A 144,179-nucleotide genomic window follows, 5' to 3' on the forward strand; every position below is an offset into this window, starting at 1 on the left:
AATACTTTTTTTCCCTAAACTATTTCAATTATTTACATGCATGAAATTTTAAAATGCATTTAGATTATTTAACATTCATAACATATTTTTTAAAAAATGATTAGAAGCCACTACTCCAAAATATTTCCAGTTTTTTGAATAGATGTAGATTGTAACAACTTACCCCACCACGGGACATGTTGTTACAGTATATGGGGTTAGTTGTTACATGAGATATATTTTAGTGATAAAATGAATTTTACACATTTTCTGGTTTATTCTGTTAAATTTTAAAAATTCTTTACCACGTTAAAAATCAAAAACTTTTTGCCTTTACAAATTTACTTCATTAATGACTTATTCTAATAAACTATCATTATCAGTGTCCGAATTACAATTTTCACAAGCATGTAATTTATCAAACTTAGCACATCGGTCATGTGCCCATTTCTCAAAATTACGACATTGAAGCCGTTTAGTTGGTTTTTTGGATTTTGAGTACGGTTTAGAGCTCTTTAGAGAGTACTCTATGCAGAATCAGTCTTCATCATCTTCATCCGAAGGACGCTATTTGGACGCACCTTTTTGCTTTTTTTTTTTTTTTTTTTTTTTGCCTTTGTGTCTGTTGAGTTCTTCTCTGTTATACACAATTTCCTTTTCACAGATTTTTGTTTTACAGCTTCGGCTTGCAAAACATTTTTTTACTGGTGTCTCTATTAAAGTGGCGCTAACCTTTGGTTTCCGCTTGCGAACCGTCTTCACTTCTGCACTCCTGCAACGTTGGGGAAAGACCTACATTCGAATAATGCATTATTTATTATTATTATCATTGTTGTAATTATTATTATTATTTATTCAACCATACAAATTGACAATAAATTAATCATAGAATGAAAGAGATCAAAATTACACTCGACTCCAGCTACAACGCGATAAGACTTACGCGAAATGGCTATAAAGCGAGTTTTTCCCGAGTAACGAATTTTAGGCCTAATGCGAATTCCTAGTCCGCAATACGAATTTTTTTGGAAAGAAGTATCGGTTTCGTTACTGGGTCCTAAATATTGATTTCGTGAATATATTTTATCCCTATAGCGTCACTGATTGCGAAAGTTCCCTTCACCATACTAGCCCTCGCATCTTTGTTAGTACATCAAGTAACCACTCGGCATCTTTCTTTCTTTCGAAATATTAAAGTTGATGAAATAAAATGGCACCTTAGTGAACTGTTTTATCTAAAGTTTGTAAAGATGGGAAGCAAAAGCAAGTTTTTGGCAAAAAAAATTTTATTTCAAGATATTCCCTATGTTTGAACAACTAAAAAGTGCATCGACGGTAGCACGACAATAAGTATAAGTGATGTACGCACTGTTGTTACTAAGTTGTTACAATCTACATCTATTCAAAAAACTGGAAATATTTTGGAGTAGTGGCTTCTAATCATTTTTTAAAAAATATGTTATGAATGTTAAATAATCTAAATGCATTTTAAAATTTCATGCATGTAAATAATTGAAATAGTTTAGGGAAAAATATATTGAAAAAAAATTGTAACAACTAACCCCGGTCTCCCCTACCTCCTTTTTTATGATAGTTTTATTTTATGTCTTTCCCTGCCATTGATCATTTATTTTGGGCATCTTAACAGTTTTTTAAGTTGAATGAAGCAGCTTTTTTATCTTTTAAGTAGAGTAAAAGTACAGTTCTCTTAATTATAAGAAACTTTAACGTATAGTCGAGGAATGCTTTAAAGCATTTTGAGAGATGTTTATAAGTGTCTAAAAGAATTTGGTATGCTTCAAAAAAAATGTGTATACATACCCTTTAATACAACGCGAAATTTCGATTTACGCGAGGAGTCTTGGAACGCATCCCTCGCGTAAGTCGGGACTCGACTGTATTACTATCATCATCCAACTACAGTACTTTATATGAATTAAATCATACAGTAAAGCAGATCAGAAATACTACTAACCACCATTAGCATTTTTTCATCTTACTGCAGAACCTCTCTAGTGTCATGAAATTCATCGGCTGCCTTTCGTAATGAACTACCTGCAATTACTTCTTTAGCCACATCCAGGCATGTTTCTTTAGGTGTTTTGCCCCTGCCCGTCTTGTTTTTATAGTCTCCCGCCATATCATATTTAAAAAGAAAACATAATATTAAATTAAAACTTGCATGGGGGCAAGTTGTTACTTGTAACAACTAACCCCAACAAAATTGTAACAACTTGCCCCATACGACGCCACTTTAGTTCTTGGCACATATTACTGGTATTATATCTTTTTACAAAACTTTCAAATATGTTAGCACTTACCTAAAAATGTAGGCCTTCACGTGTACAGAAATAAATTCGTTATCTGCAATGGCTTCGTCACAAATAGAAAAATAACAGCGGAAAGAAAAATTACTTCCAGACTCAAAAAACCGTTTTCCTTGAGCACTCTCCATACTACTGACTGCAAGTACTCCAGTGATTGTCAGGGAATGCAGAAGGGTGAGTGCTATCGTCTACTGCAAGGAAAGTCAGTTTCTCCCGTCGGTTATTTTTAAATTCCAATGTAACTACTTACCCCTGGAACAACTAACCCCGGTCTCCCCTACCTCCAAATTTCAATTTTCAAAAGGTCTGCATTTAAGCTTAAAAAACCACATCACATTCTAAACTTCTTAAGTTTTTATGACTTCTCATTATGACGAGTCTTGTATAACTGGACTGAGAAGTGTACAAGAGAAGTTATTCAAATATGAAAAAGAAAGAAGAGGATTGGTGTCATGCAAACCTTTTGAAAACATTGATATTGGGGCTAACCCCTTTTAGTGCTAAGGAAATACTATCATCATACTGAACTTTATACTCAATACTAATTCCAAAAACCTCTGCTCCAGACCAATAAAAAGTCACCATTTCTATTCGTTCTTGCAAATTCAGCAGATTTTTTTTTTTTTTAAATTTGTATCATCAACTTCCAACATTAGACCTTCATAATACTTTATGGTTTATTTTGATATCAGTTTCACAAATACATACAATTACCAGCTTTAGCAGTTTTTGTAACTGAACTATCAATTCCTACTAAGTCATTATATTTGTCTTGTATTTCACAAATACAAACATTTATTCAGAGTTGCTTTTGATTTTAAAATACTCACTATTATAGTTGGACCCACTTACCCCATTGTGAGAGGACCCATTTACCTCTTATACGGAAAAGTTATGGGGTAAGTGAGACCCCCTCCTCTTAAACACTTATTAACAATATTTTACAGAAAAATTCTTGTTGCAGTATGACCTTTTAGTTAAACTATAAATGAAAAATTAATGATCGTAAAAAAATAATAACTTCTTTGAAAAATGTTGCTTGAACCCGCAAATTTTTTTTTTTTTTTTTTTTTTTCAGAATTTCTCTTTGACTAAATTTTACGACCTTGAAAAAAATTCCACGAAACCCAAATACATGCAAAACCATTCACTGTGATGAAATTTAACATGATCAGTGTGAAAAAGTGCCAAAACTTTATCCAGAATCAAGTTTTAGGAGGGTGACTCACACTCACTTACCCGAACCAACCCTAAATAAATAATAAAATAACCTAATTTTTAAAAATAAAAAATAAAAAAATAAATAACGAAAACATTTTTGTGATTTGCATGCGGTGCACCGGTCTGCATATTATTCTGCCGGCGCCCATGGATTGTAAGGGAACAATGCAGTATGAAGTTTAGAATCGCGCGCTTGAAAACCGAAAGATCTACGCCCGTCACTATGTGAATCTTCAAGAATGTAACTACACATAAATCTTAAGTAATTGTTAATGACTAAATAACAGAATTTTAAAAAATGTACTCAGTACTTTTCATAATGCACTCAAAAGGTCAAAACAAGGCAAGAGCAAAATAGAAATAGCTATATGTGTTCCGAAATAAAATAAATTATTTTCCTGTTCCACTTTTTTCAGAAATTTGATGCTCATTTTAGCAACTCTTATTCCTATACTGTTGATTTAAGTGTTATATTTTAGCATTCTTCAATTGTTTTAGCCATCTGTGCAAAAAAAAAAAAAAGAAAAGAAAAGAAAAGAAAAGGAAACACACACACACAATATATTACTCTCTTCCAAAAAAAAAAAATAATGAAGGATTTCTCATGACGCAAAGGATAAAGTAGTAATAAGTAGTAATAGTTTCATTAGTTGCCACTTATTTGAAATAGTGGTGGTCACTTAAAAAAAAAAAAAGATAGTGCAAAAGGATGTATTTTTTAAATTTAGTGAAGAAAATATACCCAAATACATTATTTATTGTAAGTAATATATTTGAAATAAATTTGCTCATAAAGACCGAATCTTCATTTTGGTGGAAAAGATGTTACTAATTACTTGACGCCTTTGTACACTATGAGGTCATTGGTTACTTTTTGAGCCGGTAATTGACAAATGATTTTTTTTTTTTAACATTTAGTCTCTGTGTGATCAGAGTCGACAACCGATTGCTAATTTTGCCATTGAAAGACCTAAACCAAGATATAAAAATAGTTTCTACTTTATTGACAGAAAAATCCCCTATTAGATCAGGTTAATCTAAATATCCTTATGAAAGAAAGAGGGAGCACTTTGAAGTGATTGGAAGAAAAATATCAACAAACTGTTCGGAAATCATAACTCGAAGAAACTGTTTTACGAGAGAAAATTCGGAGCTTTATCTTTACGATGGTTTATCTTTGCTCAATAACAGTTCATAGGTCATGGAGCCAACTTAAAGCACTTTCCATTAGCAATCGCCTTCGAGAATGGGTGCTCTACGGATTGGTTTCACTTGACTTTAAAAAAAAATTTTTGAAAAAAAGGAGAAAGCATAAAATATTTCCTCTGACGAAGTCCTCACCTGTTATGAGAACCATGAATTATTTAACAACGGTATTGGTTTCTATTCTCCTCACAGCTAAAGCAGTTGGTAAGTACCCAAAATTAAATTACAGACTATTCAACAACAAAAATGAACATTTCTGTTTGAAATTTTTTACTTTACTTTTTATTTTAGTTTCGTCGTTAAATTTTTATGTTATACATGACTTAAGGAAAGTAGGAATCCTGTATCAGCTTTATTTTTGAGGGTAATGCTAATATTTTCACTAAAATAAAAATTATGAATATTTTTGAGCAGAAGTTCATTGCATAGCGTATTTAAAAATATTTTATTCATGGATCACGTTATTTACCAGTTATTTAAAAATTTACCTTTTTAGCCGACTCATTTCTATAACGGTAGAGAAAAAGAAAATATAATTGTAAAATCACACAAAAATATTCTTCTGTTCAAAAAAACAAATCTAAAAACAAAAAAAAAAGTTTGTCTCTCAAAAATTTTCAAGTGAAAAATTTGAAAGTCGAGTTGCATGTTAAGTTGATAAAGTGTGTCTTTCGATTTGGGATGGTTCCTATAAATGATGTCACATTTTTTTCAACATATTTAACCCCCTCCCCCTTTGTCACTATGGATCCCACTTCACCTTACTTCCCCACCCACTTGTCACATATTACGCTACATTACACAAACACTTTTTTTCAAAAATGTTTTTATTTCAACCAAAATGTGTTATGTCACACTTCTTGCTACCCCCTGCCTCTCAGTTGTCACAAACTGTCCTTATTTCACGAACCCTCCCGCCACACAAACCGCGACATCTCTTACGGACAACCTCCTCTATAACTTTTGCAGGAATTCAAATAAAGCACATTTATTCTTAAAAATCTGGCGCCTCACCTTTCACATTTTAACTTGAATACTAGCTGCGTGCCCGGCGTTGCACGGGCTACCTAAAAAATGTAAGAGCAGTCCAGTTGATGCTTTTGTAGTACACTGACACTAGTTTCTAACGCGTTAAGGAATAAATAAATGCGCGTAAAGCAAGGTTTGCAAAACACCAGTAAAACATATTTTTGCCAAAACACCTCATCAACGTTAATAATCGTTATCAATGATACAAGTTATGAGTACATTTTCAGTCAACACAAAAGGGGAAAATATATGCATTATCAACTATAATCTTTACTCACGTTAAACTGAATTACATCTAATAGACTATATCGGAAATATTTATGCACAATAACAATCCGCTTTTTACATAAAATAGTCTACTACCCGGCGTTGCCCGGGTGTTTATTAATGCAACATACCACTCAGATAAATATTTGGATGATGGATTCTATCCACATGGTCGTACAAGAATTACATCAATCCGTTTTCCAGGTACAAACCCTCAAATAACTCAAATAACTTGTAAATCACTCATTTACTTTACGACGTGCACGGTCCTCCTCGAAAATGAAAGTTATGTCAAGTGACGCGAGTTCAACACTCAGGCTTGAACCAAAAAAAAAAAGTCAGTTTAGTTTTGCGGCAGATTGCGGAAAACCCCCCAAAAAAGTAAACAATTTAAATCCACTGATTACAGGAAAAGCCTCAAAACAAAAACAAGAATTTTACCTGTTCATATTCGAGAAAAAGAAATGGCAACAGATCTTTCATCTCAATGATTTTCTTCACGCTGTAAATTTTAATAAAAGCGTTCATCCGGAAAGTTGAGTTGAAGCACTGAATAATAATTTGAATGGAGGAAAGCCTTCGAAAAATATGGATTTTATTTTGAAATCTAAGAGTCATAATTAATAATTTTTAATTGATATCTCCGCTAATTATTATCGGAGGAATATGTTAAATAGCCAAACATGAAGACGGGAAGATGACGAATCCATCGATACCTGGTTCGATGGTCAGTTCACTGTCGTTCGGGAGAAGAAGCTTGGACATAGATAGATAGATAGATAGATAGATAGATACTCAGATTTTATATGTATAAGATTTTTATTATCAAGCACTTTTATTATACTTGGCCTGATTGTCACGGAAAAATCTGAAGCCTGCTTTTGCTTACCAAACTTTCATTTTTCATAAGCATTTTTTAACATTTCAAACTTTCATTTTTTAACATTTCAAACCAAACTTTCCCAATAAGAAAAATATGTATGTTTTAACACTCAAAGTTATAATTGAAAGCTAGATAATAATAGGAAATTCTCTTCATAACTTGAGCCGCACTTTTCTTCGTTTGTGGTGTCATTTTCTTGGAATTTTCGAAAACTACAGGAATTCTTAAATTGTCCTTTCTGACCCAGAAAAGTTATTTTGTCCTTTTGAGGCAATTAAGAAAAGTGCTTAGTATTTTTTTTTAATTCTGTTATTGAGCACTTTTATTATACTCGGCCTGATTGTAACGGAAAATCTGAGACCTGCTTTTGCTTACATCTCAGCAACTAGACCACTGAGAGACTTCCGGATTTCACTAAATAATTTGCTTAATCTTAAGGTACAACTTAAAGCTGAAAAATTAAAATTCTAAAAAAATATATATATATTATTTTGGTTAGGATGGAAAACAGCAAATTTCATGTGATTTCCGCATTAAATGTTTAAATATAAAACCCATTGTTACAAATTTTGTTGCCTTACAACAGAAATAATAATAGTAATCATAATAAAAACTTTGAATCAAGGCTTCTCAGGAGCAAGCATTAAATTTATTCACTATCATGGCTTTCTTAGGATTTTTATCCTCATTTATGTCAATAATCGAAAACGGGGCTAAGCAAAGATATATATTAGGATCTTTATCACGAAGAACTTGCGTGTAGTGAAATATGAATTAGTTTTGCAAACCTTTAATATTTAAATGATTCTAATAAAATTAGCACACAAACAAATCCTAGAGGGGAACAAAGATTAATTTTTAGTGCCAAATGAGTTGAGTTTTAGACGTATTTAGTTTTTTCCCTTTATTATGAAGCTTTTTTATGAAAAAAAAGACGTGAGATTTCGTGATAGTAACATTATCGTATTTCTAAAATACATTTACACTTAAAAGAACAAAATAACAGAATTTTTTAAAAAATACTAAGCATTTTTCATAATGCATTTAAAGGACAAAGTAATTTTTCTGGATCAGAATGGACAATATTTAAGTATTCCGGTAGTTTTCAATAATTCCAAGAAAATGACTCCACAAACTAGGAAAAGAGCGGCTCAAGTCATTTCAAACTAAGCTTTCGCAGAAAAATATGCATTTTTTTCAACACACAAATTTATGACAGAAAGTTAAATAATGATAAGAAATTCTCTACCTGACTTGAGCCGCACTTTTTCTCGCGTGTGGAGTCATTTTCTTGGAATAGCTTAAAACTACAGGAATACTTAAATATTGTTCTTTCTGACCCAGGAAAGTTATTTTGTCCTTTTAAGTACATTATTAAAAGTGCTTAGTATGTTTTAAAAAAATCTGTTATTTTTCGTTCAGCTCAGAACAATTTCAATAGCATTAACTTAGCTAAGCTTTAGCTGAATTTTAAGTTAAGTCAAAGCTATTAACTGTAACTTAACTTTTTTTCTTTTTTTGATGTTCTTTCGATTGCTACCAATTTAAATCTTTCTCATCATTACACTATTCGTGTAGTTTCCTGTTAAGAACAGTTTTCCAGGGAAATTGCAAAACTCTTTGAATTTGTTATGAATTGTTATTTATGAACTAGGTTGAGGCAAAGACAGCAGAGACGAAACTAATCAAAACTCGAGAATAGATAAGGTGACCATATGTCCCGCTTTGACTGGGACAGGGGCGGCATTTCACCATTTCATTTGGGGGGTCGAGTTTTTTAAATATGTATAACCCAAAGCGAAACCAAACACACATTAGCTAACAAGAAGTTGTCATAAAATCGGTTTAGTATGAATAAAATTAGTGTTTAGAAACAATTAAAATTTTGATTCATTGACTAAAAATTTATCATACAAAACATCTCGCTGCTAAAGATTTTATACCTTTTGGAAAAATTATAATGCATGATTTTTCGAATTCGGAACAGCAGGGAATCCTGTTACTAATCTATCAGTGTCCAATGTCGTGCTGTTTTGCCGGTTCAGCTAAATAGAAAAGGTATTTTTTTCCCCTTTGTGCCTCGAAAATATTTCTCTAACCTCCTGAGACACAAAAAAAATCTTTCTCTACTAGCTGAACCGATTGTAATAGTTAAAAAATAATTGAAGTAACACAAAGTTGTGTATAAAATAACTTTTTATATCTTGCTCTTCAAAATCACCCATGCTACTCTAAAACTGTGAGGGGCTTAAACTTTTCATCATTGAATAATCTAGTCATGTCGGTGCACGCAGCTTCAATGAGATATCATCTGCCTCCAGCTCTGTTATTCACTGTTCCAGACTGATGAGCCCATAATAAGGACGAAACTGCAGTCTCTGGATGTGAAAACCATTCTGTCGGTACACTGTTAAAACTACAGGTTGCGTTTGGCACCTTTCAGGGGTGAAACGCTTGTTCACCAGCGACACCCAATACGGAGCCGAAATCGCACCTCTTATTAAGGTAAAAAACGGGCACCTTTTAAAAGACAGACAGCGGCGGTGAAAAGAAGGAACCTTCAGAGAGATAAATGGCACCGTTACTGATTTCTACAGTAGATCCTCTCCCCCCCCCTCCCCCGTATTGTGTGCATTTTTGAATATTATTGTGTTTATTGTTTGTGTTTATGATATACAAAGTCTTGGTACGTTTTTCACATTGAATTGATTTGGGGTTAAAATTTGTCATTTAAGGCATTTGATCACATTTTAGACTTTCCAACATAATTTAGAAGCATTCATGACTTCAATTCCTCTATCCGAGTTCTAACTCTCATATAAACCCTTGGATTGCTCTGTAGTTTTAAATGGATATTGACATTTACTACAGCATAATACCAAAAATTAAGAATGTAGGCATCTATGGATAATTTACGGACACATTCAACATTTTTCAGTTATATTACAATCACGGAAAAATCAAATCGTTTCATAAATTGCAGGCGTTTTATAAACGTTCAAAATATTTTAATCAAGAGTAACATATTGATACGTATACATATATGGTTCGACATTTGAATATCCTATTTGAACATAAGTAATCTAAAAAAGCACTTTTTTTTTCTTTTTTAAATAGGAACTTTTTTGACAAAACAAATTTTTGGCAGCCCACATAATAAAAAAGCATTGGAAACAGAAATCAGAAAAAAATAATAATAAACGCGTCTAGACAATGCATTCGTTTTTTTTTTTTTTTTTTTTTGAAATAACACCAACGAAATATTTTTACGTAATGAGTCATGGCATGAAACACACAGAGAGATTTCTTTTCCAAGCGTTTTTTTTTCCCTTTGCTTCGTCTACGCAACTATTTTATTGAGAAGATAAAGACATTTAGTGTATCTGCTGTAGCAGTTAAGTTACATCGTTCAATTATCATAACGGTTACTTATTAATTATTTCGTATTGCTAACAATAAACATTTTGGGGAAAATCCGCGAGACCGTTGACGCGACAAGCAAGTAACAGCATATATTAGTACACATGATAGAAAAAGCCATACATCACTATGTTAAAACGGCTAACTATAAACAAGAAGTAGTACTCAATTTACTTGGTTGAAACTCGACTCTGAAAACACTAAAAGCCTGTTGGAAAGCCTTAAATGTTATACCATGATTAAATGACTGTACTTACGCAAGGTTTTGAAGGTTTGTCCCAGAAATGTTGAATTTTAATCCAGTTTAGTTGTCAATTCAATGTGAAAATTTAATGTACCAACAACTACGTTGCAGCATCGTCGTCCGCCATTAAAGTGGCTGAACTGAACTTATCCCGGAGTGCACAGCGCATGTGCGAGCGAGGCACCTTTGCGGAGGAAAAGAGTCGCTATTGGCTACTGCGAGGGCTGATGGCCCTTCATTACCTTCTTTCATCCACTGAGGTGCTAAAAGATATCGGAACAATATTTCCTAGCCTCTGTGACTCTCTATGGCTCCGTCTTTGCACCCTAAAGCGGAAAATCGCACCTATCTGGCTCCTCCGGTTTTAACAGTGTATATTGCTTGTAATTGTTCTTTCCTCATACTAAAAATTTTACTCACAGTTGAAACATTTTATTTTTCGTTTTCAAAATCCAATCCAAATAACCATAATCCCAGCCAACCATACAGAAAAATAATTATCATCAAATTTTGTGTTAATTTCATTCGAAACTGAATCTATTAATTCATACAAAATATTCAAAAATCAATGTTTGACTTCACATCATCATGTGGATTTTTGTTACTTTTTTTTTTTTTTTTTTTTTTTGCACCTCTTTAAAATTGGCTAGGAGGAAAATTTTTTTTTTTTTTTAATTTCACGATTGATTGAAATGTACACACAGAACAATTGTAGATTGAACTGTGGTTTGAATAGTCGAGTAGCGGATTGAAGATATAGATTTTGATAGAGTAAAGCATTTTTCAAAAACCTTTTCCCGATGCAAACAAATTGGATAAAAATTCAAACGAAGTCATACATGCTAAAGGGCATGAGCTTTTTCATCATTGAAAGAATCGTTTTGCAATAATTCTTCCAGTCGTCAAATCACTGCTTTGAAGTTATAGAGAAATGGTTTTATCGTTTTAACTCTTGAAGATTATCTTGTGTCACTCCGCGATTGCATAATTATAGAGCCCCATAAAAGGTATTTGGTTAATATGTCTTTTTTTTTTCAATAATCACATGCATTTTGAAGAAATTTCTATGAAAACATTATAGTGTATTGAGCAGCTGAAACGTGTTTCTAACAGAAGAAACACTCATTAAATAAACATACACTTAAAAAATGAGCGTAAAAGTGAATGTAAAATATCAAGGAAATTTCTTGTGAAAACCATGCTGCCACACCACTTTTCACGAGCCTCTCGTATTGGACATACCATCGTTACACTGGGCACACAAGTGTGAAACTTTTAGCCTATATGAGGCAATGTCTTCCTTAGTTAAAATTAACCATGGTTCTCTATCAGTTTTCTATGTTCTGAAAAAGCCGAAAATATTTCATGAATTTCTAAGTCATCATCCAAATAACGAAAAACACTTCTTCTAGTCTGAGAATGTGTCGAGTTTCATCAATAGTTGCTGAGAACCAGCGAGATTTCCTTTAGTGAACATTTATTTCCGACTTACGTAAATTGAATTCACCCATTTTCTATCATTCTGCTCAAAAAATTTGGGGGTGCAACCGCCCCCTCTTGACCCCCCTATTTGCCGCCCCTGGACTGGGACAGTCCCGTTTTCAGGCAATCTGTCCCGTTTTCCCCGCATATTGTGTCGGGACGCAGAAATTTACCGTTTTCTGAAAGTCAGAAACGTACTCTAGCAAATTGTAAAAAAGAAAAAAAAAAGGTTGATTGGAGTAAGAAACTTGAGCACAGATGATAAAAATAGAACGGTGATCAAATTAGTCACATAAGTGAAAAAATAACAGTAACCAATCAAGCAAAAGCTCTTTTTGTCTGACTTTAAGTACTGTTGTGGCCGTTTTCAAAACTTTTCATCAGACAACACTGGTGTGAGAAACGGAAATAGAGAAGACAAATTGTCTAAGTTCTCAGATTAGGTTTAACTATTGCTAGTAATTGACTAAGTGTATCATTATATGTGAGTCTCTTGAAATCTGAGGTGTCATTCTTCTTTTTAATTTGTTCATTAAGCATAGTGTTGTTTAAAATTCCAGAACGTCCCGTTTCGAGGAAAAAATTTCTGATCTCCTTAAGAATAGATGATTAAAAGCAACCAATAAATGTAAACATCTAAATAAAAAAGGCATATTAAAGTATCTCTGCCATAAATGCAGACGACCTTGGGTTGTTTCAAGTATTAAGCAAATAAACGGCTGCCGATTCTAAGTCAGCATGCATTGTGTTTGAACAGATAACAAGTAGAGACACAATTAAAAATTTGCCCCCATATTTCATCACACACATAATTTTTACTACTCAGCTATTTTTGATCTCGACGAATAAAAAGTGCTGAGCTTGATTTAAAAAGTAGCAAAAAAAGAAAAAGAAGAAGAAACAGTAAGCTAAAATTTTCAAAAGGATAAACAGAGAGAATGAGGGGCATCATATGAAAAACACACACACAAACATACACGCAAGGCACAAGTTAGTGCTCTGAAAAGTTACACTACTCATTTAAAATGGTTTACCTTCAAACGTAAGAACGTAAGAATCGATAAAATCGAAGATTTTTAATTTTTTTTATTTTACGTTTAAAAATTATATTTTTTTTGGGGGGGGGACGAGAAAAAGGGCGAGAGTATTTTTAAACGTTGTTAATAAGTATTAAGTAATAATCATGTGGAAAAACGAAAGGCTTGATTATATTATCCGTGTTCAGGATGCGCTATGCGAGATTGGAAACCATTTAACGAAATGCTCAGAAATTCATGTCAGACCAATGTCTTTTTAAGAATTTTTCTCTCATTGAGTTTCAACGAAACAGAAGTTCAACGGTTTGGGGAATGCCAATAAGGAAGCTATATGATCATATGGATATTTTTAGTCACATCAATATGACTAAACATATTTAATTTTCAAATTTTCAAGCAATGGATAATTGCTTCGATTTGAAAAGGATATATCTGAATAAGGTATATACCTCTCTCCTCCTTCCCCGACTTAAACGGCCTAGCTGGACAGTTCTGAGTAACCATTGCAAGAAAGGAAATTAAATGATGGAAGGACTCAAATAACAACAGGATTGCCAACTAGCAAACAAAGATTTCTTGCTTGGACCAAATATTTGATTTCAGAATCGGAGTAGTTACTTACTGTAGCTTTGTAAAAGTATTTGCCATTTTGTACTTGTTCATTTATAATTCTCAAACGTGTTCTTTGATTTTCGCAACCTGTAACCCTAGTGTAGTTTTATGCATATTTAATATATATCAACGGATTACGCAGTGCATTTTTTTTTAAATCCACCCCTGTTTCAAATGACCAGGAGCCAATATCTTATTCACATGCTTAGCTAATAGATGTAGCAGTCTACACGCTCAACTTACACCTTTAGTTCTTGCACTGTTCAGTGTCTCTCAGCACATAATTTTGTTTCCAAGTATCTAAAAGAAATTACTCAAAAGATTCAAATCCATACCGCCAAGCTGGACAGTTCTGGTAGTCATTGTGAGAGAGGACTTGGAATGATGGAAAGATTCGAGTAAGAAGTGGGTTGCCAATCAACATACAAAATATGCTTAAAAAATCGAACTTGGGATTTTCGAATTGGAAATGTTCTCATGATAATTATGTAAAATTATATATATATTTGCTATTTTGTCACTATTGTTATCACATAATTCTTAAATGCTTCCATCATTGGGATACCCTGTAGCAGTTTCATACAAATTTACTACGATTTTATGGATCACGCAGCTTGTTTTGTCTCTTTTAAGCAGCCTCTGCTACAAATGACCTGGAGCCCATTCTTCAGCGCTGTTGTCAATCAGGAGAAAGATGGGCGATGAACCACACCACATGCACTGGTCCATCCTTGGAGTCAGTAGCCGAGAAAGACAGACGCGCCTGCCAAGCTTCTCTGTATATCTGCTGTGTGAGAACTCATCGCAAGTCAGAATGCGAGAGAGGGAAGAATGCTGCCAGAGCAGGGAGAATGTGCGATACATCGCACTTAGCCACATTCCAGGTAGCATATCATCTTGTTATTACGGGTAAAAATTAGTATTTTACACATACTACGTGTTTTAATGCCTTCCTTTTTATTTTTTACCGAAAATATTTCTCCTGCTTCTCTGTGTGAGAAGAAATGGGCCGTGGTGGTCTGATCGGTAAGGCATCAGACTTGTGACCGGAGGGTCTCGGGTTCGATCCCCGCTGGTCGAAGATCCACCGTCGTCATTAATGGTGACTGGGCGACGCTAAATATGCTCGTGGTGACAACGTCCTCCAAGTGAAACGATACCTCTGGTGGTGCTAAACCAGAAAGTTTTTCGGTTATGGTCTGGTTCTAAATTATCGAACTGTCCGTAGATGGTGCTGCCATCTATTGTGTTGTCTGAGCCAAATCAAACTTCCACCTAGAAACAGGCGCTCGATTAAAACGGAAGCCGTAACCCCTCTGCCTTAAAATCGAGTAGCATCGCTGCTCGAGTTTCCGAGTGGCATAAGTAACAACACCATGAGAAGAAATGAAGCATATTCTCAAAGAAAATAAATTTTTCATCCTAAATATTATAATCATTCAAGGAAACTGATTGATAATTCCCCTATTTTTACTTTACTGCTGGCATAAATTGGGACAAAGCTATCTTGGAGCAGCACTTTGGAGTTCTTTAAGGCTAAACGAAGCATCTAAATACAGTAGAACCCCGATTAACCGAAATGATCCGAACTGACCCACCTACGGTAATGATCAAAAATTCGGACAAAAGAGGGATTTAAAAGTGACTGTCAGGAGACTTTAACCCTAGGTTTAAATAAGTATATTTTTACGAAATAACTACTAAATGTGTTTATTATTATTTTCTTTTTCAGTTATATTACTGCTAGGGGGTTTCGCTCCCTGCTCACTATCCCTCGTGCTCCACCTGCGTTGGTTCAATGCCGCCTGCGGCAGGTGACAATGATTTTAATACCTTTTTACCTTTTTCCCTGGATGTCCTGTAGACGGTTTTTATCAATTCATATCTTCTGCCCCTTAAGTTTTAGAGCAGGGATTCTCAATTTTTTAGAAATTGCGACCTCTTTTTTGGACTAAGTATTTTGGCGCGACCCCCAAAAGTTTTAACTCTGTCTAAACCCTAAAACAATAACTAAAAACTACGTAAATGGGTAAGTTTTATCCTTCAGTGATGAAAAGTGGTTGGTAAAGCTTGTTTACATGTATTTAGCAGACATCTTCTCTCATCTTAATGATTTGAACTTATCCCTACAAGGATTAGACAAAACTGTTCAGTATGTTCAAAACAGGGTAAATGCGTTTGTAAAAAAAAAACTCAGTGTTTGGAACGCAAGAGTTAAGAAAGAAGATTTTGAAAATTTTACACTTATTCAAGAGTTCGTAGAATACGTGTCGGATATTGGCGCCACATCCCTTGACACTTCATCTCTCTCCTTACTAGTATCATCTCATCTAAGCTTTGATTGTACAGTTTACAGATTACAGGGTCTGTTCAATAAGTATCGAGACTGGTTGTTGCATCCTCAACGGAGAAGTGAAGGGCACTTCGACAGGTTGACTTCGGTAGAGGAGTCCTCCACCCCTCAGGCAGACTTTAATTCAGTTAACTGCGTGCATGCGTTGAGACAGGAGGTGGATTTTGTGGCGTATGGTTTTGAAGCTGTGAAATTTTGCTTTAAACTCGGGAAATCCGTGTCCGAGACCCTTGAGTTCATTAAAAAAGTTTATGGGGATGATGCTTTAAGCTGCACAAAACTTTTTAAGTGGCGCGAAATGTTTAAGGAAGGCCGGGAGCACGTCGAAGACGATCACCGCGTCAGATGCGCGACGACTGCTCGAACGGCTAAAGGTGGCCAAAGTGAAAACCGTTTTGGACTCTGACATGCGTTTAACCATCGCCCTTAGTAGTGAGGAGACCGACCTTTCAGTCGGAACCGTCCACACTATTGTAACCAAGGATCTTGCGATGAGGAAAGAGAGTGCGAAGCTGGTGCCGAAAGTCTTGAGCGAGGAACAAAAACTGTCGCAGGTGTAAATTTCGCAAGAAATTTTGGACAGCCTAGACCTAGCTGCTACAACCCAGACCTGGCTCCACCAGACTTATTCTTGTTTCCGTGAATGAAAAGGGAGCTCAAAGGACATCGGTTCGACTCCATCGAGGCAGTTCAATAGGTGACGACAAAGGTTCTCAACAGTTTTCCGGAAACTGACTTCCCGCGGGCTTTTGTCGAATGACAGACGTGCCGAACTAAGTGTATCAATGCAGGAGAAAAGTATTTTGTAGACTATTAAGTCATAGTATTGATACCTGCGATAAATTTTGATTTTTAGAACCAGTCCCGATACTAATTGAACAGACTCCTGACATTCTAGTTAAGGGTATGAGAGGGGTTGTATGGGCAGGCAATCCGTTCAGTGAGCAAACCGTAACAGAAGCAGAGCTAAGCACCTCTCATCATGATCAACTGATAGAGATTTCAAGTGATCAGTCAGCTAAAGTAGGTTTTAACACAGCTTATATCGACAAATTTTGGATAGGTATTAAAAAGAAATACCCAGAACTGTCCACAACAGCATTAAAAACTTTGATGCCATTTTCTACATCTTACAACTGTGAAAAAGGATTCTCCATAATAATGAATTTAAAAACAAAACCAAGAAATGGTTTGACACTGGAAAATTACATTGTTTTGTAGATTACAAAGATCATTCCAGACATTGAAAAATTGGTTAATTCTAAACAAGTTCATGTATCTCACTAACTAATAGAACACAAAAACAAACTTGTATCTGTATTAAAAGTTTTATGTGCACTCTTTTTTTATATATAAAAATACAGCAATAAATAAATTTTTTTAAACTTTTCTTCTACATCTCGCGACCCTCCTGGACTCATCCCGCTGCCATCTGGGGTCGCGACCCACCGTTAGAGAACCCCTGGTTTAAAGGGATGAGACTTGACAGAATGGTTTTCTCTCGATATCCTGTATTCAACGGTGTTAGTATTGACCTGATAGAGGGATGAGACAGGGTAGAATGGCCTTCCCTGGATCCTGGATGTCCTGTATTCAATGGTATCAGTATTACTTGGTAGATATTGACAGCCCGGAGGGGATAGGGTTACAGACTCACAAACAGACGCACGCAGAGTTTAAAGGTTTAAATAATAATTATAAACAGTAAATTGCTCAATATATGTCCCACATTTCAAAATATAAAACGTAACTTCAGGTAGACAAAATTTTGTAAATTTTTACATGTATTGCGTTAGTAATAACTTAGTGAACTCTATTTTTTTTAAAAATGTGAGTGCAAAATTAATGACTAGAGAGAACAACACTTAACTTTTAGTTTCGATCGTTTTCGACGAGAACAGCATTTTTAGAACTAGTATCATTTACAGTGTTTCAAAAAACTACCGGTTAGAATGGGAAAATCGAAAGTTATAGAAATACGTGCATAGATCCTTGTGTTTTCAGCAGAAAGTACCCTTCTTAAAGTTATGTTTGCTTACAAAAATAAATAAATACAATTTATGGAACTCGGCATTAGTTAAGTGAGTCCAGTTTTAATAATTTCAGCTAACTGAAGTTTTACTGTACTAATAATACTCTAGGTGTTAAAAGTACTAAGATTTAAGAACATATTAATGTAGTATTTTCTTTTTCTAAGGACTGTTGCCAAGGTTGCAGTCTTGGGATTCAAGTGAGTCAAACCAGGTCACCATGTGTTCTCTCCGGATTCAGTTTCGGCACAATTTGGGACGATGCATTTCTGAATTGCTGTGAAAGTTCCGATTCTGTCCAAGACTCTTCAGCAGCGTTTTCCAGTAAGTAGGGCGAAATTATGCACTTCTCGTTCACTTACAGGTGGACAAAGTACTAAGGTAGCTTTGATTATTCCTTGCGAAAGAAAACAGTTAGTCTCTTACGGAATTTCAAGTATGAAAAACTTAATACCATGCACAACAAGATTTTTATGATTTTATTATATTTATGTATAACGGAAAAATAATGTGAGGTGGGTTCTTCGATCTTTTTTTTTTAGTTTCTTGCTTTAAAATTCAAAATGCAAAAGTAAAATCCAAAGTATTATTTTTAAGAATTTCAAAGAATTGAAAAGTAAGCGAAGAGCTATAGAAGTGCACTGTAAAAGATATTTTTGTAGTTACATCAAAACATTTGCTGGTTACAGAAAATAGTGCATAGTTTTACTATACATTGGTGCAGCATACGCAAATAATCACAAAACTTGCGTTTGTTGCACCAAAATACAGCAAAGTTGTTGCATTATTCATTGTAGTCAGCAAATTTGCACAATGCTTTGGTGCAACATAGCATTCTGCCTTAATCCTGGCTTCACAGCTATAACTTACTGCAAAAAGGCAAAATATTCTAGGAGTGAAAGAGAATTTATCTGTGCACATTAAATGATTTGCCTTTTTAGCCTACTTTCCCAGTAAAAGTCAGAGATAGAAGAAAAACGCATGCGAAAAGGCATAATGTATCTTTAAAATATCGCGAAAAAAAAATGTCAAAAATAAATAAAATAATTAAATAAATATCGAAAAATATTAAAAATTGGAAAGTAGGGTATTGAGATGGGGGGGGGGGAATGTCTGTCGGTCTGTGTGTCTGTCCCCCCTTAATTTTTGAGTGAATAGTACGACTACAACAAACTTTTTTTTTTGTTCTAAAGATCTCAGCGAGGGCACTTCGTCCCATATTTTACGTTTTGATTAGAACAATTTTTTGTTCAATTTTGAACAGTTCAAAAAAACTTAACATTGGCGCCTACGGGGAAATTCAAAGCAATCCCGAACTTAGAGACAAGAGTTTTGAAGAAGAACATGTATAGAAAATATCTTTTTGATTTGAACGATTTTCCGTTCAGTTTTGAACAGTTCAAATCCTTTAACATTAGTGCCTACTGCGAAACGAAGTCATTGCAGATCCCGAGCTTAAAGTTGGATTTATTTCAAACAAATTTTGTTGGAAATAGCTCTTAATGACAAACTCCCGACTCCGACTCCTAGAATTTTAGGGAAGTCGACTCCGACTCCAGTACTCGAAATTTTGTCGGACTCCGACTCCACGGCTCCGACTCAGTAACTTTGGCAAAAATTTATACACGGAGAGGAAATGACTGACTCCGACTCTTGGAAATTTAAAGTCTTCGACTCCAACTCCGACTCCTTTTTAACAAAATAAATCCAACTCCGACTCCGCAAACATTGGCGGAGTTGCGGACTTTAAGGAAAAGTGACCGATTCCGACTCTTAGTCTGTGAATTAAAAGCTTTCGACTCTTGAATCTGACTATTTTATCCCAAAATGAGATTGACTCCGACTCCGATTCCAAAGCCATGGTTTTTATTTTGAAATAATTATTGTTGATATGATTTGTTGATTTGTTTTTATTTTCACGCTAATGTTTTAATTTATATATTTAGTGTTTGGCGGAGAAATTCGGAGTTCTTTATGTTTCTACATAAATGTATGCGCAGATGATTTTTTTATTATTTTTTTTTATTCCGATAATGAAAATTATTTTTTTTTTAAGTTGACATTTTGTTGTTGTTTTTTTTATATTGATTTTGAAAGTACATTTATTTCTAATTAAATTATTTTTTGGCAGCAGGGGACAAACGATTTTTTTCTTTTTTTTTTTTTTTTTGACTTAATGATTTTATTTTAATGGCTTATTATTTTTAATTCTTTTTGAAAATGATTCAAGAATTCTTTTTTTAATGGAAACAAATATATTAGCTGCTTTGTGTAAAAGATGCTCCTATTTTATTTGTTTGTTTATTTATTTTTACGCAACTATTTCTTCAGATGAACGAGGCACATTTTATTTCCTGAAATCAGGTTAAAATGCTAAAAAGTTACGTTTGAAATAATTTGCGAATTTAGTAAATTTTGAGATTTTTGAGCAGGTAGGTACTAGAAAGTCGGTAAGGGTATTCGCAACTCCAACGAACTATAGGAGGCACTGTAGCCACTTTCTAATGGCGGACGAAAAAGGTAAAACAAACGCACGTGGTAACGAAGAAAATACTAATAAGCCTAGTTAATTTTGTCCGTATGCATGATTTTTTTCCCTTCATTCTTTTTAAATTAATTTTCAAAGTCTTATTGGTATTCTGGCCCACGTAGAAAGAAATGAGAAATCAAGAAGCATTACTATCCGTCAAAAATTAATGCAAATTACGTAGTTCGTAGTTCTAAGCAGCCATTTCCACGATGTTGAATTCGATATTTATCAATTCTTGGTAAAACTAAATAATAATTGTGGCCTGACAGGAATAACAATTAATGCTAGATAATTTAATTATATGACATTACGAATTATTATCAAAAGAAGATGATACTTCTTTGCCTTGCTTGGCTAGCGCTAATTGTTTTGCATTTGTAGCTGAGTTATTTTTCTCAAATTGCCGAATCGGTTAATTTCAAATTTTTCTGTTTCGTATTTTTCTAATTTCTGCGTTATGCTTTAATTATGTCACGCCATGCAAATCATCAACGAAATTCTCACGGATATATGGTGGTAGCTTTCTTTTCAATTGATCTAACATTATTTCTTTAAACTTATCAAATTCTGTTAATCTTTCTACCATTTTATTCCACTCATGATAAAATATATATATATATATATGGTTTAACTGGCATGCGAAATCTCTCGCCAAATGTTCCTTGCTCGCACAATACTAAAAGTATAACCCAAAACTATAATCCCACTATTTTGGCGAGGAAAATTCTCAGCGTTAAACATTTTTCATCATTCAGCGTTAAACAATTCTTCTGCTAATGTTATCAAATCCTTCTTTCGAACTTAAGATTAAAAAAACCCCATATTCTTACAAATTCACACAAAACAATTTTAAAAAAACTTACCTGGTATACCGTTATCCTCTTTCAAAAAAAAAAAAAAAAAAAAAAAAAAAAGAAAAAGAAAAATGCATCAAACAGAGCAAATGCGAAGTTTGTTAACCCAGAGTTTTCTTGTTTTACGCTTTCGCCGTTTACGACAATCATCACACTTTTTAGAGGGAAATATTGAAAACTAACATTATTTTGAGAAGATCGAGAATACCATTAAGGGACGAAACAATTTCTGTTGCTGAAAGCAATCTAAGACACATCGAATAAATACTCTTAACAAACTGCCTGTGTTTACGTCAACAGACACACATGGAACGCAATGTGGCAATGTTTTAGTTTTTTCGACAGTTTTGTAAATCACCGCAAGGTAGCGTATTCGAGCACTGGAGTTGCGAATACGGGAAGTCGATGACTGTATAGGTAGGCTCGACTAGTTCTAGACGGAACTTCTTGTTTACTTTTTGAATTATGAAAAAAATAAATATGTAAATTATTGTATTTCTAGTAATGTAATTAAGTATTTGTTATTAATAATTTATTTGGTTAATTAACGCTAATTTATTTATTCACTAATTTGTTTTAAATGTTTTTTTTTTTTTTTTTTGGTGCCATCAATTTAAAAAAAAAGCTACTCTTGTTGGCGTAATGTAGTGGTATGATAGGAGAATGTTGAATTTCGACTATGGACCCCCTTGAAAAATTCCTGTGTGCGCCAATATACGTACTGTTATTGGCTTCAGTTATTTTAAGAAAATTGTGATGCCTTTATACTGGTGTTACTGTTGCAAATCGTGTATGTTTTTAAGTTTATGCTTGACATTGTCAGTTAGTTATGACAAAACCTATACTTTAAATGCTACGTAGAAATTATCAACAAAAAAAAGTACTATACATGGGGAACACAATATTTGATGCATATGTTTTGCAATTTTCAGCCTAAAATGTAGATTTTTGCTAATCATGAATTTTTTTTTTTTATTTTTTTATTTATTTTTTTTTTTTTGCTGCCATATTGCAACAGCATCGGACTCATTGATTGAAATATATTGTGAAATTATTACTGCATGCAGCTAAAATATGTTGTTTCCAGAAAGTGTTTTGTATTGAATGCTGCAAAAACGATCGCTGTTCACAAATTTCTTTCAACCCAACAGATAAGAACAGATGCGAAACGGAGAAACCTTGCAGTCATATCTGTGAAGACTTAGGCACTGAAATCCGCTGCTCCTGTGAACCAGGATACAAGTTGGCTGCTGATCAACAAACTTGTGAAGGTGAAAAACGCACTTTGTAGTTTAGTTCATAGTTTCTTAAAATTTATGAATAGCACTTTATGCATGAAATACACCGCCAGCTCAGTCATCCCATCCCAGGACTGCAGTTTCGTACTTATTAGCACTCGTCAACCCGGAAAAGGAAGTGACTGAGCTGGAGGTGGAAAACCTCTTAAGGAAGCCAAGAGTGCCAAACAAACTGGTAGCTAATGTAAGAATTAGCTCTAACCAGACGAATGACCGAAGCAATGGTTCGGTTCAACTCGAAGATTGAAAGCAAAGCATGGTATTTTCAGTAAGTTACAAACGGCGGTAACTTATTGAAAATAACACTTTTTGGATAGAAAAATAATTATTGGAAATTTATGCTTTTGCCTACAAACCCAAATACTGGGCCATCGTGGCAATTTAATAATCGTGATGCTGTTGTCTTTCCACGACCATTGCAGAGGAGTCAATTATGACCATAAGTAGTATCGAAAACAGCTTTGGAGATTTCGGTCCCTTTCACAGAAATCAAGAACTGATAGTTCAGAGCAGGGTTGGATTACCGAATGATCCAACTAAGCCGTGGTCTAAGGGTTCAGTTTTTTATATACTCCCGAATGGCTAAAAGTGTTTAAGTTCTAAGTGTCTATTATTCTAGAAAAAGAAAGGACTAAAAATGTTCTCCTTTACTTATTTCCTTATTTTGAAAGAAAATTGAGTTATTGTCATCAGATGGTTCTTTGTAACGTATTTTATCAAACTACATTATTCTATGGTCATTTATGAGGTAGAAATACATATTTAAGATCTCTGAAGAAGTGGCACTTGATTCAAATGTATGAAAGTGTAAATTTTAGAAAATAAATTTCTGAGTTTGAGCTCGACTGCAGATACCACTTTTTGCTTTTAGCAGGGCAGAGAACTTCCCTTTCCTTTTCGTTGTCTTATGCCTTTGACATACTGAATAAAATATCTCGCCTTTTAGTAGTTCTAATTAATTAAAATTTTTCCGCTGACCTTCATTTTTTTAAAAACTTTGTGTTTATTAAATTTTTATTGCAATTTAACAAGTTCATTATTGAAATATTTAGTCTTCATGTGATCTTTCCCATGTCTTTAATTCAAGAGCAAGTTTCAAATGTTGTTCGAGACAAATGTAGAGTATTTCTATACAAATTGTTCATCAACATGGTTATTACAAAAACAAAAACAGTTAAATGTTGTAGATTTTGAAGTTTTGTTGGGTAAAAGGTTTTTAAAAATTAAAGCTTTACATTTTTAACCGATACAGATTTACTTTAAAAGAAAATGCCATCACGTTTAAAAGTACGACACCAACCTGTAGGTAGGGTAGACCGGGGAACATTTACGCGGATTTTTTCTAAATTTTATGTTTTAACTTAGGAAATTTTAGACATTGAGGTTTTATAAAACAGTTAATGGAGTAAAAAAATGCATATCCAGTTGTTGCTCAGTTCGTGTTTTTAACGTTTAAAAAATATTTTTGTGTCCAAGTCGGTTCTGCAAACTTGCCCTGAACACGGGCCACCTTTACGCATATTTGTTTTGACACCTAACGTGGTTCTGTTAGTGTTTTGAACATAATATCTTACCATCGTTAAAATAAAATAAATGTATTACAAACTGAATAGTGTCTAAAGCAAAAGCTGAACGGGCTTGAAGACAGCACTACATGATTGTAAGCTATAAGATGCAAATTTGTAACTCAAGTAAAAATTAAATGGTGATTTTCAAAAGTAAAAAGCCTGAAAATATTATAAAAAAGTTTTGAGACAGTTCGGTGCGAAAAAAGCGTCAGGGCACGTTTAGAAGTAAGACACAGTAAGAACGTGCGTAAAGGTGCTCAGACGTCAACACGTAAAGTTGCTCTGTCGCCAAGTTTGGATTTATTTTTAACGTGCAAAAAAATTTAATAACATTTCAGTTCATACAAAAAGAATTCTCAAAAAAGGATAAAATTCTAATTTTTTTATATGTTTTTTTTAACTAAGTATTATTTATTCACAATAAGCTTCAAAACGTTCTACTGAAAATTTACTTGACGGTAAAAAACATATTATTCTTTCTGCATGCTAGACCAAAGCTCGACTGATGCTAAAAAACTAGTGAGGATATTTTCTAGGGAGCAGCATCAAACTGTTATGGCTGTTGGCTTTCCAATTATAATTCGTTTTGAAAAAAGGGCATTGCGTAAACGTGCTCCATGCGTAAACGTGCTTTGGTCTACCCTACTCTGAAATTTTTCATGGAACCCTCATTCATACATTTTAGTCTCGTAACTCAGCACTGGAACCAAGGAAATAGATGACCGGAAAAATGGATTTTGAAAGTACTAAGTTTTTTTTTTTTTTTGAATAATATGTCATTGAAAATTTGTATCATTTTTTCTTCAAGACTGTTGAATGAGGTACTATTTTATGTTTGAAAATAAACAAACATTTATTCACATGGTCAGTAAATCAACAACACTATGAAAAATAAATTGAATAAAATTGGGAAAAATTTGAAGTTGATGGATTGGGTACATACATAAATATCTACATTTTTACCTAGGCCTGAAGGACACAAACTTTGTTTGCAATGAAGCAAATTATTATGGTTTAAAAACTTTCAATTAAAAAAAATATATTTTATAGTGCAGAAGCATTCATTTTCTATTCTTCATAATTAATCTTATACTTTTTAGATGTTGATGAATGTGCTTTGGACATCCATTCGTGCAATCGGCAGACAGAAGTGTGCTCAAACCGAATTGGACTTTTCGAGTGCCTTCCACGCACAAATCGATGGCCAAACGATTGCGGTCAAGGCTACGTTCTAAATCGGTTAACAAATTCTTGCGAAGGTAAAATTTTTTATGAAAGTAAAATTTTTATCATACTACGATGTACTAGGGTGGTTCAAAAACACATGTAAAAAGAATTCTCCTAGATAACAGGACACCCCTCAATATTTTTAGACTTGTGGTTAGTAATGCACTGGGAGAATTTTAGCTTGTTATTTCAACTGAAAGAATGTGCTCAACCCCCTCCCTCAAAGTTCATTAGTATGGGGAGGGGAGGTTAAAAAAATACATTGAACTGAAAAAGCAATGCCACATATTATAATATACACTAGTAATATGCATACACATCGCAGTAAAATAATTATTTGCAAAAAAAAAAAAAAACAGCTGCAGAGGAAATTAAATGTTTCTAAATTTGTGGCACTTTTTATGCAACGGCTAATGCTAAATTAAGGGGTCATTGATCACTCTCTTAAAATTTGAGTAAGAAGCTAACGCTTTTAAAGCATAATACTATTAATAAGTCTAAAAAAAATAGGCGGTGTTCTAGACTCTAGCTGAAAAAAAAAAATTTTTGAACCGCCCTAATGTGTACGTAAATAAAAACTGGTGGAAAGCTTTAAGTAAGGGTAGGAAAATTAATTTCATTCATTATGGAAAACAAAATCGAAAATAGAGCGATTTTTGTATTTTCACTGATTTTTTGAAAAAATCTTTATTGTGTGTGTTTTTTTTCGGTTCAGTCTTTAAGTCCTGAGGCTTTTATACTTTTCATCCCACGAAAAGCATAAAAGCCTATTTTTCAACCTTTAAATATGTAATAGCGGAAGCATTTCGTTCTCTTTAGAAAAAAAATAAAAAATTTGCACTTTTTTTTTAAATGAAGAACAAGACAAAAGCTGCTCACATTGCCAAAAAAATATATTTCTGATTTTTTCTAATGACGTCACTCCCACGTGATCTAACTCGAATCGATTGCTTGTATAATTTATAACAGTAATCAAGGGCAATGTCAAAACATAGGGAGAAAACACCCGATATGTGGTGCATTTTGCTTTTGTCACTTACAACTAGCATGGTTAAAAATAAAGCAATTATATTGAGCATAAAATGAAATTCAGGATTCTAGGATTAGGAATATTTCAGTTCAAATGTTTAATTCAGTCTTTTTATCCATAAATTTTAATTTTTTTCAAGGTATTTGAACAGGTTTGTTAACGGGATCCATTTTAATTTTCATCCACTTTAACTTTGTATGTGATTTCAATAACTTGCAAAAAAAATTCGTAATGCAAAAATTTAAAATTTAAAAATTCAAAAATTTGTTTGAAAATTTTTGATAAAATTATAATTTCAAATGTATTTTGATGAATTCCCGAATTTTAACATTTGTTCTAATGTTAAAATTCAGGTGACTTTTTTATCTGAATTTCAACATTTGAATGCATTTGAATTTGATGTTTCCAAATACTTTTTAAGAGAGAAAAAAAAATAAAAGTTTTAAAACTTTAAGATTCAAAAACTTTAATATAGTCTCTTTTTGAAAAATTTGGAAAAAAAAAGGATTTGATTTTTAACTTATTTGAATGAATGTATCCAAAATGTTTTAACAAATGTTCCAATAAAAACATTATTTGCTGTAGCTGCTGGTCCTTTCGTGATGCAACTCTGAACATTTTTGGATGTAATCATCAAAATACATTTCAAATCATATATTTTGTCAAAAATGTTCAAAAACTTTAACAAAAATTTTTGAATTTTTAAGTTTTAAAATTTTGCAATACAATATTTTTTTGAAAGTTATACAAGCTACGTACAAAATTAAAGTGGATGCAATTCTCTTTGAAGTGAGCTATAATGCAGCTGTGTAGCTCACATAAAACTTGAGTTATATATTTTTGAAGCAGCAAACCCACATTAATTAGTTCAAGTTATAGGATTTACGTAAATAGATAATTTTAATTAATCTTTTTTTTCTTTTAGATCTAAACGAGTGTGAATTGCAACTCTGTCCTTCAGATAAGACATGTGTTAACACCATTGGTTCTTTCATGTGTATCATTAAGAAGCCGTTATGTCCATCTGGATTTCGTTACAATGAAGTAACTCTGAAATGCATCGGTAAGAAATTAGTTTACAAACGAAAATTGACAACTACGGACATTTACCCTCATTTACCCTTCATAACAGGCTCTTATACTTCTCGTGCAGCTTGGAACATGATGTCAATTTCCAAATAATAAAATTTTTCGATTGTGTAAGGCAGGAGGCTCAAATACAGCCCATGTATCTAATATCGCCCATTGTAATTTCCTAATGACTAGTGCCGTGACATAGACAATGAAGCCTGCTAAGTTGTTCCCTTTACATTCTATTACACTCCAGAATCCCCCGTAACGACCACACATGTGGTTTACTGGTTGAGAAGAACCTTACAGACAGGTCAGCCTCAGTTTTAGTTATCAAAACATTTATTATAGAAAAAAAAATTTAATTTTTCTTTTGACCAAATTTTAAAAACGTAAATCTATAAATACATTTAAATGTACGAACAACAAAAATACAAGTTTTCAAAGCCATAAGCGTTGAAACCAACAAAGGTACATTCATGAAATATATTAGAACTCTGGATAACTAATAAAAGAGGCGCTGGGGTGGAAGTGTCTGTCTAAAATATTTGTCAAAAGTAACACTTTGAGAATATCTTATGGGAAATACATATGATTCCCGAGTAAACCCGCGAAGAATAAAACACTAAAGGAGGTGTTTGGAGGAAAGGAAGGAAGATAAGTCAATAACCATGTACCCATAAACATATAACCTTCTTGAGATAAATGAAAAAAGAGTGAATTCATGAGTTCTCTGCAATGGGGGAATGACAAGACGGATAAAATGTTTTGAGAACATGAGAATTAAACGTTCCAGAGAAAACTTTTCATTAGTCATCAGCAATTTGCTATTTATAAAAAGTGAATATAAATTACGCCAAGCTTAACAGTTTATCTAAGATTTGTATGTATTCCAAACGCTTCTGTGCGAGGATATATTATATTTCACAATTCTGAAACCTAATGTATGCATAGAACTTTATTCTTTGTTTGTCTCAGAAATATAGATTGGTAGTTTTAATTTAAGAATTTCTTAATTCATCGCTCAACATTTACGTGACACATAAAAGAAATAATTCACTTCTCCACTTATTTTTTCCATTCGTTATAGAACACTTTTATGGAATTCTTCATAGAATATCAGCCGTTTCAAAACACGCCGAAAATAAATATCATTTTTGTGTGACTTTAACTCGAGGACACTTTTGCACTTTTCACTCCGGGAGGTTCTCCAGATTCCGTTAGCATTTGATGTAACCTGATCAGAAACCTCGGGTTTCTATACCGGGTCAAATGGTTAACTTGAGTCACTACTCAAATAGTTCGAAGTATGTGTAGTTATGAGGTGGTTATAAACAGGAAGATGAAGAATTGATTTTCTTTTTGTTGGTCAAAATCATTTCTTTGACACAAGATTTACTTACAAATGGGTGGACAGTGAATTTGTTCCTTTTGCTAAGCAGTGATTAAGTCTTGAACTTAGATTCAGAAAATAATTTTGTCTACTCTTGATGTTGTTCCTGAAAATGATGATCCATGCATTATTGTCTCTTTCATCACAATCACTTTCCTAAAAAGTCTAAAATATTGTTATGGAGTATTGAGCTCTTTAGACTTCAGAGTTTTAGATTCTCTCGTTTACGCGAAATCGCTTAACGTAAAATATCGCTTACAATGAAATACTAGTTTAGCCCCATGAGTTAACAATAACTTAAAACTTTATCATATAACTTGAAATACGGTAAGTATGAAATAACTATCATAGCCCCATGAATTTCGCGTTAGCAAGATTCGACTGTACGTGATTGCATGACGTTGTTAAAGGGAACGCTTGCACACAATAATCAATAGATCACTACAAAAATCCGTGTCGGTTATCGGTTATCATTCAACTTAAAGACAACGGAAGTATATTGCTAAAACCTCCTTAGAATATCGTTGGCATTACTTATCTCCCTGGGCTCAACAGCCATATATTCCTCTGAAATCTTAAACGAATTATTCAACTGAGTCCCATACTGTAGTGGGAAGATAAAGGACAGTATCTTCAGAATTCAGTTTCCTAGAAATTTGAAGAATCACGTTTTGGATTCTATATAAACCGTAGGAAAATGTTAGAATTTAACGTTCTTTTCATGCTTTATTCTCAGTGAAAACAAATAAGCAAGCTTGCACAATAAAGCTAAAGCTCAACAGATAGCAAAAATGTCAAAGAAAAAGAAAAATTTGCAGATAATGCTCTCGGGACAGTTTAGTCCACTAAAATTCTAATAGAAAGAGCAGCTCCAACAGTATCCAATAATCCTTTAAAAAGTTAACTGAAATACTAGTAGAAGAGTCTATGTTTCCTAAAAACTGTCGTTCTTCGTAAACTTTAAAACAAAGAAAGACTCAACAGAGAGAGTCCAATAATCCTCTGAAATCTTAAAATCAGGAATGATTCTCATAACCTGTTTAAGATAGACTTCACATATAGGGTCTGTGAAACTTGCTCTTTTTTTCCCCCAGATATAGACGAATGTATGGAAGGTATCAGTAACTGTGACTCTAGCAGAGAAATCTGCCAGAACATGCAGGGCTCGTTTCAGTGCATTCCAATACCCAGTAGAAACAGGAACTGCCCAGCAGGATTCAAATGGAATGAAAACAAAGATAACTGCAATGGTACATTTATCACTATTTCTCTATACTGTCGCGAATTCATTGTCTGGTAATTAATTTCATCATGTACTGACAGATTGGATAAAAATTTGGCATCAAAAATTTAGAATTTCATAAGATACTACTTTATGTATATGTACTGTTTTATGTACATCGCTTACTTTCATTTAAAAGAAAAATATCGAGATAAATCAGAAAAATTGAATACATATCATACACCTATAAATATCACATCTATGCATCTTGATGTGATATTTATTGGTGTGCAGGTGTTACAAATGAAAAAAAGAAGCATATTAAGCAATATCGTACTGACTCTTTTTTATAAAACAACTGTGATGTTTACAACTCATTTACTTTGCATTTGATTCAATACTAAGATTTTTAAAATTCAGCTTTGTGCTGATTGTAAATTTGGAGTTTATTAATCCGACGGTTAATTTTCACATTGATTTGTTTCAACAACAATAGAATTAACAATGCAAAACATTTTTACGTAATGTGCTACTTTGTAAATTATTTAAATACATGGGTGATTCGCAGAGCTGAATAGTACAATTCAACTACAATAAAGACAATCTTTGAGCACAACAGCAACTGATATTCTGTTTAAAATATTAATGGTATTCTTTGAAATTTGCTGTGATATGAAAATTCTGGGCTGTAAATAATGGCCATTCAAGCCACCACAAAGAAATGAAAGCAAAATCTTGCTCTTTTTCTGGAACCTTAGTTTAATCAAATGCATTTCAGTTATTTTTTTACAAAAAGGAAAAGAACCTGCTTAGCATTGGTTACTTCACTTTCACTTTGAGTTATTTTTGAGTTTAATTGCTACCATTAGTTCAAACTTTCCTTACCTCCTGTTATACTAAGATTTCAATGAAATTCATTCAAAAAAAGTAGAAAATTTTTCAGCATTCTTAATAAGTTTATTTTATGAAAGAATTAATTTCAGATAGATGTGAAGAGTCGCGTACATTTGCTTTTCGCAATAGATCTTGACGAGGTATGATAGATAGAAAAGTGGTAAATTTTATCTCAATAACATTTTAATTCGAATTTAATTTTAATTGCCATCTTATTGAACGATCCGCTTTTTAAATTTTAAGTTGCCACAGCATAAAAAGAAGAACACACGAAAGTTCTGTTTTCTTCGTAAATTTGAAGCTTTCCCCTTTGACCCAAATTTTGCTCCTTATTTTTTCAGATGACAAAATATTCTTCTTTCACGAAACAGAAAGATAATTTATCGCTCTATCCCTTCTTAATGTGATGATTTGAATACATTATTATTCTGACCCCTGTTTGATGCATTTTATTATTTCACTTGTGTAAGCTATTCAAACGCGCTTTTTGGCTATGTGTCGTATTCCCATGTTGGCTTGTTTCACCGTGCTGTAACTTTGTGTATGTTTTGTCCCTCTGTAATATATTCGACTTAAAGATGTGGACGAATGCCAAGAGGAACTAGACGATTGCAGACTACCTGATGAAGAATGCAGAAATACAATTGGAGGATACGAATGCGATGCGAAGTGTTCAGCTACTATGAAATTCAATACGGCTCAAAATAAATGTGTGGGTAAGACTTCCTTTTTTAGTGATTTAGATTTTAAATTTCTAATCATCTAACCACCAGTTTTGCCTCTTTAACCGAATTCTGTTTTACTCATATTGTTTTCAGTTGCATGGAACAATGCTCACAGATTTTTGTTTTAGTATATAATTGTACGGGGAAAAATGCTGTAGTATAATATTTGGAATTCCACCAAATATGAAAACTTTTTAGCACATGCTTCTTATCCAAAATAATTTTCCTCCATTGATTTATTTTTCTCTTACAGAAATAAGGTATAAAAGAGTTACACTTCATGTACACACTGCCGCACAACGTTGCTTAAGAAGAAGCTGTATCGGTTACTAGAAGAGTGTATAGAATCCCAGTTTTTTACCGATTTTCTAGATTTATGACAGAATTTTGTTTTTAGTATGCGTCTGAAACATAAAAAGAAAATAGCCAAAGTGAAAATAATTGGAAATTATTGTTACTGAAAAATATGTTGTTAATTTTATTTATTTATTACTTTTTCTTCTCAATACTGCTTCTTTTGAATAGCGATGTTCCCCTCTAATTAGTAATGGTTAAAAGTGTAATTCTCTACAAACTGCAAGTATCTATACATTCTTGTGTAAGGTGTTCGCCTTGAATTTTGGTCCATAAAAAGGGGTTCTCTGGCTAAAAAGTTTGGGAAGCATTGCTCGACAAAATTTGTAGCAATACAGTGTAGATTGAAGCCTTCAGAAAATTTGAAGCAATCTTGAAGATAATCGGTTCATCATAACAGTACGGGGCCACGCATTTCTTCCTGCTATAGAAAAAATTACAAATTACTGTTAGTTGAATTTGATTAGCCACATTGCCATCACTCTAATAATACTTTAGAACAACTCTTTGCTCCGTTCTTTCTGAAATTTGCTCAACCAAAACATTTTATTCTTTAGAGACTTTTAAAAAGTACTAAGAGTAGTTTTTGGCGCAAAACCAAGACTGTTCAATGAATTGAAAGTAAGATGGTGAAACTTTCAAAACATGTCAAATCGTTTTGAAACAAAATATGCACCCATCATGAAAAATCATTTGTTACTAACAAATTAGTTCCAAAATTTTTGCCATTCAATTAACCTGTTGTTGTTGTTGTTTTTTATCATCTGATTGGTTGACATCAGACTAGATCCAGCAAATCATTGACTTTTAAAAAATCGATAACAAGAAGAGGGGATGCGTACAAGTCTTCTTTGGTAAGACCAAAGCAGTCCAGGATGTGTTTGGTTGAGGCCTGCTGAACCCTGTAAACTTGGAATAGACCACTAAAGTTTTTTTGCCCTCAATGAACAAGAGACTCTTCGTATGTCCGCTTGCCAATCTAAAAATTCAGTTAACCTACAAAATCGAAGCAGACTTCTTGACTGATCCAATAATGTATCTAAAAGTACACTTTGTCACAAAAGAACATGTATACACCCAGAATATAAGACCCTACAGTCACGAAACTTAACGTACATAGAGTAAACAGATGTAAGCATATAATTACAAATTCCGAATAAAAAATTGTTTTATTTCAAAGTTATGACATGAGAAAGGTTGCAAATCAATAAATAAGAGTAATATAGCCACCTCTGGCAGCTGTGTAAGCCGAAACATGGCGAGACATCGAATAAAGTAGGTCATACACGACCCCTGCGAAAGATCCTTCCATCATTTTTGCAACTAGGCAGTTGGTTCACCAGTATTCTGGGATGGCTGCAATTGCCTTCCAAGCATGTCGTCCCAAACGTACTGTACTGGTAGCAGATCCAGTGACCTGGAAGGCCACGGGATTACGTAAACACCTTGAATGAATAAATTCGTGAGAGAGTGAAACAGTATGTGGGAGAGCTTTGTCTTGCTGATCGATCGCACCTGGGTGACTTGATAGCATAGAGAGTACAGCTGGCATAAAAATGATGCCCACGTAACTGTGAGCAATCATATAGTGCCTTGAAGGACGATTAGAGATGATGGTGCATCCCAGCAAATAGCTCCCTGAATCTTGTTTAATCTCCGTATGTCGCTCGACAATAAATGCCGAATCAGACACGCGTGTGCATTGATTATCAACACTGAGAGTGAATAGGGGTTCATCGTTGAAGAGCATACGCCCCTTACCTAGCTGCGCATTTCCTGTGCGCATACCACACGTGCCCTTGTCTGAATGGTGTCAAAATTTAAATCATTAGCAAATCTTTTAGCAGACAGCATTCTTACCGAGTTTCAAGATTGTGGTTCGATTTCTTCTGGGTGCATATTGATCTCTGACAGAAGTGTATAATAAACATATGTTAGAGAAGTTTAATTCCAGAAAGCACTTAAAAGTACCCGAGGAGCAAAACATTTAGGCATTTCTTCCTTTTCAGAAATTGATGTTTGTTCTGAAGGAACACACACCTGTAAAGACGACGAAACATGTATCCCCACAATGGACACTTACATATGCGTGCCAAATGTGGTGGGAGCCAACTGTGGGCCAGGTTTCAAACCTGAAGAGAGCGCTAAAGCTACGTCGCAAAGATGTGTAGGTGAGTAAAATTAATGTTTCGTTTTACATGTTTATTTTGGGATTGAACCTTTGAAGATTAATAAGCGTACGAGTTATCGTTTACAGGGTTCAATCATTAGTCAGGCAGGAAATGCTATTGATCTGGGTATCTTAATAAATCAGGACTTCAAGTTTAGTGAACAGTGCAGCATTGCAAGTAACAAAGCCAACAGAATGCTTGGGTTTATCAATAGATCTATTTCAAACAAATCTAAGAAGGTTCTTCTACCTTTATATAGGAGTTTAGTAAGACCCCATTTGGAATATGCTGTGCAGTTTTGTCGCCTTATCTGAAGAAAGATATTTGTGTATTGGAAAGGGTTCAAAGAAGGGTAACTAAAGTAGTAAGGGAGCTTTCTGATTTAGATTATGACACCAGGCTTAATATGTATAGCCTGGAGCAAAGGAGGATCAAAGGGGACATGATCCAGTTGTTTGAATTTATCAGAATGAATGATGTTAATGGATTACATTTTTGCACCGAAAGCAAGACGAGGGGTCATGTTTTAAGCTATTCAAATCTCAGGCTAAAGTAGAAATAAGGAAAAACTACTATTTTAGTAGGGTTGTGGGCACTTGGAACAGCTTACCGGAAGAGGTGGTAACGAGCAAGGGGTGGATAGCTTTAAAAGGGCCATTGATCTTCATTGAGGACTAATAAATTGACTGGGACCAGCCTAGCTGGGCCAAGAGTCTGTTGCTGGTCGTCACATTTGTATTTGTATTTGATTTTTTTTCCTTTGTGCAGATATCAATGAGTGTGACGAATATCCGGATGCTTGTGACACTGATGAACAGTGTGTGAACACTATGGGAGCTTATGATTGCATCCGTCAACAAGAGCAAGAAGCACAGAGCTGTCCTCAAGGGTTTGCCCCAGATGAAAACAACGGTTGCGCTGGTAAAGTGATGGTGCTCAATTTTATGTTTTTAAGGAAGAGTGACTCAAATTGAGGCACGTTTACTCGGGGCAACGTTATTTCAGTTTACCTTTTCAGATTTTTTATTCGTACGAAATTTCACACCAAAACATATCTTTTGTCCTGATATACTGTAAAGATACTTATTTTCACTAGGTTTTTATTTTCTCGATTTTCACAAGCCTGTCGTAATTGCAAAAATTTTAACTTCACTTTTTTTTTTTTTTTTTTTTTTTTTTTTTGCTTTTGACTTTCTGTTCTGTTCAAATAAAATTCGCGAAACTTGCTCTTCGCGCGAAAAAGACGAAGAGTGATCACAACTTTACCTGTTTCAAAATTTGAGAAAAGTTTTAAGAGGTCCGTGGAATTAACTGGCAAGGTAGCGCCAAAGCAGATGTGAGGCGATAGCTGAACTCTGATTTAAAGAACTTTACAGAACGTTGACATTACTATCTGTTGAAAAAATACATCATGAGTTTCAGTTTCTGTAGAAAGTAAGACAATGATTTTCTTTAAAAAAAAAAAGAAAGAAATGAATCCAATATATTCACAAAACGGTCACAAACTCAGCAGCTAAACTTATTATACTGTCTATCATTTGCTTAAAGTGTCCGCTATTGGGGCTCCGTAATGTCTTAACGGTAGAAAACCGGCATTCAGTTCAAAAAACTTGGCTTTGCTAAATGTAAATAAAATTGTATACTGAAAAAAAAAATCAAAGTAGTTGTAAGAATTAAGGATGCACGGTAAGCAAATTAGCCAATTACCGATTAACCGACAGAGCCGATTAATGGTCATAATGATTACTTTCAATACTATCAATGTCTCTCCTTCATTTATTTTCTTTTATAATTTTGACTATAGAAACAGTCAATAGTTTATTTCAGAGACCACGATTTATTTTTCTCCACTTTCCTAATTTTTCCAAAATAGTTTCAAAGTTTTATCCAATTTCTTTGAGCCAATTTTCATATTTTTGTTGAAAAATTGCATCATGTTAACTAGGCATCAAAGTTCAAATATTTTGGGGATTAGCCTGTAGTCAGCAGGCTAATTTTAGAGCATTTTTAATTTAAATTTATAAATTAATTATTAGTAGGCATTTATTCCGAGAATTTCATTCTTTATCAAAAAAAAATTAGAAAGTTATCTAAAAGCAAGAAGAAACGAAGGGTTCAAGAAGAAAAGTATCTACACATGCAAAATGTTGTAACATTGTACATTATGTGTATGTTTATTCAAAATCGAAAGATTAATTAAAAAAAACAACATTAGTTCAACCATCAGTTTACAAAACAATAATAAAAATAGCGTATGAGCACGGTTTTTTTATCCAATGATTTTTAATAATACAATTTTTTTGTTGGATCAAAAATTAATAATTTAAAGAGTAAGTTGTAAAATGTATGATTTAATCATATGTATAGTTACAAAGAACAAAATAACTGGGGGAAGATGTAGTGTCATCAAAAGCTGGTATGAGGGTATCATGAAAACATGAACTAAGGAAATGGTACTGATTTCCTTTTCTTTGGAAATGAAATAAAACACTCAGGAATCCCTTTCCAGCTGTTGTGGTACCATATACACATTTGTTTATTTCTGTTATATTTATCTCTTTCAAAAAAGATAAATAAAAATAACACTGATAATATTTTTTTTTTTTAAGTAGCTAAAAGGTATGTGAAAAGCGTAGGAGAAGGGTTCTAAGGATGGCATAAATATTGACTTGATATGGATTGAAAGTTATTTTTATTTATTGCATATATGTAGAGTGTGGGGAAGGGGCATTTGCTTACTTATGTTTTTTGAATTCCAGCTTAAAAGTTCTAAAATTCAAAATTTTATTCATAATAGTGCAATGTGATTATTATCAGCAGTCAGGGTTATTCTTTAATATTTCATTCAGTTTTACTCACTTTCTCAACTATTTGTTTTGTTTCTACTCTGAACACTTTCCTACAGCATCTTATAGTAGGAGAGGGTGTTGTACTTTGGGACACTTTTCATATTTCAATTTTTAACGTCAATTATTTGAATCAAATTCAAAATCTAAAAGTCACATTAAAATGCCCCAACATACTTGTGTGCAAGAAAATATTTTTTTAATTCAGACAGTTTGAAAATAAAATGTTGCCCGCCATTTAAAGTAAAAGTTCCAAGCTGTCCCAAGGTACAACATCCTATTGTACCTTGGGACACATCCTGTTGTACTATGGGAAAATTTTCATGATTCAGGAAACAGCCATATACTTAAACCAATTTTGCACCAGAAAACAAAAAAAATATATATATTTTTTTTCATGGTAGTGAATTAAATAATGAATATTTAACTATCAATTATGAATATTGAATTATGAATTATTATCTAAGATTAAATGTGTTTAAAAGACTACATAAGATTAGAACATTGTTCCATGTTCCTAAATGTATCTTAATTATTAAGAACCATGCATATGTTGTACCTTGGAACGTGTCCTAAGGTACAAAATGTTTGGCTGTCCCAAGGTACAATAACCATGTGGTTTAAGAAAAACCAAAATAATGGTCAATTTATAGATGCAACTATCATTATTTTCTCATATGCAAATGATTTAAAGTGCTTCTCTTTTATAACAAAATGAAATTCAGTTGATTAAATTTATAAATACAAAGACGGAAAATGAAGTAAAAGTGAAGAAAATATTTACTTTTGAGTCCTGAAATTTTCTTTCGCTCACAAAATCGTCAATTTTACTCATTTGATGCTGATTTTTACTATGACACACTTATTGATGAAGGTTATTATTAGAGGTTACAAAAACATGGTTACTAAAAATAGATTTTTAGAAATTAGCAGTGTCCAAAGTTACAACACTCTCCCCTAACGTTTGCAGAAAATTACATTTATTTATTGCTAATAAATGTATTCTTCATAGTTTCTTGTTAAAGGTATACTAAAAAAAATACATTTCAAAAATATTTTTTCCGCCAATTAATCGGCAAAATTTGGCCGATTGGTGCATCCCTAGTAAGAATATCAAAATAACAGAGTCTTAGAGTTTAAAGTGGTGAGCATTATTGGAATTGCTAACACACTTCTGATTTTAAACCACGAAAACTGTGAAAAAATAATACTTATCTGCAGTTATTTTTAAGTTTCTAGGCGAAAATGAACCATTGATCTGAAACTTTTTCATCCGTTATACATAATTTTTAGATATCAGTTTTCAATCAATTATTGTATTTATTTATCTGTTGCTCTGCTACGTTATGTTTGGAAGTCATGTTTCACCACAGATGCTATGTTTTCAAAGCATGTGCCAGTCACAATTAATGTCTGTTAATTATATTTAATTGTTCTCGAACTGATTGTATTCTGAGGTGACGAAAGTCGATGAGATAGCGAGATGTAATACACAGATAGAAATAGTGTTACAATACACCAAATATATGTATAACAACATGTATATTTGGGAACTGCATTGGCATTGTTTTAATTAGTATTTAAATGATTTGTATCAAAAGAATTCTTGCTGAAAAATGTTTTGTTTAGGAAAGTGATTTCTGGGGGGGGCTTTAATATGGCCACACGTCAGGAATTAACAGATCTGAACGCGTTATAGTAGCACGAACCAGACACGTAGAATGTTTCATTTCGGAAATCGTTAGAGAATTTAATATTGTAAGGTCCTCAGTGTCTGTCAGAAATACTTAATTTCAGTCTTAACCTTCCACCATGAACATAGTGGCGTAGCGTAGTGGCTCACCCATGGTCGTAGTGGCTAACCGCTTGCACTTGGTAGCTCAGATCAGCTACGTGAGAGTAGAATTGTCAGTGTTAAAAAACAAGCAACACTGTGTGAAATAACCGCAGATATCAATGTAAAACGTAGGACGAACGTGTAAGTTAAACCAGTGTGGCAAAATTTGACTTTACTGGCTGAAATTTTATACCCTTTGCCCCTCCCCCCCGAAAATTCTGAAATGACGGGCCTAACTTTAGTGCTTTTACTAACACATGACATTCCTGGCTCGTGCCCTCATTGGTTGGGCCCCAGGCGACTGTAAAATCATGGCTTGGGCAGTTAAATCTCCATTTCAGTTCATAAATGCTAACGATAGAGTTCGAATGTGGCGCAGAGCCCAAGGACCCATAAACCCAAGTTGTCAACAAAGCAAATTTCGCTGTTGATTTTTGTTTGTTAAAATATATTTTTTTTTAATCAACAATCAGCACAAAATTAACAAAGGTGTTCTTCCTTTCAGATATCGACGAATGCGTTGAAGAACTGGACCGCTGCAACAGACTGACTCACAATTGTCTCAATTTGAACGGAAGTTACGAGTGTGTGGTAAAGCCCAACGTCCAGACGTGTCCTCCCGGATTCAGAGCTGATGATATTACTGGAAACTGTGTTGGTAAGCAAATATTTCCAGTCCTAAATTCTTACCGTGTATGATACATAACCATACATCAAGGATCTCAGGTTCACAAACTAAGTGATGAACTCCAAGTTACGCTGACATCCAGCGAGAGACCTTCCCCAGCGCAACGCCCACAACCGTTGACCACTTTCGAACTCCACATTGTAAAACGAAAGGCTTAGAGCTAAAAGGTGGGGCGTGGTTGGAAGTAAAGTTTTAAATTCTTATTCAAATAGTTTTAAGGATTTCGTTATGAAGAAGGCATTTAAAAATGACAGTAAAAGCGTTTTTAACAGTCATTGTTTTACTGCAGTCCTGATGACGTACATATGCTGTTCATAGCAACTAGAAAATCGTACGAAGGCTACTAAAAATCGTCTGATTTGGTAGATGTACATTGCAAAACAACTGAAGCCGTCGTTGCGGAAAGGGAATAGGTTTTGTGTTTAAAATATAAGAAGAAAAATATTACCTTTCATTCTATACAAGAACTAAAGGAAAGGAGCTGTAGCAGGTTACTTTATAGAAAATGAAATGTACAACTCCCCAATAACGTAGAGTAATATTTATAATTAAAGTGCTTTTTATCGCAAAGATAGCATTGCTTTATTAATGGATGAAAAAAAAAAATTATTTTTAAAAACTCAAAATGTACTTAGATTATTAGGATGTGTAGTAAAAAGAAGACAGCTGCAGTACACAAAAAATAGTTTTCCATAATAGGTAGCAATACATTTTATTAAAATTTTATTGAAACTACTTTTACAGAGGCAAATTCTGACAGAATATTAAATATAAATAAAGAATCTTTTAATACGTATTTTTAAAACGCTTTTGTGATCCCAAAATTGTTTTAAATGTGTAGCTGCTCCCTTCTTGCACCGAGATTTTCAGTTACTTCCTTTTCGGAATATTATGTACTTTACCTCGTGAAAAGAGATACATAGATGCAAAGCAAAAGTTTTTTCTGCGAAGAAACTCATACAGGTAGCTCATCAAATGTGGTGGATTTATTTATTTGTTTATTTTGGACAATAGTTATAATTTAAGTTTGAAAAGTGAGGGAACAAGGTCCCTTTACTGTTAGAAGTGATAGGGCAGTCGCCCCCTAGCCTCTTCACACGAGCCGTGCATGTCAGAGGAACACAAACAGCAGATACTAAAAATACACCACCAGCTCAGTTATTCCATCCTAGGACTGCAGCTTCGTGTTTTTTAGCACTCATCAGCCCGGAATAGGAATCACATGAGCTGGAGGCGAAAAACCTCTTAAGGGAGCCAAATCAACTGGTAGCTAATGAAGAATTAGCACACCAGTGAGTGACTGCAGCAACGGGCTGATGAGTGCTAAAAAGCGTGTCCTCGGGTGGAATAATTGAGCTGGTGGTGTATTTTTAGTATTTCTGCCTTAGCCATGGCTTAGGACGGTAACTTACTACAAAACAAACAGCAGATACCCAACATTATCATTTTTTATTATATGCACGCAAAAAAAGCACCTCAGTTTCATTCATGCGTATTTTTCTGTTCTGTATCTCTGGATTTATGTAACATCTGCTGATGTGATGGACGTGAATACCTTTATCTTTTGAGAGTTTACTGAGTGACAGATGATTCATTTGATCAGTGTTATCGTTTAATGTAAACAAATATCGAGGCCGATTGTCAGATTTTTTTTTTTTTTTTTTTTTTTTTTTTTGCGTGTAAATCTACTCATTACAACTTCCGCCTTTCACTTCTTCAGCAATAATTGACCCGTTTATTTCAGAAACCAGTCAAGCACCAAGCTCTGAAATTTCGAAAAAGTATTTTTATTATCAAATTTAAATTTTTCCGCATGGGGGTGCATGTGCATTTGTTTTGTTTTGTTTTTTTTTTTTTCATTAAAAGGTATTGAAATCATGATATAAGGTATGAAAAAAATGATAAAGTTTATTTCCTGAAATTTAAGACTGTTTTCGGAAATAATTAAGTTTTTTTAAAAAAAAACCATATTTTGATGTCTAAAATTTTATGCTTGGTGCTATGTAAGTTTTCAAAATGAACTAATTTTGAAGCATTTTGAAATGGTTATTGAAATATTTACTAAACGCTTAAAAAATATAGGATTCAGTCAGATTTTAATAACGTGTAATCACCATCATATGCCTTTCCAATCCCACGCATAGATAGATAGAGAGAATGAACGGCTAAGCGCAATTTCATTTTCAAGAATTTGTAACATCTTTAAAAAATGTAACATGTTTTTAAGGGAGAACTTTTGAAGTTTTGTATTTGGGTTTTCGGGAAGTCGAAATGAAAAAAAAAGAAAAAAGGTGAACCAACCTCGGTGAATTGAATACCTCGAACCAGTGGTCAAACACAAGTACTTTTTGATCGTTTTAATTTTGGAAATGTATAGAAGAAAGCAAGCTACTGTTAATATGAGGTAATGAGAAAACAAAGGAATAGAGTCGAATCCCGCTACAACGCGATCCGACTTACGCGAAATGGCTATAACGTGAGTTTTTCGTGAGTTATTAATTTTTTATTGCGGACACAAATTGATCGCCTGTAACATGAAATGTTTTTGGAAAGGAGCGGCGGAGCGTTAGAATGGGCTTCGTTGACATTTTGACTGAAAATTTGGTTTTGTGAATGAACTTTCATCCCTTTAACATCACTGGAAGCACAAGTTCACACAATGTATTAGTCTAAACAACGCTTTGCTTTAGTTTAAAGTTTAAACAAATAACTGCTAGGAGGAGTGTTTCCACACTGCATAAACTATGAATCATCTTCATCATTTTAAAAATCATAATTAAGTTTGCGATATCTACTGTTCAGTGGTATTAGAATGCAATAATGTACTTAATGTAAGTACCGTACTATTTTAATTCGTGTCTCTTATTGATCATTGATTTGGTGCTTCATTATAGCAATTTATGGAAACGCTTTTTCTAAAATGCAGTAAAAAGTCAGTTCTTTATAAAAGAAACGTCAATATATAGTTAAGAAATGGTTTGAAACAATTTGAGGGGTATTAACATATGTTTGAAATAACCGGGTATGCTAATAAAATATTTCTAAACATAAGTTGTTCCACAACGCGAAATTTCAACTTGCGCGAATGGTCTTGGAACGCATCCCTCGCTTAAGTCGGGATCCGACTGTATGTAAGTGTCGAAATAAAAATTTTCTCTAGTTTCAGGCTGCACCATGGACTATGGAAAGAAGAATACCATGTAGCGATGCAAAAAAAAAAAAAAAAAAAAAAAAACAGATTTTGAACATAAAATTTTGGAGATAACCAAATGACAGATGAATTTTTCCTCTGTCTTTGGGCAAGACATAGTACAAGTAGTCCTGGTAGATGCTGCTATACAGCATTATTTAAAAAAAGATTTCAATGAAAACTTACCTAAGATCTGAACTTTAAACGCGCGTTACTCAAACCTTTAAAATATCTACTTACATCCCCATCTCAGTCTCAATTCATCTAAGAAAAAAAAAGTCTTAGCTCATTCACTGGTCAGTCTGCCCGAGAAGAGACATCATTTTTTCGTTTTCTATTTATAATACTAAAAAAATATGCCTTTTTTTTAATATTTCACTTTATTTTGGGGATAGAAATGTATCTATCAATACATTGCAAAACACTATAAAGCAAGAAACTTAACAAAGTTAATTTTCATTGTAATTTGTACCAAATCTGATCTTGTGCGCAATGCTTAGATCGTAAGCTGTGCTTTTGGAAACGAAGTAGATATTCCTACCAAAAAATGAGGGATTTGTGCATTAGGGCTATAACTTTAAACATTTTTGCATTTCTTTTAATATCCTGGGTTGCAATTGATGAACTTCTGTGTCCTGATTGCTAAAAAAAACTATTGTTGCAGTTGTGTTTTAGAAAACGTTTCCGCACCAACTCGTTTCAAATTTAGTGTACTAAATGCACGGTCCTGAAACCTGTTGCAGCTAAAAAAGTAGAATCTATAACAGATTAGCATTGTTCGTAATGAAATGACTAATAAAATGCGTTTATAGTTTGGAAAAAACATGACTTAAAAGTACTATATGTGGGAATTATAACTCAGAGATGAAACTCTCACTTCTAGTCCTTCGAAACACTTGACGGCGTGGTGACGTCTTGATGAAGCGATTGATAACCTCTAGTTTCAGACTGCATCATGGACTATGGAAAGAAGAATACCAGGTAGCGAAGCAAAAAATCCAGATTTCGAACAATAGAATCAAACCTGGAACTTAGAGGAACATCGGAAATTATGACGGTTAACAAACTCATTTCTTTTAAGTGTTAATAATAGTCCTATAAAATAATTATTTAAGGTTTTCTTCAGACGATATCATTTCTTAAACTCTTGTATGATCTCAGTAATAATCTGTTGCTCAAGTAAATTGAATAAAAGCTGAAAATGGACTTGGTAAAGAAGATTTTTTCCTTTTCCTTTTTGTGCATTGAAACATAACTCAAATTTGCAGTTTGAGTCAGAAAAGAAGTATATAGGCAATGCTTCGTACATTATTGTGAATGTTATCAGATAGTAGTGAAGAGATTATTTTATACTTCTTTACGAGTTACATGTATCACTTAAAGAAACAGGTTGGTATTTAAACTGGGATTTGAGCAAAAAGTCAATTCTTCTTTTTCGGAAAATTGTTAAAATTTACAAACATTTACCACAGAACATTTTAGATTGGTGTGCTTGTAACTTACAATTTTTAAAGTTAAAACATTTAAATAGTTACATTCCCACAATAAGTTGGAAAGCGTATTGATCTAAAAAACATTGTTAATTGAAAATAACATTGTATGTTGAATAAAATACAAAAGCACACCGTGCTTTCAGATGTGAATGAATGCATTGAAGGACACAAATGTCAGGCAGGAAGGGAGCAATGTGTGAATGTAGCCGGTGGTTATCGATGCCAACAACTTGCCGTGCAAAGATCGTGTCCCATAGGACGACGTTTTAATTCTACCACTAACTCCTGCGAAGGTAATTATTATAATATCTTTCTTTTATGGATTATATTCACTTTAATTTTTAATGCCTTTTTCTTTTGCATTACTTTATGCTTAGAATATTTGCGCAAAATTCAGAATATGAAATCTATAGTATTGCATTGATATTATTTAATTTCTTGACTGGTGATATTTTATGTTTTGACGACCCAATATGCAAAGCATTCAGATATTCTCTGGAAGCAGAAAGGAATCTCAAACAATGAAATGTGGAATCATCGAAAATTGTTATTAAAGATGTAACATTTTTCCGTAGAGTAAGAAACTCGTCAAGCTGCAAAAATCAGAACTCGCTGTGTTTCGTAGAGTAACGTTTTCTCAGTGTATGACAAATTAATGAAAAATACTAAAATTACTTTACCTAATATAATTAAAAAAATCTTATTGAATCAACTTGAGAATGGAGTCCTTTGATCTTATGATATAAAAGCACTAATGTAAGTGAATTACGGTCTTTCAGGTTGTAAAGCACCAAGGTAGAGTAAATACATAAGTATCACAATTCAGCAATATTTCTATTGACGAAAACTTTTCATAATATTCAAGGAAATCTTAAAGCATTTTTTTTTCATAACGCATTTAGAAAAATGATACATGCTTCTAAAGCAAGAGAAAGAACTTTAATAAACGAGATAGTATTGACATAGTAATCCTTAAAACTTATGAAAAGTTCAGCAAAAGCAGAAACAGTTACAATATGATGTTTCTGAGCATAAGGGTCAGTTGGGTAATTATGACTACTTATTATTTTTTCATTTTGATATTCCTTATGTCTATCTAAAATAACGAAGTTAAATGTTTTAATGTATGAAAGTTATTTTTTGACTCTTTAAGAGTATTGAAAAAATAATTAACTTCTAAGTGATTAACTTAGGTTCTTAAAGGGGTGCTTATAACTGCCCTCACAAAAAATCGCGAAAAATAAACATTTGTGCTGATCCTGACCACATTTTGAGGAATAAATGAACGCTGAATTTTACTGGGTTTCTTATCTGAACGAATTTTGATGGAGCATATATGACCACTTATTTTATTTTTTTATTATTATTTTTTTTTTTTTTTTTTTTTGGCACCTTTTATGAACTCTTCTTTTTAAATTGACTAAAGCATATGAGCCATTCTTTACATTTTTCCAGTGTCAGCCGATCCACTTTTCAGTCGTAACTTTCAGTTCCCTGGCGTCGAGATAAGAAGATAGTGAGGAAGGATCTTATGAGTTATATTCATGTTGAACTGTACGCAAGGACGGATCCAGAAATTTTTCAAGGGAGGGGCGATTAATTTTTATTACTTACTTTTTACTATGTATACTGATTTAAAAATATTGATCACAAAGGTTTCGGACTTCAATTCCGAAACGGTTCCAAGATAGGGTCCCAAACCCAAACCTCCCTTCTCCCAACATTAATGAAACTCGTCTAAATTTGTGTTTTTGAACTTCATTTTCAAAAAATTACCGGTGGGAAGTACCTCAAGGGAGGGGCAATCACCCCTCTCTTGTATCCGTCCCTGACTGTATGTTAAACAAAAATAAGACAGGAGTGAGAAATATGATATTTTGTTTAGTTTGCTAAAGGAAATAGTACTTTTAACAATCAATGAAATGCGAAGGTTAAAATACATCAAAACCTGTAAAGTTGACCACCCTTGTAAGTTGACCACCTGTCTAAGTTGACCGCTACTATCAGGCAGAGAATTAGATCTATATCATAAATTTCAACCTCTATAAGTTGAACATTAAAGTAGTGCATTGCAAGTGGTCAACTTACACAGGCTTCACTGTATTGCTTGAAATTTATTTTTGAATGTCGGAAACGTATATTACTCGTAATTTTACATTTTAAAACATCTTCTTTTTTTTTTTGATGCAACTTTCTTACAACCACATATCAATGACATTAACTTTAATTTATAATTTGCAAACCTGAAATCATTTATGGTTTTGAACTTATTAATACCAATGCAACTTGAAAATAAACTATTGTGTTAGTTATAAATGTATTTCTTCTATTTTCAGATTGAAGTTTCGTAAAAGAAAAGAAAAAAAATAATTAAGGTTCTTTTTACCTGCATCTTTGTTTCTCCCCATGCTTATTTCCTTTTGCTATAATCTTCCATATTTGCTTCTCCCACACCTTATCCGTAATGTAGCTTTATCGCTCCATTTGAAGATTTCCCATGATGTGCTGTAGAATAATATACTCGGTGTACTTCTCTGGGGGTAAGGTTAAACAACGTTATACTGGTGGATATATGTGCATTTTAAGGTACATTTTGAGACTTCGCTATAAAATTGCTTATGTATGCTTCAAATACTGTAAAGTGTAAGCAAAAGATAATAATTTTCGAACATTACCTAATCAATTTATAATAAATAAAAAACTAACATTAATTACGTCACAAGGCTTATGAACACCCTAAATCAGTGGTTCTTATCCTTTTTGAGTCATCCCTCTCCCCTCCCCTCCCCCTCTTCTTGAGGTTGACTGACACCTATCGCCCTTATTCCTTGAAAACAAAACCATAAGTTGACTCAAGTAAACATCGATATGATTGAAAAGACAGATGCCTAATTTTAATTTGAAGTAAAATGCATATAGTAAAGCAATTTTCTACAATGGCTCTTAAACTAAAAAACAAACAAAATAATAATATCAATAATAATAAATGAATAAATAAAAGCACTTTTTTGTTCGTTTTTTTTTTTCTTTTCCAAGACGAACTGATAGATATTTGAAGGGAAATACCCATCTAAGATCATTGCAGTATTTTTCAAAAACAGAACATTTTTATGAAAATATTTCATATTTTAAGCTGAAATCTGGGAAAAATGAAAGCCTAAACACTTAAGATTAATCTTTTAAAAAATTAAATTATAAACTTGGAGCTGAATAATGAAATACTTCTTTAACGTCCAACCTATGTGTAAGGAGGAAGCTCCTAAACTTGAATTTGTTTCTTTTTTAACAGTCAGTTTTGCATATATTTTCAATTTCGACATTCACTGGCTATTTATTATTATTATTTTATCTTTGGAATATATCGCTTCCTACCGTCTTTCAAGAACTTATCACGGGGACAATCGACTCCCAGGTTGGAAACAACTGCTGTAAACCAACCCATGCAATAACCCAATTCTGAGTCTCCTTTTACAAGTTTGTTTCCTGAACACGAACACTGATAGCCCAATATATCAAAACAAAACTACAAAGACGTTACTGCGAGTCACAATAGTCACTGTACACATTTATGCAACGGCAACCTCTGCTGCTGCAACCTTTGTGTGCAATTTATTGCACAGTTCGGTAATATGTATCTATGTGGCCTTATACGCCCTATAACCAAAAAAAAAAAAGGAACGACGCACAAAAAAAGAGCTGTCAGAATTAATCGAAATTTTCAGAATTGCAGCCTTTCACGGGAAACATTCTGTGACACATTTGTGATATTTTTCATGTAACTCAACTTCGACGTCTCTGCCGCAACTAACCGGCCACTTTGTGACTTCATGAAAACGTCACTTTGTGGCGTCACAGCGAACGTAAGTGAGTGGCCGCACCAGTGGATGACTTTACAGTGGCGTTTCGTGAGTCTCATGTAACATTCACATAAGGGTCCTTTTTGTCATTGTGATATTAGTCACTGTATTATTAGGGAAGTTTCAGATCTTTATTTTATTATTTATTTAAAGCTCCAGTTTAATTCACTCTTTTTGTTATAGATGTCGATGAGTGTTCCGAGAGAAGTCACTCCTGCAATCCGGAAACTCATTACTGCGTAAATGCTATCGGAAGTTACCGGTGTGCTGCAAAAGTTACTTGTCCTCATGGCTTTAGGTGGAGTGAGCACAGCCGCAAATGTGACGGTAGTGAATCAATATTTATTGTTTTTAAAACTCTTTTTAGTAGTAGCACTTGAACATAGGAGTTCATTGACTAGAGTGCACATAGGTAGTGCACTCAGCACACATGAAAATAGAGTACAATATAAAAATGAAACAAAGTATACTATAAAAATGTAAAATGTAACAAGTAAAAAAGGAAAATGTAGAATATACAAATGTAAAATGTAAAATTGAAAAATTGTAAAAATGTAAAATTTAAAAGAAGAAAACGTACAAATATAAAATGTAACATATAAAACTTAAGAATTGTAAAAGTATAAAAGGAGAAAGTGTACAAATATAGTAACATCTAAAATTGAAAAAATGTAAAAATATAAAAACACAAAGAGATAAAATGTTCAAATATAAACTGTAACGGTCCAAAAGGATGAAATGCAAAACAAGTAAAAAGTTAATACGGTCAATCAGTCTGTAAGATTGTAGTTTTTCTCTGGCCTTCCAATATCTGTCATATATGTTTCCGGACATTCTCTGAGATGCACTGCATCCATAACAGTGTCGCTGCCGCACAATGTTACAGTTTGGGAAAGAAAAGATTTTCAAACTATAAAGATGTTTCGCAAGACAATCATGTCCTGTCATGTCCTGTTTTTAAAACTAATTCCATCCAATTAGTAATCCGTATCGCTGATAATTTTCCTTTTCCAGGGTTGAGGAAATTTCACTCGTATCTAAACGTTCAACCTAAAAAGTTCAGACTTTTATGCATAGACTACCACAGCTCGAGTTCTCGATTATCACAGCAGGAGTTCTCGATTATAACATCTCAAGTTCTCGATTATCATGTCTCGAGTTCTCGATTATCGCAGCTGGAGTTCTCGATTCTCACATCTCGGGTGCTCGATTATCACTCCTCGAGCGATCACTTCTGGACTTCTCGAGCGATGGATTGCTCGAATTCTTGACTTGTAACCTTCTCGAGATGTTGATTTCCTGAACTCTCAAGATTCAATCGCTTGAGATCTCGATTCAAACATCTCGAGAAGTAAATCTCTTGAAATCTCTATTCCAACAATTCTCGAAAGATCCCGATTGTTCGAACTACACGATTCCCAAGATCTCGATTATTAAAAGTTCTTGATTATGCCCATCACTAGTTTGCACCCTCGAAACAAGAGTTTTTGCAATTAAGGCAATAAAACGCTGTTTTTCTTACAATGCTCAATCCGTTTGCACGGGTGCGACTTTTTACTCATTACTTGTACTTTCAAAACCGTAACCAGACTTTTGTTTCGGGGGGGGGGGTTACCAAACACAGATTTTGAAACACTTATATGGTCTATCAAATTTGATTTTATGTGTATTATATATAGATTTTTGTTACAACAGATTATCAAAATGGAGGGAGGGGATGTTCTTACAAAACGCCTTATTGCTACATAATAAATGAATTTCTTAATAACTATTACCATAAACACACAATAAGTTTGTACAATTTTTCAGTCATACTAATTTCATTTCCCAAATAAAATTGAAATAATAATAATAACAACAATATTATTTTTGTCACCAAAATATAAATAGATAAATAATTTCTTAGGATGAAAAACTTTGAAGGTGGGTTGAACCCTATAAACCACCCCCTTGCATACGGCCCTGTGCACTTTATTTTTGGAATTTGAAACTTTGGCTTTTAATTATGATGCCATTGAATATATAACTTATAATTTGAAGTATCAACCTTTTTTTCAAAAAGTTGCAGTTGAAAAATAATGTTTTTACTTGCTGCCGGTGTGGACTTAGGATCACGCCGGCGCAGCACATGCAAATCATTATTTCTTAAATGCAAGAAAACCTTTTGGAAAGTTTGTACTTTATTTTATGATACACAATTTGTGCCACCAGTCATCTTTGTGTGAATGTTGTTGTGCTGTGAATGGTTGCTTAACCTATAAACGGATCATCATGGCATGTGTGTACTGTAGAAGTTAGACTTCACACCTAATTACGGTACAGTTGAAAAAGTGAAGCAGCGCACCCCAAATTGCCAGCCTAGCTGGAACACAACGACAACAACATATACACAATTGGTTCCCTATATTCGAATATATTGGAATTAGAGGCCAAAGGTTAAAATTCCAAGAATAAAGTACATATATAAACGTAAAAAGTCTCATTTTGAAAAAGGATTGAGCAAAAACTCTTTGTTATAAATTATAAATGATTTATCAACTAAGGTAAATACATCGGTAGTTCCCACTGGCCAGTGCTTAATAGTGCTTCAGTAAAGGCGATTTCAACGCTTATATTTGAAAAAATAGGATTCCAGTTTTCTCGATGGATTCAAACGTGCAGGAGGTATACGTCCTGCACATTTGAATCGAGAAACCCGGAATCCTATTTTTTCAAATATAAACGTTGAAGTGGCCACTACTAGTGACTTTAACTTACCGAAAGAATTTTAGAGCGCTCCGAATTTATTTGCATAGTTCAACTTAAGTATGTTTCATTTAAAAGTTTATTTACATATTATTATTAGTAGTAATAGTAGAAGTGGCAATGGTATCACTGTAATTATTATTATAGAAATCAACGAGTGCTTGGAAGGCACAGACGACTGCGACAGAAGAACACAGAACTGCGTCAACACAGTCGGAAGCTTCCAATGTCATTCCAAAGCACCACAGCAAGTACAAAGGTGTGGTACAGGCTACTTTTACAATGGAAGCATAGACAGTTGCGTTGGTAAGATTTAAATTAATCCATGCTTTTTGCTTATTGAACATATCTCCCTGTTAAAAAATAAGGGCAGTTAGATACCAATGGTGTAAGATGCGTTTGAATATGTGTAAATTGAAGGGCTTGTTGATAAAAAGAAGGTAGTGCCCATTTCAATATTTTCAAAAGCTCTGCATTTGAGCTTAAAACACCAATCCAGTTTTTTCTTTTTAACATTTTAATAACTCATCTTGTATTATTCTCAGTATAATTGCACAAGAGGAATCATGATTTTTCCCTTTGTAATTAAAATGTGATCTAGTGTTATGAACTTTATTACAGACTTTTTTAAAATTGAAATTTGGAGCTACCTCTTTTTTCAGCAAGCCCTTCAATTGCAAAATGGAATAATAAGAAACAGTACTTTAACCCTTAACTGGTGTACTTTAGAGGCTTCACTCCTTCTCGCCGAATGAGGCGGTACATAATTAGTGAGCAGTACATTAATTTTCAGCGCGGCGCACCTCTACAACCAGTTCATTCCCAATCAGCCACACGCCTCCACTTTACCATATTCAATTTTTGCGCTTTAAACAGAAAAAGAGAGATAAATATAAGCCATAGAAAAAAAGGCCCTAGTTTTCCAAAGGCGAAAAAAAACGTAACGTTGAGAAAAGAAGTTCTAAGAGTAGAAATTGACGTTTTAAAAATATTTTCGCTAATTTAAACGAAATCTGCCTAGACATGATGCCCGAAAAATTACGAATCTAACGATACCTGGTTCGGTCATCAATTCTCTGACATTCTGTAGAAGTTAGAGTGACATACATAGATTGATACATACTCTCAGGTTTTAATATTTAAGATTTCTAACGCAAGGAAGGAAAACTGAGCAAACGACATCTTAACTTGAGTTATAAAAAGTAATACTAGAAATAAAATACGAATAAATAAATAATTAAATAAGTAGAACCTTCCAATTCAAAAGCATTGTCTTTCGTTGCTTCACCTTCTATGTGCTTAGGATGTTCATTTTTCCCTTTTCAAAATAGCAAATTTTAAGCGAATACACGTGCATTAAATAAGCTCATATTCTTTTAATTTGTGATTTAAAAGAAAATAACAGAAATTAACTTGTAGAAAAGAAGAATTGATGCAGTAATATACTTATTATTTAATGCACAAATTAGCTGAGGTGCATTTGATGTTGATTTTAAATTATAATTTAATTCTTGGAAGACTTTTATACTTTACAACCAACGTTGCACATCCACAAAATATTGATAAGCGAAAATGTACTAAATGGAAAAAAATTTAAAATGTACTAAATAGACATCGAAAATGTACTAGAGCTTCGTTTTACGACCCTTTTACTCCCTTTAACAACGGCTAAGTTCCTGGGAACTATACTATTCATGCATTAATTTTTCTTTAAAATATTTTTCAAAAGCCAATACCCATATTAAATGATAATGAAAAAAAAAATGTGTTCACTTTTTCTGAATCAATTAGAAAATGGTATTATGATGACAAGTTTAAAATAAATATTGGAGCTTCCTTCTTTCTGGGAAAACTGAATATTTTAATAGAAACTGCTTAAATGTGCATAAACAATTATCGAAAATATTGTAGCAATAAGAATTAAAATGAAACACCACATGTTAACCCAAAGTTTCAGAAATATTTCAGTTATAAAAGTTCAGTTGATCGACTAGTAAAGAGAGCATTTTTATTCTGTGGTATTTATTCCATTTGTAATAGTAGTCAGCTGTTCAGTTTTTTTTTTTCTTTCTTTTTAACAATCAATTAAATTTAGAGTGCGTACTGCATTTGGCATTGCATCTCCAATCTCTTTGTTGTTGTTTCGTCCCATTAAATTACAATTGCTTTGAATTTTGAATGTATGATTTCCCCTGCAGATGTGAACGAGTGCATTGATTTGCATGTATGTCAAGCAGGACAAACATGTGAAAATACTCAAGGAAGTTACCGGTGTATCTGTCCGCAAGGCTATACCATGAATCTCCTTACAAGACAATGCAATGGTGACGTATAATTTTCACTAATAATAAAATGGAAAACATGTCTGACTGTCTGACTGTATTGTAGAGTAAACCTTCGGCTGTTTGACTAATTTTCCTGAAATTTTACACAAAAGTACTTTTTCTTTTTATTCTGAAATTATATTTTGTTCTGTTTTTAGTCCTTTCAATTATTCTCATAAATTCGCTAATATCGAACCAAAGATATTCCTTCACATTTATAATATTTAAAGCAATCCAAAACCTGATTCTTCTGCATAAAATCAAATTTGTTTGGAATATCCATGATAATTATAGCGGAAAAAATAATTCCTTTCAGAAAAGCTCAAGACTCAGGGGAGACGCAAATATTTTTTTTTTTTGCTCATAGTAGTAGAACTAATTTTGAATATTCGTGACAAAAAACAGTTCCAGCAAGTTTTGTTTTAAACTTATATTTAAGCTAATGAAGTAAAAAGAAATGTAAGTAAATTTTCAAATGTTGATGAACTACACTTAAAGGAAGTTTCCATGATCACAAAATAGCGGTGACTTTTAAAAACATGTCCTCACTTAATTCAAAGAGAAAAAAAAGCAGTAATTTTCTAACATTCCTCTTTTATTGTTACTTCAATTTGCTTAATTTGCCTCCATTTGAGAGGAGTTTTCTTACTTACAAAACAACTTTATTTTAAGGCAGAACAAAGAAGTTAATAACCAAAACATTTTTATTTCCTTTAAAATAAGGGTTTGAACGCACCATCTTTGATAGAGTATTATTAAAGCCTAAAACTTTTATTTATATCTTTTCTTTTTCATTTTCCAGACATCAACGAATGTCAACTACAGTTGCACGCTTGCGCTGAAAGTCAGCGTTGCGATAATACGGTTGGCTCATACACTTGCATTAGATTAATTAGCTGTGGAACTGGTTACACACTGAATGCTGCAACAGGAGAATGTGAAGGTATGTTCCTTCTCTTCTTGAAAACTTACACCAATTCAGGATTAATTCGCTGCTTATAATTTACATAACGGAAAATCTACTTGATAACAATGATAACAATGCTCCTTATTTGCCTGCTTAACCCCTTTCCCACTATTATTATTATTTGATGGAGAGTGTTTCATGACTCTCAGAATGTACACAAAAACACTTTGCATCATAAAATAATTCTGTAAGTGTAAGTTTGTGGCATCATTGTCAAAAGCATTCTCAAAATCATTGGATAAAGTCTTTCTGTAGAGCTTTCGAAAGTTTTCTCAGCAGAAGTTTATCCATCTTGGCTACAATGGTGTTTAAATATTTTTTACCAATTGAAATTAAACTAATAACTTTGTGCTTCATCGGTATTTTTTTTTTCATTCAACTTTTATCCTTCTATTGTAATTTTTTTAACCTACTTTTTTTATGACAGCTTAAAAATGGAAGAAATAAACTTGAAATACTCTTTAATGTTCCGTAAAATACCGTTAAAATTAAAACAAAAAGTGGACACATTAATTATACTTTCTTTTTTTTTTAACTTTTGGAAGTAGGATTTCAAATGGGGAAATACGTGTCTGTCAAGCCGTTGATCGATAAGCGATTTTTTATGAATATATATGAGGTATATATGAGTAGATTACCAGTACAAATGGAAAGTGAACCCCTCCTCTTTCTTGGGGCAAGAGATAGTACTAGTACCCTGGTAGGTGTTGCTGTATAGCCTGATTTAGAAAAAAAAAACTCAATGAAAGCCTACCTAAGACGTAATCTTTATACGCGTTTTAGAAAAAACTTGAAAGTGTCCACTTACATCCCTTTGCTTCTCACTGCCTCATATATATTTATAAAAAGTCGATTATCGGCCAACGACTTGGCTGACACGCATTTCCCCATTTGAAATCCTACTTCCAAAAGATTTTTAAAAAAGAAAGTATAGTTAATGTGTCCACTTTTTGTTTTAATTTTAACGTTTTTTACGTAGTATTTTACGAACTGTATTTTATAAAAAAACATATTATGTCTTTTTTTTTTTGTTGTTGAAAAAGAAAAAAAACTTTACAACGGCATTCCTTTCCACGTTCCTGACCAAAGCATCCCTTTCAGATGATGACGAGTGCTTGCTGAATACCCACAATTGCGGACCAGGTTTCGAGTGCTACAACACGGGAGGGTCTTTCCGCTGCCGCCGAGTCCAGTGTCCACCCGGCCAGAAACTGCTGTCCGACGGAACATGCAAAGTAGTGGTCTGCGGGAGGGGCATGGAGACCGACGACGAAGGAAACTGCGTGGGTAAGGCTGAAGAAACCCTGCGATGTTTTGGTCATTTTTCAGATTAAGCTATTTTCGACTTCGTAAATGTTAACAAAGTCATTCACTTATTAAGAAATCTGCTCAATGATAATGTATTGTATATTTACACCCAGGCCCGCTGCTCCTGTGGTAGGCTACCAAGGCGGCCGCCTAGGGCGGCAGAGATTTTGGGGGCGCCAAATTTCAAAGTTGAAACATTTTTTATGAATACCTGTTTCAGCGCTATAAGATTCACAGCTTCAATGCTAAAAAAAAATTTAAAAAAAATTAGAGTGTGCACCAGAACTTGGTTATGCAAGACATAGTTCGGAATTTAACTAGGAATTCAATTTAATTTTAGAGGCGGCAAATTGCGTGATTTGAAAATCTTTTGAAAATATTAATAACTGATTCAATGCCATAGGATGCACTACTTTAATGCTAGAAAAGATAATTTAGAGTGGGTACCAGTGCTTGGATATGCCAAATCTAGTTTGGAATTTAACTAGAAACTCACTTTAATTCTAAGCACTTTTCTATTATTTTTATTTTATTAATATGTTGTTTTATATTATTAATATTATCATTACTATTCAACGGGGGAGGAGCGGCGCTTGTCAATATCACCTATGGCGGCAATACTACTAGAGCCAGCCCTGTTTACACCCTTCAGACTTGCTGAGAACAGGACTGCGGCGTCGGAGTCGTGAAGTTGGAGTCGAACTTTTAGTCGATAGTCGAAGGCTTATAACTCCATGACTAGTAGTCAGGAATTAGTCGGCCATTTTCCCTCAAAGTCCGCAACTCTGTCAGTGCTTGTGGAGTCGGACTGATTTTGGGGCAAAGGAGTCGGAGTTGGAGTCGAATACTCTAAAAAATCTCAGAGCCGGTCACTTTCCCTCCGACTCCGCAGCCTGAGTGAGAAGATCAAGTTTGCTAATAATTCAAAAAAAGAAGCGACAAACAGAAAAATTGTTAAAAACTGAAAACTATTTATTGAAACGCATTGAAGTTTTCCCAGACTGTTGGACAGAAGAGTCATTGACAGTCAAAATAATAACAAAGGAAAATAACAGTTTTCAAATGAACAATGGAAAAACTCGTGCTGAAATAAATTAATCAACGGAGTACTAATAGGGAAGTTGCAACCTATTAAATGTTCATATTTTGGCTATTGCATATTGTTAATTGACCCTCAAAACTAAAAAATTCACCATCGCCGAATTTTAAAACACCGTGGTTGATTTTTAATGAATTTTTAAAAATCCACGCGCAAAAGTGCGCTCTTCTGAAACGTCACGAGCCTACGTCACAGGGCGCGAATGGGCAGCCTTCCGCCGAAGATCCCTTGTTTTCGCTAGGGACATTTTGAGCGCGCTGATATTTTTATTTTTTAGAAATTCAATAATCCTTTTGAACACACTATGGAGGCCGGATTCGTTAAAGCACAATCTAAATAATCTTCCTCAAATAATATCAATGGTGATATTCGAATATTTCCGAGAGGATGAGAGGTTTAATGTTCCAGAAACGCGAGGAGATAAGCCTTTTACGTTTCATCTTCGAAGTCGAATGCACGTTCTTCGATTTCTCCCATGACATGGGAACCGGTTCGCTAGCGTTTCTCTCCTATCGGACGTCACTTCCTATGCCATCTGACGTCACAGGCCAGTGATTTATTAACCAGTTATTTTTTACATTTCTTGCATATCATATAAATATAGAAATAATACTAATGGATACTTTTAATGAGCTTTTGCACGAAACTCAACAAGTTGTGCTTTGCACATTTCTTTCCCATTAAACGCAATGATTCTTTAAATTTGAAAATAAGCGTATATTAGTTCATTTAAATTAGTTTGAAAAACACGCAAATTGAAAATATAATCACTTTTATTACAGATATCAATGAATGCGCTCGAAGCAATGTGTGCCGACAGAATCAGAGATGCCTTAATACTATCGGTTCTTACAGCTGTCAGAATCTTTTGCAATGTGATCCAGGATATGAGTTGAACGAGTTTGGAAGTCAATGCCTAGGTAAAACTGATCCATCGAAGTGAAACTTTATTGGAAACTAGTTATATATTTAATTACTGCTATTAAATAGGTCCATGAAACTAATTTCCACTAAACCATCAGGGTCTTGGGCTCTTCTTTTTGCTTAGGAGACTTAGGACTAGTAAAACCAATGAAGTTGACCACCCTTGTAAGTTGACCACCTGTCTAAGTTGACCGCTTTTTTCAGGCACGGAATCAGCCCTTATCATATAAATCAACCTCTGTAAGTTGACCACTTGTTTAAGTTGACCACTAAAGTAGTGCACCGCGAATGGTCAACTTACATAGGCTTCACTGTGTCTGTACATACTATTAGGTTTTTCCTTTTATTTCATGTAGTCTCCGTAGACGGTCAGCGTTTTCGCCATTTTATGACTTCAATAAGTGATACTTATGTCCATCATTTCAATGACCATAAATCAACAAAATCCTAATTTGCCAAATTGATATCTCAAAATTTGAAATTTAATGTCTCACTTATGCTGCGTAACACTGCGGTTCGCAAATTTTAACTTTGCAAAAATTTATTTACTTTTCGTACAACGTAAATATAAAACTTTCCAAGAAAAACTCGATAAATCTCAAAGAAGTTAAATGAATGGAAATATAAAAATTCACAGCAGTTTAATAATTTTTGCCATAATTTTCGCTTTCTTAAAACTAAGGGATGTAATTAAAATAAAATAAGGAAGTATAATTTATTTTGTATATTTTTACCAGGGAGCCAGACGAGTTGTTTAGAAATAGAAAACAAATTAGGTAGTAATTGCACGAGCATAGTGAAGCATTTTCTTTTGACGCATTACTTATTTTCCCTCGTCTTTCCGTTGTCGAGAGACAAAGTCTCAAGGTTTGCCGACATTTTCGGACAAACTTACCAAATTTAAAAACTTGGCGAGAAATGAAAGGTACTAGGCTATTTCACCGTCTGCATCTGGCAAGCCATCTCATAGCTTATCTGCAAAGCATGTGAAAGATATCTTCCATTTCTCACCGAAACTCGCTAAATTTGGCGATTTTTCTTATTTTGGCAAACTTCGTTACTTCTTGCTTCGATAAAAGGGAGACGAGGGCAAATAGTTTATGTATCTAAAAACATGTTGTACTTTGCTCTTTCCATTAGCATTTATTGATTCTTTTCCCCATTATTACACTATCGTATGGTTTTCTGGTTAGAATCAGACCGCAAAAATCTATCGAAACGCTTGAGGAAAAAGAAAAAAACCTTTAATATCAAAATAAAATTCCAGTCAGAACGGGTTAATAAAACGAGCCCGATAACTGTCGGTATTCTTATTTTGCAGACATAGATGAATGCGCACGAAGAATCGACGAATGCGGTCCTCAGCAGACGTGCAGGAACCGACCTGGCCATTACACCTGCGAATGCCCTCGAGGATATTCGCTGAATGCAGTACGAGAATGTGAAGGTGAATGCTTTCATTCGCATTCTTTCTTGGAAAACATAAACATCACTCCAGCATCAAGCATTTTAAAAGCAACGCTGTTGTTACATGTTATTTTTATTGTTTTCTTTCGTCGCTTCGTTTTCTTGTTGCGAGACAATTTCTAACTGGAGAAACTCTTTTGTTATGGGATTGTACCTTCAGTGAAAAGTACAACTTTTAGTCACTGAAATTGGTAGAATAAGTGAAAAGAATAACATGGACCCAGAAAATACTTATCCCAAAATTTAATTTTTAATTAATATTTTTAAATGTCTGATTTAAAAAAAAAAAGTTTCTTCGTGTGACGTCACAAGTGATGAATGTTATCTTGAATCGGAGCGAGTGGATGTCTTTTCTGGCAAGATATCGCCCTTTAATGATTTTTTCACCACGAGCATTTTATTAGCAGATAACTAACAAAAATTGTTAGTTAAATAAAATATTTGTTTATAGTGAAGTTTGGCAGTGTCCTGAAACTTAAATCTGGTAACCCTAGCGATTTACTCACTTGTGACGTCAGCAGCAAAACTGAAAACAACGGCTGAATGTCGTTTAAGATTTTCTTTTAACAGAGAAAACAAGTCAAAATTAAGGTAATAAATAACTTACCTCATGTTCTTCAGAAAAAAATATTTTTGAAATATGGTCAACCTTCCAATTGGAGAAGAATAACTACTAGTGTTTCAACATGCTTTAACGACCTCTTTCTTTAGGATGAAAAATAAAATGTAACTAGATGTACACTGAACTAAAATTTTGAGGAGAGGGAAAATTCTCAATTTACCGAATGAAATTCCAATTTTACCGAATGATAAACATACGAGCATGCACAGTGCACACATATTAGGCATACATAACATCTATGACGAGATGAAACATCAGGCATCATTAAAAATGATTTTAAAATTTAAAAAAATAATAATAAAGGATATCAATGTTGTGCCTTCAAATTTTCCGAATTGTCAGCAAAACTTGCGAAAAAAGAAAAAATTTCAAACGTCACGGTGACTCCAATAAGGCGCCTCTGAATGTAGCTTTAAAAACCCATCAATTGACTCGCTATCTGTAGAAATCAAAAGGAAAGGACGTCCTCGTCGAAGCCTTGAGGACGATTTTAGAGCATGTTTCCTAGAGTTTATATTTCCGATCCATCAAAATAGTTAAGTTCACATGAATAATTTTCATTTATTTCGAATTCATAGTTTTTCTATTCTTATTCTCGTAAATTGTAAACAGCTTTGTCAATAGCAAAATTAACTACAAGCCCTGTGAAAAATATAATACAACGTTCAAAAAGCATAACTTAGCAATTGATTTCAGACTTTTTCATTGGAAAAAGGGTTTCTTGACATTCCAAAACACGTGTCTGCAATTAATTGCTAATTTGTGTATGTATACGTTATAGTATATATACACACGTCAGACGTCACGAGAGCACACGTAAGACATACACGTTGTATTCTTACTCTTATTTTGTTGCACAAAGGTATTCTACTCATTCGTTTTGTAAAGTAGAGGAAGGGGCAAAGTGAAATAGTTAAGACAGCTTACTTTTTCTCAAAGTGAACAAATTGAAAATTTATTTTGAAAATTTCGTACATAAAGAGAGAAAATATATTTTGTAATAAAACTTGCATTAAAACATTATTTTTTTTTTTTTTTTTTGCAAAAAAATTTGTACCTTCAAAAAAAAAAGATTTTTTTTTTCATGGGATTAAGTGAAAAATAAAAAAAAAATTCTCTAACAAAATAGTTCTTTTTTGATAGTTAAAAATATTTTTTATCGAATGAGTGAGTAATTAAAAGAATGAATGAAGAAATGAATAATGAACAAGTGTATGAGAAAAATAAATGAGTGAATAAAACAGTGAGTTAATGAGACAATAAGTGAACAAATGAATAAATAAGTGAATTAATAAATAAAGCACTGTGAATAAATTAATCAATAAATGAATGTGTAAGTGATTTAATAAATGATTGAATAAGTAAACGAAATGAGCTATTTCACTTTGCCCTATCCACTTTGCACCGCATTCACTTGACTAATTGAGCAAAACATTCAAAATAAAATAAACTTAATATGAAATATATAAATACTACGCCGAATATTAGTAGATCGTAGGTCTCAATTCGTATATAAATGTGAATCAATGCAATGTGAAGATATTGAGATAGAATGTGTCTTAATTTTCTGGAACTTCTTTTCAGATATCGACGAGTGTACACGATTCCGAGGTCAAATTTGTTCAATTATCTCGGAATGTATTAACACACAAGGATCGTACGTTTGTAATTGCAACGAGGGATTTAAAAAAGCTGACGATGGCAAAAATTGCGTTGGTGAGCATAAATATTAGTATTGTTAACTTTTTAAAATAAAATTTCTGTAATAAAATTGTCAACTTCTGTAAGTAACTCGCTTATCAAAATCTAAAAGCATTTCAATAGTAGATTCTATCAGACATTTATGTAACTTGAAACCAGCATACATGTAATCCCTTAAATTCCACTCTAATTTCCCTATATCTCATTGTCACAGCTTGTAATTATAATTTCAAGTGTTATAACGTAACAATTTTGTTACTATTATGGGTGATTCTCGAAAAAATGTCCCGTGCGTAAAGCCAAGTTTTTTTTTTCCAGCTAACCAAAGTCTTAAAAAAATAATGCTGTTGGGGAATAATACATGCTTTAATGTACTATCAAAGCATAACAGTTAATCTCAAATTTAATTAATAGTTACTTGAATAAAATAAAAAACTTAGCGTTACGCACGGGAAATTTTTTCGAGAATCGCCCTTAAATGCTTTTCTGTAGTTTAATAGCCAAAAATGTACTCTGTTAAAATCTAACAATTAACTTTTTCTTGTGTTGTTTGTTTATTCTCTTTAAAATATTTTTTTGCCAGAAATATGACGTACCGTGACCACAATAGCTATGGAAGCAGAACCAACAACACAAAGCATGATGAAACTCTTTATGACGAGTTTCGTTGGCTGTATACATGCAAAACATGATCTTGATCTATCTAACATATAAATCCAAACTATAACTATTTTATCATTACATAGTTTTTTTTTCGTGAATATTATCGAGTATATTACGCAAGTACGTTTCTAGTACAAATTTAATACAACTCAATACTTTGAAAATTCCAATTTCGGACTTAACCCTATTTTATCTACCATGGCAGACATCAAAATAACAAATTGTTTCGGTCCTATTATTTTCAAACGATCACTAAAATTGCACCATTAAATTTACACCCTGACAACAACACTTGAAATTCCGAGAAAATATCAAAAGTATTTGCCTTTTTGATGCGTGTGAGTAGTTATCTTGAAAACATTAAAATATATTCAATAATTATGCGAAGTTCATGAAATCAAGCCATTATTGATTAAAGCGAAAAACCAACGTAAATAATGTACAATGGAGCCTCTTCATCAGTGCAAGAAGTTCACCAACACAACCAAAAGTCTTATGTCTTGTGTCCTGAATTACTATTGGTTGGCCCTCTTTGGTATAAATACCGGTGTCCACGTGTTGTTGTTAGTTCTTTCCTGACTGGTTGGTTGGTGAACTTCTTGCACTGATGAAGAGGCTTTATTATAGCCATGAAATAGCTATATGCTGTATTTTCTCCAGAATTTGTGCTTTATTTACGCTGGTTTTTCACTTTAATCATATTGCCGCACAGCACAAAGCTTATATGATAATTTTTCATTTATCAAGCTATTATTGGTTTGAAAATGCTTAAAGAATGCCACCCACCCACAGACGTTCACATTCTGTCATTTCAGAAAACGAAACATTTTGGGTAGAACGGGACTGTCCCGCTATGGTCGCTTCATTTTAAAACCTGACTGTAGAGATAAGTGTTCTTATTAAGTGACATTTATTTGTCATACAGAATGCTCCCGATATCACGAAGTCGAAGGGACGGTTAAAAAAAATTCGAGATATCGACTTGTCGAGACAACAAGGTCATAGTTATAGTAAAAACTAGTCACAATAGTTCAAAATAAGTGGAAACATGTAATGACAGTTGAAAAAAAACTAAAAACAATAATAAAAACTTTAATTTTTTGAATGAGCCAAAAATAATTACATTTGATATAAAAGAATGAGCACTAATGAGTACAGTGAACTTACGCAATTAGAATTTCATAAAAACGCCCAGTATTGTGTTTTAAGTAGGTTTTTTGGGTTTCTCAGGGCTTACATTTTCTGACACCCCCGGGCTCTAGAATGAAAGTGACAGTAGATAAGCTTCTTCGAATCATTCTTAACCCGAGATAAATCATGAAGTATGTGAGAAATTTTAGAAAACATTCCTCGAATTGCTTCAAGATCAAGTTCAACGGAAAAACTGCGGTTTTTCGAAAAATATTCGACACAACAATGTTTTGATTGAAAACTCTTCGACATAAGAATGAAAAATAACATTAGATAAATGCGCAAAATCAAAGCAGAAAATAATTTTTCGTCATATCAAGGTTTTTGAGCTATCGACGTTCGAGATATCGAGACTACTATATACTGTATAAGCATATCCTTTAATTGCTTGTTTGCAGTTTTTGGAACCTATTAGCATTCGTTGCTCTGGAGATACCACGAGGAAGACGGCTCTCTTTTTTTTAACATCTATTATTTTAGGAGTGTGCGGAACGCTAAGAAATTTTTCTCTCCCAGAAATCACCATCCGTTGCTTACCGGAATTCAGGGTGGAGGGAATGGCAAACAACGTTACCAGTAATTTTTCTCGTGAGCGCAATTAATGATTTTCAACAATGGGGGATTGCTATTGATATGCTTCATCTGCATATTGTAGTTTCATTTTCTTTGTGCACTGGATTCTGTCACTTATCTGCTATCGTTCTAGATATCGACGAGTGCGCAGAAACTCCGAATATCTGCCAACAAACATGCAACAACCTTTGGGGATCATATCAGTGCGCTTGTAAGAATGGATATACTCTTGGACCAGATAAAAGATCTTGTCAAGGTAACTGATTGTTTCAAGTTTCATGACATTATCAGAATTATGTATTTGAATTTCCATCATAAGTTTTGTTTATTTTAAGCATGCACTGTTTATTTTATAACTCTCCAACATACGTTTCATGATTATCCAATGTTTTTATTTCAAACTAGTGGTATCCGCACGGCTTTGTCCGTAATAGAAAAATTAAAAGGTCTTTTGGTTCGCCTGTATATATACAAATAATGCATGGTGAATTTTCTCACCAATTAGCTTGTACCCATGTTACGGTTCCACGTTATGATAATTTCGTAATTTACTCGTCCATCTTATGATAATTTTGCTCCGGAAAATGTTCTTAAAATTGAAATAGAAAAAGAACAAAATCGAATTTTTGAAAAATCGCTTCTAGGTGCACACCCCCATGCTACAAACTAACTTCGTGCCAAATTTCATGAAAATCGGTCGAACGGTCTAGGCTCTATGCGCGTCACAGAGATCCTACAGACATCCAGCCATCCTCCGGGCATCCAGACAGAGAGACTTTCAGCTAGAACACACAAAAACGGTGGCATATAAATAAATTTTGAACAAATGGAGAAACATTACATTTTCCTGTTAAAAATATGGTGGGTATACTCTCGAAATGTTTTTGCCTGAACTAAACTTTAAATTAAAATTTGTATTGGTCATTATAAGGTAACCCAACCAGTAAATGAACTCACCCCAGTGAATGTACGGTTCTTAATTTCTTTAAAAAGAAAAAAAGGTTTCTGAAGTATTTTTTTAGATGAATCGGTAACAGAAAGTTCCTCCTGCATAACTTCAAAACAGAAACGAATAGAAAATTTTGTATCTGTCCATTGATCTACAGAACAGATAGAAGAATAGAACCTGAATGAAACACGTGCCGAATTCGGTCAAACGTCTTTTTTTTTTTTTAATTTGATTTTATACGCTTTGTATTAATTTTTTAAAAACTTTACATGAAATCACAAGTATGGGGGGAGGGGGAGAAGCTTCTTGCAGATCATAACATTATATTTCAGTTTAAAGTCCTTGTTTTTCTGTAGAACATGGTGGTTTTTTTTTTTTTTTTTTTGCAAGATGATACCAATGTTCGGTGGCCGACACAGGAACATAAAAAAAAGTAAAATGTCGATTTTTGTGAAACGGATGCGTGGTTGAGAAAAAATAATTTCATATTCGGTATTTTCAGTCCAAAATATGCAAGTAAGAGATATTTTCGTTTCAAAGGACATTTTTCTTGCTGTGCAGTGCAAATATTGTTAAATGATGTCTTTTAAAAACGTTTATGATGTTTTCATTTAATACACTTATATTTCTTTTGTTTTCTGCCCCTACCCCCTTCCCACCTATATTTTATTAATTTATTTATTTCATTTCATGAACCTGAGAATAGATATCGACGAGTGCAAGATGATGGAGGGCCGTGGAAACTTGTGTATTGGCTTCTGCAACAACGTGCCAGGATCATACGCCTGCTCCTGTCCCAATGGCTACCGACTGCTTTCTGAACGTACTTGTCATGGTAATATATCGGTTGAATCAGTCCTTCTCAAGAAGTAATGAACTGTATTGATTTTAAGCTTCTGAAAGTCCGATAATTTTTCAAGCTACGTTGCAGTTATTAAGCAAAATGAGTATACATAAATGCAGTTCGTCGACAAAAAAACACCAAATATCTTAGTTTCCATTAGATTGAGTTTATATTTGAATAGTACTGCACTGAGATGTTCTGAAAAGAAAATACGTTTTAGAAAAAAAATTTTGAATCGAAAAAAAAAATTGATTTTATATTTGAATAGTACTGAATTGAAATGTTCAGAAAAGAAAATGTAGGTACTATTTATAAAAAATCTTGGACCGAATAAAAAAAAATAAGTAGCCTGCACTCATTTAACTGAAGTGATAATGTATTAACTTTTCATTGTACATAAATGAAAAAGTAAAGCTAGTAAAGAAGTTCAACTATTTCCAAAATAGCATTAAATCACATTCGGTCAAACTATAACTTTAATTGACCAAACTATTTTAGCACAAATATGATAAATTCAAAATAATCAACCAAGTATTTTTTAAAGGCATTAAACAACTTTGAAAGTTTAATTAAAATGTATAAAATTGTTCTCCAACTCTATTGTTTACCTCCAATCCCACCAAATTGACCACGTTATCGTAACTCTGCCCGGAAACTCGCATTAGATTCTGACACTATGCAAAATATTTGTCTGTACTGATACAATATACAATTTGTAACTCCAAAGAGAAATACACTAGAGAGCTGATATTCTGCGCGGGTTTGGCTGTATTTAAAAATTACTTTTCGGGGTTTTGTTTCCTTGGTTGGTTGGAAAAAAAAAATACTTGACCCATTTCTTTAGATTGGTCAAATAATACGCGAATGTGAGTGTTTGTGCGCCTTGAGACATGGTGCATATACATAATCGTTTTCTACGATTTCAGATATTGATGAATGCAAGGAAGAAAATGTTTTGTTTCCTTGGTTGGTTGGAAAAAAAAAAATACTTGACCCATTTCTTTAGATTGGTCAAATAATACGCGAATGTGAGTGTTTGTGCGCCTTGAGACATGGTGCATATACGTAATCGTTTTCTACGATTTCAGATATTGATGAATGCAAGGAAGAAAATGTTTGCAACGGCCCCGAGGAAGTCTGCTTGAATACTCGAGGTGGTTACAAGTGCAACAGAATAGTTTGTCCACCAAATTATACCCGAGATAAAGATCACAGGAAGTAAGTGTTAGCTCTTATTTCAATTTCGAAATCTGTCTCGGTAAGAGTTGAAGACCTCGGTGCAAGAAGGTGGCAGCTGCACTCTTTGCCAGTTTTGTGTTTTGCATTGAAATCTATACATATAATAAAATAAGATGTTTGTGTGTGTGTGTGTGTGTGTGTGTGTGTGTGTGTGTGGCGCGCATCCCGGGAAAACGGTAAGGCCTAGAAAGATGAAATTTGGAATACAGGTGTAGTTTTTGCTGAAGTTGTGCACCTCGGGCTTCGATTTTTGATATTTTAATTAGAAAAAAAGTTATTTAATGTTTTATGTGATTTTTAGCACTTTTTAGTACTTTTAAACTCACAGACCCCGAACCAATCGCGCCAGACAAATATTTTTTGTACTATAGGGTCGGAAATTTAATTTTAAATATGATGAACAAAAAAATTTTGAAAATAGAGCAATTTTTGTATTTTTTATAAATTTTTGAAAAAACCTTTATTTTGCATTTTTTTCTGGGTTTTATATTTTTCTAATATCATCCTGCGAGAAGTATCAAAGCCTCATTTCTAAAATTTAAGTTGGTAATAGTGAAAACATTTCGCCCTCTTCAGAAGAAAAAGTTCTTAAAAATACGCAATAGTTTTTTTTTTTACAATTTTTTTAATGCTGAACACATTATGTCTTTCCACGCATCAGTCGAAAAAAGCGTTCTTAAATCTTCTATGGCTCTGACGTCACTACTTGGATTTCGATTCGATATTTACGACGGAATCTTAATCGCAAACAATGCTAATCTCTTTTTTTTTACTATATAGCTTACTTCTAATTTTATGACGTGATGACCACGTGTTTTTCCGGCAGCGCTTGCTTTTTTCCTTTCCTTTTTTTTTTTTTTTTTTTTGTTTTATTTAGGGATTGCATTTATTTTTTTTTTCATTCTCCCCCCCCCCCCCAAGCTGGACGTTTTGTTGTATCTATATTACGTTACATTTCATAGTTGTGCGCATTTAAGTCACTAAAAACAGCGAGATTTTTTTTTCTTTGTCACTTACTTTACTTTGTTACTTTTGGCACACTACGGGGAATTTTGGAGATAACTTTTTTTTTTTTTTTTTTTGCTCTACTTAAATAAAAAAGCGGTTTTTTGAGTGATCTTTGTTTTTATTAGGAAATGAGGTGGGAGGTTAAAATAAATAGAGATGGATAAGAAATTTTAGAGATAGATCGTAAAGGTAGATAGCCGCCGAAGGCGCCAATCTTGGCGTAAAAATGTGAATGGCACAAAAGAGATAGAGATGGATTGATTAATACTGCTGCCAAATTTATTTAAACAGCCGCCAAAGACGGCAAACTTGAATTAAAATGATAAATGACAAGTTAGCCAAACAGCCGCCGTAGGTGGCTGCTTGCATAGAAAGGTGAATGGCGTAAGAAGGCGAACCAGCTGGTCGCCGCAGGCGGCGAGTATATGAATAAAGACATTGTCTTTCATTCTAAGACATCTCCATCCATTAGTATACAAAATTTTAAATTGAAGGAGCTATGGCAAGCTCACAAGACTCGCATTGGTTTCTTATTTGAATCGAATATTATTTGGATTATAATGAAGAATCCAAAATTTGTTTAGAAAGTTATATGGAATAAGAACGGGACAGCTCCAATACGTTAAAATTAATTACACACAGAGAAACTATACAGGGTGCGCCTAAACTCTTAGACGAAACTTTAAGGGGTGCTAAAGGAAGAGGAATCATATAGGTCACAAACGCAACATTGACGCTCTACATGCACAAGTTAGAAACTGATGGATGCAAAACAGGTCACAAATTAATTACACAAAGACGATTTCACATAATGTTTTAGTATTAAAGAAAGATTTAAAACGGTTGATGAAATTTGCGGCCTGCAGCTGAAATACATGCGGCACAATGACAAAGCACTCGCTATCGCAGTAACAAACCCTTTTTGCAAATTTTCATAGATCGTCTCTTTTCTTGCAACGCATGTATTAATGCTACTACTTCAGATCGTAACTTTTAACAACTGCTCTAAACCTTTCGTAAAAACTAAAATGTTATGTAAAATTGTACTTGTGTAATCTTGTGACCTGTTTTGTATCCGTCAATTTCTGGCTTTGTGTGCATGTAATGCGTCAGCGTTGCTTTTGCACCGATATGTTCCAGTATGATTCTTGTTTCTTACCGTCCCTTCTAACACCCCTTAAAGTTTTCCCACGAGTTTAGACTCACTCTGTACTTTATGAAAATGTCATTGAAATGGGTTTCCTACAGGAAAATTCTAACATAACATTCAGTTATAACGGAAACATCTTTTAGAATAAATTTTCAAAACTCTTTTGGGAGTCCTGAATTCTTTTAAATGTGGGACTGTTCCCCTCTAGCACAGTAATCTTCCATTCTTTTTAGTTTAACCTTTATATATTTCTTATGCACATCCTGTTTGTAATTTGGCATTAGAAAGTGAAAAAAACGTTGATTTTTACTTTTTATTAATTTATGATTAAATTAAGCAAACAACTAACGATTTACATTTACTTCTAGATTGACAATCTTCTTTGAAAAAATAATGACAAAATGTAAATTTTAAAACCGGCGTAAAATCTTATTTAAGACAAAAAATACGGTTTTTTTAAACAATGCAAATAATATATTTACAAATTACTTCAAATACTAATTAAAATGAGTTTCTTAGACAAAATTGGAGAAAGAAATCTCGTATATGCGTGTCAGCCTTATTTATACAGTGTACATTTATTTCAAAGAGTTTTAAACAAAAGTATATAGAAACTGATGGCACTGATATTTAATTTATGCGTCAGTTTTAGATTTATCTCTCAGTTATGCATCGATAAAATTGTTACTCTTTTTTCCCCCTTGTCTTACTTTTTTTTAATTTGTATTTTTCTGAAAAGATGTTATGCGAAATGCTGATACAGCTTTTTTAACTAAATAGTTAAATGAGATTTAAAACATTATGTTAACGAAGAAAAAAATTATAATATTAATCTATTTATGAATGTCATATTCCAAGGATTTATCGAAAATTCCCGGAAAAGAAAATAGAACGGAAAATCATAACACCTAAGCTTAAAAAGGAAAATTTTTTCAATTTCGGAAATTAGCTCTTCGCTGACTTAATTACATCTTTTTACTCTCAAGAATATTCGTAAGAGGCAGTGGTTTCCAAAGTGGGAAGCGCAGCACCCTCGTGTACCTCTGAGAGAGGTTAGGAGTGCCGTGAAGTGTCCAAAGTATGAAATCTTTTTTTTTTTTTTTGCTAATGAAACAAAAATGTCATTGATACTCATAAAAATCTCCTCCGGTTTCAGGCATTTTACTTCAATAAAAAAATAAAAGAGATAGTGCACCCTTCCTCTATATCCTTAAAAATAGCCTTAAAAATCCTTTTGCAATAGGAACCCAGTTACTGCATACTTTGTGATTTTTCCCGCAAAAACTAGCAAATATGTAAACTAGATGTTTATCTATCTATTTCTATGTTCACATACGTATATGCACATTAAATGCTATTTATATATTAATTAGTTAATTAATTAATTAATGTATATAAAGTAGAGGTACCATATATTACTAGATGCCGCGAGAATATTTTAGATCTTCTGAAGGCCACGACTTGTAAAAGTTTGGGAACCCCTGAGATGGGAAATGGTTTCACAATTGCATCGACATTTGTGTTTCTGCAGGGAGGAGAAAAGCATTGAAATGTAAGAAATCTGCATGAATAATGTTGACTTCATTAAATTATCCATAACAACACTTTGATTTTTTTTTTACCTAACCTTTTACGGTTTAGTGGGGATTAGAATATTTTCGCTGAGATTACACTTTCAGCAATTTTGAAGTTTCATTAGGTAATTTAGCTTTAAGTGAATTCCTTTTTTAAAACTTCTCATTCAGCCTATTATTTTGTAAACCTACTGTTTATATTCCTTAGAAATAGCCGTCTCAAGGGAAAAACAACCAATGTATTGTAGTACAAATTGCGTACATATTCAAATATCTTATCTTCATTGCAAGCAACTGCTAGGGAAAATAATTCCTCAAAATTTTCATTGAGTTTTAAATCACTAGAAATTCCTCTTTTTGGCATATTAATTTTACTGTATTTTAAACTGCTTAAAAAGAATATCCTTATATAAAACATAATTTGTAAATGCAAGAATCAACTTTGCTGAGAAATCATTCTCCAACAAATTGAAACGTTTGTAAGAAACGACACAGTACATCTTTCTCAAAATTGCAAATTCGCAAATTCTATTGAGAAAGTTTTTGCTCGAATTGACATAGACGGTTTCTGTTGATAAATCTTGTAAGTGACAACTGGCATGTTCTTATGGGTATCTACAAAGTCTCTAGCAAGAAATATTAGCCATTATGAAAAGAGATATCGTCAAACACACATCAATCTGCTATTAATTGACATTCACACAGTTAAAGATCAAGTTTCTCATGCACGTATTTTTCCCTTCTGAAAACCTGCACATGATTTCACTGCACAATTCTGATAGGATTGGGGCCCCCAATATGAAACTCACAACAAAATGCGTATTCCGTTATAAGGTTTCATTTGTTTAACAAGCCGGTTGCAAAATGCAATGCCTATCTTGAGCAGATTTCTCTCATTTCATGCTTTTTCTCTTTCAGCCGGTGCAAGAGGGTAACGAGGGACTGTCGTCGGGACGACCAACAGTGTTTCAAAGAGCCTCTGTCCTTCTCTTACAACTACATCACCTTCGTCTCCAACATGAAGATTCCGCAATCGGGGCAACTGGATTTGTTCACCATGAGAGGACCCAGGTTCCAGAGCACCACTGTTCAGTTCACTCTGGAGCTCAAGGAGGCCCGGGCCAGCGGGCCCATTGCCCCAGCCACCAGGGAGTACTTCTACTTGCGTAGGACGTCCCACAACGAGGCTATGGTGTCCCTGATCAAATCGATCCAAGGACCACAAGACATTGAACTCGATCTTGTTATGAAGATGTACCACAATGGATTGTTCGGCGGCATGGCGATTGCGAAACTTTTTATATTTGTCACCCCACATGAGTTTTAGCAAACTGAAATACAGTTTAGATAACGATTAAGGGAAATTATTAGAAATTCAGCAAACACTGATTTACTAGTTTTACAAAAATCGATTTACTTCTCATAAACAGCACCATGATGAAACTGGGCAGGATTTTTTTTGGGGAAAAAAGCCTATAAGTGAAAACGAATTGATATTTTAATATGGTGTAAATAGGAGTCCTCTTTTTTAAACAAAAATAAAAACAAAGAATACATTTGAACGTTTGTTTTCTCATTTGTAATAGTTATGATCTCGTACATTAAAAAATATCCGTGAAACGTCGAACCATAATTTGAGAAAATTCGCTGACTTCTCTATTAGAGGAACAAATGGTGAAATGTGAACCTAAAATGAGTCTCACTTGCGCAAAAGATTAGTGAGAGATTAACCAAAATATGGATTTTTTAGTCCAAATGGATAGTGTATGGTAAAACAATAAAATGGCAATGTTTAACGCTGCGAAGGTCTATAGCGTGATCGAACTGTACTTTGGCCCAATTTTAATATTACGATTGGTGCATGGTTACCTGTACTATTATTTCGTTTTTTAAGTATTTTTGAGAAATATAGATTGAATTAGAAAATCAACGGGGGGGGGGGGGGGGGTATTAAGCTTAATAAACCGCAGTTCAATATGGCTGCCCGTAAGTTAATTCACTTCTGTTCGTTTTGAAGTTGAACTTACATGTAGTGAAAATAGAAGGTTGAACCATAATTACGATCAAAGATGTTTTTTTTGGTTTTGGCAAAAAATTTTGGTTGAACCTCTTTTGGGGAAAAGTTGAACAAATAAACCATAACGTGGTTCAAAATAGTGCCGAAATGTTTTACAGTGAAAAATTTCCATGCAAACTTTCCTTTAAAAATGGAAATATTGCTGAATACTGAAATATGAAGGTATCTAGCATAAGATATCTTCATATTTTAATATTCAAAAAACAATTTCAGAATACAATAAGAAAAACACATATCTGAACTTCTTGAAGGTGGAGAACTTTTGAATGCTGCTATTGTAATGAGTTGTAGGAAAAAATAATTATGTATATACCGGAGAGAACTTTAGGTATCATCTTCTACACTATAATTTTTAACAATAATTGAACAGAATTAACACGTATCTGCTATTGTAGCACCAAAAAATACATCTAGTTTATTTTCATTTACCAGCACATTAAATTGTTTGAATGTTTTTTTACTACGTTTGAAAATTCAATGTAGTATTTTTTAATTGCATTTCAGATTATGCATTTCATGTCTTATTCGTCATCTCTAAGATGATTATTTTGTTCATGGAAATATTCAGGAAATAAATATTCGATTGTGATAACGTTTGGATAAATGTTTTAATGTCTTTAATGCCAAATTAAAAAATATATTTACATTATTCTGTTTCAATTATTTAGTTCAATGAATTTTATTGGTGACATGTTTAATTGCATGCATAACTCTTCATGAATCATTATTCAAAACCTAAAAAAGCAGTGCAAAGAATGAAATTTTACTAAAAATCATAAAACTTGCATTTGCATTAATTAAGGACTTCATGAAATATAATTATTAATAGATTTTCTAACACTGCAATTGCTTTTAGTTTTCTAAAAAATTAACTATGGTTCAGTCTAAGATTTATTTTATGAAACTACGGCATTTTTTCCTGCAAACTTTGAATAACATATTCTGAATTAAAAATTTCATAAACGAAAAGAGTTTAAGAAATAACTAATACCAAAGGATTGTGACTTCATAAATCTTAAGCAAGAAATTGGGTTCTTAATTCTGAATGTATTTATATATATATATATTTTTTAATCATGTTTTGAAACTCGGAAAAAATTAAGGGTTTGCATAATATAACTGGAGGAGAAAAGACGAGTTTCTGTATTAGGTTTTGAGTCCGTTTTGACACACATAAGTTGAAGTACACGAAATTTACTTAAAGAGACTTCGTTCAAGACACTCAACTGTCACTATAAAAACAATTTTTAACTGTTGTTCTTGGAAAATAATGGACAGCTGATGTGCCCAATTTCTGCCAGTAACATATCTTGCAAAAACCAGGAACGTTTTCCCTAAAAGACTGTAACCTTCCGGGTCATTCCATACAGATCCAACGGATGAGTTCCCTCGACCATTTTTAATTTTTTTGAAACTCATATCCCAAAAAGATGTATATGAATAATGTTTAAAACCACTTTTATTTTTTCTCTAACCTTAACCCTTGATTTTTTAGAGGTCGTCGAAAGTGATTTTCGCAGTCAAATATGGGACTTTTAGACATTTGCATTTTGGCCAAAATCTATTTGAATTACATTTATGGCAGTTAATTTTACGCTTTGATGTTAAAGTGCATAAGATGATAGTCTCACATGTTGAGTTACGTGGCTGTAGCTTAATAATTAAAATAATGGCAGCAGGCCAAAGTTCAAGGTCAAATGTAAAATTTTTACTCATTTCAAAGGGTCATAACTCGCTTAGGGGATAAAAACACAAAGTGAAATATGACAAAAACTAATCACTGGAGTCACACTAATGAGAAAATATAGCTGTAATTGTGTGTTTGTTTACCCTTTATAAATTACAGCCCCTCAAAGATCAGAAAATTGAGAAAAATAACATTTTTAGACCCCTGTAAACCAAAAGGGGATGGAATTAAAAATAAAATTTCTTGGCCAATTGAATATTCCATTCAAGTACTATACATGTTATATATATTGTTTTGTGTATTTGGTTTTTAAAAAAGATACAGGTCCTTGAAATTGAGCAATTTTGCCAATTAATTCACACTCTAAAACAGAAATAAAAGGTGTAAAAACTTCATTGCACTTTCTTAAATTACGTATGGTGTGCTCTATGTAATATATTACACTGGAAAAAGATATTTTAAGTATAAAAATAATTATTTTATTTTGATAACTTAGAAATATTTGGACATAAATGAGTAGTTCATACATGATTTAAAGCTTAAGTAGTTAATTTATGGACTATCTACACACACAAGTTTTCAATACATACAAACATTTGCTCTGTACATTAACTTATGTAACTTGCCTAAACACGTGCAAAAGCATTATCTACATAGTTGAAAGGAAAAAAAGGTGCGTTTTTCATTTCTTGCTTCAGTGTATAGTTTTAAGAAAATGTACTCACACAGTCGTACTATAGTTATGGTGGTGACACAGCATGTGGCGTACTGAAATACTTTACTCAAATACATAACAAAAATAGAGAGAACTTTCTTAATTTATGTAATCACGAAACGGATGTCAACTTGAGAGCTGAATGGCATTTCTATGCAATATCACACGGTAATGGACATTGTAGCAGAATCATAAGAATCGTAAAAAGAATTGATACTACTAAGACTATCTTGCAAAGAACTACTAGAAGTCACATTTTAATTCCTACAGAAATGTATATCTTCTGCATTTTTGCTACTAAACATTGCATGTATCCTTGTGAGCATTCAGTATATTAAACTAGCTGAAAAAATGCTGCGAGAAATGCTTAAATCTGCAAATAAAATTCCCAATACAACATTTAATCACTGCTTTATGCCACCGTATTTAAATATTATCACTGTAAAATTATTGTCTCCTAGCAATAGGTATGAAGAATGGTGTGTGACTAAAAAGACTATCAAAAGAAAATGCCCATTATTGTCAGAAAAGTTATTACATAGCTTGTGTTGATCACTAAATTTAGAACCCCTGTCACTGTCTTGCTCATAGTACATTTTCAAAGTATCAAATTATGAATGTGCCTTGGTAAAGCATTCCAAAACGCCATATACTTGAGTCACCATTACAACTTACTAGGTGACTAGTAGGTGAGTTCATTTTTTCAATACTACACTCAAACAAGAAATAAAAAAACGCACTTTTTAAAATTTAAATTTTGTATATATAATGTTTTTGCATATATTTAAGGCAATTTAGATATGTTAATGTACAGAGCATATGTTAGTGTGTATTGAAAATTTGTGCGTGTAGATAGTCTATAAATTAACTACTTAAGCTGTCAATCAAGTATGAACTACTAATTCATACCTAAATATTTTTAAGTTATCAAATTAAAATAGTTTTTTGTATACTTGAAATATGTTTTTTGGTATAATATATTATATAGGCCATTTAAGAAAGTGCAATGAAGTTTTCACACTTTTTATTTCTGTTTTAGAGTGAATTAACTAGCAAAATTGCTCAATTTCAAGGACCTGTATCTTTTTTAAAAACCAAATACACAAAACAATATATATAACATGTATAGTACTTGAATGGAATATTCAATTGGCCAAGAAATTTTATTTTTAATTCCATCCCCTTTTGGTTTACAGGGGTCTAAAAATGTTATTTTTCTCAATTTTCTGATCTTTGAGGGGCTGTAATTTATAAAGGGTAAACAAACACACAATTACAGCTATATTTTCTCATTATTGTGACTCCAGTGATTAGTTTTTGCCATATTTCACTTTGTGTTTTTATCCCCTAAGCGAGTTATGACCCTTTGAAATGAGTAAAAATTTTACATTTGACCTTGAAATTTGGCCTGCTGCCATTATTTCAATTATTAAGCTACAGCCACGTAACTCAGCATGTGAGACTATCATCTTATGCACTTTAACATCAAAGCGTAAAATTAACTGCCATAAATGTAATTCAAATAGATTTTGGCCAAAATGCAAAGGTCTAAAAGTCCCATTTTTGACTGCGAAAATCACTTTCGACGACCTCTAAAAAATCAAGGGTTAAGGTTAGAGAAAAAATAAAAGTGGTTTTAAAAATCATTCATATGCATCTTTTTGGGATATGAGTTTCAAAAAAGTTAAAAATGGTCGAGCGAGCTCATCCGTTGGATCTGTATGGAATGACCCTTCCTTCAGTCTTTCAGAAAAGCTTGAAAATATCCCGGTTTAAATCAGAGAAAAATTAAGTAGGTTTAACGCAATTGATTAGAACCTTCTTGATTTACTAAGAAAACTCCAGAAGCATCAATGAAACCATGACCAAAGCTAAGGCAAAATTGCAAGTAAAAACGGAGCATCTCTCTTGCCTTGCATCTCCCTTGGGCGGGCAGTAATCGAATTAAAGCCGATATCTTATTAAACACGCTCAGTTAATCTTTAAACCGGTAGCTAAAAATATGTGTTACAACAGTAAAAAGTCTGCATTCGGGGAACTTGTAGCAATTCTGGAAACTTTTTTGCAACGATACTTGATTTTACGGGGAAATAAATGAAAACCCGTGAAATCCCGAAACGTTACACGGAAATATTCAGTGACGTTTCAGCTTTCTTTTATAGTGCTTCACAAGCATTGGCATAATCCTATAATGACCCTTCACAAGCATAGTGTATTTCTACCTTATTTACAAATATACGACTCGAATGTGTTAAGTCGGAAAAAGATGTTCTACTTTTTCAAAAGAAAAAAAAAATGTGCATTGATCGGGAGAACTCCATGTACGATGGTTTAAAACCTAAAACAGAGATGTAATGATTATACAGTCAAAAAATGACTTTTCACCGACAGTAAATTTAAAAAAAAAATAAACAAAAAATAGTTCAAAGCACACATATAAATAGAGATTTCCAGAAACAGACTCGACTCATTGTAGAATTAATAACCGGTAATTTGTGTTGCATATTTTTAGATATTATGTAAATGCTTTCCCCTATAGACAGAGAAATACAGGGTGACAGGAAATGACTTGGACACACATGACATATTTTAATTTTAATGTTAATGAAAATATTGTGACCCAACTTTAAAATAAATATAAGTACATTATTTCGTTTAATATATTTACAAATTTTAAAAGTGGCTTCCTTTAGCCTTAATACAGAGCTTTAAATGTGTCCCACAATTTTCGGCTATGGGTCACAACTTACTTACTGATATTTTATCTCATGCCTTGCTTAAGGATTTCTTTAAGGATGCCAAAGCTTTATGAGGTTTAGTAAGTACACACCCTTGTCTCCACGTTGGACCAAACGGAATAATCCATTGGATTCAAACCTGGAGGATACGGTGGCCATACTTGAGCTCCAATGGAGGTCGAAAAATGTGTCTAGCACCAATCTTGAGTGCCTTTAACTCTGTATTCAGGTGCAGCATCCTGTTAGAAGGTCCATCTTTTGTTCCCGAAGAACTTTTTGCGACCAAGGTAAGAGAAAATCTTCCGAATTGAGTTTGCGATATGTTTCTGGATTAATCTTAATCCTTTGATCATCAAAAACAAGTGATGTTTTTCCACTAGCATATTTCTCACCACAAATCATTAGGTTGTGGTCGTTGACCGCCGTTTAACAGTGCAAGAAAGTCTTAGAAGCAAGGGATGTGTGCTCAACCACAAAAAACTTTGTCATCCCTAAAGAAATCCTTACGCAAGGAATGGAATAAAATATCAGTAAGTGAGTTGCTACCCGTAGCCAAAAATTTTTTGACACGTTTAAATCTCTGTATTAAGGCTAAAGGTAGTCACTTGGAAACTTTGTAAATACATGTATAATATACGAAATAATGTATTCATATTTATTTTGAAGTTTGGTTGCAATATATGCAGCATTAGCATTGAAATTATAATTTATCATCTATGTCCAAGTTATTTCTTGTCTTAGCCAGAAGTTACAAGATTTTACCTGTACAGACCAAAAATAAATAAAATCTACAAGCACTGCATTTCACAGATGCCCTTTATGAAAAATCTTTAGCATCTTCAACAGGAAGAATATGTAAGCATTTGAGAGCGTCAAAACATGATAAATACTTCTTAAATTAATCCTTTTTGCACGAACTTACACGATTAAAGAAAACTGATATAATAAACTAAAGAAATACAAAGTTGCAACACAACTTTGGATTCCAATTATACAACGATGCTTACCCCTCTCAACTTTTGTTACATCCTGTTGCCTATTCCATAAGAAGTAATAGCAGAAGAAAACACTCGGCAAAAGCTTGACTCATCTCGATTGTTGACATCGTCCTCGGAGGAGTCCATTTTAAAACTGGTTGAAAACAGGAGAAGGGAGGGTTGCTATATATAATCAAAGAAACAGTTTTTTTTTTTTTTTTTTCGAAATGTTGTTTGCTTCAATTAGAAATACCTTTTTTTTCTGAAAACTCCCGCCAAACTCCCCCAAAATACACACGTTGTGGAAGTCTTGATCTGCTGGCCACGTTTACTACCCTCCCTATTTCTTACAAATTCTATGTTTTCACCTCTTCCGAAGACTGCCAACAATGCTGAGACGGACTATACTTATAGTGTGGGTCTAATAAGTTGAGCCATGGTCTTGACAATGTTTTATTCTTTATCTGGAGTTCAGTGAAAAAGGGACAGGTTATTGTTTCAGATTTCAATTGTAATATTTCAATAAAAGTACTATTAATGAAACCAAAATCTACTCACTACCAAATACTCATCCGTGCAACAGGGGTGCCCTTCCTTCTCCCAAAAGTGATGGCACACCCCACCTCCAAAGTACTACAGAAAAAAACTCTGAAAACTTCAATGACACAGTCTACACCATGACCTCCCCCCCCCCTTGGTAAGCACCCCTACACATTCCCCCCCCCCCTTGGTAAGCACCCCTACACATTGCCCCCCCCCCCTCCTTGGTAAGCACCCCTACACATTGCCCCCCAAAAGAAGAAAACATTGTCAAGATCATGGCCCAACAAACCAGAGCCACACAAAAAGAGATATTTTTATTCTTTGTTTCAGTCAAGCAAATGTCAACAAAGACGATACTGTGGTGTGCCGAAAAAGATGTCCTCAAAATGACATTGATTGCGTTCTCAATGACACGCAAACGATCACTTTTCAGGCCTTGGTGTTGCCATCTATTCCATACTTGCCAAGACCCGTGATTTTGACCACAATGAGGGCAGTTGCTTCCAAGAGTGCAAGAATCACATTCCAAACAGATTACGAAATTTTTGGATGGCAACGATGGAAGATTATTCGACATTCTGAAAGGTCAAGGAGTAGGTAAGTTGCAGTCATACAACAATGTTACATCAAGAGAATGTTGTACAGTCTTGAAATTCTTCACTAAACTTTATCTCCCGGTTTAAATTACTTGCCAAAAAATACTCACTGAAAAAATATACGAAATATACCTTCTGAATTTCGCATTATATCTTATTTACTTAGAAGAGTAGTAGCAAAGCTACAGTAAGCGTAAGGAGGATAATTATTGTTGCACATGGAACGATATAAATCACTAATACACGTAAACGGTTCATAACTATTGCGTTCCAAGCGATTTAATCATTTCAATACAAAATTACGAATGTTACCGGGACAGAGTGAGTAAAAAACTGATTGATTAAGATACCAAGTAGATTTTTTTTTTTTTTAATTTATGAAAAAAAAAAAATGCATGGAAAGAAAAATATGAAACAGAATTTGGTTTTTAAACAGTTTTAAGGTTAAAAATTTGAATTATTACTCATTGTTATTCAAAATTCCTAGTCGTAACATCAAAACATTTGATCGTTTTTATAAGAAGTATCACAATCCCGGAGTACTAATGAATAAAATACGAAAAAATAACTTCAATGTTTAAGAACCACATTTAATCATTACTCTGGAAAAATTAACATTTAACGTTGAGTAACAGAGAATTAATTACGATCATCGAGGCCTTAGTGGCTCTGCTTCGATTTGAATGCCAGAGATCATGGATTTGATTCCCACCAAATCCCGGAGAGTTATTTCCTCTCATTCTGCTGTAATTATTTCTGTGTCGCCTTGTGCTGTCTTATATGTAAATAAAGAAGTCCAACCCTCGAGATATTGGCACCCCGTACCCCCATAGTTATTATTAACCATGAACTCGACAACAGCAAAAACAGCTGTTACGACCATAACTACAAGTGTTGTTCTAGTAAAAAAAAGTCTTCATTGAAACTGGGGCTAAAAATGTGGAAATTTTTGTTCTGTCATATGTACTATTGTTTTGCAAATTAAAAAACGAAACAATTTTTTTTTTTTTTTGGACCATCATTTTTTTTTTTTTTTTTTTTTTTCAGAATTAATTTTTTAAATAAAATTTCATTCAAATCGGAGATGGCCGGGTGGAGACGACGAGGTCACTTGATTTGGAATGACTCAGTTTTTGACGCACCTTTGCTACCTGTTTCCCGCCAAAGCTAGCACGACTCAGCTTAAATAATAGCGAACCATTCTTACCTACTATGATGTGCTTTCGCAGAAATATTTTGGTCTTTTATACTATGACGTAGGTCTGGCACTCATGGGCTCTTGCTCTAGAATAGAGTTTACTCAATAACTAAAACACGGTCTTTTTCGTTATTTTTTCTCACAAATACAGAAAATAAAACAAAACGCGTGCACAAACATGGATGAATGTATATACATTTATCTACACCAAGAGGCACACACCCTGTGTTCTCCCACTCTCAAATAAAACTTCCGCATACCCAGAGTACGCTCAGTATAAAATGCGAAACTATCATCTCCCCAGGCCACTACTAACTTAATTATGTATAATTTTCTGTCGTTGTAATAGTATACAATGTTCATTTCTTTTCAGGTTCTTTAAGGCTAGTCGAACCCATATTTGGACCCCAGGAGCTGAATCTCAAAATTCGCATGACTGTTAGCTTGAACGGAAATTTTCGTTCACCTGTCAATATGCTCTCCCGTCATTTAGCTATGATTCAAGTCATCGTTTCTCAGTTCGATTTCTAATTTTTTTTCTTTTTCTTTTTCTTTTTCTAAAAACGAGAGCCTCAGACTGTAAAACAACTAAACTTCTTGACTTTTATTATTCGTGTTATTAAACTAGTATCTATACCATGATTCAACAATACAAAATAGCTGCAAGCATTGCGAACGTAACGGTATTCCCGGTGTCATTTTGTAAATAACAATAAAATCTTTTTCCTTACTGTTTGTGGGTTTATTTGCATTTTATTTAGAAAAGAAAATGCTGCCACAGCAAACATGTAGACAAAATACGATATTGAACGAACATTTGCTAAAATGTAAACAAATAATTTGAAATTTTAAAAGCTAAATATATTTTAGGATAATGTTCTTTAAAAGGCTTCTTTTAATACAAATTTTGATTTCATCAGAATTAATCAATTTCAGTTTTCTAATTTTTACATTCCATCACAGATAGATGTCGCCACTAAAATCACAAAAATTTGTTTTCGCAACTTTGCTGCATGAGTGAGAATTTTTTATTTCAGGTTACTAATATTTGATTGTCAAAATAATTGTGATTTAAAATAAAATCGTGTACAGTCAAACTCGCTAAAACGATCCCTGATTTAAGGAGAACCCAGGTATGGCATGAAACTCAGAAATATTTGATTGGTACTAAGGGCGCCCATATGCAAAATTTTAAGGGGGGGGGGGGCTCATATATTCTCCCCATGGTTTATCAGGATGTTTTACCCATGGAGACTGATTTTAGTGCAGATTAGAGTCATTAAAATTTGGCGTTTTTAATAACTTATTACAACAAATGTTTTTACATTTTTGCAAAGAAAAAAGTACTAAAAGCAAGGAAGTTCTAATATCTAAGGGGGAGGGGAGTTAAGCCTCCACTTGCCCCCCCCCCCCATATGGGAGCCTTTGATTGGTACCGTGTTTAATCTACAGAAGAATAACTCGCTTTAACGAGCAGACCCCGCTTAAAGCGCGTAATATTTTTGTGATTCGTAAAATTTCTATAGGCTTCCTGCTCAGCTAATACTTTCTTTAAAAAATTCCCTTTGGATTCCGAAGTCAACCTAACGCTTTATAGATGAATCATCAATACTGAAAACGAGTGATGACGGCTGATTTTTCAAAATTTATTGTAGAGAAAGAGTTGAAAATTATACATATTTAGTGATGCCAATGTTATCTCTTCCGAGGATAGTGTAAATAAAATTCAAGCTAATGCAGATGGAAAAAAGAAGAAAGAAAGTGATGATGATAAAGATGAATCTGAAGAATTTGAAGCTGAACTACCCTCTACAAACTAGGTGGCTTTTGATGTGCAGAGAAAGTTCTAACATTTTTCGGAACCATGGGTACAAATCACGATGTTTCTTGGGCCATGAGCATTCCTTGAAGCACAATAAGACAAGAAAGAGACAATGAGACAGCTTAAAGCAAATTAATCAACTTCTTTCGCATCGTATAGAAAGAAAAAGCATTTGTGTATGAGTTTTCATGATTTGTTTCATAAACCCGCTTGATACGAGTACGAGCACTCGCAAACACTGTAGAAACTAGCAAATTTTACGATCCTCCCTATCAAACTCCTTATAAGCAAGTTCCACTGTATTTCAAAAGATAAAAAATAGGAAAATAACAATATGATAACTTGATAATAAAAAGAAAAATCATTGCATTCGTTACTTGAACCAAATATTTTACCATCGCACTTTGTAAAAAATTAAATTAAAGCGAATGACGAACTTTTTCAGAAAATGAAAATGGAGGCGAAATAGAGTACAGTTTGAGAGTTATTCGAAACAAATCGTTTTTTGTGCACTAATGTAAATTTTTATGGTTCTCTTTCAACAGCCCCGTATAGGGTGCTTAAGTCTAGATACTGCTGTATTCTTTGAATAAGAGGCATTTTCGTCAGGCCCATTATTTCGAGTCTTTTGCAAGCAATACAAATTTTATCGGAAAACAGCAAAAACCACTCCCACTTACATGTTAAAACATTAATTCTTCAAAACGGGCCTGATGTTTGTACCTAATAGAAGTTGCTTATTCTGGTGATGGTGGAGCTAATCCCCATCTAGGGATAGGATCTGGTTTAGTGAAACTAGACCAGATCCTATCCCTAGACCAAGGTCTCAGGTGGTCTCGTGAAACTAGACCAGATCCATGAGTCCAAAGATGTGCAAGAAATCCAAGAAAAGCAGTGGGCCCCAGCCTCTTCTCTGGAAAAACTCAGGCACTGAAGGATGTGATGGGGAGAAAAGGGGGGCGTCGTTGCATTTGGGGGCAAGTAGGGTAATTCTTTACGCCATCCTCAAAAACCAAGCATCTAAGGTGGCCCGTAGAAAATCTCGAGAAAGTCGTCTGATACACTCTGGATCCCTTAAATGTTAATGCTTCTCCTACGTGTCTCTGTAAGTACCATGGGTAAGAAGGGGTATACGTCGGGAGTGTATACTCCTGGCTGGGTCTCCCAAGACGTGAAGGCCGTTCCATTATGCTCAGCTAAGGTTTGCAGGTGAAGAAGCAAAGTCAGTCAGCTTAGGTCCTTAGGTCCTAACCAGGCTTGGAGTAATCGCCGATTACGTAATCGTAATCTGCGTAATCGATTACATTTTTGTGTAATTGTAATCATAATCATAATCTGTCAATGGGACACTCGTAATCTTGTAATCGTAATTTTAATCAAGTGTTTCTTGCATAATCGTAATTGTAATCTAAGTTTAGATAATCGTAATTTTGTTCCGTAATCGTGTAATCCCGACTTGCTGAAAGTGAAAACTTTCTAGTTGCGTTTCTACAATGCTATGCAGACGATGGGATCTGGACTGAGGAAAAGATAAGACTTCAATAGAAACGTACAAAGGACTAGACAGCAGAGCCTTTAGGCCCTGCTGTTAAAAGGGTTCGTTGGCGAAGGGTCATAAACATGCTGCATCTTAGTGGGTTTTGTACCCTGTAGGTGTCATTGACAGGAACGCGCAGGGTGAAGGAAAAGGAGGGTGGGACCGTATCTTTGATCTTTCAGTTTCCCCGCTTCGTGGCTAAAGGAGGGGTGAAACGGCCGTCTCTGACGTCATCGTGGAAGCACTGACTTGCGTATTTCCATAGCTCAATACTGGTTTGCATCTTCAATTTTAATTTTTCTGCTCGCACTGTTTATCGCACGGGGTCCCTTTGCCCGTGCCCTGGGCATGACATTTCCAAGAAACAGGCCCCCTTTGTTTACTTCATCTGTCGGCTCTCGCTGATTGGGTTTAGCAACCTTTTCCTCAAGAATCCAACATTAGAAGGTGGGAGGGCAATTTTTCATACTTCATTTAAATTATTTTTCAAAAACTATCCCAGTGCTTTGAAATAAATTCTTTAATTCTTAGTATTCCTTTTATTCCTTTCTATATTGTTTTCCCTTTTTCGTTTGGTGAGGGGGGGGGTGTAGTTTATAATGAATTTAAAACACAGAAGCAAAAATAAAATAACTAATGACTAAAATTAAGAGCAGCTGCAACATAGGTTTTGGTATAATTGGAAAAAAAGGGGTCAGACAGTGATAGGGGTGGACGGGCCCGCCGGCCGATGCGCCCTCAATGCACCTTCGTTATTATTATTTTCTTTTTTGCACCCTCAAATTTGTGTGTGACTTCGTTTTTTTTCATTCATTCATTCATTCTTTTTTTTTTTTTTTTTTTTTTTTTTTTTTTTTTTTTTTTTTTGCACCCCTTCAATCCTGAGCCTCTTCTTCTTCTTTTTTTTCCTTGCTTCCTCAAACCTAAGCTCAGTTTTTTTTTCATCCCTTGAACCTGTGTACCTTCGGTTTATTTATTTTATTTTACTTAATTTTTTACGGACTAAAACCTGTGCGCTTTAGGGGTGTCCCCCCCCCTTAAACCTGTGGGCTTTCGAGGTTTTTTTTTTTTTTTTTTTTGAAACCTTTGGGAGTCAAGGTTGGTTCTATCTTGGGGAATCCTGTTCGCCCATGAATAGTTATGGATTTCAGAGTGGTTTTTTAAAAATTACCTATGAATTCAAAATGTTATGCATTTTTTTCTTATTTCATAATCAGTGATGTTTATTGAATGAAATTATTTAAGAATGTAAATTAATTGGAGATTAATAAAAGATATGCATATATTTGATGACTTGTGCATCTTTTAATTTCAATTCGTATTAATTCGTATCGCTTCATAATTATTTCCGTTTTATAGTTGCGTACCTGAGTGGTTATTCTTTATTTTTTTTTTTTTTTTTTTTTTTTTTTCGAGTTTAAAATCTTCTTATGAAACATACTTACCTGTACACAAGAAGCAAAATATTTAACAAAAATTGCTTAACATAAGTTCGAAATTTCTTCAATTGAGCATCAAGTCGAAAACATGAAAGGGTTGGCGGTGCATATCTTTGATGTTCAGTTTCGTATAACGCATATTTTTCCATCTAGAGTTGCGCATATATTCTACAAATGCAATTATTTCAGTATATGTATTTATTGCAGCTTATTTCATTTATTTGAATCATAAACATCAGTAATTACATAGTTGATCATACTTTGAATGTTCATCAGTGGTATCCATTTGAAAAGTCACAGCCAATAGTTCTTGGAAATATCAGTTTAAAGTAAAGGTTTGGTCTTAAAAATATTTCATCGGATAATTTTTTTTTTTTTTTGGGGGGGGGGTATTAAAGAAACGTTATGTATCAACCAGCTTCTGATATTCCGTACTTATTCCTCTATAGTTATTTTAATATTCTGCAAAAATAATATTTTAATATATGTATTTATTGTAGTCATTTATGTACACAGCTATTTGCATTTTGAATCAACATAGTAGTTACAAAATCTTTCCATTATACACGAGTAACAGTACTTGGGAAATATCTGCTTGTAATAACAGTAATTGCTTTAAAAATGCTTCATGAGATATTTAATTTTTTTCATAAAAGACGTATAAATGAAGTATTACCATGTGGTAATCAGTTTCTGAGTATTTGTATTTTTCCCTCTATGTTGTTGTATATATTTTATAAATGTAAATATATAACTATTTTGAACTAATATAGTTGCTATATATTATTAAATTCAATCATTATTCATTGAAAAATTCGTTTTTTACTTCTTAGAATTAATATTAATAAATTATATTATTAATATTAATCATGATTCTTTCTCTCTTCTACAAGTTTTCGAAGATAAACTTTAAAGTAAATGAATAACAGTAATTTCTCTTTCAAATCAGGAAAAGATTTTTTGTAGTAGTTTACGAATTTAATGACTCAAATAGATTACCATTTTCTTCTAATAAAATTATTTTAAGTTGTAGTCAAACTTGGTTTAGTTTCATAATAATTATCGTTTGAAATCACTCATGATCAAGTTTTGTTTTTCCATTTTATTCGAATTCAAAATAATTCTCGTAAAATATGGGTGAGACACTAGTATCAAAAAAGGTAAATTAAGACACGAAGACTTATTTTTTTTATTTTTTTCCAAATTATGCTTTTATGTCCAAAAATAGGAGCGAAGCAATGCCATTTCCTATTGAAACCGTCTTAAAGTGCTCCGCGAGTGCTTCCAGAGCTACGTCACCAATTTCATTCCCCCACAACCTGTTTCGGGAGATGGTCCAAAACGCGTCCCTAAGTTGGATTGATCATCAATTTTCCTTTTCATCTGTGAATGATAGACAAACAAGCGGAGCTACCGCCTCGGAAAGAGAACAATATCAACAGTGCTGTACGAACACATGTTTTCGTTTCGACAAAGTTCTGAAAAAACAATTTTATGCCTTTGGTGTTTTTTTTTTTTTACTTTCATTGGCGGAAGAGGAGTAATTTTGTCAAAAGAAGAGCGAATTTCGATTTGCACTTCAGTGCTCATTCACACGCACTATCTTAGCGGTTCTTTGATTTTTGTGATGACATCACTCTGGTAAGGGATTTTTCAAAATATTTTCACATCTAATTTAATCTTAAATTTATGCTTTATATTTCAATGCTGATACTTTTTAATAGATATATAAGAGAAAAAAAGTTTGCATTTAAAGATTTTAAAAACATTAGTTTTAACCTTTGTAAAAACACTTGTTTTTGAAACGGAGATATAAAAATATCATTATAAAATGCTTATGCATGTGGGTGAAAAAATAATGCCTGGAAATCATAGCAAAATTTATTATACTCATTTTTACTTTTTAAAGTGCTTTCCAATTATATTGCTTTAAGAGTGTTCAAGCACCATCTTGAGGACCTCCTGACCAAAAATTTGCAATACTTTAATACGACATTAAAAAGCTGTTGTCAGCACTAACTTCTAGAATGAGTCACTATGAAGAAATGGAAGCATTTCAAGTGGCTTCATTTTTAGACCCAAGGCTCAAATGCAACTGGTACGATTCAAGCACAAAAAATAAAATAAAAGAAATTATCAAGGAAGAAATAATGTCAACAAAGACTGTCATAACATTTGCACTGAATTAGAAGATAAGGACACAAAAGATGTGTCACCAAAACAGCCTGCAAAAAAAGGGAAATTGTTCGCATTTTTAGAAATCCAGCCAGCACTTACAAAAATAATAATTCCTTAATACAGGAGAAAATCGAAAGCGAAATAAATGCGTATGAAACTAGCGCACCAAATGAGCATAATATTGATCCCCTAGAATACTGGGGATCCAATATTCATGTATACCCATTACTGAGCAAAATTGCTCCCAAGTACTTGTCAATTTGTGCATCATCTGCACCTGTTGAGCGGTTATTCAGTATTGCCTGAAAGTTTTATGCCTCACAGAGAATGAGGATGAAACATGATACATTTAAAGCATTGGTATTAATAAAATGCAATAAAAAATTGTCTTGATTGCAGTATTTATTTTGAACATTTATTTTCCTATCATTTATTTATACTATTTGAATATATTTTAATACTATGCATGTTTTGCAAAATTAAATACAAAGGGTTTTTTTTTTTTTTTCAAAAAATAGGTTGAATTAAATAATATTATAGCAAATTGTAGAGAATAGAATGTAGAAATATAGTACATAAATTTTAGAAACTGTATTGGTTGCATGAAAAATAATAATGAAAATTTAAATCATGTACAAAATGCATTATAATGTGGCAAGTCATTTGGATATAGGACACCTAATTACCTGTGCAGGATATATGGTCAAAATAGTTATGTAGCATTTAAAAGCACAATCAAAAATGATAATTTTTTAACTATGACATTGTTGCCGCAAAATAATAATGAGAATAATATAGTATATGTGTGCATGTCATTTCTTCTCACGAGTCTGTAATCGTAATCAAAATCGTAATCGGCACATTGTTATTGTAATCGGCTACATTTTTGACGTAATCTAATCGTTGCTGTAATCGTAATTACGTTTTGGCAGAGTATTATAATCGTAATCATAATTGTACTATCCTATTTTTCAAGCTGGTAATCATAATCGTAATCGATTACATTTTCTCGTAATCAACTCCAAGCCTGGTCCTAACCTCTAATCACTAACCCCTAATCACCTTAGGTCCTAACCTCTAGCCAAGGTGCTCCAGGTTTTCTGATCAACAGAAGCTGTCAAATTTTCCCTTCTTACCATGAGTCATGCTTATTCTTCGTAGCTGTTTGTTCCCGTTTTTGAGAATACGAAGTGGCGTTGCTTGTTTCAAGTGGACACCGTGTAATCATCAAACGCACTAATATTTATGTGTGTGTGTGTGTTTTTTTTTTTTTTCCAGAAATACTTAGAAATGACTTAAAATCTCAAAGTAAAGAAATACCTCTTGAAGTATTTGAAAGAGCGTGTTTCGAAGAAAATAGTCATACCCACGTTTGTATTAACTGCAAATCAAATTTATGTTTATCAGGTAACTCGGATTGAAAATTCGAACATTTTGGGAGAGTCTTCCTTAAATACAACTCTCAAAACCTTCATTTCGTTGCGTATTATGTTAGCAGAAAAGTTTGGTTATTCTTGTATCAACTTGACCCACATTAAATATAGTTGATTTCAGAAAAAAAGTATTTTTTTGAGTAGTTTTTTTTTATGTATGTGAAAAAATGTATGCCAAACAAAGGTGTCAAAACCGTTATTTGATAGGAAAATAGTAAAAGCAATTCCTTACATTTTGTTTTGTTTTGTAACATTAGTAACAAAAATTAGAAAAATCAAAATGTAAAATACGTGAAACAACTAAACTCAGTCTCTCGTATCGTGAAAACTAAGTAAAGAATTTATTACCTATACCTGACCATACTGCAAGGTAGATACATTTTCAAACAAATTGCTATTTTAAAAGAACTCCTTGCAACGTTTTGAACGATAACATATTTTAAATGTTGAAAACATCCATCATGATCAAAGGAGTAGATAAAAGATGAAGATAAATCTATTAAATTATCGATTCATTTTTATCAGGCAAGCAGTTTTTAGCATCATTATTTCGAGCATAGAGACGGCTTTTTTTTTTTTTTTTTTTTTTTTTGTACTTGACCTAGAAAGTGCTTATCTTAATCATCATTTTTTATGGAGCCTCTTCTAACATTAAAACTTTTGAAGCATATCTGTGCAGTCGAACAAATCTTGAAAACACTGTTTCTAATACAGTCGGATCCCACTACAACGCGATCCGACTTACGCGAAATGGTTATAACGCGAGTTTTTCATGAGTAATGAATTTTTTAGTGCGGACACAAATTACTCGCCTGCAACATGAAATCTTTTGGAAAAGAGCTGCGGAGAGTTAGAATGGGCTTTGTTGACACTAAATATTGGTTTTGTGAATGGACTTTCATCCCTTTAGCATCACTGAAAGCGGAAGTTCACCCAACTGTATTAGTCAAAACAACGCTTTGCTTTAGTTTATACAAATAACCGCTCCGATTCTTGACTTTTTCTTTTTTTTTCATTTTACATATGAACGTTGATAAAATACTTTCTGATAGCATTCTGATCGCGCTGCATAAACCTTCTTCATTTTTTAAATTATAAATATATTTACTATATCTATACTGTTAAGTGCTATAATAATGCTGTAGTGTACATACTGTAAGTACCGTACTGCTTTATTTTAAGTTTCTCTCCCCCATTAATCATTGATTTTGTGCTAAATTACAGAATTTTATGTCAAATAATAACGCTTTTTCTAAAATACAGAAAAAGTCGGTTCTTTGTAAAAGATACTGCAATATAGTTAATAAATAGTTTGAAACAATATGAGGGGCGTTTACAAACGTCTGAAACAATTGAGTACGCTTATAAAAAAAATTACTAAACATACCTTGTGCCACAACGCGAAATTCCGACTTACGCGAAGTGTCTTGGAACGCATCCCTCGCGTAAGTCGGGACTCGACTGTACTATATAACATATATGTTTATATGTATAGTTGATTCTCTACTTAACGACTATCAAGGACTTCAAAAAATCGTTCTTAAGTAGAATGCGTCCTTAAATAGAATGCTGCTTAAACTACGGTGTAACATCCGGGACCGTGAAATGTCGTGTTTAAATAGAAAAAGTCGGTAAATAGAGCGTCGTTAAACATAGAAACGTCGTTAAACATGGTTCTAGTTAAAGTTACCCTGTTCAGACTCCTCTGGTGACCGCTCTACACATCGGATTTCTATGAAACTAGGAACATAGATGATATAGACCATGGGGAGCAGGATTATGTAGTAAAAAAAAATAGTGTAGAATACGATTATCACCACTAAAATTCTACTGTTATTTTAATGGGAAAAATACTGTGATTCAAAAATAAAATTTTTACTGCAACATTATTGTGGTGCGAACTTAGTTTTAAAAACGTAAAAAATCCGAAACACAATTACCCCTGATAATGTCCTTACCGGTGTGTAGAGCGCTCCCCCCCCACCCCCTATATCTCCGATTTTTTAACTAGTTTTTATTATTATTGCATAACTCTGCTCCCCATGGCCTGTATAATCTATATTCTTAGTTTCATCGAAATCCAATGTGTGGAACAGTCCCTAGAGGAGTCTGAACACGTAACTTTAATTATATATATATATATATATATGTATATATATATATATATGTATATATATATATATATATATTATAATAAAAGTGAAAAATAGTATAATTTTTATCATCATTAATTTTATATAATTTGTTTAATATTTGAAATTCTGGTTGCTTAATTTTATATATATATATATATATATATATATATATATATATATATATATATATATATATATTATTTAAAGTCTCACTCATAGGTAGCACAATGGCAAGTTTTGCAATTACTCATAGGTTATTGCCATTGCTCATAGGTAGCAATGGCAATTCTATTGTTCATATTGTTCAACTTCTCATATTTACATGGTTTTCAATTTACATTGCTAATATTCTTTTTTGTTTCTTGTTGTTGTTGTTGTTTAGTACACTTGCCATCTATGAGTGAGACTATGAGTGAGTTAGTCCTAGGTGTATACTTCCAATTGCAAAAATGTTCAAAATCAGATGCAGAGTTAAGATATTGAAAGTTTGAAGCAAAAATAAAAATGAGTCAAAAAAAAAACAAAATTTTACTTTTATACGGGCCCTAGGCCCTTTAACTAATATTTACAGAAGTAATCTCCATTGAAACCTACAGTGAAGCACCGTTTATACGTTTTTGGAGGGACTATACGAAAAAAGCGTACAAACGAAAAAAAGGTATAATAGATATAGGTTAATGTGTATTAGACTTTGCAGGGACCAATTTTAAAAACGTATAATTGATAAAAACGTGTAAAAGAGAAACGTATAAACGGTGCTTCACTGTGTTCCTGACACAAAAAAACTTGACATTTGTACGACCAAAACTCGAGAAGATATTCCTGTTTGAAGTTTTAAGGGACCATACAGAAGATGAGATTGGAACTTATCACCCTCACAAAAGAATGACAGGGCATCAAAGTACGAAAAACAATGCATTTATATTTTTCATTGCAATTTTAAAATAAATGCAAATATTATGCCGTGATACGCATAAACATACAACAAAACCTCGAACAATTTGAAAATCACTCTCTATGCACACATGTAATTTTAAACACTTGTTAACCGCTATATTTTCCACCAAAAGTTGATATTGACGGCGAGTGAAAAACGGTGTAAGTCACAAAACGCTGCGTTTCATATCTCGGTGAATATTGGTAGTACTAATTTCAAATTTTTTGTGTTAGAATTGTTTTTCAATGAAGATTATTTCCCTGAACTCAAGTTAGGGGACCTGGGGCCCATATAAAAAGTTAAATTTTGTATTTTTTGACTTATTTTTATTTTTACTTCAAACTTTCAATATCTTAACTCCGCATCTGATTTTGAACATTTTTGCAATTGGAAGTGTACATTTAGGACTAACGGTTGCGAAAATAAAAGTCTTGCAGGTTAAAACGGAACACCCTGTATATATATATCTGCTCATAGTATCGGAAAAAGTAATAATAAAAATTAAATGTTTGCATTCTTCAGAAAGAAATTTTCAGAGTTAAAGTACAGAAAGAAATTACATCATATTTATAATGAACAAGTTCATGCAGAACTAATGAGCCTACTTTGCCGTGTACCAACACCAAGCTCATAAAAAACTATAGCTCTCTCTCTCTCTCTCCACTTTAAACTTTTTTGTGGCCGTACATAATTTAGTCTAACTGCTTGGAATGTTTCTCAGTAATTTCTAACTATCAATGTATTTAAAAGAAATTTATCAAGGACCGTTTATCAACATGCAGGATCAAACAGAACAGAATCACAACATAAATGACCTAACTTCAAAATTTAATGGCAAAATAAATCAATAAATAATGTGTAGAGATACTTTTTATGCTATATTTTTGAAAAGTTTTTAATTTTAAATAAAATGCGTAAATAAATAATATGAAAAAACAACGTAAATAAAGAACAAATCATCAAGAATACATTTGCGCAAAAAAAAAAAAAAAAAAAATGAGTATTTTCCTGATAATTTGTGCTATATTTGCGTCGCCTTTTTTTTTTTTTTTTTTTTCCATGCTTTAGAACAATGATTCTCAACATGTGGTCCTCTAGCAACTTTCATGGGGTCGCGAACAGCCAAAGAAAATATCTTACGAGGTCCGCTTAAGATTCGGAGGCATACCAAGTGGTCCACAGCAGGGGAAAGGTCGAGAACCACCGCTTTAGAACAAAGCATTTACAAGATTGTGAATTAATGATTTCATCTCAATTTCATTTAGTTTCTTCACTTCCATATACATAAAGCAAGCACTTTTTTTAGTCGAATAAAAAGAAATCTCATTCTTAAAAGTGGCCAAACAAAGAAAAAAAAACACTCAATAATATCAAAATTAAGAATAGAAGGGAAAATTTACTTCGTCTCAATAATCATTTCAATCCGAAAGAAATCGTCTCTCATTCTTTTATTGCGATTTAATCAATCCATCAATCTCCAACTTTCGTCAGTGTTGCGCGTCAGTGTTCGGGTGATCAGAAAATGAGTGTACATTTGAAAAAATAATAATACATGCCGTTTTACGTGGGATTTTTTTCTCGAGATCATTTAAAACTTACTTCAAATACATCAATGTCTTTATGAATGTCAAATTCTAACTAACAACAGTTTCTATCTTTCGATAAGAAATAGAAAGTTCTGTGTTGCGTGATCGGCTTCCTCTCACTAGGATTCCCTAAAAAGGTTTTGCTCAGTGCTGAAAGTGCTGAGCGACCACGACCATGATAACCTGTTACGCTTTATTGAGATCATTTTAACTCTTTTATGTCTATAGAGGTGCTCGTCATGAAATATTACTGGTTTATTTAAGAACTGGAAAATAATTTGTGACTGAATCTCGATCAACAAAAACAGTAAGATATTTTGTGAAAACCTATCCCGCTTAGAAAAGTTTAAATAGTGTTTTCCCCCCAAATTGTTCGATGGAGATGAATGTGTTCAAGTTCTGGGAGGGGTTTTAACCTTAAAACCCTTTCCGTGGCGTACGCAATACCATAATAATGGTACACTTAGTTTGTTGCATTAATTGCTACAAGATCAAAAATCAAAATTTTCTAAAGTAATCCTTCCTAATAGTCCCTAATAGACTTAAGTATATACAACATCACAGTAGATTACTCTGTTTCTAGTGTGGTGTTGATCTATAACGGGGCCAAGTAAAGAGAAATGTGACTTTTTTCATGAATTACGTAATAATTTGTTCATATGTGCTTTGATATTTTGTTTTTGGAATGTCTCAAATTAATAGGTTTTGCAATCTTCGTATTAAGAAGTTTCGCTTTTTGAACCACTTAAAATTTCTTCAAGAATGTAGACGCAGGAATTCTTTGAAATGGAACTTACCACGTTCTCTAAAAATTGATAAAGTTATTTTTCGGTCGAAATTGGCTCTACTTAGAGCTTCGATCCAAGAAACTAGGAAACGCCTCTCGTTTATTGAACGTGAACTCTATGATTTGCATCTCTCTATATCAAATTCTATTTCTGATTTTGATTATTTTAATAGAACTTCTTGGTCTAGAACCCTTCGTTCTTCGGAGAATCATCACGTTGTTTTGAAAAAGAAATTAGCTAAACTTTGTAGAAATTCGAAAGTTGTTCCTTCGGAAAATTTACCAATGGTAAATAAAAATGTTGTCGTTAATATTTCAAGTGTTCCTTTAAACAGTTCTCAAATTAATGCTCTAAAATGCAATGATAACTTTGCTCTGGCCAGCAAACCTTCTTTTTCTAAGCTTATTGCTCCTATTGAGAAAGCTTTTAAATTTAGTGCCTTATCATCCAATCAAAAAGATTGCGTTAGGCATCTTATTGCTTCTAATGTGGACTTTAATTCTAGAATTTCCAATCCCGTCTTTAGTAATACTGTTAGTCGTACTGTAAAGAATTTAACTTCTAATTCAGATATTGTTGTTACCAAAGTTGACAAGGGTGGTCAAATTGTTGTTCTTGACAAATCATCTTATGTTGACAAAACTAATGATTTGATTTCTTCTGGTCCATACTTAGAGATTTCTAAAGATCCAAGTGAAAATGAGTTAAAGGCTATTTGAGCCGCTCAGAAGCCAATGCGGTTAAGTCCAAAACACAAAAATTGAGAAAATTAACGTTTTTTGATACATTAGTTTTTAAAATTCTTGGTTTATTAATTTAATTAGAAAAGTGTATAAAATCTTTTTTCGAAATGTAAACTCTGCAAAAAAACAAGATATGTACAGGATGTGTAAATAAAAACGAAAGTATTTATTAAAATAATGACAGCATCTTAAAAATTTTAGGACTTATACCTTTTGGCAGATGAAAAATATAAGAAATTTATGTAAAAATAATAAAATAACATTTATTGTCATAAGTTTTATGTTTATTCATCATAACAAAAACCATCTTCTTACAAGTTATTTAAATGTAAATCTTGATCTCCCTGTGTTGTCCTTAATGTCCTGTAAAAGTAGTGTTTAATTGGAGGTATATACTTTACTGAACATATGATGTCTTTTTTTGTTTCTCTTGAAATTGTTCTGAATATAGGTTGAGTTATATTTTTTAAATTTACTGGCTTACCTTTTTTTTATATATTTATTTAAAATCAATTACATGAAAGGTATCATCCTCGTCAAAATTATGTTTGAACTTAATGCTGCTTGGGTTCCAATTTTATGCATCTCAAATTAAGCCAATTGACTGTTAATCCACTTGTTGATTTTTTTCTGCTGGTAACAGCTTCTTCCAATGGTCTTGTGAAAAGAAATTCTCATGGATTCTTTTCGACAACTCTGAAAGGGTTCTTCCTTTTACTATTTTGTATTATATGATACCAGCCACTAGGTTATAAATATACAGAATTTTTTTGCATAAGCTTCTATAACTGCAAAAACAGCATCATTGGGCAAATAACTGTGCCCACTTAATAAAAATTTAAGCTCAATTGATTCAGCCTTGATGTCTTCACTCTGAACCAATTTCATTAAACTGAACGCAGTTTTTATATTTCGATTCTGTCCTGAACATGAATCTGAATACATTATAATTTTTTGAAAATCCTTTGCGTACAATTTAATGTGTTTAGATAAACACGATGACATTTCTTATAAACCCCGCGATGCTTGGGTTATAGGCCAAACATACATGTAGCCCTCGTTAGTCTTTAAATCATGGCAACCAAGATTGTATACAAATAAGTTTCTCTTTTAATAAGCCACTGATGTGGCTAGTTTCGGAAATGGTAATGCTTTTTCGAAATCAAAACTGAACATGCATATTTCGTCTGAAGCTCTTAGTCGATCATTAGCCATACTATTACGGGCAATTTCTGCACCTCGCAAGTGTTCGTCATGTTCAACTTCAGCTGCATTTTTTTCTTCATCTATTGTAGATTGTTTTTTTATTACCAAATAATCGGATGTTGCACAAGTATCTTTCGAAGTTTGTTTAAAATGTAAGTTAAATTTTGTCGAAAATATATGGTAATAAAACTTTTCCTTTACTGGTACAATTTGCTTTTCATTACATTGTTCGATATACAGGTTATACATTTTTGCAATAGAAAAATCTGAATTCAAGTATCTGCCACTGGGATTATGACTTCTTGTATAATGAATTTCTTGTTTTTCAGTGTTGCCAACAAATATCGAAAGAAGAATAATAATTTAATTTTTATTTCAAAGTTGATGTAAAAAAATATTAATAAAAGGTGGACTTATTCACAATGGCTTCTGAAATTATTATACAACATGTTCAGAAGCTATTAAAAAAAGGGCTGTCTAACCTAGAAAAAAATAACCAACGAGTAAATCCTTTAACAACTAAGAAGATTAACATTTATTTTATCAAAATTTCCAAAAATCAGAAAATATCCAAAAATGGACTTAACCGCATTGGCTTCTGAGCGGCTCATTTCTTCTGCTGTCAAGTCTGTTCAGTCTATTCCATTAAATGTTAAACGCTCTGTTATTTCTTCTATTGCTAATTGCGCTAGGTTTTATGCTTTACCTAAGGTACATAAAGCTGGCATTCCTTTCAGGCCGATTGTTTCCAATATTGGTATGGCTTCTTATAAACTTGCAAAATATTTAGTCTCTGTGTTCTCTCCTCTTATGAGTCATAATGTATTCACTGTAAAAAACTCGATCGATTTTGTAAAAAAAATTCAGAATTGCGTTCCAAATAATTCTTTTATGGCTTCTTTTGATGTGAACTCATTATTTACGAACATTCCGGTCGAGGGTTCATTGTTATGCCTTCAGAGTAGACTGTCTGAATTTCATTTTACCTCTAAGGAAAATGAGGATTTAGTTTTCCTTACTCATACTTGTCTAAAGCAATGTTCCTTTGTTTTTCATGGTAAATTTTATACAATGTCGGATGGTTTGGCAATGGGAAACCCACTTAGCCCTATCCTTAGTGATATTTACATGCATTACTTTGAGCTCAAGTTGTTTCAGAAACTACAGTTTCAATTCTATGTTCGCTATGTTGATGACTGTTTTGTTCTTATGCATTACGATCAACTAAGCATTGATGATGCTTTATCTATTTTAAATTCCATTGATCCTCATATTCAATTCTCTTGTGAAAAAGAACAGAATAATTGCCTTCCATTTCTGGATGTTCTCGTTTTTCGAACTGAGTCCGGTTTGGAAACTACAGTTTATCGCAAACCTTTTGCTGTTTCATTACCCCCACATAGATTATCGTCTCACCCTCCTAATCAAAAATATTCAGCTTTCAACACATTTGTTTATCGTGCAATAAATATTTGTTCTTCACCTGAGCTTCTTAATGCGGAACTTAACTATTTAAGAGCTGTGACTGTCGATAGAGACTATCCGCCCACCTTAGTTGATTCCATTTATAAAAAACTTTGCAAAAAATCTCAAAATATTGTTCTTAATAGAACTTTTAACACTAAGAATTTAGTTGTTCTGCCTTTCTTCCCTGGTATTAGTTTTCAGGTTGCTAAGATTCTGAAGCGATTCCAATTCCAAACTTTCTTTCTCTTCTCTTAAAGATTCTATTCATCCTCTTAATTGTTGTGGGATCTATAAAATTGTTTGCAATTGCGGACTCGGATACATCGGACAGACCCGCCGTTCTTTGAAATTTCGGTTAAAAGAATATCGAAGCTATGTGAGAAAACAACAACTGAATAAATCCAGTATTGCCCAACACTGTTGGGAATCGAATCACTCTTTTGATTTTAACTCTTATCAAATTATCCAAAAATGCCCTAATTCGTTGGATCTTGATTTTTGGGAATCTTTCCACATCCTGAGGAACCGTTCTAATTTAGTTAACGATTTTACTGCAATTCCCTATTTTTCTTCTGTGTGGACTCCTTTGTTAAAATTGGTTTAGTTTTTCTATTATTTTCATGTAAACGTCGTACATTTTTTAATTTTATTTTTTTCATTTTTTGCTTTCTTATTTCGTTTTGTGATTAGCTAATTCCAATACGTTTATCCTTCACTTTGTTTTTCCTGCATTCCTCCATTTGATACATTGCTTCCATACATAGTTTTTCCCGCTGGTAAATTTATTGCTAATTTATTCAGAGTGGTTTCATTTGGACTTTTTGCATTGTTTATGTGTTTTCTTGGAAAATTTATTACTTAACGGTTTTTTCCTGATGGAATTATATAATAAATTTTGCCTCCAGGTGTCATTTTATTTTTTTGTTTTGTTTAATTTCTATTTTTTGATATTTATACTATCTCCTGTTCCACCGTGTTGCTTTTCTCGGATGACTTTTCATCCAGAAGCTCACATTTCTTTGCATTGAAAAAGGTGTTCCTTGTAACACCGAAACACGTGTCTGCAATATTTTGCAATTTTTGTGCTTTATGACGTTGGATTACTGATTTTTTGAATCTTCAGCACAAAGGTATTTATTCGTTATTCGTTATTAAGCATAGACCAATTTGAAAACTTCTTTTTTTTTTCTCGTTTGAAAAAGTATATACTTCCCAGGTGATCCCATAGTCATCAGGTCAGTATCCGAAGTTGGGATCCTTGAAAAATCAAGAAAACTCTTCAAATTCTATGGGCGGAGTTAAAGCGATTTCTGTTGTTTTTTAGTGACTTGTGAATTTTTTTCGGAAAGCATATTTTGATAAAGTCAAACTGATGAAGACATTTCCCACTAACGGACAACACTTCCGGTCAAGTGACACCGTGACAATAGACCGCTATTCAGAGGTACAAATATATACAGTGAGCGCCGGGTAATTGAATCAGTGGTTAATTGAATCAGCAGCTTTAATGAATCAAATCCTCTAAAACAGAACGGAATCTAGCTTTAGCATTGAAAAACTGCCGGATATCTAAAGCAAACACGCCGCTTAAATGAATTAAGCGTATGTGACTAACCATTTCCCGCAAATACTTGGTGCATTCGTGCATTCTCTTTTTTTTTTTTTTTGCCTTTTATTAATAAAATAAGGTTTTTTTCTTTCCCCCCTGTAAATAGTGAAAGGAGACAGGGTGTGGCCCACTTTTAGGGATATTTTTCTCGGGAAAGGGTAAACAAATCAGTTTCAATGGCGTCGATGAAACTTCTGCACTCTAGGCTTTGATGCGCAAACATTGGAGCAATGAGTTATGAATTCTGAAGACTACAGGTAGTTTTATGATATATTGAAAAAAGAATGTATAATTTAAATCACTAGCTATTGTTAGCAATCAATAGCAGATACATTGTTATGAAGCAGTTAAGTTAAAATTTGAGTTTTGTAATTGCGTTTTTATTTTGTTATATGATAAAATTCTTTAAATAATCAAAGGATGAATATTTTGAGTGAATAGCATGCATTTAATGATACATTATGACTAAACTAACAATAAATTGTTTGACTAAAAAAATAAATCAGGTTCTCTCAAATTGTATGTAGAATTAAACACTTAAAAATGTTTAAACAATTTTGCTTCATTTTGCTTTATTGAAACAAAACTGATTAAGACAAACGTGATTCAAATAAGCGGCGGTTACTGTAATATATATACAGTGAACGCCGGTTAATTGAATCAGTGGTTAATTGAATCAACCGCTTTAATGAATCACATCGTCAAAAACAGAACAAAATCAAGCTTTACTGAATCAGCCGCTTTATGGAATCAAATTTGTTTGCAACAAACGTGATTCATATAAGCGGCGGGCACTGTATATTATTACTTTCCAACAAAATTTGCAAACGCGCTTTATTCAAAATAACAGACCGAACTGCCAATATTAATACAATAGTTCAACTTCATGGATATAGGGAGCCCCCCCCCCCCTTCCCTTTCCCGCTCCCTCTCCGAAGGTGGCTGCGCTAGTAGGTACATGAATAATGAAAATATCGAACTATTTTTAATATTATCAGAACTCGTGTCCAACACTTTGGCTCACTTTTAAATGCATTTCAAATTCAAACTATCTCGAAACTGAATAAATCTCCTTTGATTATCTCGCAACATTTTTTTTTTTTTTTTTTTCATTTCTTGTCAGCATTCATCCGAAAACACCGACATAAGGAAATAGATGCATAAATTGCTTGCGAGCATAGCAACACGAGCCTCTATCCTTGGCACGCTTTCACTTTCTAACTTTCTCGCCAAACTTGGCGAAAACTGCTCTGGTAACCTGAACGATCAGCTGAGTACGGGTAGCTCACGAAGCAGTCTGCCGCATCCAGCAGATGTATGTCTCGATTTTCGTAAGGAATCTGACTGCTTTATTAAAATTGTCGCATGTTCGAATCATTCCGCCTGTGGTGCAAGGGGGCAAACATCCGCATGTGGTTCGGTTTCTTTCAAAAAGCATATCATAAACATTGCTTAAGCAATGTTTAATCGAGCAGGAAACTGATGAATTTCTCCTCTGATGTGTTTTGCGAGTGATGTTTGCGTTTATTTACATTGGAAACTCCTTTTTTATTGGAAATCACCAACATAAATAATTGCGATACAACAGAAGAAATGGTGAGTTTGTATTTTGAAAATTCATTCTTCGAAATTGCACTGAATGCTTGGGCAAATTTTTAGCAAAGTATTTTGATTGTATAAGTGTTATGCAATTTTTAAAAAGTCCTACAAAATAATTGTTGTCTAGCCAGCTCAAGAGTTATGAAAAAATTTTTTAAGGTTTACATAGAAATGAATGTTGAATTTGGTGCACTTTGAGCGTGAAATAAAATACTTGGAAATCTAATTAAGAATTGCAATTTTAAGTAGATGTAGTACTTGAATTTTTTCGGAAACATTAAAGTGTTTTGTGTTTATCATTAAGCGGCGTTTTAGTACATGTTTCTAAAAAGTAATTAATTCTATTTTCTCTAATCTTATTTTACAATTAAGGAAGCAAAATTTTAAGAATTTTAAGCAAAGCAACCAAACAATTCACATGATCGATAGCTATCTACATCACTTGCACAAATTTTCAAATAAAAAAATATTTCCATGCCAGTGAATATAAACCGGATCTATCAATTTCTGTAAAAATATTAAAGACTAACTTTAAAATAAAGCAAGGTTTTAAGTATGTTCCATCGAAACATAAAGTCAGTTAATAATATGATGAAATATTATTTTTATAATTATTTTGCAAAATGTATCGTTGCAAAGATTGTAAAAATTATATGCGGGAAAAATAACGTTATGAAGTGCTAATTCAGGGGTGCCTCCCCCCAGGAGCAAAAACGCACCCCCTCCCTAAATATCGTAAATCTAACCCCCCCCACACACACACCAAAAAATACCCCTCAAAACAACCCCCCAAAAATTTCAATGGCGCAATCAGCACCATGAATCCCCCTCCCCCCAGGTGGGCACCCGACTCATCTGCAAAACAAATTGCATCCACGTGTCCAACATCCCTGAAGCTCACATCTTGACATTGACTAACGGGTTCCGTTAACAGCTTTGCGTCGATAAAGTCTCCTGCTTTCCACAAAACACATTTACAGGGGCGTCCCAATGGGAGGTCACTGTGACCTCCCAAAAATTTCATAATGCGGCAAATTTTGAGGTAGTATTGCGAAATTTCATTTTTCAAAAAGAAATTTGCAATCAATCTTTGTTCACAATTTATATTTCGATAAAATTCGGCAAACTGAAAATTTCCATTCTTCTAAAAGTTTTAGTTCGTCGCGTCCTTGCACAGAGTTATGGTCTTAAAAAAAACGGAACTTTGTTATAAGCTTTAAATCGACTGATTATTATAAACTTGAAGAGCAGTAGAAAATTTGAATTGCTAAACTTCGAATTAAATGGAATTGTTTTTTAGAGATTCTGTTCCTTATTTATTTGTGTTAAAGCAATTTTTCGTAAAGAGAAAACCAGTTATGTATTGTCCATCAATGATTCTCACTTTTTTTTCCAACATATTTCGTCCCTCCTCCCCTCCTTGACACCACGAAGTATCACACTTGAGACATGTCACACTATATTACAGAAACATAATCATTGGCGGATTTACGAAGTACCCCCCTCCCCCCCCCCCCCCCAACATTTTTGCTTAGATTTTGAAAAAAGAATTAAATTAAATGCACTTCATCAGGAAACTAGTTTGGAGAAAAACTTACTTTTTTTTTCACAGCTACAATGCAAGTTAATTTACTTGAAAGCAAACCGAAAAATACAATATGCAGTTTATTGTTGTTACCCGTGTGTGCCATCAAATATCATCAGTGCGAGAGAAATTGTACTATACATTAAGAATAAGTGTACTTTAATCCATTTGAGAAAAAAAGAAAAAAGATAATCCATTTTTTTTATGTATGTAAATAATTGCATACATCAAAAAAACACCTTTCTTAAACCATTTACTATTCAGTGCTGTATTATAGAGAAATTGTATACTCTGTTATTAGGTATTTGTTGGTATATCATTAGCATTTTTTTACTTTGAAAGAACCATGGCTAATAAATTCAAAACAAAAAGACTATACTAAAATACTGCATAAAAAACTATACAAACTATTTCATGCTCTTGCACATCATTTCAGTAAAAAGTTCTAAAAATCTGCTCTGAAATCAACTGAAAAACCAGCATTTTTAAGGAAGCTTTTCAAAATTTTCTAAAAGGACCCTGTACCCCCTGTTTGTCCTCGGTTTACCCTTCCTTCCCTGGACCCCCGGTATTGTTGCATCCCAGTGTTCATAGCTTAAATACGCCTATGGTGCTACGAGTAATTGTTTTTATTTTAACATAAATATATGATGTCACACCTTTTGTTACCAATTCACTCCCCTTATCACAAACTGTCACAATTTCAGGAGCCTCTCCCCCTCGAAGCGCGACATTCGTAGACAATCCCTAACCGTACAGGAATGTAAAGAAAATTGTAATATTTCAACGTCTACCGCCGGCAACAGAATAGTGCTTTATTTATTTATTATTATTATTTTTTTTTTTCATATCGTCGCTTCAGAGCAACAGTAAGACATCAAATCCCAGAAATAACGCTAACAGGACCTACTGCTGCCCTGAGGCGACGATATACTATTCCAGAAGATGGCGATGGTAAATAAACAATGGAAGCTATCGAATGGGGTTACATGCGCCTTATTAGCATATTGGATTTTTCAATTGTGCAGCCTACGTCAGTTAATTAATTCACAACCGTGGATTATTTTAATATTTATCAAATATAAATATGCAAATTTCGGAGCATTTAATATAAACGATTTTCAATTTTTGTTTCATTTGTCTTTATGATTAACTACTTGGTCATCAGAATGCATTTTTTGCAAAAGTGCTTAATTTAAACTTTTATTGAGTATTTAGGGTAGACCGACCAGTGAATGAACAGATAAACACAATTTCATTTTTAAAAAATCCTAGTAATTTTAAATTCTATATTATACATATCGTGATAGTTAAAACATTTAAATTGATTTATGTAAATATCTCAAAAAAATCCCGGGAACCTAAATGGTACCGCTTCCGACTTTTTTAGGTGTTTAAAGAAAAAAATGCACAATGACCCAGTGAGTGAACACCACCAACCAGTAAATGAACACAAATTGGTCCAGTGAATGAACATGATAAATTTTGACTCAAAAAGAAACTAAGTTTCTTTGAGATCTGGCTATATATCTGTCTATCTCTATAACTATCTATATCTATTTATCTATCTATCTATCTACTTATATAACTATCTATACCTATTTATCTATCTATCTACTTATATAACTATCTATATCTATCTATCTATCTATATCTATCTTTTTATATCTCTATCCATCTATCTATATATCTTTCTATTTTTCTATCTACTAATCTATTTACCTATTTTTCGATATATCTATGTCTCCATCTGTCTATCTACGTATCTATCGGTTAATCTAAAAACATTTTTCTACCTAAACATCTATCGGTCTATCTCTTTGTCTATTTACCTATTTATCTATGCACTTATCTATTTTTCTATCTTTCTACCTATCTATCTACTTATCTATATCTAGCCACTATATATTTATCTATCTATCTATCTCACTACTTATTTATATCTAGCTATATATCTACTTATCTGTCTATCTATATATCTACTTATCTATCTACTTATCTATCTATCTAGTTATCTATCTGTCTATCTACCTAACTATCTAACTATTTATCTGTCTGTACAGCTAAATATCTACCAATCTATTGTCCTAATCTATTTATCTCTTTATCAGTCTATCTACCTATCTATCTCTATATCAGTCTCTCTATCTACCTATCTATCTATCAACCTCTACCTATCCATTTATCTATTAATAAATCTATCGATCTATCTATCTACCTACCTACCTATTCTATCTCTATATTTATCTATATATATATATATATATCTCTATTTACCTCTTACTTTTAATATATCTATCTCTATATCTTCCTATATCTATTTATCTATCTACCTATATACAAGCATACATACATATCTACCTATCTATTCTCTCTGTATATATATTTCTATTTTTCTATCTCTCTATCTACCTACCTATCTATCAAGGGAGATATAGATAGATAGATAGATATAGGTAGATATATAGTTAGATTGATAGATAAGTAGATAGGTACATGCAGATAGGTAGAAATCTAGAAAGACAGACAAAGACAGACAGACAGATAGATATATAGGTAGATAGATAGTGAGAGCGGTAAAATAGATAAGTAGATGATAGATAGATAGATATGTAGGTAGGTAGGGTAATATACAGATTGAGATATAGATAGGTAAAAGATAAAACTCAGTAAAAAGTGCATTGTTTGCGAAGACAAAAACAAAGAAATTATAAAATATATAATTAAATACATAAATAAATAAGCACATAAAACAATCTACATTACAAAAAATTACGAAAATGAAAATATCTCAAAGAAACTTCAAATTTATTTTCAATCAAAAGAAATTTTGCCAGTGTTCATTCACTAGGTTTTCGCAATTTTTCGTACCCAGTGACTGAACACCCCTCTACGTGAAAATCTACGCATTCTGCATTGACTGAAACAATTTAAATCCATAACCTAAATATGTATACGTAATTTTTCTTTCGTAGAGTTGAAAAATAAAATTTATTAATAAAAATAATATTTATGAAAATAATTGATAGCACGAAACCAGTCTTATTATTTTGAAAGAGAAAAAGAACAATTCATGGCAGTAAAAATTTCAAATTTTTTTCAGGAAAAAAATGCGTATCCAAATTAACCAATCAGGTGTCAGATAGCTTAGAATATCAATAAAGAACGCTTTTGTAGTGAATTTATTTAGAAAAAAAATTGGAAGCTTATTTTTCTTTTAAAAAATGACGCGCTGTTCATTCACTAGGTGGTGTTCGCTCACTGGTCGGTCTACACTAATAGCTTGAAAATAAAAAATCAACTCGATAACAAATGTTTCGAAAATTACTCGTTCTCATTGCACGTAAGGGAATCAGTTGAATACACAAATAGGAATTACATATGGAAACTGAAAATCAACTTTCTACGAAAACGATTTCAAAATAACTACCACTTTTTTTTTCCTAATTTTATTGTTCCCAATTATGGTTTTTTTTTTTTTTTTTTTTTTTAAGTGGTTTTTATACATTATTCTTTTCTAATGTCTGCCTAAATGCTGTATGTTGAGTCGTCCAATGAAAGAGGACAAGCCGCTACAAATACAGTGCACCGTTTATACGTTTCTCTTTCATACATTTTTTAAATTGGTTCCTGCAGGGTCTAATACACATTAGAACGTTCCACCTATTATACGTTTATTCACTTATACGCTCATACAGTCCCTTCAAAAATGTAAGAACGCTGCTTCACTATATGTTAAAAAAAAATTATCTCAAATTAACCAGGCGTCATTTTGAAAGCTCACTTTCAATTGCTTTGGAATATTAACCTCTCCTGCGTGGAAACATTTATTGCGCAAGTTTTGGCAAACTACATTGAAAATCGCGATCTGGGGCAACATCGCCTATTTTATTTCAGAGAAAAAAAAGGCACTTTACTCCATGAGTGCCTAACTACGTAAGGGGGGGGGGTGTCATGGAATTTTCAGGGTGTTTCTTGGGGAGTTAGCTCTTGCTCTTGGGGGGTCTTTGTGGTATTTGATGAAAAGGGGGGGGAGGGTTACTCTTGTGGGAGATGTCCCCTACCCCTGTCTTTTCCCCTAAAAGTTCAATTCAAAAAATCGCATTTTTTTTTTGTAATTAATGTTCATTGAATGGAAACAAGATAAACATATTTGAACTATACAATTGTAATGAATCCATGTCAGTTATTAAACCACAGCGGATTCACCTATGAAGTCGTTTTCTAAAAAGATTAACAGTTAGAACCTCAAACTGTGAAATTTGTATTTGAATGAGAATGGCCAAAAAATCAATTATGGTCATACAGTGGCTCCCAAAAGTGTTCGTACACCTTGAAATTTTGTAGTAAAACCAAAATAACGCAAAACTGAATTTGAATATGAAGTCCAATTTTTTTTTCCACCATTCTTATGCCATTCTGAATAAAACTCAGTAGTTTTTTTCAAAATATTGCCAGATTTTATTTTTGAAATTTGTCAAAAAAGGAAGAGACGGAGAAATAATGCGCCACAAAAGTCGTCGTACACTCAAATTTTTTCGAATAAATTCATGATTAAAACTATCATATGTCATTTTTTTATTATTTTTACATTGTGTTGACCCTTAAAAGTCATTTGGCTTTAATTTTTTGTTTATTTATTCCTTAATATTGTGCTTATTACTTTAAAATGACTGGTATTTGAAAAACACCACAAACACCATTCGAAATTTGAATTGTTTACTCACAGTAGCGGTAAATTGGTTTGAAATGTCTCTAAATAAGGTAATTTATACCATTCTATAGTGAAGTGCTTGATAAAATGCTTTAAAGACAAGAATAGGATCGAAAACACGGTAAGAAAAGGTCAACTGGCAAAGTTAAGAAAGCGTGATCGGAGGTTTACAGTTAAAAAAATTATGAAAAATACACATTTGAGTGCTGAAAAAATTTCTGCCGAATTGAATGAAACATTTTACTTTTAATTTTTACCTAAAATTGTTCGCCAAGTTCTCTGATTAACTGGATTAAATTGGACCTCTTCCTGCAGAAATTTTCTTGTTCGTGCGAATAACAGTAAGCTTACGCTTTCCGTCGCAAAATCAATGATAAATAAGCTCAAAACGTTTTGGAACAACGTCTTACTTATAGATGAAAATAAATTTAACATTTTGGGTTAAATTGTTGTATAATTGTAAATAAAAGAAAAAATGAGGAATTTAATCTGAAGAACTTAGTTGGATCAGTTAATCAAGACGGTGAAAGTGTTTTAGTGTGAGGGTGCATTACAGCATCAGGACTTGGAAATTTGGAATTTTTTGATTAAATAATGAATCATGCTGTTCATTTAAATATTTTAAAAAGCAATTTTAAACTATTAGCTTAAAATTTGGTAATCGGAAACAACTTTGTTTTTTATCGAGATAACGATAAGACGCACACGTTTGAGTTTGGTGACTCAAAAATTGTCCTTAAGCTTAGAAATACCCCCTCAATCTCCAGATTTGAACTTAATGTAACATATTTAGAGATATCTGGGGGCTAGATTATGAAAATACAGCTTTGAAACGAAAATAGAGCTAGAAACAGTAAGACTCAAACTGGGGTTGAACACTTACTCAGAAATTACGCAAAAAAAGAAAGAAAAAACAATGAAATCTATTCCCAGACGTTTAAAAGCTCTTGTTGATACTGCATGATGTTCTACTAAATAATAACTTTGTAAAAAGTTAGATTATTTACTAATTTTTTGACATTTTTTCAAAGTGTACGAAGACTTTTGTGAGATAAAATTTCCGGCAATTTTTGGTTTTTGATTTTTTTAAAATTATGTTTTTATGTTTTATTAAAAATTTTCATGTAGTTTTGTTAAATATAGATCATAGATCTTATAATAAAATACCTATTCCGAAATATTAATTCTAACCAATGAATAATGGCCTATTTCATTGAAAATCGTAGGTATACGAACACTTTTGGGAGCCACTATATGTGCCCATAACTGATTAACTAATTACTTATTATCAGTTATGGGCACATCAGCTTGAAAGAATCTTAAATATCTTAAAGGCAAAAATATACGTATATGATGAGGGAAAATGTTAAAGAATGAATAAGTAGCAATAAAGCAGCAATCTGATAATACAAAAAAAAAAAAAGAAAGAAAGAGAGAAAAAAAAAAGCCATCTCAGGTCTTTAAGAAAAAAATCCTTCAAAAACTGAAATGCAAAAAAAAAAAAAAAATCATTATTGGCGACTGAGAAGCATATCAAACTGCCAATAGAAACTTATGTTTGGAAAAAATATGGTTATTGGCATTGAGAAGAAATGATATGGAGGGAGTGAAGATTTTCTTATGTGAACCACAGATCCCAAGTAACGTGATAGATTTTAAAGCAAAGCATTGGAAGAAATCAAGTTTCTTTCGCTAGTTTCACTCAAAACGTGTCAACCATTCGTCGTTGCTCAGTCACGTGACTTCAGCTTTTGCTAAGCCAATGATTGGACTTGCTCCCCCTATTTATATTCCTGCTCGAAATTTGGGGGGGGGGTACTCTTGAAAGATGCTATTTTGAGAATCCACTGATAGTGTTCCTGGAATATTTATTATTATAAACTTGATATTGACAATATAAGACAAACCTGCCCATAATTAATCATTTACCCTACACATAGATAAAATATTCTGTTAAAAGTATCGTTTAAAATATCTTTAACGTCGGGAGGAAAAAAGCTTATTATATAGATCTAGTGTGGATTTAAAGCAGGGAAGTCTATCGGTTTTACAGAGGCTAGAGAAAATCGATATTTAAGGATTGTGAGATGATTTATTTTTTAAAAGTGACTATAAAACGAAGGAAATTTGAGATATTCAGTCTGAAACAAGATCGTAATCAACATAGATAATAGGGAGCGATATTCAAATACTGTAAAAGCACTTATTTTCGCGAAAATGAAGATATCGGTTGTTCCGCGAGCTGAAAATTTTTCGAAATTTTTTAGGAACGGAACCGAAAGTTGATAAAATAACATTTCGTGAGGCTTAAATTTTCACGATTGTGATGGGCTCGCAAAAATCGCGAAAATTAAAGCCTCGCGTAAATAATGCTTTTACAAAAATCAATATATCGTCTCAAAACTTCTGAAAATGAGTATGGGAGAGAAAAAAATTATGCAACTTAATTCTTAGAGAAATTCTTTTTTTTTTTTTTTTCAATGAAACTGGAAAAAATTCTTTCTGTTGCAGAAGCTTGTTATTGAGATGTCATCTGATGTAAAAGTCGCAAACCTTTAAAGTCAATTCCACGGGTAACTGACTGACATTTTTGAAGCAAAACGATGCGTATTTTGTAATATTCAACGCAAAATATATACATTGTAAAAACAATCCTTTGGCTCTGAATATTATATTTTTTAGACTGAACTTAATGTTACATTTAAATTCTCAAAATACATTTTGGACGATGAGAAAAAAATTGTTAAAAACATGGTAACTGACTGACATACTTCTTTTTAAAATGTCAGTCAGTTACCATGTTTTTAATAATTATTTAAAAATCATCCGAAAAGTATTTCGGAAATTCAACTACACCATTAAATTCAGCTTAAAAAATGCAATACTCCAGGGCAAAAGATCGTTCGTACAACCTATATTTTGCTTTGAATGTTTAAAAAATGCGTACTGTTTTGCTTCAAAAATGTTGGTCCCGTGGAATGGGGTCGTTTCCAAAGTTTTAAGTTTTTACTTTTTTGAAAGAGCATGCTTAAAAACATAGGATCTGACCTTTTTTTAAATAAATTAATTTAAGTTTAACATTTAAAAAAAAACTTAAATCGGTGCGATTCATTGTTTACGCTTCTGTCGTGTGACATCACAAATGATGAAATGCCATTCAATGTTGCCATTCACAGAGCAAAATATTTAATTCGCATCTTTACTCACGTGTATTGGCAACGATATGGTTGATAGCAAGCGTAGAGCGCAATACTTGATTCGTTTCTTGATTATCATAACGTGGAAACGTGGTAGAAAGATGCGCCAAATTGCATCATTTGTGACGTCATAAAGACCACGCCTTGTTTTCAAAATCGGACATTTTAAAAAATTAATTAAAAAATAACTGCTGGGAAAATGAAAGTATTTTCTGGGTCCATGTTATTTTTTTTTTTTTACTCATTCTATCAATTTCAGTGACTAAAAGTAGTACTTTTGACTGAAGGAAACAACATCATTGCCCATAAATAAAGCAAGTAAGCGGCTGTTATTGATTTTTTTACATTAATTTTAAAAGGAATACTTCCAGAAGTAATGTATAATAGAAAATTGTTTAAGTACGCGCTCAGAAACTGACAAAATCCAGGGGACCATGTAGGTTTTAATCAGTGATCGGAACTAACACGCTACAAATAATGAATGTAATCACTACTTTTTTTTTCGTAGTTTGTAGCGTAATACTTACTCACTTTACATTTTAAAGAAACGTCGTGAAGTTGTGTGCTCTAAAAATTACCAGTTTGTAGCGACTCCCTTTACTAAACTAATGTCCTTTTCACATTAGTTTAGTAAAGAAACTAGGTTGAAATACAATCTTTTTACTTCCTTTTACAAAAAAGGAAGTATTGTATTCGCGAAAAAATTTTCACTCAAAAATCGGCCTTAATTTCCATTTTGCTCACCCCCGAATGAACGTTGAGTTTATTTTCAACCTGACCACACGTGGATATATGCCTAGGTACATACAGGCTCCCGAAATATCCATTTTGACGATCCCCGAATTGATTACAACGAGTTTTCTCGTGACGTCTGTATGTACATATGTATGTGTGTATGTATGTCGCATAACTCAAGAACGGAATGTCCTAGAAAGTTGAAATTTGGTATTTAGACTCCTAGTGGGGTCTAGTTGTGCGCCTCCCCTTTTGGTTGCATTCGGGTGTTTCTAAAGGGGTCTTTTGCCCCTTTTTAGGGGAAATCATTGTTAATTTCGATGTAAACTCAAGTGGTGTTGTAATTTGGCGGACACTTGGCAATATATCGCCAGTCTTTTGGTCGCCAAGTTTTGTCGCCAACTTGGTGACAAATTTGGCGATTTTTTTTAAATTTTTTTCTAAAATCTGGTTTCAATTTAGCCACTGTTGGTTATATTTAGGGAGTAAACTATTGAATCACATTAAAATTGCCAATAATGAGAAAATGTCAATAAATTGGAGTAAAAGGAAGTCATGTGATGCACACATCAGCTCGTTTTCTATCTGAATGGTGCTTATCTTACGCGCGTGAGTTACAGCGGGCTCAATAAGAATATATTCTTCGTTCGAAGAAAATAGGGGAGAACTTTTGTGGGGATTTTGTAGGGGGATTTTTGGGTGAAATTACGTTTTTTTCAGGAAAAAACACCTATGTAGATGATCTTCAACAGCAAAACTTCATCTAAATACGAAATTTGGAGATTACTAATTCCTATCATTTAAGATCGATAAGAAATAAAAATTCATAACGTTATAAGTGATAAATAATCTTTATGATAAGTGTACTGGTGAATATCGGCCATAAAATCTTTATTTTTATTACCACATCCTAATCACCACATCACATGCCGATAATTACTTATTCTATAGAAAAATCACCAGTCATAATATGGCCATTTCCATTCTATTCCATTTGTAGAAACAAAAAATCCTATGATTAGGCTCCTATCGTACTTCGTGATTGCGAAAAACATAATTTGAATGCAAAACGTCAAAATTCAAAAGATTTTTCTTTTTTATTCTTTTACTTTTTAAGCACAAAGGTGTTTATTTAATTCTTCTGAATCATTTTTTCCCAAATGCCAAACGCAGGGTGGTAATTTCCGTATTTTCGCATGTTGAATGAAACTATTTACTGCCGAACATGGCTCTTGGGTTGTCCAAGCATTCTCGATTGTTAAATTTTGATCCAACAATAGGAGGTCGATACCATAAATGTCTGAATTGAAGGCGATGCTACCGGAGGAGCGAGATTGTGTTTCATCGACTCGCATGCTAATGGCCGATGCTGCCAACACTCTTATTCCGGTGTCAATCGATAAAGCTCTTTGTCAATTTTAGTTCATTGAGAGTTCAACTTTTAACCTGACGAACTCTCCTCCTCTGCCTCCTCATTGCAAAGATTCAGATTGAAGAAATTTGACTCGCTATTTTATACAGTGGCTCCCAAAAGTGTTCGTACACTTTGAAATTTTTTAGTGAAACCAAAATAACTCAAAACTGAATTCGAATATAAAGTCCAATATTTTTTCACATCATTCCTATGTCATTCTAAATATAACCCATTGGTTTTTTTCAAAATATTGACGGATCTTCTTTTTGAAATGGGTCAGAAAACGAAGAGACAGAGAAATAACACGCCACAAAAGTCATCGTACACTCAAATATTTTCGAATAAATGCATGATTAAAATTATCATAGGCTGTTTTATTAATATTTTTGTATTGTGTTGACCATTATAAGTCATTTGGCTTTAATTTTTTGTTTATTTATTCCTTAACATATTGCTTATTACTGTAAAATGGCTGGTATTCGTAAAAAACCGCAAACGCCATTCAAAATTTGAATTTTTTTTCCCACAGCAGTGGTAAATTGGTTTGAAATGTCTCTAAATTAGTCAATTTATTTGTTTGTATAGTAAAGTGCTTGATAAAATGTTTTAAAGAAAGTAATCGGAACGAAAACAAGGTAAGAAAAGGTCAACCGGCAAAGTTGACAAAACGTGATCGTAGATTTAAAGTTAAATAATTTATGAAAAATACACATTTGAGTACTGTAAAAGTTTCTGCAGAGTTAAATGAAACATTTTACATTTAATTTTCACATAAAATTGCTCGCCAAGTTCTTTGATTAGCTGGATTAAATGGGACCTCTTCCCGCAGAAATTTTCTTGGTCGTGCGAAAAACAGAAAGCTTACGCTTTTCGTCCCAAAATCAATGATAAATAAGCTAAAAACAGTTTAGAATCATGTCTTACTTACAGATAAAAATTAATTCAACATTTTTGGTTAAATTGTTGTATAACTGTAAGTAGAAGAAAAAATTAGGAACTTAATCTTAAGAACTTAGTTGGATCAGTTAATTAGGACGGTGAAGGTGTTTTAGTGTGAGGGTGCATATCAGCATCAGGACTTGGTAGTTTGTAATTTTTTGATGAAATAATGAATCATGCTGTTCCTTTAAATATTTTAAAAACCAATTTTGAACTCTTAGCCAAAAATTTGGTTATTGGAAACAACTTTGTTTTTTATCAAGATAACGATAAGAGGCACACGGTTTTCAACGTTTGCGTCTAGTGCTTCGAAAATTGTCCTAAAGTTTAGAAAAAAAAACCTCAATCTCCAGATTGTAACTTAATGTAACGTATTTAGAGATATCTGGAGGCTAGATTACGAAAATAGAGCTTTAAAACGAAAATAGAACTAGAAATAGTAATACTCGAAGTGTGGTAGCACACTTACTCAGAAATTACGCTAAAAAAAGAAAGAAAAAGAATGAAATATATTCTCAGACATTTAAAAGGTGTTGTTGATACAGCATGATATTCTACTAATTAATAACTTAATCAAAAGTTAGATTATTCAATAATATATAGACATTTTGTAAAGTGTACGAAGACTTTTGTGAGATAAAATTTCCGGCACTTTTCGGTGTTTGATTTTTAAAAAATTAAGTTTTAATATTTTTAAAAAACTTTTCATGCAGTTTTGTTAAAAAATGATCATAGATCTGATAATTAAATACCTATTCCGAAATATTAATTCTAAAGAATGATTTGGAGCCTATTTCATTGAAAGTCGTAGGTGTACGAAGACTTTTGGGAGCCACTGTAGATGTAGTAGAGTAAAGAGTGTCTTTGAATTTCGGTTTGAAGCAAGGAAAGTAAAGATTCTCAGAAACGGGAGACATTCGGTATATCGAAGTACGCTTTTAAAAAAAGGTTCGAGTAAGGTAGACCGGGGCACGTTTAAGCGGATTTTTTCCAATGAATTTTCTAATTTTTATGTTTGAACCTAGGAAGTTTTAGACATTGTGGTTTTATGAAGCAGTTAATGGAGTCAAAATTTGTGTATTCGGTTGTTGCTCAGCTTGAGTTTTTAACCGTAAAAAAAAATGTTTTTTTTAGTCCACGTTGGTTGCGTAAACTTGCCCCGAACACGGGGCAAGTTTACGCGTCGAGTAGGGCACGCTTACAGATATTAAAAATGATACCAAGGAATTGGTGAAATATATATTTAACCAAATTTAGATGTTTTATTTCTCTTAAAACACTTTAACAATAGGAAAATCACAAATAATTAATTAAAGAACATTTTTTACGCTAAACTAAAATCGTATTGCGTATTGCTAATTAAAAACAAACTATTTAGTCACCTCCTTCCTAACTGTTAGACTTTACTAACAAAAACAAAGTATTTCTTGTCGCATACTTGTCATATGACTGCGTTTTGACATATATGGTATTGTACACTGTCTTGTCCTTTTTTCGATTGGTTGTATGCTTTCAAACAATAGATGCAAGCACCATTTTCTATTTCGTAAATAGAAGGGTTCATTAATTTCCTTTTTTGCAGAGAGACTAACTTTTTCCCTGTTGCAAGTTTTAGTTTCAAACTTTTTTCTTTGTTGTCTTCTTTTTCTGCTTCAATAGAAACTTGTAAATTTTAAAGCAGCGGTTCCCAACCGGTGGTTCGCAAACCCCTGGGGGTTCGCGAGAGGTTTTCAGGGGGTTCGCGAAAAAAATATTGTAATGGCAGAGTTTTGACATGCCTGTTTCGGATGTTCAAGTGGTTTCAGGCAAATTTTGTTCCTTTTTTATTCATTTGTCTCTCGCACATTCGATACTCTTAACATGAAAATATTTGCATACTTCCTGACACATTTTACATTTAAATGGTTTACTCTGTCATTGCAAAGTGCCAGTTTTAGCGCTTCCATTGACAATGATAGCCCTGAAGCCATGCTGAAAAAACTCTTTTTGTGAATACAGTGTCCTCAGATGAAAGAATTTGAAAGCTTTCGTCTCCTCACAAGCTTTTGACAGAAAAGTTTGATTAAACTTGATAAAAACATTACATGGAGCACATACGAGTGTCTAAAATATTTTGTTGTTGGTTTCTTTACCATTTGAGTCCGACGAAGAGCTATGGCTCTTCTTTTGTGTTGAGTCAAAAATGCATAGAAGTGAGATTACGCTGTTGTTAGTTGCTATTATTTTCACACTACGTCGACTAGAATTTACTTCGAGCTTTATTGTCGAAAAAGGGAAAGAATGGCTAGCAATCCAAGAATACCACGGGAAGTATGAAAAATTAATTACTATAGAAAATTTTCGTGGTTGAAATTTTGGCAGTGTGAGATTTACCCAGTAAAAAAAATCAACGGAATTTAACCATGCAACTTAATTTGTGCTATATGTAAATAAGGAATTTATGAAATTTGTGAAGAAAATTTCTCTTGTAGTAAGTGAGCTTAAAACTATTTGTCTTGGTAAAAATTATGTAAGAATTGGAGTAAATGCGTATATTGGAAATAGACGCTTCTATTATTTTTTAATATACGCCGTTTATTCACGCAGTATATCTTTATCAAACAGTTAGGCTCGTAGTCCTTTTCAAGAAGACTTAGACCTAGAGATCTGTCTTATTTTATTTTAAGAAAAAAAGTTCATTTAGTTAATCTGAGAGTTCCCTGAAAGGTATTTTAAAGATCATTCTTTAATTGATTTCTGATTTAGTTGTTGGAGATAAATGTATCCTAGGTCAGAAAAATGTCAGCCAAACTTTATTTTTGAGCCTCTTTGTTCCACAAATATCCCATTTTCAAAATTTTTTCATAGTCGATGGAAGCTCAACACAGAATAATCACTGTGTTTATTTTTCGGTGAATTTGTTTTGTATTCATTTTTTAGCAATCATTTTAGTTCGTAGCAATATTTGTAATTCTATATTTTGTAATTGTGTTTTCGTTCTTGTTATGAACTACGGAGCAGCATCAAATTAAAAAAAATCTCCTAATATTATTGTCAATGCGTGTGTGTGTGTGTGTGCGCGCGCGCGCGTCCCCCCTCCTCGTTTGTTATTTATTACCTAGTACCCAAGGGGTTCGCCAACTTCTTTCGGAGTTTGGAAGGGGTTCGCAAGGGGGAAAAGGTTGGGAACCGCTGTTTTAAAGTAATCTCGCGTTATTGTTCGTTCTGCCCAATTTGTTTTTTTCTTTGTAGCTTCTAACTGCTTTTCTCTGAGGGCTTCTTTAATCGGAGTATCAGTTAGGATTGTGAGTATTCTCTATTTTTTTTCTTTTCTGGCTCCTAAGCTTTGGTCCTACTTTTTCAAATGGTCTCCGTTGGGATAGTCCATATGTGACGATGTGGAAGGCCTATTAAAAGAAATACTTGGATGATCATATCGATAAGCCTTTTTATTATTTTGACATCTAACGAGGTTCTGTTAGTGTTTTGAACGTAATACACGTTACCATATTTAAAATAAAGAAAATGTATTACAGACTGAATAGTGTATAAAATTATAGCTGAATAGGCACGAAGACCGCATCTTATATGATTGTAAGCTGTAAGATACGAATCTGTTAATTAAAAATGAATGGCGATTTTCAAAATTAAATGACCTGAAAATACTAAAGGTTTGAAACAGTACAGAGCGAAAGCGTCCGGGGCCCGTTTAGAAGTAAGACAGAGTAGTAAGACGCAATAAGAACGTGCGTAAATGTGCTTCGACGAAAATGGGTAAACGTGCCCCGTCGGCAAGTTTGGATTTATTTTTAACGTGCAGCAAAATTTAGTAACTTTTCTGTCCATACAAATACAATTCTCAAAAAAGGATTAATTCTGCTATTTTTTATACATTTATTCATTTTTAACAAAGCACTTATTTATTCACAATAAGCTTCAAAAGGTCCAACACAAAATTTACTCGGCTTGGTCGAAAACAGATTTTCCTATCCGCATGCTAAACCGAAGCTCGATTGATGCTCAAAAACTTGTGAGAATATTTGCTAAGCTGCAGCATCAATCTTGTATGACTGTTGGCTCTCCAGTCATAACTCGGTTAGGGAAAAGGGCTCTGCGTAATTTACCCCATGCCTAAACGTGCCCCGGTCTACCTTACAATCATTTGGGGTTACTTTGTGGCACAATTTATCTATTTCAAAGTGTACTACTCGTATTTTATGTTTTATCGTAGTTGTTGGTAGAAAGAAAAAGTGAAGATCAGGGTTGTCCCCCCCCCCTCCCTCAAGTTCAGTGGCGCAAATCCCCCCTCAACCCTCTTTCTTTTTTCATTTTAACTCACTTTTTGTTTAATTTTTAAGCATTTTTTTTATTATTTTATAGATTTATTTATTTTAAATTATTATTATTATTATTATTTTATTAGAAAAGTTCTGTGCTATGCCAATGACATACACACACAAACTAAATAAATAAATGAAATAAAATATAAACAGTCCTGATCTTTACTTAAAATAAAATAAAATAAAATAAATAATCTAAATCAAAAATAAATCAATTTTAAAAATTTAAAAATTCTCCTTCCCCTATTTTGATGGGGCAACTTGTGTCATAATTCCCCCCCCCCCCCTGTGGGCACCTCTGGTAAAGATTTTCTATGTGCTTGATCAACTAAAAAGTACTTCGAATATAATTTACTATATCTACTGTTCAGTACTATCATAGTGCTACATTTTTCTATTACTACATACTATACATACCGTTCTGTTTCATTTTGTGTCTTTCTCTTCCATCGATTTTGTGCATCGTAGCAGTATTTTTATGTTAAATAACACGGCTTTTTTTTTTAATACATTGAAAATTCAGCTTTTTATGTAAAAAAACGGTATTATAAAGTTAAAAAATGAGTTAAAGCAGTTTAATTGATGTTTGCAAATGTCCAAGATAACTGGGTATGTTTTTAAAATAATTGTACACATACCCTCTTCCACAACCGGAAATTTCGACTTACGCGAGAGGTCTTGTAACACATCCCTCGCGTAAGTTGTGACTGTATTCCAATTATCCTTCCCTTTAATGCACCCATTGCGCGATACATACTTGGTTGTCCCGTTGACGAGCGCTGAGTGAGCTGCCGTGCAAAAATAAATGTGTATGGGCTCTCTAGAAAGCGTTTATGGAATTAATTTGCATTATGTGACAGAGCCACAGAAGATCATGCTAATAATTAAAACAACCAATAAAAATTTTATTGCCACTTTCTTTTATGAAATGAAGGCCTCACAAAAACTAAAGCCGGCCAGTGGCAAAGTTGTCCAAATCGTATAGGAGCCTTACTGCATTTGTTTTATGTTATTTTTTAAACTACCTCTGGATAACATCTGTTATGACCATAGACTAATAATAAGAGTAGACCGAGCTATGGCAACCCTTTTGCTGCTCATAAACCAAACCATGTGACTGGTGGATATCCTAGCAACAGCGGGCGTTGATCGTAGCAGACGATCAACGCGAGCGAGAAATAAAATAAATAGAATTGATGAAACACGGAAGAATGATCTTATATGGAGTCTGATTTGTAAATTTGTTACTCTAAGTTGTAAATATTTTGTTAATATAGTGAGTTTTTCGTTTAGATAGTATTGTGCATTTTCTTTATTCAATTTTAATAACTCTCTAAGCAATTAAAGATGCAAGCGCCCAAAAAGAATCGGCAAACGGTAAGATTTTTACCTACCATTTCAATTTAAGATACCGATTAGTACATTTTTGCGTTAACGCAAAACGCTTACGCCATTACGTTTACGCCAACGCTGATGTAGTAGTTCCGAATGAAATTAAAGTTACTGAAAACTGCGATCAAAAACTAATTACTAATGTCAAAATAATGCATAACTAAAAGAAAAACAGTTCAATCATCTCTGCACCTGGGGGAAAAATTATAATAAAAACACATTACGTCTTAAAATACATGCCGAGTGCCAAACTATAGATAATCCTGCCAGCTGGCAACCATGCCGCCAAAGTTTTCGCCGAGCCTTCCACCAGTCACATGATGTATCTATGAACCAATTTTTTCATCAGCAAGTCTGGGGAAGCTCGGTCTACTCTTATTAGTCTATGGTTATGACTAATAATCGTAACTCTTGCCACAAAACGGATTGGTGTTTTTTATATCATTTGTACAACTAATTGTTTAAATTTTCAGTTTTGTCATTTACACCCTTTTGCTTCAACTGCCTCAATTGTATTAAACATATTATGGAAATTATGCCCATTCCTGGAATAAAGATATAATGTGCGGGATGTGCATGTTTTTTTTTTATTTTATTTTTAGTTAATTATCTCTAAATATCAAAAGTATGTCGGAGAGGAAATAGTTCACTATAAATTGAGTTTCTAAAAAGTAAGCCAAAATTTTCAGAGCTGCTGGCCTAGGTGATTTAATGAAAAAGTTATTGCACTCCAAATTTAAAAAGAGAGAAAATTTAAACCTTACGTGTGATAGTTTTATCCATACGTTTTACATTAAGTAAATGTTTCAAATAATATTGTTATCAAAATGAAATTTATAAATAAAGCTATTATCGACTCAGCTTGCATTCTAATCGCAAAAAAAAATTGATTTATGCGCACTTCTCCTACGTTTAATTTAATTTGTCTAATACCGTCCCAAAACCTTTTATTAGAGCAAAAAATACTTGCATCTTTACTAAGACTGGGAAATCGTTTTTACACAGATCGTCAACTATACGCTTAGACTGAAGTTTCTTTCTCCTTGCCTCCAAGTTATGTTTACCTTTTCCCAAAACGATGCACTTTGCTTAATTCAAGCGATGAAACATTGTTGACTCACAAAGTTTTTGAACTGGAATGCTCGGAATTATCTTCGTAATGGAATATTTTCTTGGGGCTCTTTTACGCACAATGCACCTCATGCCCTTGACCTGAATGAGTTGCCGTACCGTAAAACCGAGATTCACGAAGAACGAAATCAAGGAAGACCTTTAATTCCAGAAACGACAAAATATTGGCAATTCGGGTGAATAGGCTATTAGAAATCATTCCATGTTTAATTCCTGAATGAGTAAATGAAATTGAAAACCTCGGTACTTGGACACACTTTACTTTTTCTTTCTTTCTTTCTTTTTTTTTTTATTTTATTTATTTATTTATTTATTTATTTTTTTTTTGAGCAATCATGATTGCTTATTATTCTTACTTGACTGTTTTTGGCGTCTTTTGATTTTTCCCACCGCCACCCTCCGCACCATCACCGTCGACCGGCTCCTCACGATGCTGCTCCTATAGCGAAAGGCGTCTCCAGGTTGCATCACACACACGCGCATACATACACAACTATACACACACGCACACCATACACATACCTACACACACATACACATATACACACGCATACACATATACACACGCATACATTCAGGGGTGATTGTGTTCCGGTATTTTACCGAATTTCCGGTATTTACGGACGTGTTTCCGGTATTTTTTTGTCCGAAAATACCGGAATTATGTTTTTTTTTTGTTATGCTTTTATCTCCCTACCTCCGCAATTTTTTAAAAATTATATAATACTCATCAAATATACCTGCAAGAGCCTTAAGATGGACACCTATCCCTTAAGATGGACAAATGTCAAGATAATTTTGTATAACACCAGCTCAAAAGTAACTTTGTAACCCATTAAAATTTTAATCAAATGTACACACACTATTTTGACACAGACTATTGAACTATTAAATACTATGGCATAGGTGCACTTAAGTAATAGGGGCCAAAGATTACCCCCCCCCCCCGTTCTAGCTTTGAAACTTTCAGGTATTTTTTGATGAACCCACAATCACCCCTGATACATACAGACACCTACACATACACACACAAACACACAACTATCCACACATTCATGCCTGCACACAGACACAAACACATATGCCTACACACATACGCATACCCCTACACACAAACACACATACCCCCCCCCCCCACACACACACAAACACACATACCCCACACACACACACAAACACACACGCCTACATACACACACTCGTGATTGCGGAAAACATAATTTGAATTCAAAATGTCAGAATTCAAATTAATTTTTCTTTTTTTTTAACTTTCAGGAATAACGAAAGAGAGTTTTAAAAGATTTTTGAAGGTTTTGTCACCGTATTTAATATTTTGTTCGAATTTACCTCTCTTAAAACCATCTCAACGACATTTGCTGAAGTACTAGGGAGCTCCACCATTTGCTCGCCAATCCCCCCAAAAAATAAAAATTACTAGGCTATGTAAAATTATCTTTCAAATAAGCATCAAAGGGATGAATCATTTACCATCTTTACTAATAATAAAGCTCCAAGTCTCTCTTTGTCTGGAGGATGTCTGGATCTCTGTGACGCGCATAGCGCCTAGACCGTTCGGCCGATTTTCTTGAAATTTGGCACAAAGTTAGTTTGTAGCATGAGAGTGTGCACCTCGAAGCGATTTTTCGAAAATTCGATTTTGTTCTTTTTCTATTTCAATTTTAAGAACATTTTCCGGAGCAAAATTATCATAAGATGGACGAGTAAATTACGACATTATCATGACGTGGAATGGGAGAGCGAATGAACATAGCCAATTGGCGAGAAATTCGTCATCCAATATTTGTAAACATACAGGCGAGCCGAATGATCTTTTAATTTTCAACTACCGGCAAAGCCGTGCAGGTCGTATTACTAGTCATTATATCATCACTAGAAAATCGTCCGGCAAGGTCTAAATTTGAACGAAGTAATTGCCTGCTTGGTGATACTTTGATGGTTGAAACCTAACCCCAGTGGATTAACCCTGAACTCCTGCAGAAAGCGTTTATTGTTGACCTCTTTTGCGTTTCTTCATTCTCCTAAAACTGGAAAATCGCCCGTCAAGACATGATGGGTGAAAATTGCTTCTACATTTGAACGAAGACGTTGCCTGTTTGGTGATAGTTTTATAGTTGAAATTTTATCCCTAACTCCAGTAGATTAACCATCAATTACCGGTAGGTAGAGTTCATTGTTGACCCTTTTTTCGTTTCTTCGTTCAACTGAAATGTGACCAGTGAAACAGTTAAGTTACCGGATCGAGGTCTGCCTTGTCACAATAAAACCTTTCCCTGCATGTTAAATCCCTTTGCTTCACACTGCCACGTCTGGTCTTTTCCGTAATCCAGAATGTAGTTATCTCCAAATTTTTAATTTTGCAACTTACACCCCTTTGCTCCCAGGCACTTCAATTTATGTTTGCCAAAATGATGAGTTCCAAGCTCAGTAACTCGAAATAAATTTCTTGCTTTTTGGCATGAATCTGAGTGAGAAAAATGACTCATTCAGCCAGTCATGATAAATAGATTTTTAATTCTGTGTCGTTGTTCTTGGAGCGTAATGCCCTTTCCAGGTTTTCACGGATGGCCAGCATTGAATGCCTAATCCAGTGCGGAATCGCTTTTGATTTCATTTTTGCATTCCCATACGTTGCTTTACTTTTTTACTACATATTTACATTTCTTGAATTAGCGCGACAATTAATTAAGAGCTGTTATTGCGAGGAGAAATGACAAAACTATCCAGAGATATCTCCCATAATTTTATTTAGGTGTGTCTGAACATCACTAGATGTGGTATTTTCGTTAGTCAACTTGAAAATCTTAATGCAAAAGACATTAAACGAATAAAAATTACTCAATTAAGAAATAAACATGAATATAACTCCAAGTGTATGTAAACCATTGACACTGAGCGTAATAAATGGTTTTAGCGAAGCATTGAATCGGAAGTAATTTTTGTTCCTAAAACCTACTGAAATATTACTTATGCATTTTTTACTCCTCTCTAGACGGCAGCACAGATTAATAATGCAAGCGAAAGTTTGCAATCGAACCTAGGAAATTCGTCAAAAATCATGGGAAGGATGTTAAGGGTTTTTTTTTTTTTCTTCTAAAAACAATCAAAATGTGAATAGTTTCTTCATTTTCCGTCGATAGTGGCTACACAAATCTTTTAAATGATGCCTTACTTATGAAGTTTGATGAAGTATTAAGGAAGTTATGGCGCATTCTTAAAAGGAAAAATGATATTGAGAAATTATACAAAATGAACAAAATATTTGCCTGAATAATAATTCAAATGCAGTGATTTGAAATGTTCGCTCGTCTAACTGGTGGAATATGCTGCTGTGGGTAGGTAAACAGCAGTATCTTAAGAAATAAATTTTCGAATTATTTGAAGAAATGCGTTTTGGGATCAATACGAGCAATAGAAAAATGTTTAAATTAGACGTTTTTTCTCGCACTTTTTTTTTCTGTGGAAACCAAATAAGCAAGCTTCTACAATAAAACTAACGTATAAATGACAAAAATGCAAAACAATAAGAAGACAAAGTTTGCAGATACTGCCCTTTACCTGCAGTATATGTCTTGAGGTGGTGTCCAAAAGTTTACTTTAATTTTGTTTACAACTAAGCGTCATATTAAGCAGGTAACATTTAAAACAGACACGCATGTACTCATGCATGAAATTGTATCAGTATAACACTGATCAGGTGCCCCACTCACCAAAAAGAAACTTGCATAAGTGTTTAAAAAGCTATTCTTTTGAAATGAATTAGCAAAAAATATACACCTAAGTCCAACAAACTATATCATTATCAAACACCGAATGAACTATATTTTGAATTTGAAACGTAATAGGTCATTTCTGTATAGCTTAATATTATGCATGCCATTTCTGTATGCCAATTCAGTAAAACTTATCTGCGAAAAAAAAATGGTTTTGAATTTATTCTGAAAACACACGCAGTAACAAAATGCATGTAAATGTGGGATTCTGTAAAAATTTGAATTTCTATGGGAGAATTAATTGCTTGGTGATATCACCAAAAGTTATTAAACGCACTCGATGCATTGAATGCATCGATAATTTTTATTAAATTTTCTATTATGTTACAACTGGATAAAATGCCTACACATTTGATGCACGAAACGTTTTAGCTTACAGTCTAAAAAATTCATTCGACTGAACATTTACTTTTAGGATTGCGAAATATATATTATATTGCAAAACAATACCGCTGGATCTTTAGTTAAAAATAACTTTTCAAAAGGCGGAGCTTTTGATTATTCTTTCTGAAAGTGGTGCTTTTATAAATGTCACCCCTTGTGGAGTACACTTTCAATGAATAAGATGTAGTTCAGGAAGTTACAGTTACAGAGAGCTCGATTGCTGCTGGTAACTCCTACACAAACTGAATGGCAACAAAACTTGAATCGACACCCACTCGCCTAAAGCGCTGCTCTCGCAGAATTGCGTGGGGCGTACAATGAAAACTTTCCTAAAGGTCAGTCTCTTCAAAACCAGATAACCACTTGTGTTCGAAACTCATTGAACTTTGAAATGAATTTTTTTCTAGGCGTGCCCCAATCTTGAGAAATGTTCTGAAAGAAACTCAAAACTGGAACTTCTTCTGATAGTATCCTGATTGGATCATTAAAATTTCATGCTGTGTGAATTCCTCATTTTTTAGTACACCTTATAGTAGTTACACTTAGGTGACCATTTATGTTTTCTCTGAAAACGGAAATTCTGAAAACGGGGACACTTAAAAAAAAAAAAAAATAGCACCTGCATGTGTATTTAGAAATAAAAAGTCGTATAAATTTTAGTTTCTCCTTATTTTACTGTAAAGAGCAGAACTCAGGGGGAGAAGAGGAATTGATTTCTGCGTGGGGGTGTACAATAAAAACTTTCCTAAAGGTCATTTTCTTCAGTCCCAAATAATCACTTGTGTTTTAAACTCATTGAACTTTGAGACGAATATTTTTTTTCCAGGCATATTCCCCAATCTTTTTAAACATCAAATAAAAAAAAAAAACTCATAAAACTCTGACTTTTTCCGTTGGTACCCTGCTTTGCTTATTAAAATTTTATGCTGTTTCGAATCTTCATTTTTTTTGGCACACTTTAAGGGCAGATGACCAGTTGTTTTTTTGCAAAAACGGGACATTTAAAAATCGAAGCACTTGAATGTGTATTTAAAAAAAAGTCGCATACTTCTTTTTTTTTTTTTGCATTACTTCCTTTTTTTGCAGAAAAGAGTAGTGTTCGATTGAAAGGAAGAATTGAGGCAGTGAGAAGCAAAGGGATGTAAGTAGACATTTTCAAGTTTTGAGTAAAACGCGTTTTCCTAGGTTGGCTTTCATTGATTTTTTTTTTTTTTCGTAAATCATGCTGTATAGCAGCACTTGCCAGGGCTACTAGTACTATCTCTTGACCCAAGACAGAGCAGAAACTCACCTGCCATTTGCACTGGTTATCTCCGCATTTTTAATTTTGCTACTTGCATCTATTTGCTTCTCACTGCCTCAATTGATGAAGTATTAATTTTAGCGAACAAATTTGCTTGAGTATATTTGGTGATATTTTTAATGTGAACTAACTTCGAATGTCATACAATAAACTTTTACAACACGGGTGCATTAGAGCTGGGGAAAAGTAAAATATGTTTAAAAATAATGCATAAATTTGCTTGATTCAAATTATTTCAGTTACAATGCTTAAAGAACTCTGTCCCAACGACTTTTCCACAGAAACATTTCCAGTGATCAATTCTGTCACTCCAGAAATTGGGACATCTCCGTCTAGAGTCCCGCAGTTATGTGCGGGGACAACGGGATTGTCCCGTTCAAAACGGGACTAGTAGTCCCCTTACTCATGCTATGAATCTGTGATATCACAAGAAAAATTTAAATAGCTTTTTAATGAATTTGTAATGTTTGCTTCGTCCTGACGAGCAGTCATGTTAAATCACAAAGAAACTCACCGCTGCGGGAGCGTGGTATTATGGGTGAAAATACAAAATTTACATTTCAAAAAATACACTGTCAAAAACACATTTTTCCGTCAATAATTTTGCGTCGAAATGCGCTGTCAAAACCGTTCAAGCAGATATTTTAAAAAAATATGTCAGTGGCGTTGCTACGGGGGGGGAGGGGAACTGTCCGCCCCCGGGTATCACCCGTCTGGGGGGTGACATCCAAAATGAAGTTGCAAGTTTTTGAAAAAAGAAAAGCTAAAATGCATTTTTAAGACTAAAATTTTCAAAAAATCGGGGGGTGAGGGGACCCCCAGAATGCCCTCTCCCCAACTTCACATCATGGAGTGAATATTATACTCAGGATTACGTTCAAATTGTCCAGTTAGATCTAGTGGAGACTTTCTCTAAAACCGAAAAACTGAAACCATTATCTTTCTTTTTGTTTGAGTTGAGTTTTAGAAATAACTAAGGGGCCATCAATTTCATACACTCCCTTATTGGATTTATTTTCACTCTGGAAAAATTGATAATTTCAATAAATTCACAATATTTGCATTTCAATGCTTCTTTTCTTTGAAAAGTTGTTTATGTTCAGTATCCTACATGAAAACACTAACTTTCATAATGCAAACTGTAGGGTAATTACCCCTGCACACGAAGTATTATTTCCTGCCTTTCTCCCTGAAACTACAACACAGGACATTACTAGTACAGCAATGTTATATTTTCATTTATGCTTGCATATATATATACATTGTACACACATATATAAGTGTACATTAGGAGACGTGCATATAACTTTAATGTTTATAAAAAAAAAAACTTTCTGTTTAATCTCATAACTCATCAGAAAAAAAGCAGTCAAAAAATTCTCTGAACTATTTACAAAAATCACATTTTATTTATAAGTAACGTTGAATGATTATTAAAAGAATTTGGAAGATTTTTGGTGTTTTTAACGAAGAAAGCTACTGGCTCACTTTTTTAAATAAGTTTAAAAGTTTGTTGTGAATTTCTGTCAAAAAGAAATAATAATATGGATTGCATATATATTTTTAAATATTAACATTTTTCATGTTTCATAAGAAAAATCAATGTTTCCATTTTTTCCAGAAAAATAATTTTTCTTTTCACTGCCTTAAAATTTTCGGAAATATTGCATCTCTAGAAAAAAATGTAGTTGAATTGCAGTAAAGCATGGAGTGAAAATACACAGAACAAGAATTAAATTTAAAAAATTGAAATGATTCAACTTTTTCAGTTCCTTTGAACTCTTACTCTTGTATTTTTCTTTATCTGCGAAGAAAGCCAACTGATTATTTTCTTTCTGAAATTACATTTCTTGCAATCGCATTCCAAGCATCTTACTTTCTGTTAATCACAATAGTTAACGTCCTGCTCGTTCCGTAAAATAAGAATTTTACGTTTAAAGATTTAGCCTGTTTACGTTTAAAGTTTGGCAGTGTGAGGTTTACGCAGTTAAAAAAAAATCAACGAAATTTAACCATCTTATATCTTTAAACGAGCAATTCTTGTGGGTATGTATATATATTTATATTTCGTATCTCGGAAACGGCTCTAACGATTTGGACGAAATTTTGGATTTAATTGTAGTTTAGCAATCTATAAGTTCATCTACATCAGCGTTTTTTCTGTAAAAACGCGATTTTTTACAAAAAAGAGTTTTTTATATTAAAGTCTAATTGAGTTCAGCCCTGAAAAATATTGTGAATTGACACGTAAGGCAGACGATTTGCAACCATGACAATGAAAATTTGTCCCTTAAATTTTAAACTTCCTTAGGGTTGCCAGGTTTGGCTGATATTAGCCACTTTGGTTAATTTCAATCGCATTTGGTTAAAAACGAATTCAAAAGCATTATGTAAGTCGATGTAAAGCTTTTTTTTTTTTTCTTTTTAAGCAAAACTATTGCTTGAACGTCTTATTTTATTTTATTTATTTATCTTCTTTTTGACATTTCAAATAATTTTATATGTTTTTTAAATCACGCATCTAAATTTTATTTCGAAAAAACAAATGTTTTGAAACTGTTTATATTTTGTTAAGACTGTTGTTATTATAATTTGTTGGTGCGGTTTGTGGATCATCATTTTTTTATGGAGAGCATGCTGTATGTAGCATTTTCTAGCGTAAAGTGAGCAACTACACTAAAAGTACTTATTCCAAGTGAAAATCTCGATTGGATAAAATCGTGAATCGCAACATAGTATGGAAGGAAGTATTGGGTTAAAACCGATTCCACCATAGTAAAATTGGCTCCAAAGTTAAAAATCTTTTAATTACTGGCAGGAAAATTGTATAGTCGAAACAAAAATGTAACAAATAGTTTTAAAGCAAAATGTTTATTTAATTGCATTCAGTATCTTTATTTGGTACTTTAGTGTTATAAGATAGTCGCGGCGCATGTTCAATCCTAGCATTTTTTTTTTTTTTTTTTCATATTTATTATCGCAATGTTTGGTCTCAGTTTTGGCAATACCGTGCGTTAAAAATGTAAACGAAACCAGCTCAGAGCATCCCTATGTAGATGACTGTGGGGGAGAAGAGGCCTATATTCAGTAGGAGACTTCTTATGGCTGATATGATTATAATGCTGATGAAGTGATTACACATGTATATTTCGTTTTTCGGAAGCATATCCAACGACTGGCGAGAACCTTAATATTTCGTTAACGTGATGCTTTTCAAGTATATTTGAAAAAGTATCGAACCTCAGAAAAACACGAGTTGCCAAAAAAAAACTTTTAAAGCCGAGCGAGGCTCGGTCGTCCAGGTACTGCAACTTAATTTACGCAATATGTAAACAAGAAATTTATAAATTTTGTGTAAAAAATTTCACTTGTAGTAAGTGTGCTTAAAAATACTTTGTTTGATAAAAATTACCTTTTGTGTAAAAATAAGAGTATATGCGGATATTGAAAAATAGACGCCTCTATTATTTTTCAGTATACGCATTTTACTCCGCACTTATAGCAGGGGTGCCCCCCCCCCCTAGGGCAACGGCGCACCCATTTTACTGGAAGAAAAAGTTCATTTAGTTATACTGAGACAGTTTCCTGAAAGGTATTTTAAAGATCATTCTTTAATATTGACTTCTGATTTATTGATTGAGATAAATGTACCCTTGGTTCAGAAAAATTTCAGCCAAACTTTTTTTGAGTTCCTTTGTTCCACAAATATGCCATTTTCAAAAAATTTTCCAACTTGATTAAAGCTCAACACAGAATAATCACTGTTTATTTTTTTTTTGTGAATTTGTTTTGCATTCACTTTTTAACGATCATTTTACTTCGTAGCAATATTTGTAATTCTATCTTTTGTTGTTATGTTTTCGTTATTGCTATAAACTATGGAGCAGCATCAAACTAAAATAAAAAAAAAACCTCCCGAATTTTATTGTGTGTGTGTGTGTGTGTGTGCACGCGTGTTTTTTTTTTTTTTTTTTTTGACTACTTATTACCTAGTACCCAAGGGGTTCGCCAACTTCTTTCGGAGTTTGGAAGGAGTTCACCAGGGGGAAGAAGGTTGGGAACCGCTGTATCAGGTTATATTTTCACATTGTACATTACATTTTTTTAAAGTACCATAAACTTCTTCCATAAGCAAAGGTATTACCTATAGTACTCTATTCTTTTATTTTTCATCGGAACTTCTTTCAGTCCGTTTCATTTCTTCAAAAGCAATTTTACTTTCTTCGCATGTGTAGCCATGGTAACCGAGAAGAAAGTTAATCGATTTTAAAAAGTTATTCTAGAATTCTGAGCCTGGATTTTAGTAAAAGTAAAGAATCTTTCTGCATAACTTTTTTTACGATTAATAAACGGTTTAACTCAAACTTCATTGTTTGCAAAAAACAATCAGTACATTTATTCAGAGCTTAATTTAGTGTTTTCAAAATTATTTCTTGTTGCAATGATTTCTTCCAGGATTGTAAATTTCAATCGTTGCGACTAGTTATTGCAATACCGGTATACCGAATACCAGTACTTCGAGCTATTTTGCAATTTCGTAATACCAGTATTTGCTGAGGTAAAATACCGGTATTTTCGGTATTAGCTGAAAATAATATCTTTCAATTAAAGAATTTTCGATTTACTTATTAGATATACATTGTTATTTTATAGGTGCATATCTTTTCAATGAAACATTATCAAAATAAATGTATTGATGATACTTAAGCACGAAAAAAAAAGAGTATTAATGGATGAAGGTTTTTTATGCCTTTACAAATGTATTTGTGCAATGAATTATATATTCCAACCATCAGTTGCAACAATATTTTATAGCAATATTTTATTGCATGTATTTTTAATATTTGACTCAGCTGTACTGAATTTTGAAAAAAAAAACTTTTTTAATATTTGACATCAAACCTGTACTGAATTTTGAGAAAAACCTTTCCTTTTTAATGTAACAAAATGTCACCCGGTATTGGAGTGCTGTTTTCTCTCGCTATTTTGCAGTATATTTGTCGTGATTGCACTTAGCAATTATATAGTACCATCAAAAGTTTGCATAGAGGAGAGGTTTAATCGACTGGAACATATTTTCAGATATTTTCATAATTGTAAAGAATTTTGCAAAAAAAATAAATAAAAACGAAAGCGATAAAGAGACACTACAAAAAATCAAGTTTAGTTGAGTGTATTATAAATTTCAAATCAAAGGGTTTCTACATCACAAACACAAGCCTATCCTGATCAAGAGAAAATTATTAAAGATGAAGTTAATATTCGAAAAGAATTGTCTCTCGAAGGGAAATTATAACTGGGTGTATTAACCAAAAAAAAGGTGCCCATAATAAAAAAAAAGAAACACACGCATTATTAACAGTAATACTGACCAGCAGGAACTCAGAATGAGTGTTTTCAACTGAAGAAAATCCATTCTCTAAAACAAGTTTCAGACTTAGTGACAATTCAGTATATGCATTATGCTTCTTATTTTTAATTATTTCTTATTATAAATTTTGTTTCTTCATTTTATGTTTGTTCACAATACATTTACTTAAATAATGAACTTTTTGCACAAAATTATGAAATACTAGCAAAAATACCCGGCGTTGCCTGGGTCAGTAATAATTATGAGAAAAAATCGTTACTTGCTTTTGTTTTCTGTTTTAAGTGAAAGAATTTAAAACACATTTTTTTGACGTGATTAAAAATCGAGTTTCTTTCTTACCCATAAAACTAAAATAGCAATAAGTATAAAGAACAAAATAGTATTGATTTAGAAACGAAAGCACTATATTTAAGCATATACAAATTTCCAAAACATGAAATTAATCTTCTCATGTTTAAAAAGATTAATCTGTTGATACTTTTTTTTAAACATGGAGTCTAAAACCTTCTCTGTATGGCTAATGAAGTACGAAGTGATTAAAAAAAAGTAGCTGCGCTCGTAATCCCCTTATACTTGCTTTAGTTATTTTGGGAAATTTCAATCATTGTGGGCTCTTGGTGCGATTTTACCGAATTTGTGAAAGTCGTTTCAGGGTACCTTCGATGATGCTCCCCCCTTCTTTCCTTACTTTGTAAAACGATATGATATTAATTTTTGTTACAGAGATATCGTCGCCAGATGCTGAGATACTTTTGGTCACCATAAAATGGCGCGAAACAGTTTCATCCGAAATGTTTCCAAAATAAGTAGTAAAATTTGGTGATTGTTTGAAATTGTGCAAAAAGGAAAATTAATGGAAGTTTTTGTGCTGTTTATGGATTTGCCTAATTTAGTTGCTGGATTATTGAACACAGTAAAAAAAGTCTTTTGAAAATTTTTTGATTGGCGATAGTTTGTTTACATGATGAAAGCTGAGAAACATTATGACGTAGTCTTCGGCTTCAAAAACAGCGACGTTGAAAAAACTGCCAAATGCATCAGCTACGGAAATCTTTCTGCAAACATTTTGGCGATCTGCTGGTTGATTGGATAATGAGTAAGTGTTCAATCAGCATAAATAACAATAAAAACCATTAATTACATTAAAGTTCCGTTTAAGTGGAAAATGATCAGCCAAATCATGTATTATTTGCTAATCTTGTGCAAAAATCTTACTTCAAGATTTGACTTGAGAAAAGCCTTGAACAGTCACGAAAAGCAAAGATAGTCAACAATACAACATTCGTCGCTATCGACAGGGAGTTGAGATGATACACTAAATACTGTATTGAGTTGAGGGAAGCCTTCGAACATGGAACTAAAAAGCTCATAACTCGTTTTTTATTCTACTTAGAAATTTCGAACAGGTGCCATCTTTATCAGAAAAATCAGAGCTTTCGATGGACATATAATGTAAATATGTACAAGTACTTTTTTATCCCAATATTAGAGAATTTATACAAAAATTTTGTTTTATTGCCCTCCTAAGGGGGTTTTGCCCCCCATAACGGGACGAAAACTACCCTATGTGTTATTCTGATGCATAAGCTACATTATTGTAAAGTTTCATCAAAATCCGTTCAGTAGTTTTTGCGTGAAAGAGTAACAAACATCCATACATCCATACAGACAAACTTTCGCATATATAATAGTAGTAAGATGGCAAAGAAACAATATTTTAAAAATCACTTATTGAGAAATTCCAAATACCGGTATTGATACCAGTATTCCGATATCACGTTTTAAAAATACCGAATATCGGTATTGCATATTTGGTCCAGTATTGCAATCCCTAAGTTGAGACTTTAAACTTAGAATTGATTAGGGCTGGGCGATGCATCGAAACATCGACCAAAACCGGTGACAAAATCCACACGAAATTCAATTTGTAAAATTTTGCACTAACAGTTATTATGACAATTATCATTCTAGGTCCCATTGGCGGATTACCTGGTCGTCGTAAACAGCTAGCATGTAATATACTAGAAATATTTGAAGTAAGAACCCATCTTCTTTTTTTTTTCTTTCCTTTTTTTTTGCTTTCAAACATTTAAGAATAGCTTGAAATAAAGATAGGAATTACTAATAAAATATGTGGAGACAAACCGTTAATTTTCTAACTGATTAAAGGGGAGGAATAATGATTTCTAAAGTATGGATTAATGTAACAAATTAGCCTTTTCAAACTAATGCGCAATTATTCTGCAAACAATATGGACATTGGGCAATAAAAAAAAATGCCTGTTTTACAAAATTCATGAGCAACTAATGTCCCCATAAGAAAAAAAAATATGCAGTTGCATATGCACTTATGCGTTCGCGCGTAGTCCGGGCTCTAATTGCACCCAATCTCCACTTTTTTTCCTCCCTTAAAGTTAATAATTTTGATTCCACCCCCCCCCCCACCCAAAAAAAAGGGGTTTTTCACTGATTCTGGTAATTTAGAGTTTTTGTTCTCCTAGTATCTTTGTATTTTTCTCATTTATCTTAAATTATATTTATTTTTGTAATTTTTTTACTTGATTAAAGTTACATAAATCCTTGAAAATTTTCAAATAGAAGAAATGTGACTAAAATACGTATGCTCTAGTTTTTTCCAAGTGCTAGTTCGAAACTGAAAAATTGGCGACCTTTATTATAATAACAATTTTCCCAACATTTATTTCTGGGTACTACACTTGGGAAGAAGGAAGCGTAAGGTGAAGTGTGGCAGAGGGAGAGGGGGCGCCAAATTTGTTGAAAATTGTTTGACGTCATTTATGGGTAGTCCTTAAATCAGAAATTAATATAACAGGTGCCCACCATGGCGGGGGGGGGGGGGGGGCTCATGGCGCAGATTGCACCATTGAAATTTTTAGGAGAGTGTTTTAACGGGTATTGTTTTCATTTGGGGAGATCTTGCTTTTGGGGGGTCTTTGTAATATTTAGGGGGGTGCGCCCTTGCTTTTAGGGGTGGGCACCCCTGTATGTACAACATTAAATGTTCATGTATACCTGATAACGTGCAGGTAAATTTCGTCCTAACATAAAATATTTCTGTTAACTTTCAAAAAGACTTTTACATTTTAGTGACTAACTAAATATTGATCGACAATTCCGTTTCGTACATCGAAGCTTAAATTCTCGTCTCTGTTGTTTAATTTTAGAAGCATCTTGGCAGAGGAGCGATCTTTCGAAATTAGAATGCCGCCCCTCAGAGCCGCCTCTGAGTCTAATGAGACTTTTTCTTTTCTGTGCCCACTCTCTGAATGAATGTGGAAGAGCTTGGGGCGCTAAGGAATTGTCGCTCTCATTATCGATCGCTTCATTCAGCGGAAGGGTCTTCTTCACTCGCGCGCACATTCCCGGGCGCACAATAAACCGCTTCACGCTTTGGATCTGTTTGCCCTGGTTTCGGTCTCCCCCCCCCCCCCCCTGCCTTGAGACTGGGGAAATGGATGCGGAAAGGATGTTTCTTTTACGTTTTTAGTTTGATGCGCGATGATTTAACAACTTTGTTCCGCCCGAACTTTGGCAAGGATGCAACATTTTTGGAAGAACCACCAAATGCGTATTTTTCTTTTTGCTTTCGAAAGAAAATTTTACTTTTTTAAAAAAATAGCGGTACCTGCACTGCTTTGCCCGTAGTAAAAATTAAAAGATCATTTGGTTCCCCTGTATATTTACAAATAATGGATGATGAATTTCTCGCCAATTTTCTAAGTTAATTTGCTCGCCCATGGTCGCATATGATAGTTTGATCGTCCACATTATAGTAGTTTTCTAGTCCACGTTATAGTAATTTACTCGTCCCTGTTATGACAGTTTGCTCGATAAAATGTTCTGAAAATTAGAATAGAAAAACAAAAAAATCGAATTCTCGAAAAATTGCTTCGAGGTGCTGACCCTTATTCTACGAACTAATTCTGTGCCAAATTTCATGAAAATCAGCCGAACGGTCTAGGCGCTATGCGCGTAACAGACATCCAGAGAGACAGAGATCCAGATATCCAGAGACACAGACTTTCAGCTTTATTATTAGTAAAGATCAAGATGAATCGTAATTCTTTAAAAAAGAATATGTACATTTCTCTTTTAGCATTTGCTCTTTTAAATCCGCTCTACTCTATCTTCTTGGAAGCGTGATTTAATGTTAGGATGGTTTTAATCAGAAGAAGATAGTTCTTCAAAATTTTGCAGGTTTTAGTCCCCCCCCCCCTCTTTGATACTAGAGAAATTGGTGTATAAAGGACGTTTCTTTAGGTCTTTTTAGTTCTAGAAATTTTTCTTGTTCTCTTAAAACGTTGCTGGTTTCGGCATCCTCCCTCCTCCCTCTCCTTGATGCTAGAGAAATTGGTGTGTAAAAGATGTTTCTTTGACTTTTTCGTTGTTTGGTGATTTAGTTAGGCGGCAACTGTATTTTGCATTTCACCAGGAATTTATTTCTCTTAAATTTACTTTCTAAAAGGAACTTTACATTTAGTAATAAATTGTAATTTGTTAAAAGAGAATCAGTGAATTTCTTTTTTAGAGTTCCCTTTTTTTTAGTCCTTTGTATTCCTCATTGTCATCACAGTATTTATAGTCCTGGAAGAGTCCTGACTCAGGACACTGAGTCACATATGCATTCACATTCCTTACCCAATGGTGGCAGTCGCAATGCATTTTTGTGTCCCTTCAAAGATGTACAAACTACATAAAATATTTTTCATGAGCTCTTTTTTGGATACCCTTTTGGGACCCTTATGTCGTGGGGGCCCCGCGCATTTGCGACACATAAAATCCACCACTATCCAGATCTCCTTCGAGAATTAGGACCAATTCTTTCTGTTGGGCACCTTTCTCTTATACTTGGACGCAAAAAGGAGCTTTAAGTCGTCTTCAACTTTTTCTTTCCATCTGGGCCTTCCTCTCAATCTTGAACCATCATTTATAAAATCTTTCGGAAATTCTTTGAAAGTCCTATTAAGTGAGGTAAAAATCGCTGGGTCAATGCAGTCAATGGGAGTTTCTCTTCCCCGACTCTCCCACCGGAAAATTTCATAAAAATAACTATCCTTATGTATCATTTTTCATTTGAATACAAAAAAAAAGTGGTTTCTTGTTTGTATTTAACTATAGAAAAACATAAAAATGGGAAGTACTAGTACATGACGCGTTAGATCCTTCCTAATTACGACTGCTTTTCAAAATATCAGTGAGTCCTGATAATTTGAAGTAGCTTCCTATGGATGTTTATAGAAGCCCGGAATATAGTACATGCACAACTTAGGACCGAGAGGAATGTAGGAATCATAATTGTTTGAAAATGTTTGTACTTAAGAACTGACCACCTTTTTTTACATCTAAATCGTACCTGATGTTTGAGTCAACAAGATATTCAACTACTTCTTAGAAGCCATCATGGGACTGCAAACTCTTACCAGGAAATATGAAGTACGATGTGGACATGAACCCAAGACAATAGCCCTGGAAAGTGCAATGCATCCCAAGCATTGCATTTGCATTCAACTTTGTCTCGTCTTTCTTCACATTTTTATTTTGTGACAAGTGGAAGTAGGCTCGGGGAAAAAGTCAAGCTAATGACCGCAATTGCTGAATTTGCGACATGTTCCTATTTTAAAAGCAATCTGAAAAACATGGTAGATCAAATTTAACGAACGCTATCCACAAATGATGTCACGCTTTGAAGGGGGGGGTCGTGAAATTATGACTGTTTGGGAGGGAATGGGGGGGGGTGTTAGCAAGAAGTATGACGTCACGCATTTGTTTTAGAATATATCAATGAAAAACAGCGTGAAGTGTGACAAAGGTGAACTGTGACACTTTGTAAATGATAGGGGCAGGAGGGTCAAAATTACTGAAAAAAAGTGCGTCATCATTTATGGACAGCTCTTTTGCACCATTTATATTCTAAAGAAATTCAACGAAGCACAAACTTGCTAGGGCGTCCGCGTCTATAAGGAAGCGCAGAAGGGGTCTCGAGCCCCCGTCTAGACATTAGAACTGCTAATTTTATCGGCGCGTTCCTAGCCATTGATGGTATTTTTTTTTCTTTCTAAACTAACAGTATTGCAGATAGAAATAATGGGAATGGGGTTGTTTCCTTCAACCAAAAGTACTACTTTTAGTCACCGAAATTGATAGAATAAGCAAAAAAAATTAATAATAAGAAGAATAACATGGAGCCAGAAAAGGCTTTATTTTCCCAACAGTTATTTGTTACTTAATTTTTAAATGTCCAATTTTGAAAATAAGGCGTGGTCTTTATGACATCACAAGTGATGTACTTTGACGCGCTACTCCATTGGCACGCTGAATGCTTACGCTTTGCTATCAACCGCGACATGATAATTTTCACTGTGCTCTAATGTCATCAGTGAATGGCATTTCATCACTTGTGATGTCATGTGCAGAAGCGTATAAGAGGAATTTCAATCTGCGCACCGATTAACATAATTTAAAAAAAAAATAAACTTTGTCAAATTATTTAAGAAATGGTTAAATCCTATGCTTTTAATCATGCTCTTTCAGAAAAAAATACTTTTAAAATTTCTGGAACAACCCAATTGATATGGTATTGAAATTAAATTGGCCTTTTTTTATCCATTTTCCTTATAAACACCAATTAAACTCATGTAGAGTCTTAATTCTATGCTATTAGCTAGTAAAATAGAAACTGTGAGTAGTTTATTAAATTCATTATAACTTTGTTGCTGATGCTGTCGCTGCATTTTTAGTGTCCGTTCAATAGAGGCTTGGGTTGAGCTAGTTTTGAAGTAAAACCGGTTTTGGGCGCCGGTTTTCGACCTGGTTGAGAAAGATTCAATTCGATCCAAATCACTTTGCAGCGTGATAGTTTCGATCAATAAGTATCATATTACGTAAGATCAAAACTTTTGAACATTCCTGAAATGAGCTGATTTTGTTATCAAACGCCTCAATTTTCCACTTTTAAATTTAAAGACAGTTGTAAACTTGTGAATTGCAACGACAAGCGAGCAGTTTAAATTCTCATTTCCTGGGCTCTGGGTTATAAATTTTCTGTAAAGCGTACGTCTAACAAATAAAACCAATACTTTTAGTAAATTATTCAGTAAATTACAACCCATTAGCCAGGGCTAAAGCAGAAATACGTGAATTACACCGCCAGCTCAGTCATTTCCAGCGAATTCACAATACTTTTAGTTTTTATCTCTTATGTGACCTGATGTAACAAGCAGCTGTTGTTGAGTACTGTCCTCTGTTCCCGACCTTCAGACGCATTCTTTTCGCTAAGATTTCCTGTCACAATGTCAAGGATGAGTTGATAGTAGCTTTGAATAGTTATCTGGAATTTCGATATGAGTTGATGCTTCGGAAATCGATACTGATGTAAATGAAATGAATTGTGATAATGAGTCTAAAAATAAAACCAAAAAAGGTGGGGGGGGGGGGGGAGTTCTGCTTCAAATTAAGTTCGGTTAACCATTTCAATGTTTGCCGAATTTCTCATAAAACATTGTGAAAAAGTAATTATAATTTTTTTTAAAAGGAAGTTATGGAAAAGGAAGAAATCTATTTTAGTGTAAGTCTACTAAACCAGGTTTTCTGTAACTTCGTCAGCTGAAGTATATAGAATTTGCTGGTATTTGCAGGCAAACCAAAAATTTTTATAAGTTTCACACTCTTTTGCAAATGAAGAAAATGCAAAATATAAACTATTCTTTGGTTCGACAAATCGTCGACATTGACGACAGAGATATGAGAAAAGACAACGCATCGTCACTTGCTCACATAGCTTTTGGTAAAGTTGATTTTTGATCATCTCCCAAATCCAACGACAAATAAAATGATCACTAATTAAAAAAATGCATTAAACTCTTTAAAAAAAGAAGATAGATATCGAGATAGTTATCGAGAAAGTAACATCCTTGTCGTGAAAACAATTTACAGTTTACATTAGATAAGAAATAAAATTGAAGCACTTTTTAAGTAGACTCAAAGACGCATTTAATTATTTTCTAGGACTCTAGAACAGTTACATTTATTTAAAGCACTTCATTTGCACTTTCCAGTCTCTAATATTTTAATACTTGATTTTATCGTTTTACCAAATTCTTCTAAACTTGTAAGAAACTTCTGTTTTAAGTTCTTTTTTTTTTTCAAATGCTGTAGATTTCTGTTTGCAACAATATTTTTTTTTGAATACAAGTACAGTAAAACCTGTAAAGTTGACCACCCTTGTAAGTTGACCACCTGCCTAAGTTGACCGTTTTTTTAGGTACAGAATTAGTCCTATGTCATATACAGTGAAACCTGTGTAAGTTGACCACTTGCGGTGTACCACTTAAGTGATCAATTTAAACAGGCGGTCAACTTATAAAGGTTGATTTATATGACATAGGACTAGTTCTGTACCTGAAAAAAGCGGCCAACTTACAAGGATGAACAACTTTACAGGTTTTACTGTAAATCAACCTTTATAAATTGATCACCTGTTTAAGTTGATCACTTAAGTGATGCACCGCAAGTAGTCTTACACGGATTTCACTGTAGTGTGAAAAACGAAAAAGAATAGAGGTAGAACATTTTTTTTTTTTTTTTTTTGTGTGTGTGTGTGTGTTAAACAGATTAAGAGTATGCAGTAGAAGTAAGATAAAATCAAACAACAACAGAAGAACTTCCAAAACACTGAATTTGGGATCAAATAATTAACAGGATGTGAAATTTTAAAATTCAAGGTTTGTAACTACATTTTCCAAATGCTCAAGTTTTTTGAGCACTTATTTTATTTATTTATTTATTTATTTATTTATTTTATTTTTTATAAAGAAACAAATGATGTAGTTTTTCGGGAGTTGGAGGACGTTAACAAAGCTGGGTCTCTAAACAGTAACTTGTTTAGCTTATAGGTAAATCCAGACCTGCTAACATCAATTCGTTAATTAAGAGACAAGTGCAGCAGAGGGGTGGGGAGGCAGTGGGAATGGGACTGCATTAATAAGCCGAAGTAAAATGAGAAAAAATAATTTCTAGCTAGTCCGGTAGTTGTAGCAGCTTTAGACTCTCGCTTGACACTACTCTGCGTCCAACATCTACTGGACAAGATAGAAATAATTATTCACACTTTATTTCGGCTAGTAAATGCAGCTGTCCCACTTCTGCTGCAGTCCAATTCTTCATGACTCTCCCTTAATAATTGTAATTATTAATGCGTAAATAAATAAATCTTTGAGGGGAAAAAAAACTTATAAAAAAACAATCACGAAATTGATGTAAGAGCATCATATAAAATAAAACTATAAATATAACTTAACGGGAAATGTTTTTAACGCGACCACGTAAAAATCTCCCAGATGCGATTTCATTTTTCGCAGACCGTTGCCCATCCTCTAGCAGAGGTTGAGAATCCCTGTTTCAGAAGACATCTGTCAAATTTCAAGGCAAAAACAAAAATACCCCCCCCCCCCCCCGAAAGCAATACCTGGGATTAATCTTCCAGACCAACGAGAGGCTGTGTCAGCCTGTAGCCAGAAACTTGGGGATCTGACTCTTGGGGGGGGGGGGACATTGGGGGAGCAGTATTAGTGGTTGGGTGAAGGGTCCTGCCAGCTCTCGACGGACCTAGTTCGCCCTTGTTTTGCATTTATAATTTGGCCTCGCGTTCAACAGAGCATTTACTCGGTCAAACTTGTTCTAACCGCATGGACTGCACGACCCTGGAGCCTCTCCTGTTAATGTCATTCAAAGACGCAACCTAGCTAAGAACACTCTCGATCAACTCTCGTTTCGGACTTTTTTTTTTTAATCGGTCCATCCGTTTTTAGGCGCTAGAGTGCCACATACAGATACACAGACACGTCAAACTTATAACCCCCTTCCTTTGTGTGTCGGAGGTTAAAAAACAAATATATTTAAATTTTATGTGTGTTCTGGATGGCGAGATTCATTTTAATGTTAGGTGCGGTCCTCAGACAAAAAAGAAAAAAAGGTCTAAGCCTTGGATAAAAATTTGAGCATGGGTACAAAGTAAACCCACCAGGCACAAAATCACCCGAAATGACTGCAATCATTTTCTTTCCAATTTTATATTCTCACCGTAGCAACTAAATTGTTCAAAATTTCTCCTGGTGTTTCTCAGAACTACGTGTTGCCCCTTGAAATATATCTGTTTGGGAAAAGTACCTCGCTTCATTCATCTCCATTCCGTCCGGGGTCACAACGTGAATTACCTGGTACGTGTTTCGGTCGATGGCAGCCCGTTACATTCATGCGAAAGTGGTGAGAGCGCAAACGATCAATGGATTCACTACTCCTTCCTCCCCCTATTCGCAGACGAAACAAAATTTTGCGCTTGTTTTGACGGCAAAAGTGGGATACGCCTACCGACCTGGTGTTTATTTTCCGTTTTTCGGCGTGCTACGTGGACTGGCTGATTCAGTTACTGTTTAGAACAGAAAAAAAATACATATCGTGATGTCTGGTTGGGCAAGAATTGGTTTGCACCAACAATGCTTGCGATTGAGCAATTTGAAAACAATGTGCTTCAAATTTTCGACGGAACGTGAAACGAGTTGTAAATTCTCCTGCAATTTCCAAAATCTTTTGCAGATATGCACAATAGAACACATTCTAAGATGAGATGAATGAAAGGTGGCAAAAGACAACCATAAGTTGAACGCAATGTAATATCACATGATTTCTAACCATGTGGCGTAAAACTGGACGGGTTGCTGGTGAGCATTCATTGATTTTTTTTTTTTTTTTTTTGTAACTGTTCTTATTGTTAACACCACTTGGGCTTGAGAAACCCAAGCGTCTTTCCTCTGGCTTACTATGAATTAAGACAGGGAAGATAACAACTCCTCTGAATGTGAGGTTCCTAAGTGGGACGGAATCCGACTTGTCTTCGATAACTAGCACCACCACCTCCACAGTTAGGGCATAGATCTGAAGAGGAGGCGGGAAGTATCTAAAAACTTAACACCCATGGCAACTGCTTGCGTTCAACCACATAACGTTCAAATCCACGGATTTGACAACTGCGTACTCCGCATATGCTGCTTGTACTACTCCGACTCCAGATTCCTCCGAGCTCAGTTCCCTGTTAACTATGCTACCCCCGGCCTTTTTTTAAGGGGTCTAAGGACCTTTAACCTTCAAAATTTTCAACTTTCTGGAAAAAATATATATTACGTACAATTTAATTTTGAACAATTTGGTACCTTATTTATTACCGTACGGGGGGGGGGGGGGCAAAAAACTTTTCAAGTTCGTAAAAATGGTTAACTTTCCCCATAGAGATTTACGTTAACAGCAGCTGTTTAAGCCTCTTTTTCTCAGGTATCGGTTTCTCGTTTTGCGTTCGTGATACTTCAGAAAGCTTCTTATATATTTCCGTAAAACTTTGCATGTATGTTTGTCTGGTTTATTTTTATAATATGAACCTAAATTTTAACCAAAAATAAAAGTTAATATTTGAAAAAAAGAGATTTTCGCCCAAAATTTTGGAAAATTTAGATATTAACTTATAAATTTTCAAAAGAATAAGTAATATTTTTTTAAAAAAATTTAGGTCTCTTTACTTTAAAATTTTAATTGTTACGTTTAAAAAATGTTTGTTCAGATTTTGTAACATAGTATTTAAGTAATGTCGATTCATAAGTCAAGATATGTAGAGAAAGTAAGCGGAAATGTGAGAGAAAGTAAAACAATTTTGAAAAAACAAAGACATTTTTCAAAATGAACAAAATGGAAATTTATTTTGATAATTACAAAACAGGAAGGGGAAATAATACATTTTATGCGCTGTAAAAGTTCAGAAGCGTTCTTGGAAACTAATGGGTAGCTGGTGACCATAATTTCTGCTAGTAACTACTTGGCAAAAAACAAGAAAGTTTCCCTCTAAAAGTCAATAATCTTCTTAACATTGATCTGGAATCTTTCTGAAGAATTCAGAAACCTTTCTCATAAAAGACAGTTAAGTTTCTAAAATAATTCAGCACCCTTTCAAGAGAACGAAGATATCTCTATAGTAATAACTTAGCACCATCCATAGGTGGCTCATACGGAGGGAGGGCAGTAGCGTAACTGTGGGGTCTAGCGCCCCTGGCGAACTTAAGAAGTTGCGCCCCCCCCCCCCCCCCACAGCAGATTCTCCCCGAGGGGAATTCACCGGAGGTCACTGTGATCTCCCAATTTTTATTTT

At 33.5% G+C, this 144,179-nt stretch overlaps 1 protein-coding gene across 1 annotated transcript; it reads left to right on the forward strand.

The window, feature by feature from the left end:
- Positions 1–4,846: 4,846 nt before the first annotated feature.
- On the forward strand, positions 4,847–81,930 carry LOC129218598 (fibulin-1-like). The gene is given in 26 exon segments (XM_054852919.1): positions 4,847–4,937; positions 14,344–14,591; positions 18,258–18,414; positions 22,626–22,745; positions 25,441–25,599; positions 27,523–27,660; positions 30,156–30,311; positions 31,756–31,893; positions 34,266–34,427; positions 35,196–35,348; positions 39,616–39,768; positions 44,625–44,774; positions 48,522–48,665; positions 51,231–51,389; positions 53,282–53,407; positions 54,210–54,350; positions 55,476–55,661; positions 57,564–57,701; positions 59,027–59,152; positions 61,379–61,510; positions 64,056–64,178; positions 65,578–65,706; positions 66,804–66,933; positions 79,754–79,967; positions 79,969–80,020; positions 81,591–81,930. Coding segments are annotated over 26 exon segments (3,756 nt in total). The 5' UTR covers positions 4,847–4,873; the 3' UTR covers positions 81,749–81,930.
- The last annotated feature ends 62,249 nt before the right edge of the window (positions 81,931–144,179 follow it).

The sequence above is a fragment of the Uloborus diversus genome, chromosome 1 (assembly GCF_026930045.1).
Source record: "Uloborus diversus isolate 005 chromosome 1, Udiv.v.3.1, whole genome shotgun sequence".
In the NCBI taxonomy this organism is placed as follows: domain Eukaryota; kingdom Metazoa; phylum Arthropoda; class Arachnida; order Araneae; family Uloboridae; genus Uloborus; species Uloborus diversus.